General features: G+C 34.6%; 5 protein-coding genes and 1 long non-coding RNA gene across 9 annotated transcripts; 3 read left to right on the forward strand and 3 right to left on the reverse strand.

The window, feature by feature from the left end:
* Nucleotides 1-9279: 9279 nt before the first annotated feature.
* On the forward strand, nucleotides 9280-16234 carry LOC100243801 (ran-binding protein 1 homolog a). The gene is made up of 4 exons (XM_002262867.5): nucleotides 9280-9526; nucleotides 9611-9762; nucleotides 10012-10137; nucleotides 15698-16234. Exons 1-4 carry the CDS (start codon nucleotides 9378-9380, stop codon nucleotides 15934-15936), a joined length of 666 nt encoding a protein of 221 aa, XP_002262903.1. The 5' UTR covers nucleotides 9280-9377; the 3' UTR covers nucleotides 15937-16234.
* A 662-nt stretch (nucleotides 16235-16896) lies between these two features.
* Nucleotides 16897-75579, reverse strand: LOC100248949 (uncharacterized). 3 transcript variants are annotated; one of them, XR_009466382.1, is made up of 24 exons: nucleotides 75108-75579; nucleotides 74856-74965; nucleotides 72740-72812; nucleotides 72398-72459; nucleotides 70928-71069; nucleotides 64640-64858; nucleotides 64069-64135; nucleotides 62430-62829; nucleotides 58265-58412; nucleotides 57980-58140; nucleotides 44377-44476; nucleotides 42727-42801; nucleotides 42497-42631; nucleotides 28556-28645; nucleotides 27649-27831; nucleotides 27431-27535; nucleotides 24860-25018; nucleotides 20180-20224; nucleotides 19821-20042; nucleotides 18515-18621; nucleotides 18361-18417; nucleotides 18163-18235; nucleotides 17818-18066; nucleotides 16897-17165 (listed from the first exon to the last, which is right to left on the reverse strand). XR_009466382.1 is itself a non-coding variant. In XM_059738927.1 (23 exons), exons 1-23 carry the CDS (start codon nucleotides 75246-75248, stop codon nucleotides 17905-17907), a joined length of 3036 nt encoding a protein of 1011 aa, XP_059594910.1. In that variant the 5' UTR covers nucleotides 75249-75579; the 3' UTR covers nucleotides 17592-17904. The 3 variants fall into 3 exon arrangements, 1 of the variants encoding a protein (XP_059594910.1); XR_009466383.1 differs by having other exon boundaries at nucleotides 75127-75239; XM_059738927.1 differs by lacking the exon at nucleotides 16897-17165 and having other exon boundaries at nucleotides 17592-18066.
* A 32139-nt stretch (nucleotides 75580-107718) lies between these two features.
* Nucleotides 107719-114110, forward strand: LOC100260777 (dnaJ protein ERDJ3A). Its single transcript, XM_002270571.4, has 7 exons — nucleotides 107719-107924; nucleotides 108607-108662; nucleotides 109952-110025; nucleotides 110394-111019; nucleotides 111132-111473; nucleotides 112125-112478; nucleotides 113369-114110. Exons 1-7 carry the CDS (start codon nucleotides 107808-107810, stop codon nucleotides 113654-113656), a joined length of 1857 nt encoding a protein of 618 aa, XP_002270607.2. The 5' UTR covers nucleotides 107719-107807; the 3' UTR covers nucleotides 113657-114110.
* A 9291-nt stretch (nucleotides 114111-123401) lies between these two features.
* Nucleotides 123402-126534, forward strand: LOC100232858 (pyruvate decarboxylase 2). The gene is made up of 7 exons (XM_002272579.5): nucleotides 123402-123689; nucleotides 123771-124316; nucleotides 124437-124600; nucleotides 124690-125340; nucleotides 125443-125560; nucleotides 125785-125973; nucleotides 126075-126534. The coding sequence occupies exons 2-7, from the start codon at nucleotides 123792-123794 to the stop codon at nucleotides 126243-126245; spliced, it is 1818 nt and encodes a 605-aa protein (XP_002272615.1). The 5' UTR covers nucleotides 123402-123689; nucleotides 123771-123791; the 3' UTR covers nucleotides 126246-126534.
* Nucleotides 126535-127892: 1358 nt separating this feature from the next.
* On the reverse strand, nucleotides 127893-133365 carry LOC100259037 (transcription factor bHLH140). Of its 2 annotated transcripts, none has more exons than XM_010655024.3 (6): nucleotides 133035-133365; nucleotides 132813-132934; nucleotides 131244-132196; nucleotides 129780-130452; nucleotides 129520-129690; nucleotides 127893-128735 (listed from the first exon to the last, which is right to left on the reverse strand). In XM_010655024.3, exons 1-6 carry the CDS (start codon nucleotides 133066-133068, stop codon nucleotides 128400-128402), a joined length of 2289 nt encoding a protein of 762 aa, XP_010653326.1. In that variant the 5' UTR covers nucleotides 133069-133365; the 3' UTR covers nucleotides 127893-128399. The 2 variants fall into 2 exon arrangements, with proteins under 2 accessions (XP_010653326.1, XP_010653328.1); XM_010655026.3 differs by having other exon boundaries at nucleotides 132813-132948; nucleotides 133035-133364.
* Nucleotides 133366-134701: 1336 nt separating this feature from the next.
* On the reverse strand, nucleotides 134702-135467 carry LOC100853755 (uncharacterized). Its single transcript, XR_786361.3, has 2 exons — nucleotides 135170-135467; nucleotides 134702-135081 (listed from the first exon to the last, which is right to left on the reverse strand). It is a non-coding gene; the product is annotated as an uncharacterized LOC100853755 (long non-coding RNA).
* Nucleotides 135468-144179: the final 8712 nt, after the last annotated feature.

Here is a 144179-nt window from a genome sequence, read left to right on the forward strand (position 1 = left end):
AGATCTCATTCCTAGATGGTCTTGACCTTGTCATCATCCATCATGAGCTTGCCATCCTTTATATGATGCTTAGGAAGTTTACTTTCTCCTAGGAATGAGCATTTATCTTTCTTTACGTACAACTCATTCTGTCTTAGTACTTTCAAAACCTTCCTTAAGTGTTTCATGTGCTCTTCTAGGGTGTTGCTATAGGCAACTATGTCATCCAAGTGAACCACCATGAACTTATCTAAATATAGATGGAAGATCTTATTCATTAACGTGCATAATGTGGTTAGTGCATTGGTGAGTTTGAAGGACATCACTAAGAACTCGTAAGAACCATATCGGGTCACACCTATTACCTTTGGCTCAACCCCTTTTGTTATTCTTTACTTGGTAATAACATGATCTCAAGTCCAACTTCGTAAAGTACCTTGCCCTACCAAGTTGATCAAATAGATCAACAATTTGCGGAATAGGATACTTGTTTTTTATTGTCACCTAGTTTAGTACCCGGTAACCTATGCACATTCTTAGGGATACATCATGCTTCTTTTGAAATAACATCGGCGCACCATGGGGAGCCTTGGACAATCGGATGAAGCTCACATCTAACAACTCCTTAAGTTGTCTTCTTAGTTTCTCCAACTCTAGTTATGCCATCCTATATGACCCCATAGCAAAGGGCTTAACTCATGGTTTAAGATCAATCTTGTGATCCTCATCTCTTCTTAGTGGGAGTCTCTTAGGCAACATAACGTCCTTGAACTCATCAAAGACTCTCTTAATTGCCTTAGGCATGGGTTCTCCCAAAGCATCTCCTTAATCCTCTTGAAGTGTAGTGAGATAGGTTACCTGCTTCTTTTTCAACCCCTTCTTTACTTGCATAGACAATAACAAGGGGGTCTTAGGTGAACCTTCAATGACTATAAGGACTACGCATGACATCTCATTTTCTAAGATAGCCATTGAATAAAGTAAGGGTAATGGCATTGCCTTGACCTTTTTTAGGAAGTCCATCCCTAGCACTACCTTGAAGTCATCCATGGGTGTCATCGTGAAGTCAACCTTTCCTTCCCATGTGCTTATGCGTATAGTCACCCCGCGTGCTACACCATGTAGTGGCTTAGTAGCAGAGTTGATTGCCATAAGACATTCTCCCTCTCTGGATACTTAAAGCTCTAGTATCTTTGCCTCATCCATAAATATAAAATTGTGTGGCACTTATGTCCACCATGGTCTTGGTGGGCTTGCATTCACAAGGGCTACATACGTCAGCCCTTTGTTTTGCAGTGTCGTTAACATTGGCTTGGTCTTGAAGACACTTAGAAGTTGCATGGATTCAACATGAGCATCAACCTCTTTTTCATTCTCCTTGATCATGGCATTTAAGGTCTTTCTCTTAGGGTAATTATGCACATAGTGTGGACAATCACATAAGAAGTAGTTGGTCTTGTTAGGAATCTTGGATTACTCTGTTCCCATGCCTTGGATCATGTAGGATGCATGCAAATCTATCCTAAGCTCCCTAAATTTATCACAACAGATAAACATGTATTAAAAAACAATATGGATAACATAGAAAACATAGATATAGAGAATAAAGTCACATACCTTTGATTTGGATGTTCCCAGATCAATTCCAATCAATGTAGATAACTCTAAAGTCATAATGGATTTCATAAACACCATGATCTTTTGCCCAATGACTCTTCCTTGTGTCTAGGCAATGAGATGGTGGAGATCTCAAGGGTGAAGGCTAGGGTTCTCTCTCTACACTGAAAGGGATAATGACAAAACTTAGAAACCCTAACCCCTAAAGGGGTTTTGATAGGTTTTCTACTAGGCTTAAGTGACTTAAACCCACAATAGGCTTGGGTCACTTAATCTAAACCAAAAATGTTGCTAATTGATTAATTAACCATACAAAGCCTAATTAATCAATTAGCCTAGTCCAAAAATACAACTCACTTATCCCTGTGCAACCTTATATAATTACCAAAATGCCCTTATACACAAAAGTGAATTAAAAATCCATCCAACCCTCATAAGTCATGTCAACAAGGAATATGAGTTCAGAGCGGGGACCATTGAGACCCATATGAGTACTAGCTCCCTCATAATCAAATTCTGAAATCGACTCAACATCTTACTACAGACGGTCAATTGTATCCCAATACTCTATGTATATTACAATATAATACCTAGTGCTTAGGTTCGTGACCTACTATCCTATACATGCAGACTCCCCATGAACTAGTGTCTGCAATCTAATAAGGTAGTGTTATCACCTATCAAGATTACCTCTCAAATTCTTGAGTTACAGATCTCACTTATTATGTTATCAAATGCCATACTCTAACTCTAAGGAACATATGTCAAATTCCATTAAAGGAAATACTGTAGTCACAAATTTCATGATCACATGTCCTTTAGATCACCCCAAGAAGACGCACTGTCTCAATCCCATGAGATATCATGGTGCCTCTATTGAGAATACCTATTGCCCTAAACCTTCATTAACAGTGACCTAATTCATAGGGATATATGATCATTTTAGGGTCTCACCCATAGGTCAAAACCTCATGTTGATTTTAGCACAAACTCAATACCCTCTCAAGGTTGAGAGTCAATGCAGTATAGTAGCTTGGTGAATCATGAAAATTGATAGCCTTGCATCATGATTCGTTGTAGGTCTTGTCCAATGTGCATCACATACACTAGTACGCTCACCATGGGAAACTCATCTTGACAACCAAAACAAGTCATCTCTCTAATTTGGAGGTGGTGTACTACAGTCTCTATTGGATTGCCCAAATCCATGAACCAATTGTGGACAACTTATCTACTTACAAGGAACCCATGACTTGTATATTTTGTGCAACTCCTAATGCACCCAAGTCATGCACAATGTAAGAGACATGAGCTAAATGCTCAAATCAATGTCAATACACCAAAGAGATAACAAATGGATAGTTAAGTCTAATTTTGTTACATCATGTCTTGCTTTTAGAGACTCAATCCCAACAGGTCCTAAGCGTGGACTCCTTTTGCTTGTCTTTGCCCTTACCATCCTTACCACTAAGGGCTTTACTTGATCCTTTGCAACGGTGTAATCCTTCAACCCCTTGTCTCTCTCATATTTACCATGGTCACCTTGGACAGTGGCTTGTGCTTGGAGGAGTCTCCCCACTTGTACTCTACTAAGGACTTGGCTACTGTGATGGCTATAACAAGATCTTGGACACCACAACGTTGTAGCTCTTGTGCATCCCAACTTTGTAGGTTCTCTATGAAGTTGAATAGAAACTCCCCCTTAGTTATATTAGAATCTCAAACATCAATGTAGAAAACTCTTTCATATAATCATGGATCGAGCTCGTGTACTTGTGACACTTCATATTCTTCCTTGATAGGTTCCTAAGGATAAAACTGCCTCTTGATTTTTCTCTTAAAGGCATCCCATGTATCTATGGTGCACATGTCTTTTTCTATGTCGACAAACCTCCAATGCCACCATAGAGTAACAATATTGGTGAGGTATGGGATCATGGTATGTATATTAGTGGCTTCATTTGTCAATGCTATGCCTTGAAGTATCTCTCCATGTGCTATAGGAAGTTATCTAGTTCCTTAACACCCATCTTTCCACTAAACACATGTGGCTTTTGTATCTTCACTCTTAGTGCCTCATGAGTGGCCATAACCCGTGCCATCACTATGGTCTTATAGATAGTTAACTCTTACCTAATCTCCTAGTCCCGAGTCTCTAAGTGTGTTGTCAAGGCCTTTACCCTTGACTTTAGGCTAGTAATCATACTCATGACCTTATCTTAGAAGAACATAAACCCCTCGTGTGACATTGATTGAACTTGTGAGACAAGCATTCCCTCATGAAGGTCTTGCATTTGCTCCCATAGATTCTCATTGCCCTTCTCCATGCTTGCTTAAACAAGTCCATCCCCTCCTTGGTGTTTGCTATGACTAGCTCCATCTTTGCTAACCTTGCCTTCATGTTGTTAATGGCATCACAAGACTTTTCCTTTTTATCCTCACCACGTGTCGTAGGACCGGTCTCCCTCCCACGAGTCTGCTCACTAGTCATTTCCTCAATGTTGGATCTCGACATGCTTCCTTCACTTGTACCAATGCTTGCTTCGCAACCATGCTCCAATACCATTAGTCACAGACTTAGGCCATTCCTAAGCTCACGTGCGACACTTAGACAACTTAAGACATTTAACGTTGCTAAGTCAGTCTTCCTTTCTTACTTAGCCTACTAGGCTAAGTAATGCACATGCCTTGGAAGCTAAGATGAGAACTGAAAATAACACTTAAGAAAAGAAGTTTTGTATTGTATAAGGAATGCTTTGCAAGGCTAAAAGCTCTCAACTTACTTAGTGCCTTGGCCAAATGAGGCCATCTCTTATTTATAGGTAACCAATGAACTCCTTGAAACACACATAGGTCCTTACAACTCTAAAATTCTCTAGAATCTTACACAAGTCTTATGTACAACTTATGTACAAGATGACTCTAGAACACTTCACCGCTTTCCCTTATTTTTCATCCCTTGTATAGAGATGTGTGGGTGTCTCTAAGCTTCTTCGAAGTAGCCAAGTGTAAATGGCTCTAAGAGGCTCTAAAAGCTTTCTACTTTCTTATATAAGCTTAAGCGAGAGTCATTTGAGTAGGTTGTGACATATAGTTGATTATCCACAATTACCGCTTATTCCCACATCTTTTACATGAATAATATAAGGTTGCGAACATCCTTTGGCCTTCTCTTTTGTTTTAATGATGTAGTACCAATACTTGTGTTTCTCATCCCATGTTGGTTTCACATATTCAAATAAAGACAAATTCCTACGAGTAGATAAATATTTCTTCTTTAAAGATGTTAGTCTTCTTTTCAACTTTGCCTTTTCTTAGGATGGTGTTACATATGTGATTTATGGAGCAAATATTTCCTTTACATTCTTTAGCATTAGTTGCCTACTGATTAGATTAGTGTTTAAAAAAATGTTGATAAAAGTGTTCCATAATAGTTTCCTTCAATAAACCCATCTCCATTATGTCTTAGTGTTTAATAGAAAACAAATAAAGTTTCCTTCAATGAGTCTTTATCGATGCTAAAGGGATTGACCAACCTTTAATCTTATTGAAAGAGATCTCACGTGAACAAGGAAGTCTGTGAGTTCATCTATACATCCATAAGTGGATACATCTATTTTAATATTTTTATATTTTTTTTTCCTTCATTAACCAAAATACCTAGTGCAACTTTAGAAATACTTCTTTCTTAATTCACTAAACAAATGACTTTTCATGTTGTATTGGACACTAATTAAAGTAATCTCAAATAATGTCTTTATTTTAGTGTGTTACAACTCTAAAGTGGTGTGGATTTTAACCTAAGAACTCTCAAAATCACCTTGAGAGGTGCCCAATTGTTTCTTCAACTTAGCATGTGAATTTTTAGCCCTATTTAGTATTAAAGAATATTTGATGTTATATGCAACATGTTAAAAGACATTACGTAAAAAAATAAAAATGGTTATAAATGATTATACATATTCATTGTAGTATTATTGAAATGCATGACTTTACCTACCTAAGTTGCTACAAACTTCTTTTTATTTGGAAGTAACCATTGAACTTTGTAGCATATAATTGCTTTTATATACTTGGTTTTGCCCCTCAAAGGCACTAATATGGTACTCATATGTCTCTTTAGTTTTAGCAAACATTAAAACATTCCACATGGAAATAAAAATCTCTCAACTCGCCTTTGACTCAAACTATTTCTTAAAATTTGCAAGAATATTTTTCGATATATGCTATCTACATAAAATATGTGAGGAGGTTGAGAACACATTATGTAATGCATTCATAAGAACAAGTTCCCTATAAATGACAACCACTCTAGGAAGGAAGTCTTCGTACATTAAACATCTCAAATTTTGAAGGGCCCGCATGTAATTATCTTCTTTTTCATCCCCAAGATATGCAAATGCAATTGCAAATATCTTATTTGTTGATGTTACACCAACTATCTCAAGCAAATGTATCCATATATATTCATCTTATAGGTATAATCTAAAATCAACACCAATGGAAATGCTAGCAATAAATCAATGGATATTGGATGTACGGATATCAAGTTTGTAATATAGTCATTGTGTTCATCCTTTCTATGTTATTTGATGTATTCTAACTCCATTAATTTGTGCATCAATTGTTGCATTTGTGATTGACCACCATATTCATTTACTTTATGTTTATACTTTGCATTATAAATTATACTCAACGTGTTGTAATTCAATTCATATATTTGCTATCGACCCATCAAGATTGCCTTTCTAATCATTGAGTTGTAGATCCTCCTATTATGTAATTAACTAACATACTCTAGCTTATAAAGAACATATGTTGAATTCTACTTAAGTAATTGAGAAAATAAAGGCTATGCTTAAATGAGAAAAACACCTAAGAGGGGGGTGAATTGGGTTTTTCAAAACTTTGTTAACACAACAAATTCAAGCACAATATAATCAAGAAATAAAGAGATAGAGTTAGAGAATTCAAACTTGGATTTTATAGTGGTTTGACACTTCCTTGCCTACGTCCACTCTCCTCAATCTCCTAACCGAGTGAGGGTTCCACTAACTTGAAGCTTCAACCAAGCTTCAAATTCTTTACACTTGGATTCGACTCAAATGAACTCTTACACAATCTCTTCAAGATTCAAACCTCTTGAAGGCTTTAACACTCAAGTTTTACAAGAAAGAATTCCTCAACCTAGCTCAAAGATAGCTCAAATAGAAAACAAAACTAGGATGACTTACAAGGGTGCACTAAAAGATATGCAAGTGATGGTTTAATGCACTAAGAAAGAAATGAGAGCTTTTAAGTTAGGAACATGTAAGTATACAATTAATTGTAAGTGTTCTCTATGTTATAAATGAAGTGGAACTCTCAATTTATAGGTTTCTAAGCTCGAGAGCCAAGAAAAGCAAAAGACAGCCTCGACTGGTCGAGCTGGGAGTCGACCGGTTCACTAGCCATTGAAGCATTTAATGCTTTGGTAGGTTACCGTTGCCTCGATTGGACCTCGATCGGAAGTCAACCAGGAAGGATGGAACCTTAACCGGGAAGAGGGAGCTACTAGATGAGAGAGAGTGTTTTTGGCACTCTTGGATTGGACCTCGACCGGACAAGGGCAACCAATCGACCAGTTCCCCAACAGGTTGAGCCAGTTGGCCAGAGCCTTAATTGGTTAAGCCTTTTGGCCTCGAAAACCTATCTTTTTCAATTCATTTCTTTTCTAACACTTAGGCAAGGTTTTTAGGTCAATTAATATGTCAATTTTGAAACGTTTTGCTTAAGGTACATTTGATAAAATTCAGGTTTTAATGAAATCAAAATTTAACGAATAAACCGAGTTTTTAAAGATGCATGAAAAAGTATGAAAAAACCTAAGTGCACACATGCATTCATCTTACATTCGTTTCCTATGATCAAAAGTCTTCCAATAGTCTCGATCTTGTATCCCTTTGGTTCTTTAATGAATTTCTGAATTTATACATGAGATTATTTACCATTCAAACCAATTAGTTACTTAACCATGATTTGTTATCATCAAAACCTGATTGAGAGAACCCTTGGGCTAACAGTAATTATTACTTACAATCGCATGTCCTTTAGATCATCTAAGTGGATGCGTTGTCTCAATCTTACGAGATATCATGGCTCATCTATTGAGAATACCTATTGTCACTAGCTTTCATCAATAATGACCTAATCTGTTGGGATATATGACTACATTAGGGTCTTACCTATAGGTCAAAGTCTCCTATTGATTTTAACACAAGTGCAATATCTTGTCAATCTAATAGTTTTAGGTCATGATTCATTATAGGTCTTATCTCATGTGTAACCATACAAACTAATGCACTCACCTTGGAAAACCTCATCCCAATGGACAAGACAAGTCATCCATTCAATTAGGAGATAATGTACTATAGTTTCTACTGAATTGCCTAAATCTATGAACTGATTATGAACCATTATGTAAGGAACTCATGAATTGTATCCTTTGTGAAACTCCTAATACACTCAAGTCATATACAACACAAGTGATATGAGTTGAATGTTCAAATCAATATCAATGTGTACAAAAGATAGATAAGTGGAAACTCAAGTTTAACTTTGTTGCATCATGCCTTGCTTTTAAAGACTTTGTCCCAACAAAATTAACTTGTCATTATTTAGTATCTTGCATACACCTACTATTTTGCTTAGATTAAGTTTTATGTACTTCGATTTGACAACTGTAAATAGATTTGAAAACTCTAAATAGAGGTGGTTACTTTGATGCATGTAATATTGTTTGTATCTTTCAACTTCTACACCTTTAATTAGAGTCATAAATGTTCTTAAATCAAGTTCTAGTTAATCTCGATTTTAATGATTACAAAATAAAATTTGAAATAAATGATGTTATGTAAAGGTAAAAGGAAATAAAAAGGAACAAGAAGACTTCAGAAAGATGACATTCCAAGTTAATTTTTTCTAGGATCTCTTTGTTGTATTGTTAGTGTACTAAGTTCAAATTACATTATATTTTTATTTAAGTACTTAAAATCATTCAAATGTCTAACTGATTTTATTTTTTTTATTAATTGGACAAAGAATTATTTTAATTGAAAACCTCCTTTGATTAGTGCTATTGATGGTTAAAAATATTTTTAAAATGATAAAAATTTGTCTTTGATTATGGTGTATTTGGCTCCTTAATGCACAACTTTTGCATTGCTAACTTGTCATCTAGCAAAGTTCATTTCTCTAATCAAATATAGCAAGGCCTCAGTTTGTGTTTGAGGTCTCCTAGCCTATTTCCACTAACTTAGCACAAGTTGTCTTATCATAACTTTAGGTGAGAAATGTAGTCTTAAGTCTTAAGTCTTAAGTCGTAAGAATCAAGTTGATGAGTCAGTGTTGCAATTTTTCATTTTAGGACATAATTCTAAGTAAATTTCAACAAACCTTTACAATTACTCATTTGCTTTATGCTAGTATTGATTGATTCATTCATCCTTAGCTTCATAATTTCCCTGACTTAATAATGATTGATTGAGAATCACTTCGGGAAGTATTTTTCAAAAACGATATCTGAAGCATAGAATTGAAATTTTGAAAAACAGATGGCGCTCAAAGAAAGCGAGTATGCATCGATTACGTCAAACACAAAACAACATAATATCTCCACACGTCCCACCACTCTGCGAAAGGCACGCGCTAACAAGTGCCCTATATATACATATTCACAACTCAAACCGCCAAGCCCATGCTCTACGGCTTTCTCTCCCTTTAAGCATTAGTTGCAACTTGCAATGGCCAGTACCGGTCCCGAGCGCAGAGAAGAGGAAGATGCCCCCGCCGGCGAAGACGAAGATACCGGAGCTCAGGTCGCTCCAATCGTCAAGCTTGAAGTGGTCGCCGTCACCACCGGCGAAGAAGAAGAGGACGCCATTCTTGATCTGTACAGTTACTTTGTTAAATTCTAGGGTTTTTATTGATGATCTCTAGGGTTTTCTCTGATTGGTTGTTAATCGGAGTGTTTTAGGAAAGCAAAGCTTTATCGATTCGATAAGGAAGGGAAGCAATGGAAAGAAAGAGGCGTTGGAACTGTGAAGTTCTTGAAGCACAAAGGGTCGGGCAAAGTTAGGCTTGTTATGCGCCAATCGAAGACCCTAAAGATCTGCGCTAATCATCTAGGTTACTTTTTATCTTTGTTTTTGTTTTTTTGTTTTTTTTGATGATTATTGCTCCATTTGTTATCCAAGAAATGCCTGATACAACTATTTGGTTAATTTTCGGTGGATCATTCGGTTCTTAAAAAGCTTTTAAAAAAATTTATCATTTTTTTTCTTCTGCTTTCTTGGAAAACAGACGAAGGTTTCTTTGTTTCCATTTTCTTTTTATGATCCTGTTTTTGTGTTTCAATATATTCTACTTGTTATGCAGTTCTTCCGACTATGACAGTGCAAGAGCACAGTGGAAACGACAAATCTTGTGTGTGGCATGCAACGGACTTTGCAGATGGTGAACTTAAGGATGAGCTTTTTTGCATTCGATTCGCATCAGTTGAGAGTGAGTGTTCGTTTATATTAGTTATTTCCTTTATCTGCTAGATTTCTGCGTGCGTTTCATATATTTACATTCCCCGTACTTTGTATTATTTAGTGAATCTACTCATGTGTCTGTAAATACAAAAATTGGTTGAGAGTTTTACAAAGTCTGATTTATGGACACTTTCCCCCCCTGGATATTGACCCTTTCTATTTTTTTCATGAGTTCTATTCTGTTTTTCTTTGAAGATCAAATCGCTATTTAAGAGAGTGTTTCCTTGGCTAGCGGTTACCCCTGCTCCCCACCCTATTCATGGTGCAATATGCATGCACTCATGAATGGTCCTTTGTGGATGTTTTGAAATGCCAGTTCCAATCCAGAGTCTAGGAGTCATCAGCTAAGGACTTCTGAGTAGTTGGTTCTCTTGGCATTTGGCCTTTGGTTTGAGGTACTATGTCTTGCCTGTCTAGAGGAACAAGGTTAATTGGGGATCTTCTTTCCTTGTTGCTCAAGGGATCAGTGATGCCACATAAGATTGTTGGATGACATCTTCCACAATTGTTCCCCCACTTTTCTCTTCTTGATGCCCAAGATTTCCTCAAGAAGAGAAAAGGTCTTTCATACCTATCCTACTATGTGATTTGGGTATGGATGGGCAACAATTGCCAAGAGTTTGGCAGTTATGGGGAATACAACCTTCATTCAATATAAATCATTTTTTTTTTTTCTTAAGAGAATCATTATACTAATTGTTTAAAATGTACAATAAAGTTAAAAATTGATCATAAAAGGAAAAGAGGTAAAGTAGTTGTGCATGAAAAGTTACAAACTTTATTCTTACAATGAATATTGAAGAATTTTTGTTTGAATAATTTAAATGTTTTTATTAAAAATAATGATGATTGATGAATACAAACTTTTAATTGATATATTAGTGTTTTTTTTGAGATAACATGCAAAGACATGTATATTAACAACACATAGAAGTATATATGCCTAGTTAGAATTTTGATCTAAAAAAACTCAAAATTTTTTATATTTCTAGATTTTGTGATGGGCCTATATTATAACTCATGTTTGGTTAAATTGAACTTTTCAAAATTCTAGTATTTAATGTTTTTATATGGTATAATATAGTTTAATTATTTAATACTTCATGCCCATGAGTCATGACTCAAGTGGTATTAGGGAGGGTTTGTGGGAGGTTCCCAAGCTCAATCTCAATGTGGTAAAAAATTTGCTTATCAAGAAAAAAAGTATTATTCTGTACTTCATGTTTCTAAGATATATATACATGTATATATATATATATATATATATTTTCACTATATAAAAAAACTTACAACACATAGTAAGATATGATACATAAAACAGAGAAATAGAAAAACAATACATGATATGTTTTATGAGTTAACTACGATGGTTGTTTCTATTGTTAATGGATGGGTGAGATGTGTGGTACTTTGCTCCAGGTTTCCTAGTTTCTTTTTGTTCTTTAGGTTGTAGTAAAATAAGAGATTCTTTTTATGGTTGAACTGTTGGGGTTCATTGAATTTTTGGCAAATCTTGGAGGTTCTTGATGGCATGTATAATCATTCTCCCCATTTCTCTGAGATGGTTTTTTGCCCCTATGAGACTGAGGAATGATGATCATTCTCCATACACTATACTTAAAGTCTGTTTCAGGTTGCTTTTTCAGCCCTTGAGCAAGAGGTTCTGAACAAATTCAGCCTTTCCCTACAACATTTATACTTGGATGGGGGTGTATTTTTTAATTCACAATCCTTTTTCCTCCTAGCCAAGAAGGATAACCTAACCTGTTTCTTGGTAGCTAAACCGATCTGTAGAGGCACACTAATCCATAAAGGCATAATTAAAGGTGTATAAGATGTGCGAGGTTGGTTACCTCTTTCAAAGGTTCTGATGCTCTTGTTAAGCCTATTGTTGCATTTGGAGAGCATGCCTCTCCTTTGGAATGTCTTGTAGAGAGATCATTGGCATGAGTTGGCTTTTATTCTTCTTGAGAAAAGGGAAACAAAGATCTAACGATTTCCCCCCCAAATCACCGTTGATAGTAAGCACAAAAGTGGTTACTCCCTTGTATAAATTGTAAGAAAAATGTTATTTTTGTTATTATCCTCTCTCTCTCTCTCTCTCTCTCTCTATATATATATATATATATCATTCAAATCTACCTGTCTCCTCTTCAGTCTCCTTAGTTGGTACATGTTAAAGGGCATTGTGGATATCACTTTACACCTTTTTGAACCTATAGTGGAGGGAAACATTTAGTGTCCTCCATTGGGGATATTTTGTCTTCCCTGAGTTGTAATTAGTGTTTGTTTTGGTTTGCTCTTAGATCTTTTGTAATCTTTCTCATTTATCTAGCTTGTATCACTTTTCTTTTTAGAAGATTTTTCTTTTGTTTTCTTATTAGATTTGTATATTGTGGAAGAAGATTTTGTCCTTTTTAATCTTTTTAATTGATAAAAATGATTTAGTTGAGTTGCAGTTCATCTTTCTCTCTCTCTCTTCTCCAGCCCTTCCCCTCTCTTTTTTATTCCCTTTCTTTTCTCTTGCTCTCCCTTCCTCTCCCTTAGCATTTAGAAGTACCATTCTTTTAAGATTTTCTTTTACTAGGGTGCTATACTTGTTTTACACTCATTCCTTTGTGGAATGTAGTGTTTCCTTGCTTAGTACTTTGTCAGAGTTTTGGGACCCCCATACCTCTTCCTCCCTCTGTTCCTCACTCCCCCTTCTCTTCCTCCCCTTTCTCTCATTTCTTCTCTCAAGTATTGGCTTCAGTCCCCAACTAGTGGTCTGTTTGCAGAGGGTTCTTTGGTTTGTGGTCTTCCATCTTAAGGGAGCAAGAAAGCTTGGTTTGATCAGTTTTCTAAAGAAAATTTTACTGAACCAATATTATTATTTCACATTCTAAAGAAAATTTTACTGAACCAATATTATTATTTCACACCTAGCAAAGAACCAAACCAATGATATCTTCATTGGAAAACTGAACCAAAGCAATCCTTTTTGAGGATTGTTTGGTTTGGTTTGATTGAATCGGTTCGGCCACTTGAGGAAAATCAATTGGGTATTTGTGAATACAACCCTTTCAAAAAATCAAACTTTAACATCTAGCCATTGAACTCCCAACAAGATAAACAAAAACCACTGAAACACAAACTACCAAAATAAAATAACATAGTCAAACCATTACATAGAGCCTCGCTACCCAGTCACCCTATTTGGTTGCCAAGAAAGAAAGAGCAAAACACACATTTCCAACCAAACAGTAACACTCAAAACTTCTTGCAACTAAATGTTTGCTAATCTTAGATACAAGAAAAAAAAGCTTAAGATTTTAAATAATCTTTACACATGGACCCTTAGCAATAATTGAATTGAGGCAAAACACATGAATAATAAAAAAGAAAACAAATAAAAAATAAAAGACTTAAAATTTGTGGACTGAGAATGATGATAATGAAAGTGTAAAATCTTTCATTGAGAAAACCCTGGCTCTTTAAAGAGGAATTGTTTTTTGATGTTTTTTGCAAAAAAAAAGAAGTCAAAGTGAGCGAAACCATTAGATGGAGTAAATGTTGAGAATGGCAAATGAGAGATGAGAATTACAAATGAGAGAAACATGAGGATTTTTTTTTTCTTTTTGATAAATGAGAGAAACATGAGAATTAAACCTTAGAACTTTAAAAACACAATTCCAATATAACAGGTAGGTTTGGATTGGTCGAAGTCAGTTTGATCCATTCATATGCTTGAATTTACACCCCTATTTCATCCTACTTCCTTAAGACTAAAGGCATGGGGTCATTGGGTCTTTTTATCTCAGCTTCCCGATGTGCACTATTCTCAGTTTATAGGACGAGGAAAACTTAAATGTCCAAGTTTCTAATGTGATGTGGGGTATTACTTGATGGTGTACTTTGAATACGTGCTTAATAACACCAATTTCTGGTGTTTTTGGTGTAATTCTAAATACTTTGAATCTATCTTGAATCGTTTTTTCAGAATTGGTCATTGAATTGGTAAAACTACCGGGTAATAGTTCATTAGTTGGATCAGTGGTTCAATTGTGATGTTAGCAGGACATTGTAAATGTATGTTTTATATATTATTGAAATTAAAGATAATTATATTATATATAATTAAAAAAAGTTAAATATTTCACCATTTTATCTTTAAGATGATAAATCATAATAAGAATAAAATATAAATATGTCGACATTTTTAATTTTATTTAATAGTAAGGTATAACATTTTTTGGATGCATATCCAAAAATAATAATTTTTTTTTATTTAATCTATATTTTAATAGCTATATATTCTATCTTCTTATTGTATAAATTTTTTTATTATATACATAAGTGTTACTTTGTTAAATTAGTAGATAAGGGTTGAGTAGCATTTAAAATCATATACACTATTGAGCAACGTGGCCTAGCAGTCACATCTACACTCATTTATCATGCTTCCTAGGTTCAAATCTAGAAGGCTGTGCAGCTAGCTCTCCCGCCCAAAGCCAATGGACCATGTCACTGAGCAAAAAAGGCTAGGAGAGTGGACACAGCCAACATGTTGCAACTGGTTTCCATAAAACTGGCCAGTCCAACTGGCTGGGTCACCAGTTCTTGGGCAGTCCAATTCCTGGAAAAAGGACTGGTTGGTGGTTGAACCGGTCTAACCAGATGATCTAGATCTGATCTGGTTTTCAAGACATTGCTGTGGTGGTCATTTTCATCCCTGAAATATTTGGCCCAGCTGTGCTGCTTGTGTTCATGGTGGCTTACAGAGTGGGTTAGGTTAAAATTTACTTATGTTGTCTTGTGTCTTTTTACCCGAATGTGGTCTTATGGTTTAAGATGCCAATAACAGAGCATCTTGGGAGTGGGAAAACAAATCTGACAGTGATAGCTATTCTGCTGTCCAAATGCAGCTCATTGGTTGCCCTCTGAGATGGGGATGTGGAGAGTGACTGTTGCACTGTTAAATATTGTCCTGCTTCCCATCACCTCATGAGAATAGATCTACATGTTCTGTTTTACTGTTACTAGTCATGGTTTTTTAGATCTGGGTTTTGTTATGTCAGCTTTGTAATAGATCAAACATATTTTCCAATCATCCCACATGACCAGTTTTCGTTGTTAGTGTGTATTTATTGAAGATATTGTTCATTAATAATCACTAAATGTGGTCCGGCTTTTGAGTAATTAGCATAAACTTGTAACGTGGTTGTTACAACAATATTATTTTTGAATTTGGTGAAGAAGTGTTTGCTTTACTATAGGTAAAATTATTTTTATTACCACCTTCATAGGGACATAACAGATTTATCTGGTAATTGTGGAGGATTTCATTAAGATTAGTTGCAATATTCCATATGCACATTTATAATTTGGAGTGCTATATGTACTATTTTACCTGTTTATTGGAGGGTGTTGTTCCTTTTAAGTCAGAGAGGGCTATTGTTGGTCTGGACATGAATCTGAATGTTCATTTCCTGTTTTGGGTTATGACCTCTTGAAATCTCCCATGGATAACATATATTCTCGTATTCCAGATTGCAAAACCTTCATGGAAATGTTTCAAGAAGTTGCTGAAAGCCAGGGAAAGAAAGAAGAAAGTGAAGATGCCTCAGCTGCAGCTGGACTTCTTGAGAAGTTGAGTGTTGGGGATAGTAAGACGGAGGACAAAGGCCAGGAAGAGGGATCCCTTGCCACCAAAGAGAAGGTAGCTGTAGACAAAGAGGAGGTCCAAGCAGAGGCAGATAAGAAAGATGAGACTGAATCTCCAGCATAGACTAGTGTGGTGGTGCCATATTCATAATGGTTCCAGTTGATAAATGGATGTACCTTTCCACAGGTTTGGGCTTGTTGTCATATATGTAAACTCAGTTGATTGAGATGTGTTGAGATATCTGGGTGGAAATGGTCTGTCCATGGGGTCGGGCATTGAGGGTTGTGATTGACAGTCAGTGGATCAAGTCTTGGATCCGTGATTGGCACTGAGTTTGTCAAGACTTAAGATCCTGTTTGCTTTGTCAAAAAGTCCTGTTTCGTTTGTGGATAATAAGAGAGGGTTATCCCTGTTGGGTTGAGTTCTTTGGGTACTTCCTTTTCTCGTTGTCCTGGGCATTTTTATCTTTCTTTTGTCATCGCCTTCGGAGTTATTAAATGATACATGTCGAGTATCACCTCTGTTTTCAGTTTGGGTTTGTCTGCTGTATTATTACTTTTCATCTTTTCGGAGTTACTAAATGCCACATCATGGGCGTGTGGTTGGAGACTGGAATTATGTACTCTTATGGTATCAGTTGCATTACACTAACGAAAAAAATAGGTGGCCGAGATAAGGGCAAGTTCAACATAAAAGTGGAGTGGGTGGCTGAGGCCTCATTTAATATTTTCATATTTTCTGAGGCAAATTCCGCGTTTAACCGGAATCTGGCTCAACCATATATGGACTATATAAAATCTATTGCGTATCATGTGTGACATTAGCTAGAACCGTAAATCACATTTCTTATTGCCTTTGAAGACCTCTTTTATATATACATGCGGGTGAGTTTTATGGGTGGCATCATTTTCAAGCAGAAAGACCAGCAGTTGGTCTATGGTTTACTACCGAGCAGTTTGTTAGGGTTTTGAACCTTCCTATGTCTTGATAAAATTGGAGGTGCCCAAAATGAAAAAATGTGTTAGAGTTGGTATGTTAAGAAATGATGATCAAACCTAGAAATGCATTAGCAAAATCTGAACATGAGTAAATAAAAACCTTGTACATTTCTTCCTCTTTAATCTTTCATGTTTCTGTGAAATTCTCAAGGTCAATGACAAAATCTTGGGACCCTTAGGCCTTGAATGCTAGGCCAAGCAAGGGTCAAGCCTATTTACAGCCCAAAGAAGCATTTACAACAAATGAAATTTAACATATAAACTGGAAATGGAACCCAGCCCAAACAATTAAGAAACATTAAAAATGATTGAGAGCACCAAGCCACACAAAGTAAATAAAACCTTCAATGTCACCTGCAAGCACAGGAAGATTCACTGGTTAAGACACAAACCAATACCTATCGAGGAAGAGCAACCAAATAAATAATTTGTGCTTGGTCTTTGGTTTGGGAATGAGGGAGAGAAAATATTAGCATTATCAAACTGTGTGTGACAGATCGATACCCTATATCTATTCTCACCTATCAAATAAGAGGAATTCTCGAATCTGTCATGGCTTATAATCAAACTGTGTGCGGAGGGGGAGAGAGGGCATCTCTAACCTATTATCAATTATGAAATTGTGTGAAAGATAGGGTACCCTTCAACTATCAACTTGTGTGTATAGATAGATTCACTAACCTATTTCCGTGTCTGAGTGAGAGAACCATATTTTGTGTACGTGCAGGCATGAGCTCATGTGTTGATTGAGAAAAATTGTGCACAAGGGCTAATCCATTATTGCTCATCAACTTGTATTTCATTCAAATAAGCAATTAAGAGCTATTCTCTAAGCTAAATAAATTTCCTTAAAATACTTTAAAGTATAAATTGTCATGAATTAATGCTATTTTAGAAAACAGATGGAAAATTCAAGATGCTGCTACATTTGTCCACTGATCAACTTTCAAAATAAAAATAATATATAAAAACAGAATAGAGATTTCAAAGGGTTGAGAAAATTAACCTATAATCTTCACAAGTTATCGGAAGAAGGAAAAATTTGAGATGCCATCGACATGAGAAGACTGATTTTAGAAGAGTACACCACATGCTATGGCATCTTTAATGCTTGCTTCAATTGTGCAAATGCTGCAGGATGCATCCTACCAATAGCTGAATTAAAAGACTCTCCATGAAGAGCGGCACATGTCTGAAGATTGTCTCTCACTGACGTTTCTAATGACAACTGATTGATAGGGTCTGAAAACTTTATCTAATGAGGAAAAGAACAAGTCCATCAGATTTGCTGTCTAGCACATTTTGTTCTTATTCTTAGTTGGCAGTTCAGGAACATCCCAAGAATCTTTACCTGCCTTCTCTTGAACTCTTTACTTGGAACAGGTCCTTCATTCTGAGACCTGCTGGAGCTCATGTTGTCACCACTGCCATTTATTAGAAGAATATTGAAAATCAAAGCATATACCACGATAGTTTTCTAATCCTAAAATAATCACTAAAAACCTTGAGAAACAAATAATAGGTTAGAGACATTATTGGGAATTCTAACCTGGATTCTTCCTCTGTTAAATCATCATTTCCTCCCAAAATTACACTTGTACATACACTGAATGAATCAAAATGCATCACCACAACACATATACAAAAGCTAACTAACACTTAAATTTCCATTAGTGCTTAAATTTTCAAGGTTGAACACATACCTTAGGATCTGATCAAGTTTATCAAGAACTTGAGGTAATCTTAGGGTTAGAATGATAGAAAGGGCTAAACCAAACATCTTCCTTTGAGCTGAGGATGCATTGTCGACCTGTGACCACAATTGAAGGCAAAAAGCAGTGACATTAGACTAAGAATAACTTTCACTTACATATAAGTTTGGATTAGACAATTCAAAATGCAGTTAGATCTTAACATAAATGAAATACTAAGTGAGCCCTTAGATCATGGATCCAAAATCAAAACCCAAAAAGCAAGAAAATAGAAATTTCTCTTCAATAAAAACTCGCCAATGTGCAGGCCTTCCATCACGACAGTTTCACTCAAGAGCTCAAGTATGCACTGTTGATATGGGCAATTTGAGCATGCTGTGGCATCACTCTCTCTTTATAAGTCTGAAATCAAGAAACTTCTCAATGATTTATTAATTTTATCTTTATTCTTTTTCCTAAAGTAGGGAGAATAAATGCCCAACCTTCTACACTACAATATGCAAATTGTCACTGAGGAAAGTGCCACAATTGCCATGGTCAAGCAAATCATGAGCTTTTCTGAGCCCATCAGTTTTCATGTTGCAGCACCCCGAATGAGCACAATTTTCCAACAGCAAGAGGTAAGAACCATCTTGCACCTGTACAGACTTTCATCTTAATTCCAAAACTATACCTCTTTTTATTACACAAATGTAACCTGATCCATAGCATGCAATTCAGAAATTCTCATATCCCAAATATTGTGAACATGTATGAACTACCTGCAAGTTAACAATATTCTTGATAATGCAAGATGATAACACATTTTCTCTCCAACCTAAGTAGAATTGTTTCTAGCCAATGAAATTCATACGCAAATATTTTGCATTATATTTACATGATCTGTAATACCTCAACCAACTAATATTTCCTCTATCCAATGTAACATATACTAGTCGAGTAAGGAAAGTGCCTAATAATTTCTTATAATGAATGGTTTCAAAAAAAAAAATAGAAACTGGTTAGATTTATCTATTTTATGAAGATATTCTCACTTTGACTAGAACAAGTAAAACAAATAATATAGCATGTCTTTCAATTCCAATTTCCTTGCTTCTAATGGACTGACATGAGTTAATTGATTCATGAATTGCAACCTACATGGGAAGTATCTTGTTCATGTCCAGAGTCCAGAATTTTAATCAAGCTAATGTTCAAGATTACAGACACAGGTAAAATATTTTTTTAAAAAAATAGAACAAGGAAGCATTGAACAGCTTCTAATTAACCTTGTGAAGGAGATGCATGTCCCACTCACCTTCTCAAGCCAAATGTCAATCAGACAGAGAAGTATATTTTCTTCAGCTGGGAAACCGGCCTTCTGGAGGAGCAACATAAGTGATGGCTGTGATGTTAATTGGGCAAGGTAATTGCTATTCATTACTAAAATCCTTGCTAGGATGGCTGCTGCTGATGCTTTTACTGCTGTCTTAGAAGGATCATGATCATCTCCTCCAGTCAAACATATGACGACTAATTTCTAGGAACATTCAGGGAAAAAAAAAAAACAGAAACTTATGAAACTTCTTCCAAAAATGCAGAAAATGCAACATCATTAGAGATATGTTAGATCATAAAAGATCTATACAGAACAAAGGAAAAAAAATCTCCACTTACCTGCAAAGCACTGCTGATCAGTGGAGGCACTTCCATAGGGAAACACTGCAAAATTGCAGAAACAAATAGAATTAGAATTTGATCAGATGCATGATCAGATGCATGAAGATTCACCCCTATTATAGCTATTCTTAAACCTCCAACAACTATTAAGGGTAGACTTAGATTCCCGATGGAAATGAAAGAATTCCATTTTGCATCCCACAGCATCCGGAAACATAAACCATCCATTGAGTGCATCATTTATAGAAATTATGCCATCAACATTGAGTGATAATAAAAATAGAACTGGCAAATAATTCACAAAATCCTAAATGTAATCCTATAAGTTCAACAGAAAAAGACTTGTTTCAAACTGCTTCAATAACCCTGAAGAAATGATCTTATCTCCAGAAATTGATCAGATGCAGAAATGGAATCATTACCACAAATGATCCTACACATGCAATAGATATGGACTCTTTAGATTTCCTCTGAAAATTAAAACTAATGATATACTCCCAACTTAGAAGGCTCCATAAACCCAACAACCCTGATCAGCATGTCTTGTGTATGGAGAGTGGAGAATTTTCTAGCTATTTCTCCTTCCTTTTCTTCTTCACTTGGAGAGAGGCTGTTTGATTGGTTCATGTTATTGACCTAGATATCAAATTGGTCATTTCCTCTAAGGGGCTTGCTAGGAGTCATAAGGACAAACTATCGATGACCTTCTGTATGGCATCATTACTTCACTTCCCTTGGGGTTGTTAGCACCAAGGAAGTTTCCTCTGTTCCCATTAGCATGATTCTATTGGGTTAAAGGTTGATTTGCCTTACTTGTGAGAAGAGCATAATTGACAGGACTGTCAACATAACCTTCGGGATACCTCAAATTTAATGTTGATAGGTAACCTAGGACAAATGAGTACTAGTGGTCCATTCAGAAGCAAATCATCAGAGCATCTTTAGCTCTTCATATTGTCATTTACACATGCTTTTATAGTTATAAAGAAATGACATCAAGGAGTTGTTAGCCTTGTCTTTTCAGATTTACACTATTGCCCAGAAATTTAGGTGGGTGCACAAGCCTTCAACATTAATGTTAAACAAAACTAATTCATGCGCCAGATGCAGTTAGGAAGCTGAAATATCAAAGCACCTTTTTCTTCCTCTCATATATGGTGTTGGTAGCCATTTTTCAACAGCCAAATATCCATCAAAGGCCAATTAGTAGTGAGGATGACTTAACAGACTAAACTCGGTCAATCCAGTGGCTAGATAGGCTTGCCTTAGTCATACGGCTATATGTGGTCAAACAACCTCTGACAGTGGCCTGCAACAGAAAGTTTTTTTTTGATAGGCAAAGTCAGTGAGTTATACTGCCTCCCAAGGTCAAACAGCCTCATAACAAGCTTCGATGTTAATTAGGGGCTTATGACAAGCCAACTTAATGGTCACACAAGGGACATGTGCCACACAAAGCTCGACCTAGGCCAAGGGCCATTGCCCTGGGAAGGCTACCTAAAGCAGGTACTAAACTGGTACTTGAAACAAATCTGAAAATAAAACAATCCACTGAGGAAATGAAAGCTATGACCCTCAATGTTGGTAAAACAAGTGGGAGGATTTCCATGAAAAGAGTGTCCACCCCCTACTATAGGAAGTCCGAGAGGTAAGTAATGCCTTAAGACAACCAAACAGCAATAACAAATCTTGGCATGAAAAGGTAAAGCTCCTAACAAGATGGCACTATCAAAAAAAGTTAAAATGGAAGGCTGTGTGTACCTCTAGGGAGGACAAAATGTATAACGAATGACCCCCATTTTTCTTGGAGTTTTATTATATACAAAGAGGTAGCCTGATTGGCACTAAATAGATCTAAATTTATTAATAAAATCATGCCATTTTGCACCAGTTAGGCACGTAATTATACGTTGTAATTGAGTTATTTGCCACAAGGTGCTTTGACTTGTGTTGTGAACGTTTTATAGTAAAAATAGGTGCAAAGAGTGGGAAAAGCAATGCAAAATCAGCTCTTCCATTGGATTTTGCAAACCCTAGGTTGCAAACTAATAATTTAGCAACCTATGAGTTGCAAAGCTAGTGAAACTGCCCCATTTTGCAACCATGACCAGATGCCTCTTTTAAGTTTGCAACCCTGCATTGTGAACGAAGGTTACAAAACCACTTTTAAACCTCACCAAGCCTCTCTTTACATTCTCTTTTCATCTTTCTCTCATTTTACTCTCTTCCCTCCATGACAGTGCATTCAAACACTCCCAAGAGCTTCCATCCTCACTACCCAAGCCACCAAGCACAAGAAACCTCTTCACCTTGGATTTCGCAAAGATTTGCCGACTAAGATGGCATGCATGCCAACTGAGGATTGCAAAGTAGAGCCACAATGAGGGAAGAGTTGACTTTCTCAAGGGAGATGTAGCAAGCAACCATGAAAGGGCCTTTCACCTATAAATACTCCCCTTCACCAGAAGCAGCAACAAGCAGGTCCAAACAAATTTTAACAAGCCTTGAGGAACTTTCAGTTAGGATAGCAGTAGTTAGTGTCGGAATAAGGGATACACCATTGTCTTGGGCTTGCCAAATTATTTGATGTTGTTAGTTTGTTTTAAATTCAAAACTCTCATCTTTCAATTTATGAAATATTAGTTCAATGCTCTGTTTTAATTCCTGTTGCATTACTTTTAATTTTGAATTTCAGTCAGTTAAAAGGTGAAAATTGAGTGTTCCACAGCCAGTGACTTTAAGACTCCCTTTTTGTCTACCTTCCCTAGTTGAGTCTAGAGTGTCTTGTTGTCATTGTGATTCCTCATAGCTTGAAATGTCTTGAACTAGAATTGATGGTGGAGTTAGCCACTGAGACCAATTCCTTCTTGTTGTCACCATGATTTCCCATTGCTTAAAATCTCTCAAACGGGAATGTGATGGTGTAGTGAGTTAAGGGGTGCAAAGCCTTCTAATAGCATGATCTAGGTCAACTGGAGAAGTGAGTGATTATTGAAAAGTATGACATCTATCCAAGGTATGGGTCACACTACATGCATGAAGATTCACTCATGTATGGGTAGCCTCCTTAATTCGGTTTTTTTTTTTTTTTTTTTTGATAGATAAATTTTTGTCCCTTCTAGGACATAAACTTGGAACCTCCCATAAACCCTCCTCATTCCTTTACCACTTGAGCCAAGCCTCAAGGGCTCCTTAATTCTTCCTTCCCAGGATCTCATTTAATTTCCATTCTTCATTTAATATCTTGGTTATCACTTTATTTATTTCCAGTCAATGAATTTTTGCCTCTACCATGAATAAATTCCTACCCAAATCATTAGGCATTATGCTTGAGCTTTCATTAAACATAAATGCTTGGTGAGCTACTAAACCTGATAAAACATGACTAGGACTAGGGCATAGAGAACTACAATCTTGGTCTCTCCGCTTGAGGATCTGACTTCTTTTTTACACCAAGACCATTGTTCAAATTGATTGTAACAAAAAGGAAAGAAAAGAAGCAAAAGAAAAATCACACAAGCATAGCCCTCAAAGCTTGCTCAAGTGGAAAGAGGTTGGTGGGGATGGGGAGCTTCCAACTTAGGTTCCATGCTAAAAGAGAGAAGAAAATTTTTTTTGAGAAAAAAAAAAAAAAAAAGTGATAGGCTTCAACAAGAAGGAACAATATCATGGTTTAAAGTTGCGATAAAGAAGTATCATCTCATTTTTTTTTAATATAGCTTGTGGCTCCGGGTTAGAATAGTATAGTTTTTTTTGTTCTTTTTATTTTTCCTCTAAGCTCTGTTCAGTTCCAGGGTTTTCCTTATCACTTCCTATCTATGTGTTACACCACTTTTGGCCCTCTTATCAATTTGCTCTATTTTATCTTTGCCTGTTAAAGAGAATAGAATCTTGAGTTAAGAGAAGAGAATTTGACGAAAAATTGCCCTACTCAAAATAACAGATTCTGTCAATTACATTAACAAAATATTTACGATTACATCATCACTTGGAGTATGATAATACATACAGAAATTGATTTTGAAAGCTTGGTCCTTTTTGTGGTTAATAATGGACTTTGGGACTCAAAATGGAAGGGCAAGGATCAAAATTCTTAGGAATTGAACTCGCAATCATCCTTCCTTTGTCTACCACTTTATTGTGCTCATGCAACATAGTCTCAATAATGAAGACACCAACATTCCAATTACATTTACAGTAACAATCCTTGACTCCACCAGTGAACCATGTACTAATACCAAGACATCCACTGATTTAGCATCACACACAATTTAATGACATGGTTTAAAATGTCCTTACCTTTCTTGAAGTGAAAAACAAAGGCAGTATTTCTACAGTAAATTTTTTCATACTTAAATGTAATGACCATAGAGAGACCACAACATACATTTATAACATGGATAAAAAGAGCAAAGCCAATAACAGCTACAAGCCACCAATAAGGAAATAATGAGGAAAACAGACTTCATTGACAGATGTGGATAAGAAATTTGAATTCAAAGCTGGGATTAGACAGGAAATGGTATGGGAAGGAACACAAATGCACAGACTTACCACAATGAAGGCAACTAAAAATATTTACTACCTTCCTCAAAATACAAAGTTCTAGAACAGTCTATGGTTCATACTGTCTAGTTGTCCAAAAACTCAAGATAGCAAGTTTAAAATTTGAATTACCTGGATTAGTATATCAATGGCTGGAAGAGTTGAAAGCAGGCCTCTATCATTAACATTTCCAACAATCAAATCAAGAAGTTTAGCAACACTAGAAGCATGCATACTTAAGAACTCAGTTCCGCCCAAAATTATGTAACCCTCAGTGATATGAACAGCGACCTGAAACCAATTTCAAGTTAAGGTGTGATACACAGAAGTCAAAAAAATGCAACAATTAAAGAGGCAAATCACAAAATATATAGAGATAATCATCTACAGCCAGCAGCAAATCCTCCAGTAAATTACCATCCAGCTTAATTATAATATATGCAAAAATGCTGAAAGAGCAAAGCCCTATAACCAATAGATATGACAATAATGATGAAAGCAGGATAAAGAAAGTACAACTACAAGGATGTTGGCTATGAGAAACTAAAAGCTTGTTTGATCAAATTGTTAGAAAATAGTCTAGGTTGTTCTGAAACGACTTTATCATATCCTGAGATGCATCTGGAAGTAACATAAGAACCTACTCTTTAGAATTTGACATCCCCAAAGGTAAGTAAGTGCAGGTTCAGATTTCATATCAACTTAAGAACCAAAGTAAATAGTTGGCTGCAAATGCAATAAACCCTAATGTTTCATTTACCATCAAACCATAAAGATTTGGTGGAATTTATTTAGAACTTTTTTCTAGTCAGGAAATATTGTTCTTAAAGAGTTTCAACTCAACTCAGAAAAGGCCCAGGTTTTTTTTATAGTAAAATATGGAAAAATCGACTAGAATATTGCAATCACACCAACATGAGTTACTAATTTTTTTTTTTTGGTAAATACTAAAGCTCAGAGCTTTTACAAAACCTCAATTTGAATGTTCACACTCGTGTCGTCTAAAAATGGATCATATACCATAAACATGGTAGCAAGCTCATATGAGCAATCCACCAACAGGTTTTCTAATCCCTAAACCCTGACTTATCACTGTCTATCACATATTTGTTTGGAGCATCAAGCCCTTGGAATATGACTGCAGAGATGCATCTATAGAGATGGTTAGAGGGTATGCAACCATGTTAGAGATGGTTTGGAGGAAAAATCAAGCCAAGGAAGCAAGGTGACACAATTTAGAAGCAATACTCAAGAGTTGGAATTAAATTATGGACTATCTTCCATTAGTTTTTGATGATTGTAAGTATGGTTTTGAAGCTTAAGAATTCAGAAATTCAGTGCATCAAAAGGTGTGTGAATCGGAGTTGAAATGAGAGAGATACGACCATTTGAAACAGAGCTACACAAAGTTCAAAGTCCAATTTGAAAATTTAGAATCCAACCATGCAAGGAGAGAGATTTGGAACTCTTTCAATTCTTCTTCAATAAAGCTTTAGTTTTTCTTTCGTTTCTTTTCCATTCTTTTCTAATTGATTTTCTTGGCAACCAAACATGGTTTGTAAGTAGAAATCCTCCACCATGTTTGACTAGTATGTGATTCAAAGAAAGAAGCAAGGGAGATGGATAACCCATATGAGGAATGTGTTGAAGGATGATAAACTTTAAACCTAAACTCTTTAATTTTCCATTTTCATTATGATTGAATGATGCTTAACTTGGTTTGAATGATGCTTGATCACCTTTTGATCATTAGATAACTCCTTGTGATTGATTCTAAGTAATTTCTCTCAATTAAGTGATAATCAATGCTTAGCTTGGTTTGAATGATGCTTGATCGCCTCTTAATTGATTGCATACAAGATTGAGATGAATCTCATGAATGAATCTAAGACTTGAATGTCAAAACGAGAAATAAAGATTAGGGCTGATTTAAAATACTTTTGAGATCTAAATTAAATTGTCAAATCAAAGTTCCAATTTAAATTTGATCTTAAGATGATGCGGTTTAATCTTGGATCGACTCTTTGATCCTCAAAGTAGAAAAAAGATTACTCGCTCTCAAAGATTTAAAATAAAACTTGTGATCCTCTGGATTTTTTTTTTTTTTTTTTTTTTTTAAGCTTTCATTCAACATTTTAGCAATCATATTTCATTCTTGTTCATTTAAAATAGGATTTTGTTTAGGTAAAGCAAATAATTGATTTTTTAACCTAAAAGCAACCAAACACAACAGTGTTGATCCCAAAAGATGACAACCTGTATACTATAAGCCACCTAAAAGCAACCAAACACATTAGTGTTGATCCCAGAGGATGACAACCTGGATCCTACAAGTTGTGATAATTCTATTTTTTTATCAGGGTTATCACATATTTTAGGCTTTAGTAATTTATTAGAACAAAGATTTGTGGTCATACATGCACACAAATATGGAGAGGTGGTTACTTATTCAACCCAATTCCTAATCTAACTGGATTTGAGCATTAAAACTTCCAAATCACACCTTCAGACTTGGTCCATCAATTAATCTAGACATCTCCCTGGCATTTTCATGCATTTACTTGTTGGTAGTTGGCAATTTTGATTGTAAAATAGCTTTAGTTCACAGAACTTTCAAATGAACATCAAATTGTACATATTTTAAGACTCTGACAGCAGACATATGCAACAGAAAATGAAGTGATCAATCTGCAAAAGCCTGACCTGCAAGTGATCAAAACTTCTTTCAATGACTTCCACTAAACAAGGGAAGTATGCTAGTAGTTGAGGCACCATTGAGGGAGCATTTGAAAGTATAGCTTCCCATAACTGCACAATTATATAAATTGCCTTTAGCATATATAAATATTTCATGTACATATAGATCTATTAAAACGTGATGGCAACCAGTAAAATAATCAAGATCAAACTGGTGGGCTGACCTGCAAGCTGTCCTCCAAAAGATTCAGTTCGTCTGGACTATTTATATCAATGCCCTTTTGCAGAATGGGTAATATGAGGTTGTAGCAAATGGGTGATTGAAAGCCAAGTGCAGTCACAAAGCTCCGTAGTGCAATAAGAAGTTGAATTTGTAGAAGACTTTCACCAGAAGATTCCTCCCAGACCTTATCAAATATACAGAAATGAGTACTTTCCTTTAATGAAAAGAATGAATGTTCTATTTTTTTCCCCTGATAATAAACAGCCAATCACTATCCTGAAATACTGCTAAGGTCGCATTAAGAATTGACTATTGTATCTGTAGGTTGCTTGGGATGATCAGCAGAACTTATGGAACCACACAAATTCACCATTGTAGCTCACTTTGTGGTTTAATATATCCATTTAATAACTGAGAAAATACAAAATCCACCCAACTCAGGCCAATAATTCAGCATGGTAAAATAAAATAATGATGAATTTTAAAATATGTGCAAACTACAACTCTAAGAAAAAATCCAACTTTCAAAACACTGAATTCAATAAAATAAAAGATGTTTGAAACATATAAAAAAGGAAAAAAAAAATCATAACTAGGATGTTTACTAGCAAGAAAACTCTAGTGCTAGAGGAACAGAGAAGGAAATATTAATGACAATCAGAATTTAGTTAATAAAAGAGATTTGGGACTCTAAAATGCCTCCTAAGGGACCATCCTTTGCCTGGAAGTTGGTGTGGAAAAGATTTCTAATGATAGACCATTGCATGAGCCTATTAAGCGTGCTTGGACTTTAGTTAAATTTGCTGCCCATGCTAATAAAAAGAGAGCAAGTTCCTTCTTGTGAAAGTAGGCATTAGATATTAACACTTAAGTGAAAAAGATAGAAGTAAAAACAATTGATACATTACCTTTTGAAAAAATTGCACCAACTTGTCGGCAAATGTAATGACTTCATTTCCTCTTCCAATAAGAGTAGAGATCAAATTCAAAACCTGAACCTGAATATAAATGAATGGAACTTGTCAAAAAGGCTGCTTATCAGGAAAAGATCTATTTATAAATAAAAAATAAATTAAAAAAAGAGAGATTCATCATCGAATAACAAATTATCCAAATTAAAATTTTTTCATTCTATTCCAAATCCAATCCATTGTTTGTTTCTGTACATTAACAGGACAGGAAGCACCACTAATAGATACCATATACACCAGTTAACAAGCAATTTGATTAGTTAGTATGGTGTTGTAGAGATGAGAAAGACTCCACTCATTCACAAAATAAAAAGTGGGATGGATAGTTAGTGCACATAAAGAGTAGACCAAAATTCTGGAAATTTTATTTAGCGTTGATAACACTGATGAAATAGTCCATCTGGACAATCTGCACAGTAATCACAAAGAAGTTTAAGGATCTATATAATTTATTCACAGTTGATTCAGCCAATACTATGAACCTGCATTTAACAGAGAGCATTGAAAATTTACAAAATTGTGAACAATAACAGTCAACTCAACAACATAGCTCTGAAATTACACATGCAGGACAAATCAACATAGAGAATAAACAACACAGATCAGCACAGATGTTTGGACAACCCCCCAAATGGTAGTCTGAATCATAATTTTCTATGTTTGCCCAATAGGCAATATGGGATCAATGATGATTGGTGGGGTCATGAAAAAAATTCAGATTGCAATTTTTTTTTTTTTTTTCAATCAGAAACAAAAGATTTATTAATTATAGAAAAGGTACAAGGGAAGGATGAGAGGTCCTCCCCCACAAAATACATGATACTAATCAAAATAAGACTAAACACCTCCACTACACAAGGAGAACTATACACAAAGGCATAGGCTACTTAAAGGATATACAAATCCCCTCAAAACCGGACTCAATTCCTCTATGTTTGCCCAATAGGCAATATGGGATCAATGATGATTGGTGGGGTCATAAAAAAATTCAGATTGCAATTTTTATTTTTTTTTCAATCAGAAACAAAAGATATATTAATTATAAAAAAGGTACAAGGGAAGGATGAGAGGTCCTCCCCCACAAAATACATAATACTAATCAAAATAAGACTTAAAAACCTCCACTACACAAGGAGAACTATACACAAAGGCATAGGCTACTTAAAGGATATACAAATCTCCTCAAAACCGGGCTCAATTCCTCTCAATGTTATCCTCCCCCCTCCCTCTTCAAAAGCTAACCAAATTGAATAACTTTAAGTGTAACACCTTTAAGGTGATAATACAAGAGGCCCACAAGGAGGAATAAAAATGAAGTAGATCTCATATCATCTCTTCCATTCTCCCCTTTTTCTCAAAGATCCTAGTATTTTCCTCTTGTCACACAATTCAAAGCATAGTGAGGCATACAATTTGCCAAAGGGCCTTGCCTTTGATGGAACTCCCCAAACATCTAAATGAGATGGTCATCATATCACATATACTCCTAGGTGGAACCCAATCCATCTTGGCTAGACCGAAAATCTTATGTCAAAGCCCAAATGTTAATGGGGCAATGTAGAAAAAGATAGTTGATTCATTCCCCACTTCCCATGCATAAAATGCACCAACAGAAACTAACAAAGCTTATAAGGTCTTCTCAACTATAGCATGTCATTGGTGTTTACCTTCTTGTGCACTATTAACCAAGCAAAAGCCTAAACCTTTGAAGGGGCTTTTGATTTCAATAAAAATTTGGCTGCAAAGAATGGGATTGGATAATAACTCCAACAAGGCGAAGAAAACTTTTTTTTACTGAGAATGAACTTGAAGAAGACAAAGACCAAGCTCTTGAATATGCGGCAAAAGGAGACAAGTGCACAGAAGAGAGTGATGACATGAATCTTTCAAGGTTTTCAATTTCCATGGCAATAAGATTACGATAGAAGTTAAGGTTCCAAGAAGGTGAAAAGGAATTACCAAGGAGGACTAATATGGTGAGATTTTTTTTTTTGAAAACCAAGGAACCTTCCATGGTCAGGCCCTTAGGACTCCCCATGCGGACCCAAACCTCGGGGTGCTAATCACCTCGAAACAACCAACGCCAGATAAATTTAGGGTATCATTAGTGGCGGGATTCGAACCCAGGACCATGTGCCACTTATTGGGACCACACTTCCTAGTGTTCGTCCTAACCAAATGGCCTACCCTGGCAGGTCTGATATGGTGAGATTTTTAACTATGATAACTCTATAAAGACCTTAAAATTGAGAACACAATGGTTTATTTCCCCACCACAAATCTTCCTAGAAATGAATTCTCTCCAAATCACCCACCACAAAGCAAGTATATGAAGAAAAGCCTTAAAAAACTTGTGCAATAACCTTCCAAGGGCACCTATGTGACCATCTAACCAAAATGTTGGCATCCCATCCATTAGAATGTGTTCCATAAATGCTCAAAATAACCCAATGTCAAAGGTCATAATTATCCCTATAGAACCTCCAAAGCCATTTCCCTAAAAGACCACGATTTCTCGTAAAGTCTCCAATCCTTAAACCTCCTTACTTCTTTGGCCAACACACAATGTCCAATTGATAAGATGATCATTTTTACTCTCCTCAATCTTGACCAAATAAAATCCCTTTGCACTTTCTTAATCTTTAAGGTTACTGATGTTGGAATCTTGAAAAGAGATAAGAAATAGCCAGGGATGTGAGATAAGCATGACTAGATTAGAATTATCCCCCCCGACGCAAAGACAAAAAGGCCTTTTTCCACCCATCTAGTCTCCTCGAGATTCTATCAACCACTAGATCCCAAAATCCACTTGCTTTCAAATCCCCTCCTAAAGAAAGACCCAAATAAGATAAAGGTCATCTTGAAACTTTACAGTCAAGCATCAAAGTCAACCTAGATACTAGATCCTGGCTTATTATTTTAATAGAAAAAGAGTGTTCATCTCCAAATTGATCTTAAGCCTTGATATTTGCCCAAAAACTAAAAGGATTAGCTTGAGGTTTAGCAGAATTTCCGAAAAGGCTTCAGCAAAGAAAATGGTATCATTTGCAAATTGTAAAAGAGACTCTAATCTTATCACTACCCACTATGAAACCCTTTAATAAACTACTTTCCTTTGCTTTAATCATCATCCTACTTAGGATATCCACTACAATGGTGGAAATGAAAGGAGAAAAAGGATCTCTTTGTCTTAAACCTCTAGTTGCCTTCACCTAACCTTTGGCATTTCCATTTACTATGATAGCAAAACTCGTCAACGACAAGCAACCCCTCATTCAAGATCTCCATTTTGTATTGAAACCTTTTCTCTTTAGCAAATGATCTAAAAAACCTTGGTTCACATCGTAGGCCTTTTCAAAATTTATTTTGAATACTAGCCCTTCCTCCCCTAAATACCTTTTCTCGTTTACCACTTCATTGGCAATCAAAACACCATCCAAAATTTGTCTCCCCTCAACAAAGGCTCCTTAGGAAATGTAGATGGTTTCATGGAGAACTCTATTTAAGTGCCCTAATAAGACCTTAGCTATAATCTTATACAAACCTTATCTCAAGCAAACTTAATATACATTGTTGGCCTATTACCTAACAGAGTAAGCATTTGAGTCAATTGATAACTTAACAGAGAATTCTCCAAAGACACATGGATTGGTTGGTTGTTAAGGTTGATGTCCTAATTTGATAGTAGGTTTGAATGAGGTAGTTGATTTTGGTTGTAGTAATCTTCGAATGGAAGAGGATTCAGCCATTGTTCTCTTGAGTGTCTTGGGACAAGTTAAGGCTCCAAAAATTGGACTCTCGGATTTTCAAGTGCATTGATCTTTCAAGGGACATGGGTTGCTCATTCACCTAAAAACCTAGGTTGCCTAATTAGGATGACATTTATGTAGGATTAACCTTAAGGAGGTTGTTTATAATCAAACAATTAAAATAGAAGGTGGATTTAAAGAAATTGTTCATGAGTTATCAATAGGCAAAACACAAACTAAACCGTATGACAATCAAAAAAGAAGTTAAACAAAGAATGCTCAACCATGGTTATTGGGACCAAGTAGCAATTTATGAGCTACTATACATAGTTCTTCAAATCGTGGATTTAGAAGTTTTTCGCACAATGCCCTTTATGTATGAGTTAGTTTGTGTGATGAAAACTAACATCAACCATTTAAGGTCTACATCTTAGATGTTAAACATTATCAATGAAAGTTGGGATAAAACACCAAGTCATCCACTTCATTCAACAAGTAATTCTATTTACTACTAAATTATTAACTACCATCCATCTCAATCTTTTGTGAGTTTCGAACATAATCACATATTAACTTTCTCCTAAGAGTCCTAATTGTATTTAACTTTTGTAGCATACTTCCTCAACCCAAAATTCCAACTCAAAGATGGGGTTAATAGAGATCCCCTACTACTTCAAGTCATCCATGACATATTTACCACATTAAACCCACCCTGCTACTAAAGCCCTTCCTCGATTTGGAAATGAGGGAACTTTGATAGTGTTACATTACAAACTCATTCAAATTACAATTTCCTTTGTCATTTTACTTTCAAATTAGCTAAATGTTTGATATTATCATATTGAATGTGTAGTTTCCATTTTTTTGAGATGTCAAGAAAGGATTCGATGATCGAGTTGCAATCGCAACAAGGATAGAAATGGATTTGGATGAGTACTTTTGTCAATAGAAAAAATAGAATGCTAAAATCAAAATACTTTGATTATCATTCTTGTACTAATGTATGTATTCATGACATTTATTTGTTTGTAGTTGAATAGTGGCGATTCATGTAGAAGAACAATAACCTATATTAAGGAATTTGGCTATTCTAATCCTATCACAAACTACATCATCTTCAACCTACAAGAGAAATTAGAGCATATTTGCCCTAACCCACACAAAATAACGGGATCATCTCGCCTACTCTAAGCTTCAATAATTAGTTTTTTGTTATTAGAACATGAACCTAAAGTTATGAGATATGGACGTAGAAAATGATAAAGTTGCAAAAAAAAATAATTCATTGATATGCTAGACAATTCAACTAAGAAAAAATAAGAAGAGTACAATCAGATGTTCTAGTGAATCAGACCCGCACACTTAGATGATAACAACAGAAATCCCGACCCACAAAATTGCCTCACATGTTCGTGATTCAAGTTTTGATGTTGAAAGAGTGTTGTTTGAAGAAGTTCATAGTGAAAGTCAAAGCAACACACGACAGATTCATTTTAGTAAGCGATGCAACCATCCACACAACTTCCTTATGTTAGTGTTTTTTTTTTTTTGATCAGTAAGTAATATATGTATTGATAAAGAGACGCTAAAGAAGCGACTCAAATAGTTACAGTATAGAAAAAACGACTCACCCCCTTACAAAAGAACCCACCCCTCTATGAAAGCACAAAAAACCCTCTTCTTTAATACATGCACACCCAATCTATAAAATCTAATAAGGTCGAAGGACCATCTTTTATCCACACTTTGGTTTCCGACCATAGCAAATACACAAAGGAAATTTTCAGCTTTTGTATAGATAGCACCCCGTCCTCAAAAGCAATTGAATTTCTAGCCTTCCAAATGACCCAAAACAAGCATAATGGTCCCAAAAGCCACGTCACCTTCCTCTTCTTACCCATAATGGAACCTCTCCAACCTATTAGAGTTTCCTTAACCGAATGCGGAAAAACCCAAGAGACTCCAAAAAAAGAGATTTTGATTGACATGAGTATCTTCCCTCTAACTTCCTCTACTAAAACCTCAAACGCCATGAGTACTTCTGGTTCTAATTATGATTCCTAAAGAGGAGGGGAAGCTAATGATGGAGATGATGATGAGGATGGAAATGATCGAGAGGATGTTGGACAACAATCTAAATGTCAATATCTATTGAGCACATTTACTAGTGCAACCAATTTCACATGCTGCATGTAAGAAGAAGACCATGGCTCTAGAAGAGTTAGTCCAAGCATGGTAGCTATTTCAAAAAGTCATCTAAAGGGAGGAGACAACAAAGGATGGCAGCATTTGATGAGAACTTCTTTTCTGGCAGCTTTGAGCCCATGAGTATATAGACTCGACATAGTGACTCATCAAATGAGGTTAACGTTTATCCTCCTCATGTAATGAGTTATGGCCAACCTTACCCAAATTATGTAATGGGTTAGAGTTCAACATCTCATGACTATCATATATTTAACTATCCTTCTACATAAATGCCATATGATGTTCCAGATCAGATGCAAGGAGGATTTCAAACAAGTGCATAAGTGAACTCCAAGTTTCCATCCATGAAGAGGTGATGGGCAAGACTCAAGAGACCTATGCATGACATGTTCGTAATTACAATCAACATTATGCAAACTATATGTCATGATATCAAAATTATCTCCATCAAGATATGATTCCTTCATTCTCCAGTGTCATGGCACCACATTGGTCTTCATTTTAGTATCAAAAGGAACCATTACAACATATTTTGTAAAAACTGTTGACATTTAATGGGATCAAATATTTACTCCAGATTAATATTAAATGCACACTCTGAAAATACATATTTCTTAGCAGCACGTATGAAATTATCGTCTAATATCATAAATTATAGCATAAATACATTGTTCTCTTCGATAAAACAATTTTAATGCATATTATTACTTCTTTATTATTTATTGGAGTTTTTACCAACATTTTTGAGTTTTGATCAATTTCCATCCCACCACTCTAAAAATACATGATTGATAAATTCTCTATTGCCTTGCAGATGACACGCCACTTCAGACTAAAAGCTTTGTAAGGCTTTCTTAGCCTTTACTTTTAGTGGAGCTTTGGATTTTTCAAATGAAATTTGCCAGAATACAAGGAATGAAATTGGTGAAAGAAGATATGGCATTAGAGAAGAAACTAACTAAGAACTTTGAGAAAGAACTAGTTGAGAACAACTAGGCAATACTCTTCAAACTAAAGTATATGGCTACAAACCAGAAAAAAACAAGAAATAAAAATAATGAATCCATGGAAAATATCATTGATTATTACACATTTATTCGAGTATTTCATTGCATATAGTTCCATATTCTACACATCTTATTTGAAAAACAAAATATATTCTAAGAAATTTGCAACTAATAAGGTGTGTCCATTGTGATATTTTAGAATATGCACACCATTCTCATGCAATTCATTTCAATGCTGAAAATAAGGCATGGGGAACAACTTTTTGCACTGATTTTTTTCCATAGTAAAACCACACTAGCCATACACATGAAAATGCAATAAAAAAACATAAACCATCATATGTAATAACTGTATTAGAATTGGAAAAGGGTCATGCTGTTAAGAGAGAGAGCGAGAGAGTGCGAGAGCGAGGGTGAGGGCGATGGCGACGAGGGAGATAACCAAACGGAGAAACGGAGGAAACGGCAAGGAAAGAGTTTCGGGGTGGAATCAAAGGTCTTTGAAGTAGAGTTGGAGAAGAGAAGAGGTAAAACCCTACTCTTCATTGTGGAAAGCAAAAGAGGGGTTTTTTCATGGGTTAGATTGGGGCCGGCAAGCGCTGGGATTTTTCTGGAAGGGTTGGACCAGTGCGTTAAGGATGGGAAAGACGACAAATGGGAGAAGGGTTGGAAGGAAAAGGGGAGAAGTTACTCCATGGTGCGCGAAGTCAACAAGGCGGGGAGCTTTATCCGATTAGGGGTTGTAGATGCGGAGGAGAAAAGATACAACATTTGTATCCCGAGAGGCAGAGGGGGAAGGGAGGGATGGTCAGCTATGGTAGAGGTTGTACGGGATTTGATCGCGAGGATTGACAGAAGGGAGGAAAAAAAGGAAGAGTAGATCCCTGAAAGAATGCAAGCTGAAATGGGGAAGAGATGGGGGAATAGGGATCGTCTTTTGGTCAGAATGGAGGTAGAGGGAGAGAAAATTAGCAGGAATGTGAATAGATTGGAGCACTGCTTAGTCGAAAAATGGAACCCTAGGGTAGCAGGAGGAGAGGATCTGGCGAGGTTGGGGTGGCTGATGGCGAGCGTTTGGGGGCTGAAAGGGAAGCTTGGTTTGGCTTGGATGGAAGAGGGTCAGGCCCTCTTAGAGTTCGAACTTGCGGTAGAAGCCAGGAAAGTTATTGCCGCCAGGAAAAGGTCGGTGGGTAGGATTCAGGTTGAACTGGAGCTTTGGAGTCCAAGTCTCGGGTGTTTGGAAGAAGGGGAAATAAGAGAAGAAGTTTGGGTGAGGGTTAAGGGCTTGCCATTATCGCTCTGGGTCCCGACCATTCTGCGAAGGGTGGGGGATGAGTGCGGTGGCTTTGTAGCCATGGATCCTTCGACGGAAAAAATGGAAAACCTCCGGTGGGCTAGGATCTTGGTGAAAACAAAGAGAGGTGAGTTGCCAAGTTCATTAGTAATTGGAGTCGAAGGGATTTATTATAACCTTCCTCTTTGGTGGGAGGTGCTGCCATCGATTAGACAAAAGCCGGAGGGTCACCGGGGCTCAATAGATCGTGGCAGAGGAGAGGTCAAGGGCGACGGAGGCGCACGCACTGGCCGGCGAGTGGAAAAGTGGGGTAGCGCAGGGCTCGAGGCGCTATCACGAACAGCTAACGGGATGGAAGGGCAAATGGATGGGACGGGTAAGGTTTCATCTGTGGGCCGGATCCAATTCGGGTAGATGATCCGGCCCTTAGTGGGTGGGACGGAAGATGGACCGCCCTTGGTTGGGCTTACTGAGAACAATCTGGGCTTGAGGAGGGCTGAGAGGCCTAGTCCGCAAATCTTCTCTGAAGGAGTAATTTCAAAAGGGGCTGGAGTTGGTGGGGTTGGGCCTGCGGTTGGGTCGAAAGGTTCTAAAGGAAAGGAGAAGGTCTCAGAGGAGGAGTTTAGGCCACGATTTGGGCCTAATATGGTCTAAAGAAAGAGCAGCGGGCCGTTATTGAGCCACTTTAAGGATCCTGGGGTGCAGCCTGGTGGGCCTTCAGTCACGAGGAGAAAAGGCCCGGTAGAGGTTCAGTTTAATAAAGGCCCGGTGGGGATCTTAGCCCAACCTGGGCCTTGTGGAGAAGCCAATTTTGAGCTGGAGTTTCTAAGTGTGCGGGAAAAGGAAGTTGAGAGAGTCCAGCAAGTAGACTTCCACTTCTTGTTGACAGACAGTGCCCTAGTGGAAGAAGTCTCGAGGTATGGGTCTCTTTCAATCTTAGGGGGTTTAAGGGACTCGGGGACTCCTTTTCATTCTTCTTTGTTTTCGCTTGGTCGGACTCCAGAGGGGGAGTTCTTTGATCTTTCTGGGGTGTTAAGGGAGACGTGCCAGAATGGAAGTGTGTCAAATTGTCAAGACGCTGCTAGGCCTAGTGAGAATGGCAATGACTACTGGGAGTTGGTTGAGTTTAATGGTCCTATCTCAATGGCAAGGGATTTGGAGGGGGGGTCATCCCAATATGAGTTCCAAGAAGGAAGGGGGGAAGGGGCCCTGAATCGGCAAGAAAGTAGCCTAGTAAGGTTCAACCAATTCCTGGGATTTTCGACTGAATGACTGGAAAAGGACATATTAAGTTTCTTGGTCAAAATCAGGAAAAGGAGGGAAAAGATCCACAGCAAAGGACTACTGGAAAAATCGAGATTTGAAAGGGAGTTAAAGAGATTGGAATGCTTAGTCAACTATGAGGGGGATGGTAGAAGGAAATGTCCTCTTCAGGGCAAAGGGGTGCAGTCAGTGGTTGTCCAATGAACCTCAAGCTGTTGAGTTGGAATGTGAGGGGAGCGCACGAAAGCACGAAAAGGAAAGTAATTAAATCGGTAATCAGGAAGCAGAAGGTGGATTTGTTCTGCATTCAGGAGACAAAAGTTCAAGTTATGTCTGACAGGGTGGTGAGTAGTTTAGGGTCTGGAAGATTCTTAGATTGGAAGGCCTTGGATGCTTGTGGTTCGGCTGGAGGTATTTTGATTTGTTGGGATAAAAGAGTTCTGGATTTGTTGGAGTAGGAGGAGGGGCAATTTTCGTTATCCTGCAGATTCAGAAAAGTGGATAATGGGGTGATTTGGGTATTCACGGGTGTTTATGGCCCGTTTACCAGAGTTGAGAGGGAGTGTTTGTGGAAAGAAATTGGGGCGGTTAGAGGAATTTGGGAGGGGCCTTGGTGCCTTGGGGGTGACTTCAACATCATCCTCTCTCAAAGTGAAAGGAGCAGGTAAGGGAGAATAACCTCAGCTATGAGGAGGTTTGCGCAAGTTGTAGACAAGCTAGGCCTCGTGGTCTTACAACTACAAGGGAGAGCTTTCACGTGGAGTGGGGGTCTGAATAGCCAATCAAGGGCTAGGCTAGATAGATTTCTGGTAACTCCTTGCTAGCTTGACTAGTTTAGTAGGGTGAGACAACGAAGGTTGCCTAGGCCGACCTCGGATCATTTCCGAGTGTTACTTGAGGGGGGTTGCCTTAGAAGAGGGTCTGCCCCTTTCAGATTCGAAAACATATGGTTCAAAGTCGAGGGGTTCAAAGATTTAATCTGTAATTGGTGGAGGGGGATAGAGGTCAGTGGTAGCACCAGCTTTAGATTGTCTGCAAAACTGAAGGAGTTGAAGTAGAAGCTTAAAGTTTGGAATAGGGAGGTGTTCGGGAATCTGGAATGTAACAAGGAGGCAGCGCTCCAACAAGTGGAGTATTGGGATAGGGTGGAAGGTGAGAGAAGTTTGACAGTGGAGGAATTAGCTTGTAAGAAGGAAGCCAAGGAGGGATATGCCAAGTGGGTAGATCTGGAAGAAACACATTGGAGACAGGCGTCACGGGAATTATGGTTAAAGGCAGGGGATAGAAACACGGGATATTTCCACCGAATGGCTTTTGCTCATAGAAGAGCCAACTACATGGACAGAATTAAAATAAATGGGGTAAGGCTAATAGAGGAGCGAGAAATTAAGGGGTAATGAATGCCTTTCAACAGCAGTTTTCAGAAAGTTCAGAGTGGAGGGCAAACATTGGAAGCCTTCAATTTAATCAAATCTGTTTGCAAAAAGCGGAGATGTTGGAGCTCCCCTTCATTGAGGGTGAGGTCCAGGCGGCTTTGATGGATATGAATGGGGATAAAGCCCCAAGCCCTGACGGTTTCACTTTGTTATTCTGGCAAAGTTGTTGGGAATTTGTAAAGGAGGAAATTTTAGAGATGTTCAAGGAGTTTTATGACCAGAATGTTTTCCTCAAGAGTCTCAACAATACCTTTCTGGTGTTGTTACCAAAGAAAGGAGGGGCCGAGGAACTAGGGGACTTTAGACCCATCAGCCTTTTAGGGGGGCTCTATAAGCTGTTGGCTAAGGTGTTGGCCAACAGGCTTAAGAAAGTGATAGGAAAAGTGGTCTTCCCTTATCAGAACGCGTTTGCCACGAAAAGACAGATTCTAGATGCCTCTCTTATAGTAAATGAAGTGATTGACGCATGGAATAAAAGGGGTGAGAATGGGTTAATCTGTAAGCTAGATATTGAGAAGGCCTATGATAGTATTAATTGGCAGTTCCTGTTGAAGGTTATGGAAAAAATGGGGTTTGGCTCAAAGTGGCTGAGGTGGATGTGGTGGTGTATCTCCACTGCTAAATTCTCAGTCATGGTGAACGGAGCCCCAGCTGGTTTCTTCTCTAGCTCAAAAGGGTTGCATCAAGGGGACCCCCTGTCCCCCTCTCTTTTTGTCATGGGGATGGAAGTGTTGAGCGTTCTAATCAGAAGGGCTATGGAAGGGGGATTTATTTCAGGGTGTAAAATTCAGCGCGGTAGAGGGCGGGCTGTCCAAGTTGCTCATTTGCTCTTTGCTGATGACACAATCGTTTTTTGTGAGGCAAAGAAGGAGCACTTAACGAATTTGAGTTGGATTCTGTTTTGGTTTGAAACCGCTTCAGGGTTAAGAATCAATTTGGCTAAAAGTGAGATCATTCCAATAGGGGAGGTGGAAGAGGTGGATGAGTTGGCTGTGGAGTTAGGGTGTAGGGTGGGGAAGCTGCCTGTAGTGTACTTGGGGCTGCCTCTGGGGGTGTCAAATAAGGCTGTCTCTAGGTGGGATGGGGTAGAAGAGAAAGTGAGAAGGAGATTTGCCCTTTGGAAAAGTCAATATATCTCAAAGGGCGGGAGAATCACTCTAATTAAGAGCACAATGGCAAGCATGTCAGTGTATCAGATGTTCCTCTTTCGAATGCCCATTTCTATGGCAAGGAGATTAGAAAAACTGCAAAGAGATTTTTTTTTGGGGGGGAGGAGGGGAACTTGGAGAGGAAAGCTCATCTTGTCAATTGGGAGATGGTGTGTGGGGATAAGGAGAAAGGGGGGCTTGGAATAAGGAAGCTAACCCTTGTGAATAAAGCTTTACTTGGCAAATGGATTTGGAGATTCGCTTGTGATAAGAAGGTTCTATGGAAGCAAATGCTGGTGGCAAAGTATGGCCAAGAGGACTACGGTTGGAGGACCAAAAAGGTTGTGGGTGCGTTTGGGGTGGGGGTTTGGAAGGAGATTTTAAAGGAAGTTGGCTGGTGCTGAGAAAACTTGGCATTCAAAGTGGGAAAAGGTAATAAAATTAGGTTCTGGACTGACACTTGGTGTAGGGATATAGTGTTGTCCCAAAGGTTCTCGCACCTCTACATCTTGGCAGCTCATAGAAACGCGACAGTTGAAGAAATGTGGAACCAGAATTTTGGAGAAGGGGGCTGAAATTTGAGATTTATTAGGGATTTTAATGATTGGGAGGTGGAGATGGTAGGCAATTTGCTCCAGGAGTTGAGGGGATTAAGGATTACTTGGGAGGAAGATTCGGTTTTTTGGAAGGAAGGGGGAAGTGGGCAGTTTAGTGTGAAGGAAGCGTACAGCCGGTTGGATAGGCCTCTGGAGGTCGTCTTCCCAAAAAAAAAAATTTGGGTGGAGAGAGTTCCAACTAAAATTATGTTTTTTGCGTGGGAAGCCACTTGGGAGAAGATATTGACTCTTAATAAGCTTCAGAAAAGAGGATGGCAGCTTCCCAACCGCTGTTTTTTGTGTGCTTGTGAAGCGGAAAATGTGAACCACATCCTTATTCATTGTACAATGGCCAGAGTGTTGTGGGATTTAGTTTTGGGATTAGTTAGGGTTCAGTGGGTTTTTCCTAAAACTGTAAAGGAGGTTTTATATAGTTGGGGGGTGCTTTTGTGGGGAAAAAAAGGAAAAAGCTTTGGAATTCCATTCCGTTATTTATTTTTTGGACGGTTTGGAAGGAAATGAATAGACTAGCTTTTAGGGGGAGAGAGTTAGCAATTCAGAGGTTTAAATATTCTTTTTTATGTAACATTTGGGGTTGGGCTAAATTGTATATGGGTGAGGAGCCGCATTCCCTTATAGGATTCATGGAGTGGTTAGCCTCCAGATAAGGGGTGGTGAGTTTTTGGTCTTTTTGCTTATAAGGCCTTAGCTGCCTTGTATACGTCCTGTATACTATGGGGCTTTTTTGCCTTCTTTGAATGAAGTCTGTGCTTGCTTATCAAAAAAAAAAAAAAAAAAACATAAACCATCATAGCCAGGAAACGCAGACATTTATTTTATAAGCTAAAAGATTTTATAGATATTGACAAAGAAAACTGCACATCAAGGTACACAAGACATACAATGGGAACCAAAAGGCTTTTCCATAAAGAAAGAGAACACAAAAAAAGCTATGTCGGTTCTGACCTAATCTACAAAATCAATTAAAGGCATTATGTCTTCTTGTATGTACATGCTAACCAGGAAAGGCCAACATTAAAATTATTTTCAATTAAAAAGAAGGCGTTTGAAAGAAAAAAATGATGAAAGAAAAGAAAAGAAAAGATTTTTAATCACAATTAAAAAGAAAATACAAGCATATACTAAACAGCAAACTGTACAGGTGGTAATAGTTTACTTTTGAGTCAAATTCCTGGACTTCCTCAATCAACTTGAAACATAAATCCCAGCAGATTGGAAGAAGATCAGTAAAACCTTGCTCTGAAAAGTTCGCATCTTCAATATGAAAACATAGAGACCGACAGGCTGCCAGCTAAAACAATAGATGTACAACTTCAGTGATTGAACCATATAACAAATTTAGGTGGCATAACATATACAAAAGAAAAGTGAATTTATGCATCATACTCTAACAGATAGGTCTTTTTCCTGAAGCAATCTGATCAAGGCGCAATACACTGATCTCTTTGTGTCATCTTTAATCTGCAAAGAAAACAAGCATCAGAAAACAAAACATCTGATATAAAATTCCATACCATGAGTGTCTCCAACTTTCTTGAAACTGCCTTTGACATTGACACAGATACAATCACCCTAATCAATATTTTGGAAGCTTGAAATTTAAACCTATCATATTTTGTAATTTATTATTGAGAGAAGAATTTTTAAAAATAAATAAATGGGAAGACATAGAGGGTGTTTGATCAAATTTAATATTTAATGCATGATTAGTTAAAATGACTTTAACTTACATTATGACTTAATGGCTTAATAACTTAAGCATAATGTAAGTTAAAGTCATTTTAAGTCATCACGCATTAAATATTAAGTTTTATCAAACACCCTGATAGATTACCAATGAAACAACAGCCTGTCATTTTTCCTATCTAGAAAGGAGAATCATAAGCAGTCAAAATTTATGGAGAAAAGATGTACACCAACACTAAGAGACCCATGGCATGGAGGCCTTCCACCTTAAGGTTAAGTAGGAAGCTACCACATGAGGGAAAATGAGAACTCATGCTACAAATCTAAATTTATTGTTTTAATGGAAAAAATGAAACATTCAAAAAGAAGGAAAGATTTGCATATGTAAGCAATCATCAGCAACTTATCACCCGCCATCTCTCTCCTCCGTGCCTTTTTCTTTTTTTGATAAGGGAACAGAAAATATATTAATAGCGATAATAAATGAGTGGACCAAAGCACACACGATGTACAATAGGCACCAGTAAGCAAGTGAAAAGAAGAGAGAAAACAAAAACAACCACTCTCCCCTTACTTGGAGCTTAACCAATCAAAGAAACATATCATGGTCAATGAATAATCATCTATGTACCTTTTGACCCATTCTAAAAAATTACACATCAGAATATAGAACTGCTTGGTCCATCTATTCAACATCTTCAAACTATCCCCCATTTCTTTCTTCTCCTACAGTCCAAAATAAGCACAAGGGAGCAGCCCTCCAAGCTTTCTTTCCTTTCTTTCTCACAAAGGGCCCAGGTCAACTCAAGCAATTTCATCTTACAAAAGAGCATGTCACCCAAACTATTCCAAACAATGACATAATCCCCCATGTCTATTCAACTCATTTGAGAGGTTAAGGAGCAATGGGATTCATCCCGTCCCTCTCTCTCCTATGTGGAAGTTTTTGGTTAGTAGGACTCATCCACTGTTCCTTTAAAGGCATTTACTTGTTTAGTGTTATTCCTTTACCAGATGTCCCACTTTTATCAAGTTTGATTAGGAAAGACTGGGCAAAATGTTTACGTTGACACCAACAATAATTGGAGGCACAATTTCTTTCTCAAGTAATATAGAAGACTAAAAGCAACCATGCTAAGTTTGGATGGAACAAATGATTCTACAAGGAGTTCCATATAGCATGAAATAAAGGATTAGTATCTATTTGTCATGCATCCCCACATATTTTCAAGAAGCCTTCAGATAGTACACATATACTTTTTATAGGATATGCACACACATGTTTCACATAAATGAAATCCACAAAAAACTATAAGTTCATGTATTACATTGCAAAGAAAATAATGTTACCTCAGAAACCCATTGCCCCAGTATCAGTGCCACTTTCCGATGGATGATGCGCATATTTGGATGATCATTTGACAGTTCCAAAGATAAAGCACCATTAAACCTGCAAACAATAGTTTAAGTGGGTGGGGAATCACAGGTCACCACATTACATAGGAAACATAATCACATAATTAGCCCCATTTGGTAATGTAAATGCCTCCAATCAACTTCTTGTGACATCACAATGTCTAACAACATTTAAAAAAAAAAAATGAACTATTAGCTAAATTAAATGTGTAATAACCATACAATTTATGTCTTTCCTAAAATAGTAAATTTTCAACAAATGGCACTGAGATTTTTAACTAAGCAATCTGTACATACACATGTATGCAAATGACAAAGAAAAATAGGTTGAAAAAGAGAATCAAGGAAATCAAGTGGGAAAGAGCAAGTTAAAACCTAATGTACCAACTATAAACACTAGCATTAATCAACCAAATCAACATTATCCAGATGACCTAAATTTTGTATTAGCAGAATGGATTGTTTTACAATAATGTTCTTGCATATGCACAAAAGACACACACACACACACAGAGCTTAGCCCAGAACAAGCCATATCAATAATAGTATTGCTACATTAAATGAAAATATCATGATATTACATTAACCAGAATTCTCAGCTTCAACAAGGATCTTTAAATCATATTTTATGGGTGATTTGTGACATACGAAGATACATATCTAACAAGTCCTAAGACGATGGTGTTCACATGCATCTTTAAGGAATTACGACAGAATTATACAGAATGAAATCCTAAAATGGAGCTTCAACTACAAAAAGTATCTCCTCAATGAACCCCATAAAGGACTACCACCAACTCCGCACATGCAATATTATATTTCGCTGATATGAATGAAGGGATCTAACATGTAGATTGGTTACCAAGTGGAGTTTTTGAGAAGTTTAAGGACTACAGTTGCTGGAAATTTGAGTAATTTTTATAAAAGTTGGAATGATATATGTACTTCTGCAGCCATTTTGTATCTGTTGAAAGTCAACATTTCCTTCGGATATTGTTGTTTCATGATCATTTTTCCCACTGAACTTCTTGCTCTTAAGAGTTTTGTTCTTGTCTGCCCCTTCCCTTGGAGTCCATTAAACTCTCTGCTAACTTGATAGCCAAAGCAACTTCATTCCTCTCCCTCATAAGTTCATTCCAAGCCCTAGCTACTAAAAGCATTTCAAGGACAAGAGTTGATTCCTCAAGATCAAACCATATTGAAACTAGTCTCAAAGCAAATTCAAACAGAGTTTGAATTTTTTCAACATCAGGTATGATGAGAAATGAGAAGGTTTAAGAACTGTCTTGACAGCATAGTGCTACATTATACAATCTATTGATCTCATTCTTCCTCCTACATTTTGCCATCTATTTTGGAGTGCATGTTCAAGACATCGTTCGTTGAGTGCAGATGCAGGACTGTTAAATTTTTCAGGATTATAGAAGTTTCTTGAGTTATAGAATAAGATGAAAAGGTCAAGAAAGACTCAAAAAATAAAATAAAACAAAATAAAATTCTTAGCAATCACACCAAGAGCAGGATAGATAACCAGCCTGTCTTGAAAGTCATATTCCACTTATTCTTGGGTCTTGTTCTAACTTGGTAACGAAGACTCTTCAAATCAATTTTTGAAAAGACTGTAGAACCTGCCAGCATGTCTTAGCGTATCATTAAGTCAAGGTACCAAAAACTTGTATTTAAGTGTAATCTTGCTTATTGCATGATTATAAACACATATATGCCAACTATAATCCTTTTTACTGTGAGCAAAGCTGATACAGCATATGGATTATGGACTAAGACTTTCACAAATAAACCCCTACAAAAGCAACTCCTTAACATGCATATTGAGTTCTGCATGCTCCAATGGGTTCATAAGATATGCTGGGAGGCCAGATAATTGAGAAGTTGGCAGCAAATCAGTGGCATGTTGAACACTTGACATTGGTGGCAATTCATCATGTAAATCATGTGTGCACAACATTTAAAAAATCATATAGCAATTTGGACATGTCTAGAGGTATTACATACACAACCCCTTTTTTACTCTTTTTCAACTTGTATAGTTGTGAGAATGAATGGAAGCTTATTTCGAGTTTCAAATATATTCTCTGACTTGCAATGAAGGATTGGTCAGTTCTCCCAGCTTTGATAGAGGTGATAGACAGGGATTGGGTGTTCACTATTTCTGTTGCAGTGGTCAGAGACGAAGAGGTCAAGAAAAGGCAGAGCAATGGGTGAGTCGACTCGGGTGGTTTTTGAATCTCACTTGGGGACAGGTGGTGGAAGGCGGGAGGAGAGAGTTAGATCAACAGCTAGAGGTAGTTTTCGTGTTGGGGAAGTTGGTAGAAAGAAGAAGGGAGGAGAAAGGAGGTCGGCTGAAGTTCTTCCAGTGGGGACACGTGGTAAGAGTGGTCAGGCTATGGGGAACAGCTGGTTCAATTTGAATTCAAAAAAACTGAACTTTGGGCCTATTGGGACAAAGATGGCGGGCGTAGCTACGATCGGCGGGGATGAGGCCTTTTAAAACTAGAATGGTCGAGCCTTTGAGAGAGAGGCCCAATCTCTCCCCAAATTCAGCCCACTAAATGTTGCAAAAATGGGTTGTAACTTAAAAGGCCCATTGAGGCTGGGGCAAGGAGAAGGAGAAAAGAAGCCCTCTGAAAAGCAGGTTCCGTCACAAAGAGAAGAAGTCGCTGCAGGGGGAAAAGGGAAAGGAGTTTCAGACGATCATGATGTTCAGACGAGAGAATCCGCGAAGAAGGAAGTGAAGTTTGGTTCAAAGAAGCTATGGACTACCCTATTTCCTCCAAGTTCCAATCGCCGACAAGGTTCTCGAAGTCGCAGCGAGCCTCTTTTACTCAGGAAGCCTTCGTCAGATAGTGAAGAGCTTCCAAAGGAGGAGGCTTTCGGGGTGGGAGCTCAGTGGGAACGAGGATTCAGTGCGAGTCCTATCTTCTTTTGCTGATCGCCAAGGATTTGAAAGCGGTGTTCGGGGGAAGGGGCTTCGTCATCTAGAGACAAAGAGGTTGTGCGCAAACCTTTTTTTGAAGAAAACAAAAAAAGATTCTTGGGCCGAGTGGGGTCCGATCTTCGTGGTTTTTCAGTCACGTTTTTGCCTTCTAATCCAGAAATCAGAGGTAACGGGCTCAACTTTTTGGGGAATTGTGGAATGTTGGTAGCGGAAAACTTGGAGGTAAACTCGCCCTCACTTTCTCAGTCACCCTTGTCTTTTTTTCCCACTTCTTCTGGGTTGGCACTTCCATTTTTTAGCCCTTCTGCTCCCGATCTCCCTAAATCAATCATTCAGTCTCAATTTCCTATGGAAAATCGAGTATTTTCTGAATTTTTTTCCAAAAAAGACGATGTTGGTACTTTATGTCAAAACTGTTTTGGCAATCCTAACCTTGTTGTGGTGGGGTCCCAGTCTGCTTGTTCAACCCAGTTGCCCGAGAGTTTCAACCCCATTAAGACTAAATCCAATTTGCCCAGTGAGGTTTTCAACCTGGTTACAGTTAGCCAGGGTGATGTTGTGGTCTCCCCATCAGGCGAATTCCAAATTGAAGGTCTGTCTCACAAGAAAATGGCTGAAGTGCATGAAGTTTTAAGCTCTCTGGATATTAAGGTTTATTCTAGAAGGAAGAGCAGACGCTCTACAGGTTTGTGAGACCTATTGGAACTGGTTGGGCGTTTAGGGTCGGCATTGTTTTTCCATGAAAATAATTAGTTAGAATACCAGAGGTTTGGGATCAAGGAAAAAGCGAAGGGTGGTTAAAGATTTTATGAGGTTAGAGAATCCGGATGTAGTGATGATCCAAGAAGCAAAAAAGGTGGAGTGTGATAGAAGGTTTGTGGGTAGTGTTTGGACGTTCAGAAATAAGGAATGGGCTGCTCTTCCGATGTGCGGGGCTTCAGGTGGGATTTTGGTTATTTGGGACTTTAATAAATTGCGCAGTGAGGAGGTGGTAATAGGATCCTTTTCGGTCTCAGTCAAGTTTGCTTTGGATGGTTGTGGACCTCTATGGTTGTCCGCAGTTTATGGCCCAAATAGTCCCTTGCTTAAGGAGGATTTTTAGGTGGAGTTGTTAGACATTTTTTGTCTATCTTTTCCGTTATGGTGTGTGGGTGGCGATTTTAATGTCATAAGGAGAAGTTCAGAAAAATTGGGAGAATCTAGTCTAACTTCAAGCATGAAGGACTTTGATGGTTTTATAAGAGAATGTGAATTGTTTGATCCACATTTACGGAATGCACCATTCACTTGGTCAAACATGCAAGAGTCTTCCGTGTGTAAAAGATTGGACTGATTTCTTTACTCAAATGAGTGGGAGCATTACTTTCCTCAAAGCCTTCAAAAAGTTCTTCCTAGAAGAACATCGGATCATCGGCCCATAGTTTTGGAAACCAACCCGTTCAAGTGGGACCCAACACCTTTTAGGTTTGAGAATATGTGGTTGCAACATCCTAGTTTCAAGGAGTGCTTTAAAAGTTAGTGGAGAGGTTTTCAAGGAACTAGGTGGGAAGGTCACAAGTTCATGAGGAAATTACAAGTTGTTAAGGCCAATTTGAAAGAGTGGGATAAGGTTTCTTTTGGAGTCCTAAACGAAAGAAAAAAAAGCATCCTGAATGAAATAGCTAACTTTGATGCCATTGAGCAAGGAGGGGGTCTCACTTCTGAACTTTTAGTTCAAAGAGCTTTAAGAAAAGGGGAGCAAGAGGAATTAATTTTGAGAGAAGAAATTCATTGGAGACAAAAAGCTAGGGTGAAATGGGTTAAGGAAGGGGATTGTAATTCAAAGTTTTTTCATAAAGTGGCTAATGACAGGCGAAATAGGAAATTTATGAAGGTGTTGAAGAATGAAAGAGGAATAGTATTGAATAACTCAGAGAGCATCACAGAGGAGATTTTACTTTACTTTGAAAAGCTCTACTCGGGTCCTATTGGAGAGTTGAAGGCTTAGATTGGTCCCCTATATCTGAAGAGAGTGCACCTAGGTTGGACTCCCCTTTTACTGAAGAAGAGATTTTTAAGGTCATTTTTCAATTGGATAGGGACAAGGCATCGGGTCCTGATGGCTTTACCATTGCAGTGTTTCAAGATTGTTGGGATGTGATCAAGGAGAATTTAGTGAGAGCATTTGCAAAGTTTCACAGTAGCGAGATTATCAATCAAAGCACTAATGCCTCCTTCTTAGTTACGTTGCCCAAAAAAAGCATGACAAAGAAAATCTTAGACTTTAGACGTATTAGCTTGATCACTAGCCTTTACAAGATAATAGCCAAAGTGTTATCAGGGTGTCTAAGAGGGGTACTACATGAAACTATTCATTCTACTCAAGACACGTTTGTTCAAGGAAGGCAAATATTGGATGCAGTTCTCATAGCCAATGAGACAGTGGATGAGAAAAGACGTTCAAGTGAGGAAGGAGTTGTATTCAAAATCGACTTTGAAAAGGCTTACGATCATGTGAGTTAGGATTTTTTGGATCATGCGTTGGAAAAGAAGGGGTTTAGTCCTAGGTGGAGGAAATGGATGAGAGATTGTTTGTCCACGGTATCTTTTGCAGTCTTAGTGAATGGAAACGCTAAAGAGTGGGTCAAGGCATCCAAAGGCTTAAGACAAGGCGACCCTTTGTCCCCCTTTTTGTTTACTTTAGTCGTAGATGTACTGAGTAGGATGTTATTGAGAGCAGAGAAAAGAAATTCGTTGGAGCGTTTCAGGGTGGGTAGGAACAGTACAAGGGTGTCCCATTTGCAATTTGCAGATGATACCATTTTCTTTTCTAACACTAGTGAGGAAGAATTGCAGATTCTTAAGAGTTTATTGCTAGTGTTTGGGCATATTTCTGGGCTTAAGGTTAATCTTGACAAGAGTAATATCTATGGCATCAATCTTGAACAGAATCATCTTTCTAGGTTGGCCAAGTTGCTAGATTGCAAGGCTTCTGGTTAGCCTATACCCTACTTGGGTCTTCCTTTTGGAGGGAATCCCAAGGCTTGTGGCTTTTGAGATCTAGTGATTGAGAAGATCTCGAGAAGATTAGATGGGTGGCAAAAGGCTTATCTTTTGGAGGTAGGATAACTCATATCCAATTTTGCCTCACCCACATGTCTTGCTACTTCCTTTCCTTGTTTAAGATACCTGCTTTAGTAGCTGCAAAAATCGAGAGATTGCAAAGGGATTTTTTATGGTCAGGGGTTGGGGAAGGTAAAAGAGATTATCTTGTTAGTTGGGATGTAGTGTGTAAGTTGAAGGCAAAAAGGGGTTTGGGATTTGGAAAGATTGTTCTAAGGAATGTCGCTCTCTTAGGGAAATGGTTGTGGAGGTACCCTAGGAAGGGTTCAGCTCTATGGCATCAAGTTATTTTAAGCATTTATGGATCACACTCTAATGGTTGGGATGCCAACACCATAGTCAAATGGTTACATCGTTGTCCTTGGAAGGCTATTGCACAAGTCTTTCAGGAGTTTTCCAAGTTTACTCGGTTTGTGGTAGGAGATGAGGAAAGAATTCGGTTCTGGGAAGACTTGTGGTGGGGGGACCAACCTTTGGAATCCCAATATCCAAGACTATTTAGAGTAGTCACGGATAAAAATATTCTTATTTCTTCAATTCTCGGATCTACTCGTCCCTTATCTTGGAACTTTAATTTTCGCAGCAATCTATCGGATTTTGAGATAGAAGATTTAGAAGGCCTCATGCGGTCACTTGATTGTTTGCATTTGTCATCTTCGGTTTCAGATGCGAGATCATGGTATCTATCTTCTTCAGGGCTTTTTACAGTCAAATCTTTTTTTCTTGCCTTATCCCAATGTTCTGGTTCTTCTCCAATTTTCCTTACTAAGTTCATTTGGAATTCTCAAGTCCCTTTCAAAGTCAAGTCCTTTGTCTGGTTGGTGGCACACAAGAAGGTAAATACTAATGACTTGCTATAATTGAGAAGACCCTACAAAGCTCTTAGTCCTGATATTTGTAAGTTGTGCATGAGGCATGGAGAATCAACAGATCATCTTTTCCTAAATTGTTCTTTGATGATGGGGTTATGGCACAGATTATTTCAGTTAACCAAGACAGATTGTATTCCCCCGATGAGCATTTCCGACATGTTGTCCATCAATTACAATGGTTTTGGTTTATCTAAGAGATGGACAATTTTGTGGCAAGCTGCGTGCATAGCTATAATTTGGGTTGTGTGATGGGAAAGAAACGCGAGGATTTTTTAAGATAAAAGTAAGGAATTCAGAAAATCTTTGGGATTCTATTCATTTCCTTGCTTCTCTTTGGGCTTTTTGTTACAACTTGATTGGCTAGCAGCGTGTAATTCCCTTGGGTTGGTCTAGTCTAGAGAATTTATGCATTATTACATTGTATTTTCTTGTTTTCGTGTTCTTATAGTTTAGTTTTCTTTGGTGGGAGGGTTCCTCATCATTCTCTTGTACTTCTTTTTTCTATAAATATATTCCTTTGTTGTTTCCTATCAAAAAAAAAAAAAAAACTATATATTCTCTGACTTCTCTTCTTCATATCTTTTCTTTTGTTCCGTACTAATAGGCCTCAAAACATTGTTCTCTTTATTGATGATGAAAGAATAGGTATTCACTCTTTCATGGTGATACGCATCTTGATCACATAAACAAAGTTGACCAAGTAGAATTTTAGGAGTGAAGTTAGTAACTAATGAATGATTTTACAAGTGGGATTCAACTATGTGGGGGTATTGGAAATTTGAACCAATGAATAATTTTACAAGTGCGATTCAACTATGTGGGGGTATTGGAAATTTGAACCAAAAAGCCCTTGAGACCTAGCTCAACTGGTAAAGGGTGAGGAGGGTTTGTGAGAGATTCTAGGTTGAAGTCCCAATGGGGCCAAATTTACCTATCAAAAAAAAAAAAAAAATGAAAATTTGAACCAAAAACTATAGCCAAAATGTAGGATGACTAATTTTCTTTGGATACTAGTTAAGCTTTTGAGCATTCATATATATGATACACGGGTTACATGCACAAAAAGAATAGGAGGCATAACTCTGGTACATGAAATTATCCAAGGTAAGTCTCAAAAGAAGGGTACAAAGAAAAGAAAGCAATAAAAAAGGTTAGCCGACAGGTCAAAACCTTCTCATATTGTCAATGATGTCAAAATAAGAAAAAGCAAACGTTACAATCTAAAGAAGATGGTATTTTATTGGAATAAAAGTGAAGGAAAAGAGTATGATGATTAATGATGTCAACCATCGCTTGCACATATGAAATTCAAACATGTATTACCATTTTATATGTGTACAAAACAGAATGATAAATATGATGGATGCATCACAGGAAAACTTTCAATGCTTAAGGCTATGTTTGGTTAGATAAGTGGTGTGGCAACATGTTGCTGAAAGACTCTTCTCTTGCTTTATTTTCCATTGCTAGATCAAAGGAGTCATGCATATCAGATATGTGGGAGCAATATGGGGTGGGGGGTCACTAGAGTTCCTGTTTCTCTAGGAAGTTTCATGATTAGGTGGTGGGGGCTTTCCTGCAAACTCTTAAAAAGCAAGTAGTAAGGCAGGACTTAAGAGGATAGAATGGTCTGGTCACATTCAAGGAGTGAAAAGTTCTCAGTTATTGATTTCAACTCTCTATTGGTGCCTAGTGGTTCAAAGCTTTTCCTAACTAGAGTCATTTGGAACCAGTGGATCCTCACGAGAGCGGGCTTTTATGCATGGGAAGCAAAATGGGTGTAAATCATCAAAGGTATTTCTCAATTCCCTATATCTTTATTAGAGGAATAATACTCATATATATATATATATATATATACAATTGAGAGTCCTAAATTAGGAAGGTATTATCCCTAAGGAAACAACTTAATTCTGGTAAGTACAGATATATACAACTAACACTCCCCCTCAAGCTGGAACATAGATGTTGAGCATGCCCAACTTGTTACAAAAGTACTCAACTCGAGTTCCATTTAGAGCTTTTGTAAAAATATCCCCAAGTTGCTCTCCAGTCTTCACATAGCCAGTATATACTAGATTTTCCTCAATCTTTTCACGAATGAAGTGACAATCGACCTCAATGTGTTTGGTTCTTTCATGATAGACTGGGTTCGCAACAATATGAAGAGCGGCTTGATTGTCACACCAAAGCTTCGCTAGCATTGTGCACTTCATTCCCACTTCATATAAGAGTTGATGTATCCATATGATTTCACAAGTAGCCTGTGCCATGGCCCTATACTTAGATTCTGCACTCAAACGGGATACAACACTTTGCTTCTTACTTTTCCAAAGTAAAAAAAATCTAGATAATCCATTAGCTCTTTAACAAATTCACAATGACTCAGCAGACCAACAATATCACTATTAATAGAGTTTTAATCTGCAGAAATAACCGTGCATCATCTTGCATCCAAAGTTTTCTAGTGTTATCATTAGGAGGTTCCTCAGTCAAGTGGTCATCTTTAGCAACACTTCTCAGATAAATTTTAATAGTCATGCTCCATTCAATATAATTAGACCCATTTAATTTGTGTTCAGTTATTTTTGACACAACAGGCACTATATCAGCAACAAAATTCTTATTCTCTTCCATGGCAATAAAATTCAATCTCCAAAGTAATTTTACACCCAAATAAGAGCAGCCCGGACCAGAAATTGCAATTCACCACAGCAAGAAGAAAGAAAGAGACAAGTACCTCTCTTACAAGAAGACGTCAAAAGCGTCAACTCATTTATAATTTTTCTTCCCCCATTTCTGCCGTAGCAACCATAAAACCCTTGACTCCCTCTCTTTCTCACCCCGAAAGTTTTCTCACCCCGAAAGTTGTGAGGGAAAATGGATTGGAGCCATCTTCAAATGCAGGTATGCCCTAGCTTCAACAGTTACTCGTCCGATAAACTTGCCGACGTGGCGGCCAAGGTGGGAGAAGAGGAGTGTGCGAGAAACTCAGATCGGCCCGGTTTCTAAGAAGAGCAGTCCAACTGGATCGACATCGAAGCAATGGAGGTTCCGAGATTTACTCCGGCGAAGTAACAGCGACGATAAGGATTCCTTCGTGTTCCTCACTCCTCCCCAGAAAGCTACACGATTCCGTAATCGCCGATGAATCGTCGCAATCCCTCGATCGGCGTCAAGATTTTCCGACGAAGGGAGCTTATCAGAGATCGAAGAGAGAAATTTTGGTTGCAATGGTGAAGTCGAGAGAAGAGAAGGCGGATGTAACTGACAAATCTGATCATTCAAAGGAAGCGAGGAACTTCGTCGACGCGTCCCAAGAACAAAATCTCACAATCCAAGAACGAGATCACCCTGGCCGGAAAACGGGATTGCGACGCCAATGGAACTAGTCGAAGGTCAAAAGAAGCTGCCATGCTCCTCCACGTGTCGGTGCGTGAGTTGATGAGTCCTGCTTCTCAGTCAGGGCGCGTGAGCTTCACGCGTTCAGCTTTCGGTCGCCGGACTTCGGGTACCAACCAATCCTAATACCTCACTTCCCCCCTCTGAAGGCAGTGACACTACCAAGTCACTTTTATTCCGTGACCCAAGAAGAAAAAGAATGGCAGAATGTCACTAGAAATCAATGACTCAGAAATAACAAACCCAGAATTTGAGCCAAAGGCTTTGATACCATGTAAATCAACAAAGGTATTTCTCAATTCCCTATATCTTTATTAGAGGAATAATACTCATATATATATATATATATACACAATTGAGAGTCCTAAATTAGGAAGGTATTATCCATAAGGAAACAACTTAATTATGGTAAGTACAGATATATACAGCTAACAATGGGGAAGGAAATTGACTCTGGATCAATTGAAAAGAAGAGAAGTGTCTCTAGTGAATAGATGTTACATGCGTAAAAAGGAAGAGGAATTCATAATCACATATTTCTCCATTGCACTACAGTAGGAATCCTATAGCGGTTGGTTTTTCTTTGTTCAGGTTGAAATGGGTAATGCACTCCTCAATCAAACCAATGTTACAAAGTTGGAACAGGTCTTATGCAGAAACAAGGTGGAAGAGAGTTTGGTTGGCTGCACCTTTGTTCCTTTTTTTGGACCATTTGGTGAGAGAGAAATGGAGGGCTTTTGATAATGTGGAAATTTCCAAACAATTGCTTAAATCCTCTTTTATGGAAAACTTCTTGCCTGCTTGGAAAATGTTAGACTTCTTTTAGATGGGTCTTCTATGTCTATAGTGAATTTTGTTGATTTTTTAGGAGACAAATGGATGGGGGAAGGTGTTGTACTCTTCTTTCATCTCTCTTTTTGCTTGGAGCCTTTTGTATACTCCTTGTGTACTTTTAGGTGCCTTAGCTTCATCCTTCATGTATTATCTCCTTTTATTTTATAATATTACTTTTTGTCCATGTAAAAAAAAAAAGTTATATTTAGTTCCAATAAAGTACTAAGGAAAAAAAATGCTAAACTAAGGAAAGAAGAAAAATGCTAAAGAAAATTATTTTTTCATGTTTGATTTACCAAGAAAAATACAAAAGAACATCAAATATAATTAAAATCAGTCACAAATTTTATACAATTTGTACTTTGTATACCCCTTTTGACAAACAGGGACATAAAGCACAAATTTATATACAAAGCACAAATTTCCTTTGAATGATAAACAGGGACATAAAGTAGATTGGCATGCTCCACTGTGTACTTTTAATCAAAGTCAGTCTGCCACACTTTGACAAATATTGCCTCTTCCATATAAGAAGCCTCATAGGTAACCTTTATTCCACCACGTCCCAAACAGCTCTCGCCTTAAAGGAAGCTATCAAAGAGCCAAACAGGAGGTGAAATTCACCCTCCCTGCACCCCGACAAAGATGCAAACTCCTTATTAGGGCCCACCCCTACTAGAACTAGCTCACTCTTTTCCAGGTTAATTTTCAACCAAGAAACTGCCTCAAACCACATGAAAATCCAGTTCAAATACATGATTTGCTTTTGACAAGCATCACAAAAAATAAGGGACTTATCTACAAATAAATGATGGGACACCCTGACTCCCCCCCTCTCCCACCTTAAAGAAGAAATGAAACTTCCCACATGAACCCTCTTCAAATGCCTAATGATGGCCTCCATTGCAGATGAATAAGTAGGGAGAAACAAGATCTCATTGCCTCAAACACCTTGAGCTATGAAAAAAACCAGCAAGAGTTCCATTTACTAGAACTAAGAATCTAGCAATTGAGATACACTACTTGATCCAACCAATCCAATTATAAGCAAAGCTCATCTTGCAAAGAATCACAAAGAGAAAACTCTAGTTGACATGTTGTCATCTTTATATCTAGCTTGCATATCACACCTCCCATGGAGTTCTTCAATTTTAAGTTTGGCCTCATTTGCAATAAGCATAGCATCAAAATTTGCCTACCCCCCCCACAAACACATTTTGAGCATCGGACACAGCTCTTTCAACTACTTTCTTGAGTCCATTATCCAAAATATTTGCAAGAAACTTATAAAAACCACCCACCAAACTAACTGGTCTAGTCTTTTAAGTCTTCTACACCTCCTTTCTTAGGAGCTAGAACCAAGAGAGTATCATTTGGGCTTCTCCTAAAGACACCATGCTCATGGAACTCCCTAAAGTCCTTCACAAAGTTGCAACAGTGTTGCTAAAAAGTCGTGGTGAAGTCATCCATACCTTGTGCTTTGCCACCAACAACAACAAAAAAACTACGAAAACTTCCTCTTTCCGGAAGACATCTCCAAACCCCTTGCTTCTTTCCTTTGAAGAGCATTGAGAGATATCTCACTGATACTAGGTCTGCAGTCCCTAGGTTTAGATAAAAAAGTGGTGGAATCCATTTGATGCCCCCTCCATCTTGAATTCTTCCATGAGCCTTACACCATCCACCATTATGTTGCCTAAGTACTTTCTTCTTTTATGTGTCTTTGCCATTTTGTCAAAGAATATGATGTTTCTACCACCCTTCTTCAGTCATAACTCACTAGACTTCTACTTCCATGATGTTTCTTCTAGCAAGGCCTCCTGTTAAAGTCTTCCACTACCATTCTTCCAGCCTTAGCTTCATTTTTCTTTCTTTTTTTTCACAGGCTTTCTTCTAGCTTTAGCTTCTTCAAAAAGACACAATCGCTTTCCTCAGCTTGGTATCCCAATAGCATGTCTACTTTTGCTTTCTAGAGAGAGAAAGTTGAAGAGCCCCAATAACATATCTAAGCTAAGACACTTTCCTTCACGAACCACTTTCCAAAAGACCTTTTTGTTCCAAACCTTCAAGCCCCACTTCAGGACTTTCAGCTTAGAGGCAAGAACAAAACTAGATGAGCCTTAAAATTATGTCCCAGCCACCAATTTTTGATCATTCTCTAAGATAGAGTAAATAAATGAAGACAATTAAATATTACTAAAATCCCCAAGCTCAAGTTGCATGAACTTTTTGGAGATAGGATATATGCAACACCACCAAAATAAATAAAAAGAAAAACAATGGAATAATAATTATACTACGTAAAACTGAAAAACTGTGTAAGACATCATTAGAACAAATACCAATATAATAGTGTGAATGATGGACATACCAATCTTTGAAGCTCAGGTAGTTGGAAAGCTCATAATAAACATGTGCCGCAGCGCTATAAGCAGCGTCTTTAAGAAGCAACCCTGGAGTGATTTCAGTGACTGAGGTTGGGCAACCACGCATGGCCTCTTGAAGGATGGAAACAACAACAGGACCCAGCAGCTGAAATATGAAAATCAAGATCTATGAATACAGATCTATCTATCCAAAATTCATTCCATATTTGTAGCTATTATGTCAATACAAGATACTAACTGGAAATCATGTAAAGTTCAATTTCACCTACTTGGCTATGGTTTTCAAACAAAACAATATACAAAGCTTCAGCACATGGTCTCAATTTTTCTGTCCACTGAACCATATCCTGCTCATGATGAAAAGACTCAGGATTCTGGTACCACTCCTCCAAATCACTTGCTGATAAAACAAAATACCTGTTGAAATATCAATAGCATTGCCCTAGCAAAAATTAATTTTCAAAAACCAGGAACCAAAAGTAGAGGGACATAATACTGTTAAAGGCGCTCTCACAACAAATCTTTTAAGTAAAATAACAATGAAAAATACAATCAAATCTAAACCATCTAATGAATATTTTCATTTTAACCGTAACTCTCCAAGTTAGAATGCTAAATCCATACTGTCAACCAGTTGTACCAACTCTAGAGTCCTATTAGCCCAGTAGTGACCTGTATAAGATCATCACAGAAGTACTATCCTTATGTCCATGAGCCATTTTGGACTCTATCATTGCCTGATAGCAAAAGGCTTTTATAATACTGAGACAGATACTTGATGAATTGAGGAACTATGAGAAACATGCCAGAAGAGACTTTGACAATGCACATAAAGGTAAATGATGCAGCATAGCAAGGTAAATGATGGAGCTATAGTTTGGTCCAATGTGCAAGTAGTGCCTGGTAAGGTGAGCCTCTCTCACTCTTCCTTGTAGTCTATTGTCTTAGTAAATCATTCTTAGAGCTATAAACATGTGGATCTATTCAAGGTGGTAAAAAGTAAGAATACAATATTTGTAGCTCCTATCATAATTCACATGGAGGATTACCTTTTCCATTCTCTAAATGGTCTCATGCCTGCAGATTTACCCAACAAAATCACTTTTAGCAAGCAGTGACATGAAAGTTGTGAACCATTTGTTTTTCTTTAACAATGCCTAACAAAAAGTGCATTCAAGCATGCATGGTATATACAAAGGCACCAAAAGACCATAACCAAGTGGAGGAATACGAAAAAGACAGCTCCCACCCACAACATAGAGGTTAGCCAATCAATAAAGCCTAACATGACAAAGACTGGTGTCCTATGTACACTTTAACCCACACCAAAAAGTTAAAACTTAATGATTGTTTTAGAGCTTGATCATCTTGTTCAGTATTTTCAAATGCACGCCTATTTATGTCCTTCCATATAATCTAGAATAGACATAAGGGAGCAGCTCTCCAAGCTTTCTTCCTTTAACCCAATGAAGGAACCATGCAAAACCTCATTTACTAAGGAGTGCATTACCTATTCTATTCCAAATAGAGCAAAAGTCAACTACGACAAGATGACGGCTTTTGAGCAGTAAAAAGGGATGTGATCAATTGTTTCTTCTTCTTCTTCTTTATACATATATCATCTATTTGGCATCATCCATCCCCTCCTTTTCAGCTGGTCCAATGTCAATATCCTTCCCTAAGCAAAAAAACCGACTTTCAATGGAACCCAAGGGTTCCAAATAAACCTAGAAGGGAACACCTCTTTGCTACCATTGGATAAAGAGGAGTAGATAGATTTCATTATGAAAATAACACACTTCGAGTTCAGCCAAACCATTTTATCTTCAATGTCCCTGTCAATACACTGCAATTGCAATTTCTTGAAAAAATCCTGGTGGAACTATCTTGAGAAACAAGGGCTCCAACATCCCCTTTCCCCTTCTAGTTCCCACACCTCAGCTATCCAAGCATCTTTGGCAATGACTAAATAAAACATGACCACCAGAAAAGCCTCAGCAAGGGAAATTTCACCAGACAACTTATCCTTCAAAATTCAACCCTCTGCTCATTGCCCATCCTAAACCTGATCCTACTATTGAAAGTCTCTAACCCCGCCTTTGATTGTCTTCCACACACTCCCACTTCATACATTTCCCTAACCACTCTCGAGCACCATCCTCCCTCTTCCTCCCCATTTTTCCATGTAATCACCATCTTTCAAAAAGATTCCCCCACTGTAGCAAATCTCTAACACCATTTACCTACAAATGCCTTATTGAGATTAAAAAAGGTTCTAATGCACAAATCCCCTTCTCCCACTTGTCCATGCAAACTATCAACCAATTTACTAGATGAGGCTTTTTCTCGTTAACACCTTCCCCTCATAGGAAATCCCTTTGAATCTTTTCAAGCCTTAAGCTAAACCTTTTTCAGGATTACAAGTAAAGGCATGAACAAATTGGGAGGCTCGAGAGTGTGCCTTTTAACAATCCTTGGTTGAAACTTTTAAGATGTCAACCCCTCCAGTGGTGTATTAAGTAATAGAGACCTTCTCTAGGAACAGTCCATGTTTTCCAACTTTCAGAATCCAGTTGTGCAGAAAATATAGAAGTCCCTAGCTTCAAGGAAGATAAATTGCACACAAAAACAACTCTATTACCTTACTTGGAGTACAGTCAATCAATAAAGTCTATCATGGACAAGTAAATTCCTTTGTAAGTGTTGGCATGGTCCCATCTAATGTTCAGTAATGTGATTTCCCACACAAAAACCAGCTATACAACAAAACTGGAAATTTGTTAAAGATCTCAACAATATGTGGTCTCAATAATAAGCCAACCATTCTATCATAAACAGTGGTAACAAAATAATTATAAATTTCAGTAGTAAAACGAAGCTTTAAAAGCATAAACCAACCAAGCTCATGAAGGCGAGTGACTTTTTTTTTTATAGGAAACAACAATGAAAAATATTGAATTAGAAAATAGGAAATACAAAAGAAGGATGAGGAATCCTCCTACAAATGAAAGCTAAACAAATTGAATATCAAGAGCAAAAGGCTATGTAGTAATTACAAAAAGCAACCTCTCCTTACTAACCCACACCCTTGGAGCTATACACCGCTAGCCAATCTAGTTGAACCAAATCAAGGGGAATGCCCTTAAAAGTTGAGGTGCAAGAAGCCAAAAATGAAGCAAGGAAGTGAATAGTATCCCATAAAGCCTCTAAATTCCTAGCCTTGTCTTCAAAAATCCTAGCATTTCTTTCTCGCCACACAATCCAAATTAAGGCAATACAAGTAGATTGGCACAATACTAGTCCTCTCTTGGATCTTCCCAATCCCTTAAAATTAATGGTCATCATGTCAAAAATGCTCTTTGGGGGAACCCAATCCATCTTGACTATACGGACTAACCTATGCCATAACCCCATCATCAGAGGACAATGTAAAAAGAGATGATATGTTAATTCTTCATACTTCATACACAACTTACAGATATCAGGACTGAGAGCTTTGTAGGGCCTTCTCATATGTAGCTAGTCATTAGTATTCACCTTTTTGTGTACCACTAACCAGGCAAAGGACTCTACCTTAAAAGGCACTTGAGACTTCCAAACAAAATTAGTAGGGAAACCTGGAGATGAATCAAAAAGGTAGGATAAGACTAGAAAAAAAGAGTTGACTGTGAATAACCCAGAAGAAGATAAAGACCAAGTTCTCACATCTTGAACAGATGGAGTTAAGTGCAAACAAGCAAGAGAAGACATGAGGCTTTCTAGTTCTTCTGTCTCATAATTGGAAAGGTTACGACGGAAATTAAGGTTCCAAGAGAAGGGATGAGTAGACCCAAGAATTGAAGAGATGGGAAGATTTTTAATTGTGACTATTCTGAAAAGTCTTGAAAATTAGGAGCCCAAAAGTTGGTCCCCCCACCACAAGTTTTCCCAAAAGCGGATTCTCTCTCCATTTCCTACCACAAACCAAGAATACCTAGTAAAATCCTAAAAAACCTATACAATAGCCTTTTAAGGGCAACGATGTGACCACCTGATTATAATGTTGGCATCCCAACCATTAGCATGTGTCTCATATATGCTTAGAATGACCTTATGCCACAGAGCAAAACTCTCCCTAGAAAACCACCACAGCCACTTCACTAAAAGAGCGAGATTCCTTAAAGAAATCATCGAAAACCCCAATCCCCAATCACCCTCATGAAGACAAGTGACTTGCTCAATCCAACATAAAATGATGGAGGAATATTGATGAGATGAAACAGCAATTTACATAATTACATCCAAATATCATCGTGAACATATGGCACATCATTCAGAAGCTAAGAAGTCAAATAAAAGGATGCAAAAACACCATTCTCAATTTTTGAGTAAAAATACAGTACGATAGGCTATAGGCAAGCTAATGAAATGAAGCAAAAGCCAGTTTGCCATTACCTTCTTATCAATATGTTACACAACAATACTATTCGTTCATTGGGCAAAAGGGAAGTAAGGACACCACCAACAATACTGGAAATATTTTTCTTCATCTGCTCTATTGTAACCCGATTTTCATCTATCACGCGGCCAGTAAGGCTTGGCTTGTATTCTTTACATTCCAGTATGGACTTCACCATCACCATACATTGAATCAGGAATTGCTCAAAGGATAGTATATCATGCTCAGGATCTGATATCTTATTTAAACAGAAATCCATGACAGGTGGGAGGACACACTCATCACCAAATGAATAAGGATGTCTGGTCTGAAATGCAACTAAAACCTTCATCAATTTAGTACATGCCCTCTTTATGAAGTCCCAAAATTTAGGACACTGTGTTTGAAAGGATGAATCTGCAAAATATTGCAAGTATACAAAAAGGTTAAAAATAGAATGTCGTTTAATTTGCCAAAAAAACAAAAATTAAGTAGTCGTTCAGCTTCTTATTTTTCCCCTTCAAAAGAATAAAGAATATGTAACAGATAAGAGACCAAATGTGTAAAACATAATATCCATCTCATAATTCAAACGGAAGGATTAATTCATAATGAATTTCATCTGTAGGAATTGTAAGTCTCATTTTTTTTTTAATTCTGGAAACTTTAAGAACCAAAAATGATCTAATAAAGGAAATCAGAATGTAGATGAACTCAATATTAGAAATAAGTTTGGAGCATTTCAAGCAGGCAAAAAAGGTAAGGAAGTCATTACAACAGAACAGATTTGTGTTCATCCACCATATCAAATGAAAGAGTTTGGTGAATGCTTACAAAATTTGCACCAAAAGAACAGTGATTATAAACATAATTCTTAACATGCCAATCATTTGTAATAGCAGGATCAAGAAAATCAAGAGAAATGGAAGAAGGTATGCAGTAGAATGCCCAAGACCAAAAATAGAGTACTTATTTTGCACCTGAAATAAAGGTTTGGAATCCTCTGAAAAACTGCTTGCCACTCACAATAAAGACCAATTAGTGCACCAGTAATAATAATGATTTGACTCTAGTCGAAGGCACCAAAAAGGCCAGAGGAATGTCAAAAAGAGGTGGGAGAAGACATGATGATGGCTAAAATTACCCAAGGATAACTGATTCAAGAAACAACCAACAGCCAGTAATTGGGAGAGGGATTCAGACTTTTTTTTAGCTCTAATCACTATGGCACTTTCAAGCATGAGCTTGAGCACCCCTCTTCCTCTACCAAAATAAAAGGTATCATGATTTATCAATCAGCAACTTCTTTTTAGGTGATTTACGAACAAGCTAATTGATAACATGCAATCATTTATAAGAAAAAGGATACTTAAAAACCTTGTTTTTAACTTTTCTCCATTTTCTTTCTTTCTTCTTCTTTGTCTTTTTAAGAGGCACTTAAAATATAAAAAAATGTAAAAGTAAAAAAATAAAAAGATAATGGAACAAAAATAACAAGCAGCTTAAAAGAGGAAGGGCAATGAAACAAAAAAAAAAAGAAAAAAAAGAAAGAAAGAACTGTCCCATATACAAGAGGCAACAATAAATCCTGGAAAGCTGCACAACAAATATAGAAAAAGACAAACTTTCTAGTAATAAAAAAGAGAGAAATCTCACAGTATGTAAGAAATGACTGAATGGCATTCAAGAGCACAGGTGAGACCTCCTTGACCGGTCGGACCTCCTAAAAGATAGAAATAAATACATTAAAAACATTCATCACACACTTTACACAAAATTCCCTTTGGTATACATATACTATCACAGGAAATGGTGCTAATATTGCTAAAGCTCCGTCCCAACTCCAAAGCAATGTTTTACCCTTGTTTTTCTAAACTTATTTTTCTAATACAAGAACAGAAAAATAAAGGCATGATTGTGTTTCGGCATTTCTTTTTCTCATCTTTATTTATTTATTTATTTGGATAGATAATGCATTTTCCACTAAGCCAACATGTTGAAGGAAGGTAAAAATATTCTTGTGTAACAAGACTCTGATCCCTGCAATTCCAGACATTGATTTAATGGTAAGAGTTTTAGAAACATAACAGGAGGATTCTGTCTTCATCAAAGGAGGTAAGACCGTAAGACTAATTTATCCAAAACCAAGTACAACAAACAATTAAGAACAGTTCATCAAGTGGTCTTTCTAGTGGGTATACTTAATTCTCTCTTCTCTTGAACTTACCTGCACGCATTTAGCATCACTTGGAAATCCTGAAATGATTAATTGACGAATTATCTTTAAACACAACAACCATCTTTCGCATATCAAATAAAGGTCACCCTGATGCTGCTCAGAAGCATCTGAGCTAATGCACTGAGCAAGTGCAGAGAAATCACGAAGTATGGTTTGCACATCGCTCTGCCAAAGGCGCCAGCTGTAGTCAAAGAAATGAGATGATATCTGCAAAAACAAAATTTGAAATAGGGTTTGTTTCATATCATTTGATCCAAAAAAATTGGTGTCATATTTTGAGAAGTGGGAATTCCACCTTTAGATAAGTAATACATCTAACAAAAGAATATAGGATGATGAAAAAGGTAATAATAGTTAGAAGAATTATAAGAAATTTAAGAAGAGTTTTAACTACACTGACAATAAAGATGGCTGCCAATGGCATATAATCATGTCAGACTATTGTTAGCCATGCATTAGGCTGCATTTGATAGAGAAAATTCTCTTAGGACATTAAATTCCATTACTATGCACATGCATCCTTTTCCTCCATTGACAACTGAGGTTGAAAGAGCACAGTGAACCCTTCTCTCTCTTTCTGATCAAGGCAATAATTTTTTTTTTGATGAATAAGCAAAAAATGTATAGCAAAGAGGCGCTAAAGAAGCGACTCACAGAGTTACAGTATAGATAGCCTCACCCCCTTACAAAATGACCCAACCCAACAATGAAAATACAAAAAACCCTCTCCCTTAACGCAAACACACCCATTCTATAAAATCTATTAAGGTTGAAGGACCATCTTTTATCCACAATTTGGTTTCCGACCAAAGTAAATATACAAAAGAAACTTTCAGCTTTTGAATGGACAGCACACCATCCTCAAAAGCAATTGAATTTTCGGAAAAAAAAATTCAAATTTGGGATCATCTGAATGCATAAGCCTGATTAGAGAAACAAAGACAAATGCCAAAATCTCAGATCCAAACAAAGGCAATAATAGTCAGAAGAATTATAAGAAATTTAAGAAGAATTTTAACCACACTGACAATAAAGATGGCTGCCAATGGCATATAATCATGTCAGACCATTGTTAGCCATGCATTAGGCTGCATTTGATAAAGAAAATTTTGTTAGGACATTAAATTCCATTAGTATGCACATGCATCCTTTTGCTCCATTAATAACTACAAAACATATATGAATGCTCCATTATCGGAAATGTCCATGAAAACCAGGGTATTTGATTTTTTTTTATATTAATGGTAGTTCGCCAAATACTCCAGGAGTTTTTAGTTAAGGCAGACTTCAAATTCAAGGAAACTAATCTAGGCTTTAGGCTTTCCTTGCTTCTTCATCTTTCTATTTTTTTTTTCATTAAAAATATTAGAATACGAAAATCTTGGAGTAGGAGCACCAAAGTCTCATTTCCCAGGCGTTTTTCTGCCAGCCATGAAAACACTACCCCGCTTGCCTGTAACCTTCTGCTTGCTTGGCTACAGTCACTCCTATTAGGTCACGAACTTCCTTAACTTAAGAGAGCGGGTACCCCTTATTTGATTTGCTGACAGTTGCCCCTGATTCTCTTGTTAACTCCTTCATGCCCTCAAGCAAGTCTCATCCATCCAGAGAGAGAGGCTTGCCTAAAGCTTCATTCATGCATGATCTAAATGCCTCACCTTCTCCTTCAATTCCAACTAGGCAAACAGAACTCCCGGAACTGCCTTTCTTGATTCACCCTCAGAGAACGAGAACGGAACTTGCTCTAATCCTTCTCGTTCGATCCACATTCCATAGCTTCTGCTTTCGCTCCGCACCTTTAGAAAGTAGTTTTCAAGCCAGTTTCATTCCATCCTCTCGGGAGAACCTAGTCGGCAGGGTTGTGTATAACCCCTTTAAGGACTGATCCTCTTTATCTATCTTTCTTCTTTGAGTGCTTGTAGTTCCAAGCCTTCTTTCCTACTCCCTCCTTCGCTCTTATTTTTTTTTATAAGGTAAGTGGAGTTAGAGGAGAGGTGGGTATTATGCCTTTCCCCATTCTGCTAGGGTGGCTTTTCTTAACTGGGCTAGTGTCCCCTTAAGGTGCATTTTTCACTATAATTTTGGAGTTATTACCAAAGTGAAGCATTTTATAGCGTGAAAGACCTTCAGCCTCTATCTAGCCGACAGAAGTCCTCTTCATCTTGATGGTTACTCCAAGATATTAAAGTATGGTTTCTATACCCGAACCTACCTCCCAAGCTAGAGTAGCTAGATGAGGAAGAAAAATCCTTCTTTGTGCTTCCTGCGCTTCTGATTATGGAGTTGTACCTAGTTCCAGGTCAACGAATGAAACCCCACCAGCAGCCCGCATTTCCGACCCGAAAATAATTGAAAATGAAACAAGAATCTGTGTTCACTATCTATGGAGTGGAGTGACTATCCGTGATCTACGACCACCCTATCTCCCCCTTTATTTCCTTTTTATTCCCTTTTCTTGTATTGTTTATTATGATTGATCTGTAGTTCAAGGGCACTCTTCCTAATCCGAGTTTGAGATAGAATGAGACCCAGACGTAGAGTCCCGGGTTTTTTATTTCTCTTTCTTTTCCTTCTGGCCTTACCTTTAAATAAGGGGTTCTTCTCTTTCCCCACGAGGGAAAGCCCTTTCCATATGGAGTAGTGCATCTCTATCTTGAAAGCCCGCCCTACAAATAGGAGTTCCTATCTCTACTGCCTATCCAACCCGAAGACTCTTATTCGTGGTGGAGTGCTTCGAGTAGGATCCGATCCCTTCCCAGCAGTCAAACTCCTTCCTGACCCGGCTCACCTGCCTCTGAAGCTGGACTGCCTTTATAAAGGAGGCTGCCCGAGGAATCGAAAAGTTTGAAGTGGGATGTGGAATGTGATTGGTTGGTGATGGATGGTGGTTATGAAATCGGTTCGGGATCATCTTGCATCTAGATCTGTATCCGCACTTAGCTCTGCTGTTGAGTTGGATTTGGTTGGATGGTACCAACGAAATCGAGTGCTAACTCCCATTTCTTATTGAATTAACCGATCAACTTTCTATCGAACTTTTGGATTCAATAATTTTCGCAAAAAATTTTGTTTAATTTGACTTTATTATTATTATTATGAGAATAAATCCTACTACTTCTGGTCCTGGGGTTTCCACGCTTGAAAAAAAAACCTTGGAGCAAGCAATAGGAAATGGCGCGGGCACCGCCACTAAGACTGAATGAATGCGGGCAAAAGCTATTACTTTCTTGATTCATTTATTTGTTATATACGAAATGAGGTCTTCCCTGTCAGTCACTGGTTCAATTCTTCCATTACTCCTTTCAGTGATGGCTATTCGCTATTCCCCGAACAACTTGATGAATAGGGAACCAAGCAGTCGACCATTCACCGGGATCGATCCAAAGTCTTGATTGGTCGAGCTCTCGTTCTCTATCTGGCCGGGTGATAGGTACTTTGCTTTCTCTTTTTATTATATCTATCTTCTTCTATTTTATTCATATATCTTCAATTTTCATTCTTATTTATGCTCTTCTTTCCCCTCTTCTCTTATCATCGAATTCTTTTCTTTTAAAATTTTCATAAAATATTCTAAAAAAGACAGGCAGTTCTCTAGCGGCATAAGCGAACTAAGGCTTACTTACCACCCACCACCATTGTCTTAGCAGCTTCTTGCGCCAAATGCGCTTATTTTGAGAGCTAGGAATCTTTGGTTTAGTCTCGATATCCGCTTCTTGTCGGTAAGAGTCCCATGCGCCGTAGTATGTTTTTATGATATAAAAAGAGTCTTTCTATACAAAAGGGAAAAGGGCTTTAGCCAAACCAAATCTTAAATTTATATAGAAAGATGGATTATAGCTTTACCCCATAGCCCTCCTTCCCGGAATATGGGGTCAGTTCCTTGTCTTGGAAGGAGAAAAAGATGAGATGTCAGCCCAGCTTGATGCTAAAGAATTGACTTTCTCTTTTCTGTCTGGAAAGTGTGAATTCGATCCAAAATAAGTGAATTGCATCTGAATCTGAAAGTGACTACTTTGAAATCCAGGTGATGTGGAGCTAGGTCTGAAGTGAGATCGTACGCTTATGGTGCTACTAATTGTCTTTGTCATTCAATAGATCTAGTAAGGGCAAAAATGGACGCTTTGCAAAGGGTGGTCGTAGATCAGCGGTAACAGAATCTTCTTTTCCAGATCCGATTCAATCTGGAGCAACAGACGCCCTTACACAGAGAGAACCATTCGACCCGCGAGGAACACTTCCGGAACCAAAGCCAAAGGAAGTCATGATGGAAAGTCAAGGTAAGAAGGTACTTTCCATTATGGTTGGTGCTATTCTTCTAGTACTAATCTTAAATGAGTTAGCTGCCCAATTCGAAGAGCTGACTTAGATGAGGAACTAATTCCACCTTTGGTTCTCAGTCACTCTTTTTGTGGTTTGCTCTCGCTCTTTCTGTCCGAAGAAAGATCGTTGGCAGCAGGTGGAGACATTTCTTTGGCCCCCTTCAAAAGGAAATGCGGGCAGGGTAGAGCTCGGCAGAGGGTTCGAGAATAGGGTAGGGTCCTGTCCTTAAGATTCAGATAAGAAAAGAGTTCCGCCGCTTCAAGCTTTGCCTTTCGGTCTGAGGAAGAAAGGACCTTGGAAGGCTCGGTCAATCGATTGAGGGAGGTGGCAAAAGACGGATATTTTCATAGTGTAGGGAACTGGGTGAACCAAAGGTTATTACACCCTCTTCATAAGTGGTTGATGGAGGTTCTTCGTCAGCTGCCTATGGATGGCACATTTAACCAAACCAAAGAGCCCCACTTGACCGCCTAGTTGGCAACCAAACGGTTTATTCCGTGGATCTCAAATCAGCCACTGATCGGTGGCCGTATTTGTTCTTGGATGCATGTTTTGGACCTACGTTTGCCGGCGTTGTCTCGCAGATACTAGCCCTTTCGTTGTAGATTGGGTGAAAACACCAGATTGTATCTTGCCTTCAACGCCGGTCAACCGTAGATATGTCAATAGCTTTCCTTAGGGCTAGGCTAAGCGGTTACGTGCACAAGAGCTCTTATGAATTCACCAAAAAGACCGGTTATTGCAAGAACAGGATTATAAACCTACTTCTACTCCTTCCCTCCCTCCCGAACTCTGGCAAAGAATGCCTATTTCAATTTAAGCACCAGCGGATGAATCAGTGGGTAAACCCGATCCATATAACGGCTATGTAAAACAAGGCGGACATGAAACTAAAGCAAGTAGAAGAAATGCCACATCGTCAATCGGCTGGATGAGATTGATGTTAATAATAGAAAGGAGTGGATCCTGACTCGAGATACATTCTTTCGGAGTTAAATTACATGGCATGGCATTGAATCAGCTCATTCAACAAGGGAATGGGTATTTTCACGAAGACGATGTTTTCTCGGCTAGTCGAGTTCACTAAATGCTTTAGGTTAGGCCAATTCCCTCCCCTGCCACCCACAACGGGCTATTCCCAATTGGCTCTCAATAAAGTCCAGAAAAAAGATTGAATGATCCATCCCAGAATTGGATAATTCAACTAGGAGAGAGAGGTGGGAGTGCCCTACGTTGAACGGATGCATCGTGAAGGGTTGGTTCGATAATCCAAGAAAAGCGTTTGGTTTCCTTATCACCGGGATGATAAAAATAACCTATTAAATGAGGATGTGTGATATCGTATCCCGAGATTGAAGAGATTCCGCAGAGCGGTCGGCGGTCGATTGACAATAGAGAAAGGTTGACGTCCACTGATGAAAGGCACCCTGACGATAGATCCTATGACACATAGATCTCTCCCCCAATCAACATTTTGAACCGCTACGCTACCTTTTTTTATTAAATAGAAACCTCGCTTCTTTCATTCCATCTATGATGTCTCCTTGAAGTCGCTTAACGCTACGAATTGAATAGTCTTTGAGAATTCCCTTTGTTTGTTCAAACTTTGATAACCTAACCCTCGTTCGATAGAGCTAACCTCCTTGATAGTATAAAAAATCTTTATTCCTTGGAAGAAAAACTTTGAGGCCTGGTGGACCATTATCTGCTCCAAGTTTTATAGGAAGAAAAATAATATGTCATCACACATCTTCTAGCTTTAGTAACCGTAATAGTCATCTCTATCATTAAACTAGCCCACAGCAAGATCAAGTTTAGTCCAAATAACAAGGATAATTTAAGTGGATAGGTCAAGATACAAACATCATAAAAAAAAAAAAAAAAAAACAGAAAACTTTGTCTGGAAGAAAGAAAATCAAAATAACAACAATAAAAAATTGGCACATTAGCCTATACCTCTGCAAAGTTCCTTTGGTCTGAAGTAAGACGTTTAGTAGACAATTCCTTTAAGGTTCGGAACAGAATCATAAAAATCCTGTGGGATGTAAGAATATCTGCTGATTGCAGCTGTTGCGCCAAAACAGAAAAGAGCTCCGGCCTGGACTAGTCATTAAGATCAAAAGAAAATGTATTAAATAGTGCCTAACAAAAAAAGTGTGCACCCTATCTCCACAGGGGTAGTACAAGAGGAACCGCAAGGAAAGGAAAAACACCAACTGCACAAAAACAGCAATATGATAACCCACCTAGCCCCAATTTAGCAATGGGGACTGAAAACTAAAACACTTCATGTGATAACAAGCTACAGAGACTAATAATCGCCATGCAACATAACATTACTATATAAGCTCAAAGTTAGGATAGAAGCAAAAAAAAAATACTAGATGGTATTGCTACTGGAGCAGAAACTAACTTAAGTCATTTAATCCATCTAACAAGTGGTAAAATGATCTCCCTTTCTTGATGTGCAGTTGCTTAGGCCATCAAACAAGAATGTTAGTAGTTGAATGTTTATAAGGTATTCAATTTAAAACTCAAACTTGTTAATTATCCTAAGCTTACCAAATCATTCTATGCAGATTCATTAGTTCAAGCATATTGTAGGACTAAGCAAGTATTTTGGGGACCAAGGCCCAAGATTTGTTGGTTAAATATAGTTTGCAAGATAAGACACTTGCAAAAATATTAGGAGTTGTGTACTGTCAACCAGATTTCTTATTCAACAATTTTTTTTTCTGATCAGAAAGGCACTAGATATTTTCTAATAATTACAATGATCAAGACTGATGAGACATCTTTCCACAATATACAAATCTGCTCAGGAAGAGAGAAGATACTCCTTTAAGAGAAGCCATACAAGTTGGACAACTGAGGAAGATTATAAAAATCTAAGAGTGAACCACGGAAAACACTAATTACAACTCAAAAAGGCAAAAAAAGTCCCAACAAAAGACACCAAATTTTCTGCTCCTTTTTTGGTTAAAATATCCGCCACTTGATTGGATAAGAGAGAAGCCAAACAGAGGAAACACTCCAACTCTGTAACAATATGGAATATGTGATGAAACCACCCATCCAGCCTCTTTTTTCTTAGTCACCCATGAAATGACAACAATAGAATCTCCCTCTGCTACAAGATTGGAAAGGCCCAATCCTATGTTCTTCTTATTGAAGTACTGAACATTCCAACACAATGTTCTTCATCTTTAATATTAAGGTGGACCTCCTGATAGAATGGTGTCTTATTGCACCGCAAATTCATACTTCATAGCACCAATTCTAGTATTTCTATAAAATATTGAACTATTTGCAACAAATTCTATATCAATAAATTTAAAAATTATTGTTAGCGCAGCTTAAAATTTCAAATTTTTTACACTGCAGAAAACCGAAAATATCAGGGGAAATAATGGGTGAAAAGCATACCATTCTTTGGGATAATCAATCCGAGCTATTTTTGAGATGAGCACAGCCAACATAAGAGCTATCTATATTGCAGAAAACATGAAAAACACAGAAAATTAGCAAGTTAATTTCTAGACTCAAGTAAACTTCTAGGGCATTCATAGTGAGACAAAAAAAGATTTCAATGCTCATCAATCTCAGGATAGACCAATCACACAAAATGTTAAGCAACAAGTGCTCTTTGGAAGCCAATGAATGGTAACATTAATATAGCTCACTCCAAAAACAGATGCAATTAAATGTTACAATCTTAGTCAACATGCAGGGGAAAAAAAGCACCAAGCAAAAAATTGTAGCCGCCACCTGATAGTTCTCTTCTCGTAAGTGCAACAACAGCTTTTGTCTCAAATGTATTTTCTCTTCATTGCTAATTCCTCTGCACAGATATTTCATATTACATTCTTGAAAAGGAAAAATAGCATCTCTCTTATCACACTGGACATGGTTAAAGATAAAAATAAAGAAAGAAACAAGATTCATACAAATAAAAGAATACAATAAATGTAAATAAGAAAGAAATCCAACCAGAAGTCTCATTCAATCTTCTAACTACCAATACAGAAATTTTTCCAAATCTTGAAAAAATATATTATGTACCTACTACATTAATGCTGGTGGTGCTATATATTTCATTTTTTCTTCACCTCCTTGATGACTGTACAAGAGCATCTGTCTCATTTACATAGTTGTCAAACTTAAAAGTAAGAGGATGTGAAACAATTATGTCATTTGAATTCATTTGAATGGGCTTCCATTGACAATCATCTCAACAAGCCACTCTAAAAAGCCAATAATTTTCTAAAGGGGAAAGCATGATCGTTGGCTTGTAAATTATATCATGTATTGTTTTCTTGCTTTTTTTTTTGTGTGTAATGTGTCATATTATGTATCAAAGTTTTTATATAAAATGAAAAAATAAATAGAAAAGAAAATATAAATACATACAAGAATTGCACATATATTGGAAGAATAAAATATCGGGTAGCATATAACCAATTTCATGAAAGATGGTAAGACCAAAAGAGTAAAAACAGACATTCATCAATATCATACATATAAAAACAGTTAAATTAAATTTTCACAATTCAATTTTAAATAAAATATGACATTTAAATTTATCGATTCATCATAAAATCCACAAAATAGAGCTTTTGAATTTTTAACAATAATTTTTAGTTCCAAATTTCAACAAGTCAGACACCTTTTTTTATATAGCGTTGATATCTATTTGTTTATGCATCATTCTCAAAAATCTCACTTTCCAAGCTCACCTAAAAGGAAAATTTTCTGAGAAGTAGAACTCATGTTAAGAAAAGCTTTCATTCACCATTATATTCAAGATCAGCATCCAAACCCTTCAAATAACAATATCTGAATATTCATTATAAGAATAAATTTATTAAAATTTCAAAGTTTCATGCATGTCTTTGATAACAAGTGTGTTGCATTTTCATGAATGATTATTTTATCTTTTTTTCCTTTCTATTGTTAATTTCTAACCTTAAAGTACATTTTAAACAATTGATGTAATTCTTTTTTGCTGAAAAAAATTCAAATTTGATTTTTCTCAAAAACTATTACTTGTAAGTCAAGTAACAGTGGCGACTATCACTTTCTTTTTTTTTTCCCTAATTATAAAGCAACCTTAGGTGTTGAACGATCTATTTGAGTTGCACTGCCCCTTATGCAATATATTTGAGTTATGGGCCATTTCTTTCTTAGGTATTCTTTTGATATACTAGCTATTTAGTAAATAAATAAATTTTAAAAAGAAAAAAAAAAGTGTGCACCACCCTGTTTTATTAAATCCATCATAAAGCCATTAGTACCTATCACTTTGTAACCTCTAAACTCTAAAACAACCCCCAAAACCTTGTCTTTTAAAAAGAAAGATGAAGAAGAAGAATTATTTCCAATCATGATTCATTTTCAATGATATTCTACCCAAAATATTTTTAAAAATAAAATTCTAATCCCTGACTGTACCATGTTTCCTTCATTCAATATTTGATAAAATGCTGCCCATTTCCTTCCTAATGGGCCTTCCACGCTCAAGTTGCTATATGTGCTTCCTACAACTAATTGCCTTGCTCAAGTCACAACAGGCCCTATAGTCCCTCCCACGTTCATAAGCCTTGCTTAAATCAATATTTCTAATATAATAAACTCGAACTTCCAACTTATTATAAAACTAACTGTCTTATCAATTAATTCTTTTCAACTGCACCATCCAGCTACACATTGCAATCTTCACATCTTCCCACTGAGTTTACTAAGGGAGAAAAACCAACATCATTATTATATTCTAGCACCACCAATCCCTACACCACAAAAACAGTCTGAACATCCAACACAATATTGTGCAATGATCGAATCAACATTAAGAAAACAAAGCAAAGTATAAGACTGAGTTCATTACGAGGAATCACGCCTGTTCCTCCAATATCGATTAACGCCATTCTTGAAATACACTGAAGCCATCAACCGAACATCCACCTGAGCCGCTAAATCTTTGGCAGTTATCACCTCCTGCATTCACAACAACCTTCAACACAAACAAACAAAGAAAAATCCACCGATACAACAAGCCAGAAAAACACGCACACACAGGCGCAAACACATTTGCAATTCAAACTGAAAACCCTAGATATATGAAAACCAGAGACATGACCATGAGACAAGAGCAGAACCCAGGGCGACTCTCGGACTGCGAGAGCGCGGCCTCCGCCGGCTTGCGCACGCTCTCATCGGCGCTGAGCGAATTGGTGAGCAGCGAGTACATGGCCGGGAGGTCGGAAGCCGAGAGCGCCATAGCGCGCCGAGAAATTGAACCGATCGGTGGATTTGCGGGCTAGTGAGAAGCGTGAGACGAGATGGAACTGGGCATGAAGTCTTGATCGGCAATGGCGACAGTGAGATTTTTGTGGGAAAATGAGGGGCTCCGATTCGAGTTCCGGGCGAAGAAATGGAGGCGCGTAAGGGAGTGGACGAGAGAGTGTTTGGCCGCGGATGTGTTGTGATTCCTATAGCCTTGCTCCGGTGTTTATAAGAGGAAAAGGGGCGCAGAAGCTACTTATACACTATTGCTGGCTGGCACTCCAGCTGCTCTTGGGTGCGTTTGTTTACAGTGCTGTGGGCGTGTCAGTGTGGAGAAAAATATTAGGACCACCGCCTTGGGTCCCTTTTCTTTTGACAAACTAGCCTTTCTGATTTTGATTGATAGGTCCTCCATTTTGCCCCTCTCATTTGCATAATCTTAGCATTGCACCAATCTTACAATTGATTATGCATTCAGGCGAAGTAAACAAGACTACATCCAAGGATTGAAATATCGGTTTTTACGGATATATCGGTACTTCAATTTTACGGATATATCGGAAATATCGGAGAAATATCGGTGGATATTTTTTCATAAATATCGGTGGAGTGAAAATTATTTAAAATTAATAGGAATGCTTGAAAAAACTTCAAAAAATGATAACATAAGTAAGAATACACATTTTAAAGTTATCTTGTAAGTGTAATTGATATATATATAATTAAGAAGAAAAATATCGTAAATAGAGATATATTGGTAGATTCGATATTTGAATTTTAAAAATAATATATATGAATTTTGAAAGTGTATAAAGTTAAAATTGAGTTAAGAAATATGAGATTGCAATAGTCCTTATACTAAGAAAGATATCGATGTAGTTTCAATATATTATTAGATGAAGGGAGTTCATCTTGTTGAAGACAGTATTTATTTTAAAATTTTTAAAATATTTTTATTAAAACATATTTTATTATATTTTAAATGAAAAATTAAATTAATTTATATAAAATATCTTATTTGAGATTTAATTTTTAAAATTTTATTAAAAATATGTGATAATAACTTTTTCTATTAATATTAATTTATTTAATAATAAAAATAAAGGTTGATAATTAATAATTATTTATATAGAGAGTGGAAAATTGTTCTCATGATTTTTTTACATATTTTATTATATTTTAAATGATAAATTAAATTAATTTATATAAAATATCTTATTTGAGATTTAATTTTTAAAATTTATTAAAAAATGTGATAACAACTTTTTTTATTAATATAAATTTATTTAATAATCCAAATAAAAGTTGAAAATTAATAATTATTTATAGAAAATTGTTCTCATGTTTTTTTTATTTTTTATTTTTTATTTTTTTATCTCCCCTAAATCTAAAAATAAAAAAAAAAATAAAAAAGGCACCCACTTCTCTCTCGGGCATCAAGAACCCTTTTCTGAAGGTGTCTTCCAGCGAGAGAATCCCTAAAAAGCCCTATTTTCCTCTGCTACTCTCAAATCTCAATCCTCGCAGGTACTAATCTAATCATGTTATTATTAATTTTTTTTTTGCAACCCCCGTTTGATTCCCAAGAAAATCCATCCCCATTCGATTTCCGGGAAAATTCATCCTCGTTTGATTTCCGAGAAAATCCATTCAAAACTCCCAAAGAAAACCAAAAAAATTGCTTTTCTTTTGCTCCCTGTGTTTTCTGGATCTGTTTTAGGGGTCTCTTTGCTGTTGTGCCATTGGATTTAAATTTCATGAACCCTAAATCCACGATTTTTGAGCCAGGCTGAAAAACACAACTGCGCGGGCTGGACTGGTAGGAAATATCGCGATTTTTCTCCGATTTTTCGGTGCTTCACCGATATTTCGCCGATATATCGGCGATTTTGTCGATTTTTGGCCGATTTTTCCGTCGATCGATAATCGGTGCCGTTTATCGTTTCCATGCCGCCCGATAACCGATATTTCGACGAAATATCGGCGACATTTTCCGATTTTTCAATCCATGACTACATCTGAATTCAAAAAGTTTTTTAGAAAAATGTACCGTAACAAGTTAAAATTTTCTAATACGTATTGAAAATAAAAAATATGATATAAAAGGTAATTATTTTGCCAAATAAGCTCTGCATCAGAGCCAATCCTGAGTAATCCTGGAACTCTTATATTAAGAAATTGATAGTCAAAGTATTGATGGAACTCATGTCATTGGTAAGAACCTCCCATATAATTTAAAGATTTAGGAGGGGCCCAAATGAAATCCAGTATTCATGGTAATCATGTCATTGCTTAAGATCTCCCATATAATTTAAACATTTAGGAGGGACCCAAATGAAATCCCGTATTCATGGTACTCATGTCATTGCTAAGACCTCCCATATAATTTAAAGATTTATTAGAAGGGCCTCAAATGAATCCTATTATTTTCATGAGTACAAAAGTATTTAAAATAAATTGAAATACTTTTGTAAATAAGGTTGTAAAAATTCATTTTTTTTCTAACAAAATAAATAAAATATTTTTTATTGCAAAAAAAAAAACAAATTGATTTTTTTCTTTTAGAATTAAAGTATTTTAAATAAATTCTTTTATGTTGTAAATGAAGAGTAGTGAATGACCACATTGATGGTCATTATGAACTCCATTTACTCATCTTTAAAATGAGTAATGGGAGTTCATATTATGAAGCCTATAAAAGGCTTCTTACACCCCATGTAAGAGCATCCCGAGAAAAGAAAGAAAAATTCTTCCTCTCATTTTCTCTCTCTCTCTCTCTCTCTTTCTTTCACTTTCTCAATTCTCTTCTTTGATTCCTTCTTCCATATTATATATCAAAGTAAGATATATTTTATCTGTACTATTTTGATTTGCATTATATTTGTCATTATTTTACAACACGTTATCAACACGAATTACTCTAAAGGTAATTCTCGTATCTTGAACTTGAAGTTATTTATATAGAATTAAATTTTACATATTTATATTATTGTTGATTTGTTTTGTTATATATTATTAAAAGTTATAAACAAATTATTTGATTTTGTTTATAATCAAAGTTATAGCAATGCTATCAAGTTATTATAACTGATTATAATAATATTGTTTTGTCATATATATGAAGTTATTTGACAATGCCGAATATCACAAAACTCGAATTTGTAGCAGTTGACATTTCAGGAAAGAACTATCTATCTTGGATCCTTGATGCTGAATTACATCTTGATGCAATGAACCTTGGAGCTACGATCAAACAAGGAAATCAAGCATCCCTGCAGGATCACGCAAAAGCATTGATTTTCCTTCGCCATCACCTCCATGAAGGTTTAAAAAATAAGTATCTTACGGTAAAGGACCCTTTTACTCTATGGAGTAATTTGAAGGAAAGATATGACCACCAGAAAATTGTGATTCTCCTAAAAGCTCGATATGATTGGATGCACCTAAGGTTGCAAGATTTTAAAACTGTTAGTGAATACAACTCTGCACTTTTCAAAATCAGTTCTCAATTAAAGCTGTGTGGAGAGAAAAATCACAGAGAAAGACATGTTAGAGAAAACTTTTACTACGTTTTATGCCTCGAACGTGCTCCTGCAGCAGCAATATCGAGAGCGTAGATTTACAAAATATTCTGAATTAATATCATGTCTTCTTGTTGCTGAACAAAATAATGAGCTTTTGATGAGAAATCACCAGTCTCATCCAACTGGATCTGAACCATTCCCTGAAGTGAATGCAATATCGTCCCAAACTCGTGGACGTGGATGAGGACGAGGACGTGGTCGTGGTCGTGGAAGAAATCCCCGATACCATGGTTCTTATAGTAATAATTCTCAGAAGATGAAAGCCTCATTGCACCACCAGAAGTGGAACAATACTGAGACAATACAAGAAAATGGGAAGCGTTTACAAGATAAACCTCCTAAGAACCATGAGAATAATTGTTATAGATGTGGTATGAAGGGGCATTGGTCACGTACCTGTCGTACACCCAAACATTTGGTCGACCTTTACCAAACATCAATAAAAACTAAAGGAAAAGAGATAGAGATGAACTTTACCGATGGTGATGGATTGGACCTAACCTACTATGACATTGATTTCTTTGAAGGTCCTAATGAAAAAACAGACCATTTGATAAATGATGAGAAAATTAACATTGATTGATGTTACTTTATATATGAAATAATATATTATTATGTCTTATATTTACATCTGATTTACTTTGTTATTTACATTATGCCTTGTTTTTTTTTGTTATATCTAAAATCCATGTGTTATTTGGTCTTAAGATGAATGAGGATGATGTATGTCTCGCAGACTGTGCGACCACGCACACAATTCTTCGAGATAAAAGATATTTCCTCGAATTGACATTAATAAAAGCTAATGTAAGTACCATATTTGGTACTACAAACTTAGTTGAAGGCTCTGGAAGAGCAAACATAACGTTGCCAAATGGAACTAGATTCCATATAAATGACGTATTATATTCTAGCAAATCCAGAAGAAATTTGCTCAGTTTTAAAGATATCCGCAAAAATGGATATCATATTGAAACCATGAATGAAGATAATGTAGAATATTTTTACATTACTTTCATTATATCTGGCCAGAAGCTTATAATGGAAAAACTCCCGGCTTTCTCCTCTAGGTTGTATCATACAACTATAAAGCTTATTGAATCATATGTTGTTGTGAACCAGAAGTTCAACGACCCAAAAGTTTTTGTCCTTTGGCATGACAGGCTAGGTCATCCAGGGTCTTCAATGATGCGTCAAATAATCGAACACTCACATGGGCATCCACTAAAGAACTAGAAGATTCTTTCGCCCAATGAATACTCATGTGCTGCCTGCTCACAAGGTAAATTGATAATCAGACCATCTTTTACTAAAGTCATATCTGAGTCACCAATCTTTTTAGAAAGAATACATGGGGACATATGTGAGCCTATCCATCCACCATGTGGACCATTCCGTTACTTTATGATCTTAATAGATGCTTCTACTAGGTGGTCACATGTTTGTCTCATTTCTACACGTAATGTAGCCTTTGCTAGACTCCTTGCACAAATAATCAGATTACGAGCACAATTTCCAGATTATCCAATTAAGACAATACGTCTTAAGAATGTTGGCGAATTTACTTCTCAAACATTCATTGACTATTGCATGTCAGTAGGGATAAATATTGAGCATCCTGTTGCTCATACTCATACCCAAAATGGTTTAGCAGAATCCTTCATCAAACGTCTCCAATTAATAGCTCGACCATTACTAATGAAAACCAAATTACCTACTTCCGCCTGGGGACATGCCATTATGCATGCTACAACTTTAGTCCGTATTCGACCTATAACTTACCATGAATACTCCCTTTCACAACTTGTGCTTGGAAAACAACCAAATATCTCTCATTTACGAATCTTTGGTTGTGCAGTATATGTACCAATTACACCTACACAACGCACTAAAATGGGTCCCCAATGAAGACTTGGGGTTTATGTAGGTTTTGATTCTCCATCTATCATAAAATATCTTGAACCTTTTACAGGCGATGTTTTTACAGCCCGCTTTGCGGATTTTCATTTTAATGAGAGTGTTTTCCCATCATTAGGGAGAGAAAAGTCAATTCCTGAAGAACGACGAGAAATTAGTTGGAAGACATCTACTATGACCCATCTTGATCCTCGTACAAATCAATGTGAACTAGAAGTTCAAAGGATCGTTCATTTGCAAAATCTTGCAAATCGATTACCAGATGCATTCATTGATATAAAGAAAGTGACAAAGTCACATATCCCAGCTGCAAATACTCCAACATGGATTGATGTCCTTGTAGGACAGTTAACAAATGAATCTAAGATACTCCTGAAGTGTGGTAGACCTGTCGGCTCAAAGGATGTAACTCCCCGGAAGAGAAGAACCTAAGAAAAACTTGGCACTTTAGAAGAGACCATCAAAATGACTGATCAGTTTAAAATTGATAAATCTATAGCCCTAGAAGAGGCACAAATAATGCAGAAAGCCCCTGAAGAGGCACATATTGAACAAGAAGCCCCTGAAGAGGCACAAGTACATGAAAATTGTGAGATCTCAATAAGTTATGTACAAATGGAAGAAAAATGGGATCGAAATAATAGTGTTATTGACAATATTTTTGCTTTCCAATTGGCCTCTGATATCATAAGAAATGATGAAGATATCGAACCACGAAATGTGGAAGAATGTCGACATAGAAATGATTGACCAAAATGGAAAGAAGCTATACAGGCATAATTAAACTCATTAACAAAACGAGAAGTTTTTGGACCTGTAGTCCAAACACCTGAAGATGTAAAGCCTGTTGGGTACAAATGGGTATTTATACGAAAGCGCAATGAGAATAATGAGATCATAAGTATAAAATGCGATTAGTAGCACAAGGTTTCTCGTAGAAACCTGGTATTGACTACGAGGAAACATATTCTCCTGTCATGGACGCAATCACATTTCGTTTCTTAATTATTTTGGTAGTCTCAGAATGACTGGATATGCGTCTCATGGATGTTATTACAACATATTTATACGGATCCATGGATAATGATATATACATGAAAATCCCTGAAGGATTTAAATTGCCTGAAGCAAATAATACAAAGCCTCGTAGCATGTACTCAATCAAGTTACAATGATCCTTGTATGGATTAATCTGGACGCATGTGGTACAATCGCCTTAGTGAATACTTGCTAAAAGAATGGTATGTGAATAACCCTATATGCCTATGCCTCTTCATTAAGAAATCAGAAATCGGATTTGCAATTATTGCAGTGTATGTTGATGACTTAAATCTTGTTGGAACTCCTAAAGAACTCACAAGAACAACAAATTACTTGAAAAAGGAATTTGAGATGAAAGATCTTGGAAAAACAAAATTTTGTCTCGGCCTGCAAATAGAGCATTTTCCAAATGGAGTTTTAGTACATCAATCAACATACATTAAGAAAGTTTTGAAGTGTTTTTATATGGATAAAGCGCATCCTTTAAGTTCTCCAATGGTTGTCCGATCACTTGATGTGAAAAAAGACCCATTTCGTCCTTGCGAAAAGGATGAAGAGTTACTTGGTCCTGAAGTACCATATCTTAGTGCTATTGGTGCACTTATGTATCTTGCCAATTGTACACGTCCAGACATTGCTTTTTCTGTCAATTTATTAGCAAGATACAATTCCGCTCCAACTCGAAGACATTGGAATGGTATCAAACATATATTGCGTTATCTTCGCGGAACTACTGATATGGGTTTATTTTACTCAAGGGAATCAAAGCAACAATTGCTTGGATATGCAGATGTAGGATATCTTTCAAATCCACATAAAAACAGGTCACAAACAGGGTATGTGTTTAATTGCAATGGTACTGCTATTTCATGGAGATATGTCAAACAAACAATGGTGGTCACATCATCAAATCATTCAGAAATACTGGCAATTCATGAAGCAAGTCATGAATGTATATGACAAAGATCTATGATCCAGCATATTCGGGAATCATGTGGACTCTCCTCTATCAAAGGTGACCCGACAATATTATTTGAAGATAATGTTGCATGCATTGCACAAATAACAGGGGGTTATATTAAAGGAGATAGAACTAAACACATTTCACCAAAATTCTTTTATACACATGAACTCCAGAAAAGTGGTGAAATTGATGTGCAACAAATACGTTCAAGTGATAATCTAGCAGATTTATTCACAAAATCATTGCCAACCTCAACATTCAAGAAGTTAATACACAAGATTGGAATGCGTCAACTCAAGGATATCGACATGAGGGGGAGTATGCTTGTAAAAGGGTGTTAGTGTATTGTACTCTTTTTTCCTTTGTCCAGGTTTTGTCCTATTGGGTTTTACTGGCAAGGTTTTTAATGGGGCAGTCCTAATATACCAAGAAAAGAATATTGTACTCTTTTTCCTTCGCTAGGTTTTTCCTATAAGGTTTTTTACTAGCAAGGTTTTAATGATGCATATTCTTGTAATATGGTGGTCATCCAAGGGGGAGTGTTGTAAATGAAGAGTAGTGAATGACCACATTGATGGTCATTATGAACTCCATTTACTCATTTTTAAGATGAGTAATGGGAGTTCATATTATGAAGCCTATAAAAGGCTTCTTACACCCCATGTAAGAGCATCCCGAGAAAAGAAAGAAAAGTTATTTCTCTCATTTTCTCTCTCTCTCTCTCTCTCTCTCTCTCTTTCTTTCACTTTCTCAATTCTCTTCTTTGATTCCTTCTTCCATATTATATATCAAAGTAAGATATATTTTATCTGTACTATTTTGATTTGCATTATATTTGTCATTGTTTTACAACATTTTAACATTAATAAGTATAAATAATTTTTTTTTGAAAATTGAATCAAATCATTTGAAGAAAATAGATTGACTCTTTTTTGTAAATAAATAAATTGAAATCATTAATTCAAAATTGTTTTTAATAAAATCCCTTGAAATTTTTTGAAAACTATTTTTTTTAAATATATTTTTTTATTTAGTTCAATAAATCATTTTGCATAATTTTCTTATCATTTATTTTGCGTATTCTTGTCATTAGATTTTATCGTTATTTTTGTGTATATTGATTTGTTTCTTTAATCTTAGTATCCATAATTAATTAATTGTCATAATTACCTCAATTCGTTTAGTAAATATCGTACGGGCTTAGACAAGTGTTACAGTTCATCATTGTACATTCATGATAAATAACCTAACCCTCGAATTCAGACTCAATTTTTACAAACATGTCTTTTCCAAATAAGGAGTCACACAAAGTTTTCTTTCTTATTTTGTTTTCCCTTTAAAAAATAAAACAAAAATAAATGGCGATTTCAAGTCTTTTTTTTTTTTTTTTTCTAAAAATCAATTTCTCACCAAATGAAAAAACAAGTCTTGCTGTTCAAGTGGGAATGCACGTGAAAAATGCAGGTCCACAGTAACTATTTTTCCAAAAATAATTTCTAACTCATAAGCTAATGTTATGTAATCCTATAATTGTTACAATAAGAAATGGAATTAAGTATTCATGTTAGTCATTTCATTAGTAAGAATTCCCATAATAATAATAAAACAATTATTAAACCAAGTAAATTAACAAATTTAGAAAAAATAGTAGAAATATAAAAGATAAATATGCCTTGAAAAGTTGTTTATTAGGTGTAGTTATAAAAATAATGGAATTAAATCCTCATAAAAAGTTTATTAATTAAAAACCTAAACTGATTACACTCAAATTATATCTGTGGGACCTTGCATTCGTTAAGGTATAAATCCATTTCTCGTCCAGGTATTAGACGAACAAAGGGTTATCTGGGCAATGTCCATCATTACATAAGTAATAAATGTACCAAACTGTTACGTTAAGAGTAATCATAAACATAAATGTCTAACTTCAAGTTCAAAAGTCGTTATTTGCAATGCTAATCATTGACATTTAAAGCATTAAATAGACATATAAAACGTTACATGGTTACAATTTTGTCAGAATAAAAGGCTACCAGACATCAAATTCAACTATGAACTATGCTCTCTAAAAAAGTCATAGTTTGTTTCTTCCAAAAACTAACTTAAGCTTTGGAAGGGCATGCCCGAAAGAACCATCCAAACACACCTTACTGCAGGTACACTCGTTGTTCACTCGAAGGAAGTTAATTGGAAAAGAAAATGTTGGTTGTGTACCAATAATTGACGTTATCTATGGGAAACAAACTAAAAGCCTCAAGTATAGATGACTAGCTTATCTCTTGGAACACATTCCCATTTGGCAAAGGTGGATGATTAATTCCATGCATAGTAAGCCGAAATGGAGAGAAGACAAGAGGAGTATGAGTAGCGCATCAATCCCTGTTTTAGCATGCAAAGTAGTTGAAATAAGAAAACGAAGAGTTATGGTCACGGATAACCTTGGGACATTGTGTGAGCTAAAAGAGCCACTAAACACCCAATTGAATGACCTCCAAGCCAACACTAAGTTGGCTATGTGCTTACAAGCACCTAACTAAACTACTAAAGTAGTAGAAAAACGAAGTCGAAGTCGGCCACATGCTTACAAGCACCTAACTAAACCTCCAAAAGTGGAAAAACATGCAAGTCGAAGCTAAACTATGTGCTTATAAGCACCTAACTAAACCGCTTCCAGTTGCATGCTTACAAGCACCTAACTAAACTGCTAAAAGAGAAAAAACGAAGCCAAAACTGGCTAAGTGCTTACCAACACTTAACTAAACCGCTAAAAATGGAAGAACAAAGTTGATGTTGGTTATGTGCTTAGAAGCATCTAACTAAACCACTTCCACCTACATGTTTACAAGTATCTAACTAAACTGCTAAAAATGGAAGAACATAAATAAAACCAGCTACGTGCTTACAAACACCTAACTAAACCGTTAAAAGTAAAATAACAAAGTTGAAGTCGACTACTTGCTTATAAACATTTAACTAAATGGAGCTACAAAATTGAACGGTAGGAGCCCTGGTCCCATCACTTAAATGTGAAGCTAAAATGGCACAAACAAGAAAAAAGCTTGAAATCTAATAAAAACCAAAATGTTAAAATAGATTAACCAAACGTCCCTTATACTAAGACACAGAAGGCATCAACCCAATATCCTATTGTTGCTAAGGAAGTTTGACCCTTTAGACGACTCAAAGCCATCTACAAGGTATCGTCGGCTCAAAACCGTTTATAAAGCTATTAATAGGCCAAAATCCATGCTTTGACTTTAAAAAGCTCTCACAAACCCTTATAAATCACAACTCAAACAAAAATATGCAAAAACCTTAGCATAATATTTAGAAACCTTAATACAATGTTGATAAAAGTAGGACGTATTTGAATAAAAAATGAAAAAACCTAACTTGGCAGAGTAAAGCAGAGGTATTTCGACACCAATGGTGAGGTTACAACGGCATTAACGATGAACCTACACCAATATCAATTGTGAAAGTAACAGCAATAGAGTTCCCAAATATAATTGCGAGAAGAAACCCAATCTAAGAATGAGATACTGAAGTCAAAATGGCTAAAATAACATTCAAATAGTTTTAAAAATGGACACAATGATCGAGACATTTGAAAAGATCTATTGTCTATCAATCGTTGTAATTATGTGTGGCTTCAAATCCTATGCATTGGGCACGTGCTCCTTTGGTGCCAAAGTAGAAATTTGAAAATTTTTCCAACAAGCAAGTCAATAGTAAATTCTTTCCAATCATCCATCAAGCTTCTAGACAAATATGGTTGAGAGAATTATAGGGCATTGTGGGACCTACATCCGTTCAAGTATAAATCCATTTCTCGTCTAGGTATCAAACCGAAAAAATGATATCCAAGTAGCTACCATATTCATTACGCAAGTAATAAATGTGCTAAACTGTTATGCTAGCAGTGATCATGAGTATAAAACATTTACTTCAAGCCCAACAGTCGTTATTTGCAAGACGGTCAATTATGGACATTTAAAGCATTAAAGAGACACATAAAACGTTATAACTCTGTTAGAATAAAAGGTCACCAGACATCAAATTCAAATATGAATAAAGCTCCTTAAAAAAGTCATAACTTGTTTATTCTAAAAATTGACTTAAGCTGGGCATGCTAAAAAAAAAACCATTTGAACACACCTTGTTGCAAGTACACTTGTCGTTTGTGTGGAGGATTGAAAAGTTTCACAAACCCTCACAAATCAAGCAAAACACCCTCACAAATCACAACTCAAACAAAAATATATAAAAACCCTAACACAATGTTGGTAAAAGTAGGAAGTATTTGAACGAAAAATGAAGAAACTTAACCTGGTAATAGAGGTATTCTGGCACCAATGACGAGGTTGCAGTGGCACTAAAGGCAAAGTTGTGACAATATCAATGGTGAAAATAACAATGGTAGAGTCCCCAAATGCAATTGCAAAAAAGGCTTAATCCATGAATAAGATATTGAAATCAAAATGGTCAAAATGGCCAAAATGACATTTAAATAGGTTGAAAATGGGTACGATGATCGAGACATTTGAAGAGACCTATTGGCTGTGAATTGCTATAATTATGTGTTGTCTCGAATCTTGCACATTGGACACGTGCCCCTTTAACACCAAAGAAAGAAATTTGAAAACTTTTCCAACATGCAAGCATGCAATATATTCTCTCTAACTACACATCTAGTTTCTAGATAGATTTAGGTAAGAGAATTAGGGGGGCATTGTGGGACCTCACATCCGTCCAAGCATAAATCTATTTTTTATCCAAGTATCAAATGGAAAAAAGGTTATTTGTGCAGCAACCATATTCATTATGCAGGTAATAAATATACCAAACTACTACGTTAAGAGTAATCATGAGCATAAAACGTCCACTTCAAGCCCAAAAACCATTATTCGCAAGGTCAACTATGGGCATTTAAAGCATTAACGAGGCACATAAAATGTAACAACTTTGTTAGAATAAAAGGTCATCATACATCAAATTCGAATATGAATTAATCTCCCTAAAAATCCATAGCATGTTTTTTTTTTCCAAAAACTAACTTGAGCTTCGAAGGAACGTGCCTGAAAAATCCATCAGGACACACCATGATGCAAGTACACTCGTCATTTACGCAGATGATTCGAAAGTTCTCACAAACCCTCACAAATCAAGCAAAAAAATCACAATTCAAACAAAAATATGCCCTAACTTTAACATAATGTTGATAAAAATAGGAAGTATTCGAACGAAAAAGGAAGAAACGTAACCTGACAGAATAAAGTAAAGGTATTCCGTGTTAGGATAAAACCCTTAAAAGTATGACATGATGTAATAAATTTAAAATTAAGCCAATTATAAAACATTTTGCCTAAGGTACATTTGTTAAAACTCGGGTTTTAATGAAATCGAAGTTTTAAAGAATAAACCGAGTTTTCTAAGTTGCATGAAACGTGTGAAAATCCTAAGTGCACTCATGCATTCATCTTACATTAGTTTCCTATGATCACAAGTCTTCCAAGTGTCTCGATCTTGTATCCATTTGGTTCTTTGATGAATTTTCTAGTTTATGTCTGAGATTCTTAACTATTAAACCAATTAGTCACTTAACCATGGTTTGTTATCATCAAAACCCGATTAGGAGAACCCTTGGGTTAACAATCTCCTCATTTTTTATGATGACAAACCTTGGTTATCTAGGAGAGAAAAAATCTCCCCCTCAAACCAATCATGGATCAATCAAATAATTTTCAATAGGAAACAATGTAAATCACGAAAATTTGAATAAGAAACAATGGATCATGAAAATATCATATCATATATATATATATGGTAACCTCAAATGTACACAAAAACATAACATATATGCTAATCAAGATAGATATGACAATGATATGCATGAGAGTCTCCTAGATCCTAGATATTTATCCCCCTTTGGCAACATAAAAAAGAAACTGAGGGAGAACTCTAGATAAACTCAAGGCTGAGGGGGTGGAGGAGGAAACACGGAGCGGAGGTAAGCCATCATCTCCTCATGCTGACTTGTCTGGCGACTCTCAATGCGCTCAATACTCTATTAGAGATGCTCGACTATAACCTGTTGTTGATCCATACGCTCTTCTATACGCTCAAATCTCTACTGGAAGTGCTCAAATCGAGAAGTGAAGTCAATCTGATACTGATCTATGCGCTCTTCCATAGAGTAGAATCGAGTATCATGGACTAAAGCAAGCTCCTCCATACAAGTCCTAAGAGAGCTGATCTGAGCTGATACATCCATTCAAGGTGCATGATTAGGAGCGTGAGGTGCCTGAGATGGTATCTCTGTGTGAGAAAGCTCGGTGAATGATGGCTGAGATGATGGTCTCACTGTGTAAGACGGCTCAATCATCATAGGCTCTAAGAAAGTGGTCTCAACATGAATACCCTCTGACTAAGGTGAATGAGGAATGTCAAGCTTGGGCCCTCTCTGCTCAAAATCCCTCTAAGGGTTTGACCCATCCTCCATCTCTCTGATCTTGACCTCATCCTCTACTCTGGGATGCATCTGTCCCTATCCTCGGGCCTATGCTGGAGGTCGCTCAGCTCTCCTAATCCAAGAGTCCTCGGGTGCCTTCTTGAACTTCATTCGCCCCAAGGACTGCTCATCATAAGTGTCATAGCTAGTAGGGGCCTCGAAGTCCGTCTCTCTGCTCAAATCGACCCCGACATCCTTGAATACTCGAGTAAGGAAGCGGTTGTAGGGGAGTACTCGAGTCGTGCTCTCAACGCAAGATATCATATGCATCATCATCAGATACCCCACGTGAATCAATTTCCCTGTCAGAATCGAGTCCACAATGAATGCCTCAAGGTAGGAGACCTCGTCTTGATGTCCATCTCATGGCAATAAGATGGAGTAGATCATGTGATGATGGACTCGGTTGGACACGATCAGGCTGTGTGCCAATGGTTTGCCCATCCCCTGGGCATCTACAAGTCCGCACAACCTCTGAATAGCCTCTCTAGGCTCGAATCCTGGCACAATGGGCCACGCCTTGGCCTCATACACCCGGAGTCCAACTGAAGGAATGTCGAGAATGCAGTAAATACTCTCCGGGCTTAGTCTGATCTCAACTCCTCTAACCGTGGATATGACTTGTCCTCCAAGTCCATAGGTCACCCGTGAATAAAATGCCCGCACCAGAGTTGGGAAGATCAACTCGAAAATCGTCACAATTGGCAGTCATCCCATCCGACTGAAGAGTCCTTCAAACCCGAAGTGCTGAAGTTGGGAAAAATTGATACTTCTCCCTGGAACGACTTTCCTCAGGGCGAATTTTTGTTTCTATCTTTGATAATCTTCGACGGAACTGAAGAGAGTCGTGTCATACCTCGCCTTTCGGTGAGCCTCCATTTGCTCAGGCTCAGATGACTCAGCAGGGCGCTTGCCCCGAGCCTTGGAGGTAGTTGTCTCTCTCCTAGGTGCCATCCAAATAACGAAATAGGAAGAAAGAGAAGTCCAAAGAGAGAATGAAACCAAACAAGAGAGAACGAAATCCAACCCGAAGCCCTAAGCGCACGGAGATGAAGTTGAACCTAGCTTGAGGCATGCGGACAAAGAGAAATCGCCCCCAGAAACTAAAACCCTAGGTTTCAAATCGAAACCCTAGCCTTAAAACGTCCCAAAATCAACTCCAAAGCCTGCAAACGGTCCAAGATCTTGCCCAAACTGATTTCGGGAAGTAGGAATGTGAAGAGTCTTCAAGGAATGGAGGAGAACAGTTGAAAAATGAAGAGCGATGAGCTTCTTTAAATTCCCAGCCCCAACAAATCGATCGACCGCTTGGTCAATGGTTAATGGTCAACACTCCAATTTTTGGTTTTTTCTTGTCTCGTGATCCTCCTTCTGCCCTTTTCAGTTGAAATCCTCAATTTTTGATGTCCAATGTCAAAGGAATTTTGATTTTTGGTCAAAATTTGACCTTTTTCCTAAGATTATTTCTATATGATGCATATGATATGAAATTCACGCAATCATAAGGTATTTTCAATCAAAAATTCATCAAGCAATCGTTTGATCATAAAGAAATCACCCCTAGTTGTCTTCTAATATCAACAAATTGCTCTTAACTTAGAGGTTTTGTAAAAATATCGGCAAGTTGATCTTTTGTGCTTACAAATTCAAGTATAATGTCATCCTTTTGTGCACGGTCTCTAAGAAAATGGTGTTTAATCTCTATATGCTTAGTCCTAGAGTGTTGCATCGGATTTTTTGAAATGTTGATGGCACTAGTGTTATCACATTTAATAGGAACATGCTCAAAAAACAAATTGAAATCAATAAGTGTTTGTTTCATCCAAAGGATTTATGCACAACATAAATTGGTTGCTATGTATTCGGCTTCCGCCATTGACAAAGCTATCGAATTTTGCTTCTTACTATGCCATGAAACAAGTGAGTGTCCTAGGAAATGACAAGTGTCACTAGTGTTTTTCCTTTCAACTTTACAACCAGCAAAGTTGGCATCCGAGAATCCAATTAATTCAGAGTTATCACCCTTAAGATACCATAGGCCTATGTTCATTGTCCCTTTTAAATATCTAAGAATTCGTTTTACGACACTTAAATGAGATTCTTTAGGACAAGATTGAAATCTAGCACACAAGCATACACTATACATGATGTCGAGTCTACTAGCAGTCAAATATAGCAAGGAACCTATCATGCCTCTATACATAGTTGAGTTGACGGACTTACCTTTTTCATCCTTGTCAAGCTTGATGGATGAACTCATTGGAGTCTTCATTGTTTTGGTTTCCTCTATATTGAACCTTTTGAGGAGATCTCTTATATACTTTGCTTTATTGATGAAGGTTCCTTCATTTAGTTGCTTGATTTGAAGTCCAAGGAAGAAGTTAAGTTCTTTCATCATGCTCATTTCGAACTCACTATGCGTGCATTTAGAAAATTCTTCACAAAGAGAGTAGCTCCAAAAATGATATTATCAACATATATTTGCACTAAGAACATGTCATTTTCTTTGGTTTTTATGAAAAGAGTTGTGTCAATTTTTCCCATTTTAAAACCCTTTTTCAAAAGAAATTTACTCAATCTTTCATACCATGCTCTAGGTGCTTGTTTCAAACCATAAAGTGTCTTTTTATGTTTAAAAACATGATTAGAAAAGTTAAAACTTTGAAAACCGGGTGGTTGTTCAACATATACCTCTTCATTTATAAAGTCATTTAAGAAAGCACTTTTCACATCCATTTGATATAAAACAAAGTCTTTAAAACATGCAAAGGCAAGTAGCATCCTAATGGCTTCCAATCTAGTTACGGGAGCAAAGGTTTCTTCATAATCTATCCCTTCTTCTTGATTAAAACCTTGGACTACCAATCTTGCTTTATTCCTTATAATTATGCCATTTTCATCCATTTTATTTCTAAAGACTCATCTAGTTCCAATAACACTTTGATTTTGAGGTATTGGCACTAATTCCCATACTTCACTTCTTTCAAATTGGATTAACTCTTCTTGCATAGCAATCATCCAATTTTTGTCAACTAGAGCATATTTTATATTTTTAGGTTCAATTTGAGATATAAAAGCAGGATTATTGCAAATATTTCTAAGAGATGATCTAGTTCTTACCCCACTAGATGGATTACCTATAACTTGATCTTGTGGGTGGTTGATGACAAACTTCCAATCTTTAGGAAAGTCTTGGCTTGATTCACCTTGCACTTGTTGAGGAGGAGGTAGTGTCAAAGGTGATTATTCTTTCTTGGGATCCTTTATAATTTCTTCTTGTTGCCTTCTATCTTCAATTTGTAATTTTCCCATGGAGGTCTCCAAGCCTAAATCATCATCAAAGCTTTCTCTTTCTTGGAGATAATTGTTAGATTCATAAAAAAATAACATGGATGGATTCCTCAACAACCATGGTTCTTTTGTTAAAAACTCTAAAGGCTTTACTTGAAGTTGAGTAACCAAGAAAATTTTCAACATCCGATTTTGCATCATATTTTCCAAGATTGTCTTTGGTGTTTAATATTAAGCAATTGCACCCAGAGACTTTGAAATAGCTAATGTTGGGTTTCTTGTTTTTCCAAAGCTCATAGGGAGTTTTCTTAAGAATAGGCCTCAATAAAATTCTATTTAAACATAACAAGAAGTGTTAACTGCTTCGGCCCAAAAATATTTTGGTAAATTGTTTTCATTTAGCATGGTTCCAGCCATTTCTTAAAGAGTTCTATTTTTCCTTTCAACTACCCCATTTTGTTAAGGAGTTCTAGGAGCCGAAAAATTGTGGTTAATACTATATGCTCATTGCAATAGTCTTCAAAATCAATATTTTCAAACTCTCTCCCATGATCACTTCTTATACAAGTAATTGTAAAACCTTTTTCATTTTGAACCTTGTTGCAAAACTTTGAAAACTCATAAAAGACTTCATTCTTTTGACTTAAAAATAAGACCCAAGTGTATCTAGAGAAGTCGTCCACAATAACAAATGCATAAGATTTTCCTCCAAGGTTTGGTATCCTAGAGGGACCAAATAAATCCATATGCAGCAATACAAGAGGCCTAGTTGTTGAAATGAAATTTTTGTTTTTAAAAGAGTTTTTGATTTGCTTTCCTATTTGACAAGCTTCACAAACTTTGTTTTTTTGAAAATTTATTTTGGGAAGGCCTCTAACAAGTTCATCTTTGTTGAGTTGAGAAATGAGGTTCATGTTAGCATGTCCCAACCTCTTATGCCACAACCAACTTTGATCATGCATGCTTGAAAAGCATTTATCATGACCATCATATTTTGAAATATTTATTGCATAAACATTATCACATTTATGGCCCATGAAGATGGTTTTATCATTTTGAATATCTTTGATGATGCAATGAGATGCTTCAAAAATCATTTTAAAACCTTTGTCACAAAGTTGACTTATGCTCAAAATATTATGTTTTAAACCATCCACTAATAAAACACTTTCAATAAGAGAGGATGTGTCATTACTAATGTTGTCTTGACCAATGATCCTTCATTTTGCATTGTCTCCAAATGTAACGTATCCTCCATTTCTCTTTGTAAGGAAAGCAAACTTGGATTCATCCCCGGTCATGTGTCTTGAGAATCCATTATCCAAGAACTACTTATCCTTCTTTGATCCCTACAAAATAAAATTTAAGTTGATTTAGGTACCCATATCTTTTGGGTCCTTAAGGGTTAGTGACCTTGGATTTCTCAACCCAAACCTTTTTAGCTTTAGTATTTGAATTCTTTTAAGAGCCATTTCTTAAGGGACATGTACTACTAATGTGCTCTCCTCTTCCACAAAAGTTGCAAGTGGTAGAAAGACTTGCACTTGTGGATTCTTTTATAAAATAGTTTTTAAAATACTTTTGATTTTTTGAAGATTTGAATCCTAACATTTATTTGTCAAAGACACATTTTTTGCTAGCTAAGATCATTTCAAAAGATTTTTTTCCACAAGAGAAAATTGAAAGAAAGGAGGTCAACCATTCATTTTTCTTTTTCAAAATCTCATTTTCACTTCTCAAAATCTCATTTTCTTTTTCAAGATGAGTTTTAGATATTTCAACAATTGAAAAATTTTCTTTTACTTCTTCAAGTTCTTGAATTTTCTTTTTAAGAGAATTATTTTTCAAACTAAGTTTTTCAAAATCGTCATATAGTTCTTCAAAAACATCATGCATATCTTCATCACTAAAGTTAGAGTTTACCTTATCAAGATCATCTATTGCCATGAAGCACATGTTTGCCACTTCCTTCTCCTTTTCTTCTTCGGAAGATTCTTCATTTTCACTCCAAGTGGCCATCATTGCCTTCTTCATTCTTCTCTTGGCTTTACTCTTGTAAAGAGGGCAATCATATTTAATGTGTCCCGGTTTTTTGCACTTGAAGCATATCAAATCTCTTTTCTCTTCTCATTTCTCCTTGTCACCATGTGATGAAGATTCATTTTTAGAATGATCTCTTCTAAAGGTGAACTTCTTTTCTCTAAATCTTTCACCTCTCATGTATTTGTTGAGCTTTCTTATGATGAAGGCTAAATCATTATCTTCATCACTTGGTTTTTCTTCTTCAGCATCTTCTTCTTCCTTGGTTGTAGCATTGAGGGTTATGCTCTTTTTCTTTTTGTCTTCACCCTCTTGTAGCTTCTTTGTCAAATTGATTTCATATGTCATTAATGACCCTATGAGCTCTTCCATAGGTAGCTTAGTCAAGTATTTTGCTTCTTGAATTGCGGTGACCTTGGTATGCCACTTTGATGGGAGAGACCTCAATATCTTCATCACCTTCTCGGATTCCTTGTAGGTTTTTCCCAAAGCTTCAAGACCATTGACAATGTCGGTGAACCTAGTAATCATCTCAACAATAGTCTCATTTTCTTTCATTGAAAACAATTCATAGTTATGAACAAGTAAATTAATTTTTGACTCTTTCATTTGATTAGTTTATTCATGAGTTATTTCAAGCAACCTCCAAATTTCTTTAACCGATTTGCATTGACATATTCTATTATATTCATTTCTATCCATATCACATTGCAAAGTAAAAACGACTTTAGCATTTAATTAAAAGTTTCTTTTATCAAGCTCATTTCATTCTTGCTTGGGTTTTGGAACCAAAACTCCATCAACTAGTTTAATGGGAAAAGTTGGGCCATTTTCAATGACATCCCATACATCTAAATCAATAGATTGAAAATACCAAGTCATTCTAGTTTTCCAATAGGGATAGTCGGTTCTCGTAAAGAATGAAGCTCTATGTTTTGAAAAAATTTCAGCTTGGGATGAGCTTGATGGAATAGCCATTTTTTTTTAGACGATTAAGTCTTTAAAAAACAAAAGGTCTAGCTCTGATACCAATTGAGAAAATAAAGGCTATGCTTAATTAAAAAAAACACCCAAAAAGGGGGAGGGGTGAATTAGGTTTCTAAAAATCTTTTCAATCACAACAAGTTCAAGCACAATATAAACAAAATAAAGAGATATAGTTAGAGAATTCAAACTCGGGTTTTATAGTGGTTCGGCACTTTCTTGCCTATGTCCACTCTCCTCAATCTCTTAATCGAGTGAGGGTTCCACTAACTTGAAGCTTCAATCAAGCTTCCAATCTTCTTATACTTGGATTCCGGCTCCAATGGGCTCTTACACAATCTCTTCAAGATTCAAACCTCTTGAAGGCTTTAACACTCAGATTTTACAAGAAAGAATCCCTCAACCTAGCTTAAGGATAGTTCAAATATAAGACAAAGCTAAGATGACACACAAGAGTGCACTAAAGGATATGCAAGTGATGATTTAATGTACTAAGAAAGAAATGAAAGCTTTTTGGTCAAGAACAGGTAGGTAGACAATTGATTGCAAGTTTTCTCTTATCAATGAATGAAGTAGAGCTCTCAATTTATAGGTTTCTAAGCTCGGGAGTTAAAAACAGCAAAAGGTAACCTCGACCGGTCGAGCTAAGGGTCGACCGGTTCACTAGTCGTTGGAGTATTTAATGCATGACAGGTTACCGTTGCCTCGACCGGGAAGAGAAGGCTACTAGGAGAGAGAGAAACTTTTTGTGCATCCCTCGACCGGTCTTCGACCGGACGAGGGCAACTGGTCGACAGGTTCCTCAACCGATTGAGTCGGTTGGCCATAGGCTCAACCGGTTGAACCTTTTGGCCCCGAAAACCTATCTTTTTCAATTCCTTTCTTTTTTAACACTTAGGCAAGGTCTTTAGGTGAATTATTAAGCCAATTATAAAACATTTTGCCTAAGGTACATTTGTTAAAAACTCAAGTTTTAATGAAATCGAAGTTTTAAAGAATAAACCGAGTTTTCTAAGTTGCATGAAACGTGTGAAAATCCTAAGTGCACTCATGCATTCATCTTACATTAGTTTCCTATGATCACAAGTCTTCTAAGCGTCTTGATCTTGTATCCATTTGGTCATTTGATGAATTTTCGAGTTTATGTCTGAGATTCTTAACCATTAAACCAATTAGTCACTTAACCATGGTTTGTTATCATCAAAACCCGATTAGGAGAACCCTTGGGCTAACAACGTACAATGCCCACATCTTAAAGTTATTCAATTCATTGTAACCCGATGTTGTTCATTGCATCCACAACCCAGAGCTGTTCATTGCACTTTAGTTCTGAGTATGTTATCTTTTCAGTTTCAATTGTGGCATCTTTTCATTTTTTTAGTTTCATTAGCACTACTTGTTTCCTTTGAGTTTCATCTAGGGCATCCCCCTTCCTTGAGGCATTTAGATCCTCCTTTTTAGTGAGTTGATCACCCTCATCTTAGTCACCCCTTAGTGGTTTGACTTGGAGTTATAGATCGCAATCTCCCTTTTTAGGCGTACAGTGCCCCTATTCTTGAGTTGTTCATGACATCCATAGTCCTGAGTTGTTCATTGCATCCATAGTTTTGAGTTGTTCATTGCATCCACAGCCCTGAGTAGTTCATTGCATCCACAATCTTGAGCTGTTCATTTCATTACAGTCTTGAGTTGTTCATCATCTTTAGACATCCTTGAGTTATTTGACCTAGAGTTTGTGTATGACATTCTTTCTTTTGGCTAACATTTAGGCATTCAGTGCCCACATCCTTGACTTGTTCATTACGCTATAGCCCTGAGTTGTTCATTGCATCATAGCTCAATGTTGTTCATTTCATATTCATTAGCAATCCACACCTTGTTCTCATAGCTTTGCACTCGTCGTTCTTTTCCTCAATTCATTAGATTGTGTTTATTACTTCTTTATCATGCTATTATAGAGTTTCCCCTTCTCCATGGCACTTGTCTTAGTTTTTTCAGCTTGTAACACGTGTTTCGGTCATATTGTTGGATACCTTATGCCTTGTGTCTCCGCATGGTACACGTATGTTTTTTTCCATTTATATGCATTTGTTCCTATGCTTCTTGGTGGTTCAGATGCTATTCGACTTCGACATCGTTTTTTGAGTCACTTTCAAAGACTTTTCGGAGAGAGTTTGGATTCATAGTGTAACTTTAAAGGCACCTTAGGATTTTCCATTTTTGTCATTTTTGTAGGGTTTTAGAGCCTTTTTGTTCTTGTTTTGGTTTAAGAGAGCTTGTGTCATATTATGACAAATTTGGTGATCTATCTTTTTCTTCGACAGAGCCCACTTTGTTTTGTTTGTGTATACACTTACTTTACTCGTAGATTTTACCGAAGAAGGGCATATTTGTAAACCCCAAAATTTGTCCTAATTTTATTTTTACATTAATTTTAAGCTCAATTTTATCATTAAATTTCAAACCCGATTACATTTGATTTTATTGGCTCATTTATACATTTTAAATCATAATTCTTATTATTTTGTTTTATTTTATTTTATTTTACTTTTATTATTTTATTTTATATTTCTTTTTTCTTTTTTTTCCCCCATTTTCTTCACATTCTCCACTTTCTCTTTTTTCTCCTCTACCTACCCTTACCTACCTCCAATTCTCCCACATCAGAGACCATAACCCTCTCCCCCCCTCATTTCTTCCAAATTCTCTCTTCTCTCATTTTCCTTTATCTTTTTCATTTTTGCTTCCCATTTTGGGGGTTGAGCAGATTTTTCTTTTCCTCTATTTCTCTTCTTCCTTCCTCCACACTACCATTTCCAGAGACTCTCACTGTCACATGCTCTCCATCTTTCTTCTTTTTTCTTCCTTTCTCTTTCTTTCATTTTCCCCTCACCACACTATCTTCCATTGCCGACAATGTAACGCCGGTGACATGACACCAATGCCACTTCTGGCGATCACCTCTCTCTCTCATTGTCTTTAATTTTTATTTTATTTTCCTCTCCAACCACTACTAGCCCCAACTTTCTCTCATGGTCTCCAAAAAAAGTGTAAATTCATTTTATTTTATTTTTCTTGCTTTGATTTTAATAATAATGGTTGTTTGTGGAATTAATATGAAATTTGGGCTTTGTTAATTAATATGGAATTTGGTTTAATTTGTTGTTGGTAAATTAACATGAAATTTGGGATAATTTATCGTTGGTGAATTAATTTAGAATTTGCTAATTTGGGTTAAATTAGTTGATAATTTGTATGGTTGTTCACATTTTAATTATTTGATTTGGCATGAGAATTGTGGTATACTTTGGATATGAGTTTGCATATTAAATTAGGTTGATTTTTTGTTGTGGATGTAGGCTTTGATATTAAATTAGACTTGGATTTTTGGATATTAAATTTAGGCCTAATTAAATTTATTTTAATTTGTCAAATTTTAGGTTTTGGTTGATTATATTTATATATTGACCATTAATTTGGAAATTTTGGACTAGAGCTTATGGCATGTGGAATATTTTTGTTGGATTATATTTTCTAATTTGGGCTCATTTTTAATTGGTGAAATTTATTAGACTAATTTGAAGTATGAATTTGAGTTTGAATATTTGTGTGGGATTTTGTATATTTTCGGATATTTACATTTGAGGTATTTTATTTTTGCATGAGCCCATTTTGCAATTCGGTTGACTGAGTACGAATTTATGACACGTGGAACATGAAGTTTCATGGAAGAAAGTGAGATTTGAAAAGTTGTAAGAAGACATTGAGCTTATTGTTAGCTTGTTTGGGTACATGTTTTATTTCCCACTACTACTTGGTTTTATTTTTATAGTTTTTTGTAAATATTTGTTTGTATATATTTGCTTATTGTGCACATAATTGGATATCAAACAAACCATAAATTTTGTTTAAATAATAGGAACGATTCAGTAAACATGTTTTAATAAAATAATAGTTCAGAAATTATTCTTGTTTTCTTAATAAAATCCATAAAAGTGTTTTTAGGAAAATATAGAAAATTGTTTTTAATAAAATTAAAAAAAATTCTTTCTATATTAATTGTTCGAAAATTGTTTTGTAAATAAAGTTGCCCCAAAAATTGATTTTTAATAAAATTGTCCAATTTTTTTAAATAAATTCTTTTTCCTTAATTAAAATGGGATTAAAAGTAATTTTTAGAAATAGAGAATTTAATTTTTTTTTAATTAAAAATTATTTTGCAAATAAAGTCATTTTTTTTATAATAATTTGTATAAGTCACTTTTCTTAAATGAAAATAAATCGAAATACTTTTTTTAAATAAAATTGTAAAAATTCATTCTTTTTTAGTAAGAGTAAGTAAAAATAATTTTTGTGACCAAATTGAAATTTTGTAATAAATTCTTTTGATATAATAAGTATAAATAACTTTTTTTGAAAATTGAATACAAATGAAATTGAATCAAATCACTTGAAGAAAATAAATTGACTCTTTTTTTTTGCAAATAAATAAAGTGAAATAATTAATTCAAATTTGTTTTTAATAAAATCCTTTGAAAATTCTTGAAAATTAATTTTTTTTAATATCTTTTTTTATTTAGTTCAATAAATTATTTTGCATAATAGTCTTGTCATTTATTTTGTACATTCTTGTAAATGGATTTTATCATCATTTTTGTACATATTAATTTGTATAATTTATTTATGATTAATTAATTACTTGACATGATTCCCTTGATTCGTTTAGTATAGGGATGTTATGGCTCACCATCGTACTTTCCCAATAGGTAACCTGACCTCAAATTTAGACTTGATTTTTACAAACATGTTTTTTTCAAATAAGGAGTCACATAAGGTTTTCTTTCTTATTTTGTTTTTCCTTAAAAAAAAACTAAAATAAGTGATAACTCTAAGTTTTAAAAAAAATAATAAAAAAAATCAAATTTTCACTAAATGAAAAGCGAGTTTCACCGTCGAATGAGGATACATGGGAAAAACACGGGTCCACAACCACATATTTAAGAATTGAAGCCATATAAATAAAAAATATTCATTCATAAAAGAGAAATATTCATATCATTTCTTACATATCAAATATTTATATTCTATGTTAAAAAAAAAATTGAAAATTTAACATATAGAAGAAAATTGATCTTCTCCCTTGAAACTGCCAAAAAAATAATAATTTAATTTTAATGAGTAACATATATTCATATTTAAATTAAATATTTGAACAAATCAAAATTTTAATTATGAACAGTTAATTATTATGATTATTTTTAATAAGTTCGAGATTTGTTTATCATCACCTAATTATATTTTGAACAAATTAACATACATAATTTGATTAAATCATATAAAAAAAATTAGTTTAGACACTAATTGGGAGTTTTATAAACCAACTTAATAACTTTAAGTGATTTAATAACTTAATTAAGTTATTAAGTAAATTTAGTATGTTTAATAAAAGAACTTAATGATATATCTTAAAGTAAAAAACAACTTTAAATAATAAGTAAAAATAATTAATTTATTCTTAAGTTTAGATTTTCATTTTACATTTTTATCCTCATTTACTCTAATTACCTCCACTTTCTCTTTTGCTATTTTACGACCTACATTATTACTCAATTTCCTTTGCTTTTGTCCTAATTATAATTTATGAGGATAAATATGTCAATTTGATTATTTAGAACCAATTTGAAATTAATTTTATCAAATAACCTTAATACTTAAAATAAGAATTAAGTAATAAGTTTTAAATTAACAATTTAAGTATAATTTAACTTAAAGTCAATTTAAGTCATTAAATAATAAGTATTAAGTTTTATCAAATCCATCATAACTTGGGAGAATTGTGTTTTGGGCCCAATTGGACTCAAAAATTAACATTTGGTCCATATAACTTCTATAATTGATGGAAATGATATAAGATGTTAAAAGACCAATATATCATTCAAATTTTTATATATTACCTTTTAACGATATAAAATAGTGATGGACTAAAATACCCAATGACTTTTCACATAAGTTTTTTTTTCTTTATTACACTACTATTCATGCAACCATAATAATTCTATTTTAACAATTTGGATTTTTCATTGTTTTTAATTTTTTTTTATAAATAATTGAAAATCAACATTATTTTCTATTTTAAATTATAAATAAAGAAAAATTATGTTCAAAAACTATTTTAAAAAATACTTTCTAAAAAAATAGTAATATGATTTATATTTTTCATATTTTCTTTTTGAAAAAACATTTAATTAAAAAATAAAAACTATTTTTAAAAATAAAAATTGAAAACCTTGTTTAGTACTATTTTTTATATGAAAATAATAAAAAGAATTAAATTTCATCATTGATTATCCATTTTTTATTTTTTTCCATTAGTTATTTCAATAATAAAAAAAATATAGTATGTTTACAATTAAACAAAGAAATTGATCAATCATGTTTTTTTTGGGGGACTATCTTTTGCATGAAAAATAATTAAATAACTAAATTATATATATTTATTACTCTTTTTAATTTTTTTTTTTTTTTTGTCTAATAGAAAATTTTAATATATTCATAATTAACAAAGTAATATATCAATTGTGCACATTTTAATCTATTAAAATAAATTACTTTCTAATTTAAATAAATAAAATGAAATAAGTAAATAAATTTGGGGTATATAGAATTTAACTCGCTTACACACTCATCTTATGCACTTTATTTAACTCGCACGGGATAATTCAAATACTTATCTCATTAATAATGTTTGAGAGAAAATTTTGTTTTTCTATCTTCCACTATTTTTTTTAAATAAACTAATGAAAACATGGTTAACCTACCTATAGTTACACATTGAGTAGGGGTATATGGAATTTGAGTCACTGTACAAGGTATTTACACTAAATGTACATGACAAATATACTATCTATATAAGGGTGTACAAGACTATTATTTGTGAAGGATTTTAAGTGATTCTGAAAAACTTGTTTGTTTATTTCCCCTAACCAATGATAAATGACATTCCTTATGGTCATTTGAATATGTACCTCACTTATGATGATTGTAAAACAAAATTATACAACAATTTTTCTTCTTTTTTAAAACCAAACCAATGCAAACATGGTTAATCGGCCTATTGTCAGATATTCATGAAATTTGAGTTATTGTATAAGGGTATTACACTAACTGTATAAGACAAATTTACTAATTGTACAAGGGTGTACAAGACTACTTTTTGTTAAGGATTTCAAGTGATTTTGAAAAACTTTCCCATTTTTTTCCACTAAAAGATTTTTGCCCACTTAAATTCTCTCACTCAAAAATTGTTTCGAATTTTATTTTTAAATTTCATCATCAAAATTTTGTAATTGCATATTTTGTTTTTATAGTTTTAGCAATGTTCATTCTTTCTATTATTATTATTATTATTATTATTTGTGAAATTTTATCCAAATGAATCTATATTTAAAATTATAATCATATTTATCAAAAATTTTACTAAGATTATCTTTAATTCTTTTAATATATTTATACTCGTTTTATTTAAAAAATGAAAAACTAATTTTTTTTGTAAACATGTTCTATTATCTTTCAAGTAAAAAATTAGATAAGTTTGAAAGTCAATAAAAAAAATTAAATACCACTTTCAATAATTTTTAGATAAAAATTTATATAATATATTTTATTTAAAATTTAATTTCTAAAGTTTAACTAAAAAATTATATTGACAATTTTCTTGTTGTGAGTCAAAATATTTTGCATTAGTCTATCTAGATAATAAAAATTATTAATATAATATTAGAATTTCATATTTTAGTTATTTTTTTCAATAAATTTATCTTTTTAAAAATTTTAAAATAAAAACATTAAAAATTAAAAAGCTAAAAGGATATATATAATAAAGTGAAGTGATAGTCAATTTTGAAAAATTTTAAAATATGGTTAATGTAGAAAATATAGAAATAATTAAAAATAAGAGAAAAATATAGGGTAATATAAATTTAAAATAAAAAATGAAAAATAAACTAAAAGATAAATACAAAAAGATAAAAAATATTTGGATGAAAAATCCCAAATTTTTTATCATTACTTATAATAAGAGCAAAAAGATTTAGTATCTTTAAAAATGAAAAACAAAAAAACATTATTACTTTTTATTTGACATAAAATAGAAATATAGATTGAAAGAAAAAGAAAAAGAAAAAAGTTATAAATAACACTTAATAGGGAATAGAAAAGGCAAAAAAAAAACATAAAAAAATTGAAATTCACACTCACTAGGGCCTATGTAAGGGTTAAGGGTATTTTAAGGATTAATGAAAAACAATATCCTTCATCTTAATTTTCATACTTTGTTTGGGTCTTGGGCTTAAATATACATGATATATGAACCAAATGTTTAATTTTTGGGCCCAATTGGGCCCAAAACACAATTCCCCCTAACTCTTAATTATTGTCTAATTAATAAATGGAATTAATTTCCCAATAAAAAAAATCACAAAAAAAAAACTTAAAAAAATAGGACCATAAAAAAACACTCATAAGAAAAGGTTCCACAAATTCTAATTTTTCTAGAAACATAATCAGGAACAAAGATTTTTATTTCTCTTGAACCATAGAGAGAAAAAATATTTCATAATAATATAATCAAAAAAAAAATGCTTGAAGTTATCTTGAATAATTTTTTTAGAAACATAATAATAAAAAAAAAGTTTGTATTTCTCTAGAATAATAACTCCGGAGAAAATATATCTATTCATGAAACCTGGCTTCATAAATTCTCTATTAACACAAAGGAGGAGAAAATAGATATATTTTATTAATAAATAATTGCTTAGAGATATCCAAGAATCCTGATTTGATTGTTTCATTAAAAAGTTTTACGCATTAAGTTATGAATAAAACTACGAATACAAGAACCATTAACAAATTTTACAACATAAGAGTTTTGATTTTGTTTTCTTTTGATTTTGTTTTCACAAAGAAAATCAAAAGGAAAAAACTTTAAAGCTATATTTGATTTCCAGAAAATATTAAGGAAATAAAAAAAATATTAAGAAAAATGATTTTATCTTATTTTATAAAAAAAAATAGAATAGAAAAGAAAATCAAATATGATAAAAGCTAGATAGAAACTTATGCATTTTAAAGTTATTTAATTTTTATATTGATAAGTGAAAATAAATAAAATAAGTTTGGAGTAGCAAATAAAAAAATAATTTATAGATTTTTAATTTATTTTTTATTTTCCTTCAAAATAAAAAATAAATATAAAGTCAATAAATTAATTTTATATATTATTTCAAACTTTTTTCATAGATTTAAATCTTCTATATAAATTAAATAATTTAAAAATATACAAATTTCTTAATAATTTTAGTTATATTTAACATTATTTAACATTTTCCATAGTAAAATTAAATATGAGAAAATTATTTTCCTTTTCACTATTTTTTTTTCTCTAATACTTTTCAGAACTAAATATAAACTTATATTATTTCTTTTATAAATTATAAAAGGAAGTTTCCACAAAACTAAAACTGATTTTATTTCATATTAAGCCATTCATTGGATTAATGTTGTAAATGAAACTATGGAAACAGAAACTTATGCATTTTAAAGTTATTTAATTTTTATATTGATAAGTGAAAATAAATAAAATAAGTTTGGAGTAGCAAATAAAAAAATAATTTATAGATTTTTAATTTATTTTTTATTTTCCTTCAAAATAAAAAATAAACATAAAGTCAATAAATTAATTTTATATATTATTTCAAACTTTTTTCATAGATTTAAATCTTCTATATAAATTAAATAATTTAAAAATATACAAATTTCTTAATAATTTTAGTTATATTTAACATTATTTAACATTTTCCATAGTAAAATTAAATATGAGAAAATTATTTTCCTTTTCACTATTTTTTTTTCTCTAATACTTTTCGGAACTAAATATAAACTTATATTATTTCTTTTATAAATTATAAAAGGAAGTTTCCACAAAACTAAAACTGATTTTATTTCATATTAAGCCATTCATTGGATTAATGTTGTAAATGAAACTATGGAAACAGAAACTTATGCATTTTAAAGTTATTTAATTTTTATATTGATAAGTGAAAATAAATAAAATAAGTTTGGAGTAGCAAATAAAAAAATAATTTATAGATTTTTAATTTATTTTTTATTTTCCTTCAAAATAAAAAATAAATATAAAGTCAATAAATTAATTTTATATATTATTTCAAACTTTTTTCATAGATTTAAATCTTCTATATAAATTAAATAATTTAAAAATATACAAATTTCTTAATAATTTTAGTTATATTTAACATTATTTAACATTTTCCATAGTAAAATTAAATATGAGAAAATTATTTTCCTTTTCACTATTTTTTTTTCTCTAATACTTTTCAGAACTAAATATAAACTTATATTATTTCTTTTATAAATTATAAAAGGAAGTTTCCACAAAACTAAAACTGATTTTATTTCATATTAAGCCATTCATTGGATTAATGTTGTAAATGAAACTATGGAAACAGAAACTTATGCATTTTAAAGTTATTTAATTTTTATATTGATAAGTGAAAATAAATAAAATAAGTTTGGAGTAGCAAATAAAAAAATAATTTATAGATTTTTAATTTATTTTTTATTTTCCTTCAAAATAAAAAATAAACATAAAGTCAATAAATTAATTTTATATATTATTTCAAACTTTTTTCATAGATTTAAATCTTCTATATAAATTAAATAATTTAAAAATATACAAATTTCTTAATAATTTTAGTTATATTTAACATTATTTAACATTTTCCATAGTAAAATTAAATATGAGAAAATTATTTTCCTTTTCACTATTTTTTTTTCTCTAATACTTTTCGGAACTAAATATAAACTTATATTATTTCTTTTATAAATTATAAAAGGAAGTTTCCACAAAACTAAAACTGATTTTATTTCATATTAAGCCATTCATTGGATTAATGTTGTAAATGAAACTATGGAAACAGAAACTTATGCATTTTAAAGTTATTTAATTTTTATATTGATAAGTGAAAATAAATAAAATAAGTTTGGAGTAGCAAATAAAAAAATAATTTATAGATTTTTAATTTATTTTTTATTTTCCTTCAAAATAAAAAATAAATATAAAGTCAATAAATTAATTTTATATATTATTTCAAACTTTTTTCATAGATTTAAATCTTCTATATAAATTAAATAATTTAAAAATATACAAATTTCTTAATAATTTTAGTTATATTTAACATTATTTAACATTTTCCATAGTAAAATTAAATATGAGAAAATTATTTTCCTTTTCACTATTTTTTTTTCTCTAATACTTTTCAGAACTAAATATAAACTTATATTATTTTTTTTACAAATTATAAAAGGAAGTTTCCACAAAACTAAAACTGATTTTATTTCATATTAAGCCATTCATTGGATTAATGTTGTAAACGAAACTATGGAAACAGAAACTTATGCATTTTAAAGTTATTTAATTTTTATATTGATAAGTGAAAATAAATAAAATAAGTTTGGAGTAGCAAATAAAAAAATAATTTATAGATTTTTAATTTATTTTCTATTTTCCTTCAAAATAAAAAATAAATATAAAGTCAATAAATTAATTTTATATATTATTTCAAACTTTTTTCATAGATTTAAATCTTCTATATAAATTAAATAATTTAAAAATATACAAATTTCTTAATAATTTTAGTTATATTTTACATTATTTAACATTTTCCATAGTAAAATTAAATATGAGAAAATTATTTTCCTTTTCACTATTTTTTTTTCTCTAATACTTTTCGGAACTGAATATAAACTTATATTATTTCTTTTACAAATTATAAAAGGAAGTTTCCACAAAACTAAAACTGATTTTCTTTCATATTAAGCCATTCATTGGATTAATGTTGTAAATGAAACTATGGAAACATTAGATTTGTTTAAAAAATCTATATAAAAATACTTAAAAATAAGGTACTTTTTATGAAAAAAAATGAGAAGCATTAGATTTGGATTATTTCGTCCCTTTTTTTTAATCAAGAATTCTAAAATCTCATTGGTCAGCTGCGGTGGAGCCACAGGCGGAGCCCACGTGTATATAACGGCCGAAGTCTCTGGATGCTTCCAGCCCGCCAAATCTATAAATACACCGCCCTTTCTCGTTTCTCTTCCGAAACGCAACACTCGAAAATTCCAGACTCGCCATAGCTTCTCCGAATGATCCAAAGATCCGAGCCCAGAATGAAGATTCGTGGAGTTGCATTGTCCATCGTAGTCTTCGCTTTATGGCTATTAATCTTCTCCCAAGCAGCAAAAACCCTCGACCCTTACAAGGTGAGAATCACCAATTCTTTGTCTTGCCTTCTTTTTCTCTGATTTTTCCCTAATGTCATCTTCTTTTATTTCTTCAGTTCCCAATTCCTTAATTCATGTGCTTTTTTTCTTCCTTCTTGTTTGGATCATAACATGGAGCTGGGGAAATTGACGGGCTTGTGGAATGTGGTTTTGGGAATCAATTTTTATTTGGATGGCGGTTTGGGGAGCATGGAACCATATAGAGTGATTTGAAACTGGGAACAGATTTGTGGGTAAAACCTAGATGGATGTGTACAAAGCATGAAACTTTATTGGTTTCTTTATTATCCCAGAATAAATTTCAGATTCTTGGACAAATTGGGCAAGGTCTGGGTTGTGGCATGGAAATTTTCCCTAGATATTTGAACTGTGTTAGTTCAAAATGAGATGCTTATGTTAGAAATTGCAATGTAATTGGATTGGCTTTAGGTTTCCAGTGGTTTATATTCGGAGTAGCTGTATTAGCTATACTTTACTTTAGAGGAAGATTTGTCTGTATGGTGATTCCGGAAGTTTTACAGAAAAGCATCCATTTGAGAAATTTCTTTATCCCAATATATTTTTCCCTTTACAAATGGAAGTTCTACTTATTTAGCTTCATATTCATTTTCTTTCAATTACTTTTCCCTAAGTCTTTTGGTGAAATTTTTACTTTGACCAGGTTCTTGGGGTTGATCGAAACGCAAGCCAACGGGAAGTTCAGAAGGCTTTTCACAAGTAGGCTTGGTTCCTCTTTAATCACTCTGACTTCTTGATATGTAGTTTTGTGATCGCATAGTCATGTGTTTTTTTTTTTTTTCCTCCAAGATCTAGATTAGCTACACAAAAGTTGCTTATGCTTTGTTGAGATTTTTGTTATAAGCACAAAAAAAGTTATCTTTGATTTTTTATGTTTTTACTCTGAAAATGGAAATGAAAACCAAGTGAATCTGGTAAATTGATCATTGATTACAGAAGTGATAGTTTACTTAATAGAGAGTATATGTAGGCATGCTATTGCCCGGGAACAGTCTGGGTGGGCACTGAGATTATTGGTATGAGGCTCATTTGATTTTGGCTTGGGTTAATTTGGCCTAAACGAAAAGGCTCAGCATGTATACATGTGTGTATTTGTGTGTATGCCTGCATGCAATGTTTGAGAGGGCATGAATTTCCACTGTTGTGTTTGAAAGAAAGTTTGGGAGACCTAAAATTCAATCTTTTGCAAAACATTTCAATTATATTGTTTATGTTTTGGTATTGACCAGCCATCATGGTGTAAGTTGAATGAGCAATTATTAATACTAAGAGGAACTCATCTGTTTCTAAGATTTTATAGTGCTGGAAGCCATGCAACCTTCCTAAGTAGAACCCATATATATATATATATATATATATATATATTTATACGTATCCAGCACTATAATTTGGAACTCATCCAATATCATTTTTTCTTTCATTTTTCAAATCTCCCACCTTTGGGATGGTGGAAGTGGGCAGTGGTGTGGATGGTTTCCATGATCATGATGATGAATGTATTGGCAATTGGATGTGATGGTAGTATTGTAGTTATGACCATAATACTGGTTGGTTAATGGGTAGCAGTAGAAGGAAAGAGTGATTTCTTTTGCCTATTTTATAGTGGTTTTCAAAAAAATAAAAATTAGTTGTAAGCTTGAAGTAAGGAGCCATCATTTTTTTTTAACTTTTTTGGTTTGAATTTAAAATAAGTATGTCTAAGGTGCATTATCAAAACTGAATTATTTGGTTTTGTTTTTGTTTAATTTTTACTTCTCTTCTTTCTTTTCAAAAGCAAGAATAGTGCATTAAAGAGACTAGTCCAATTGTGATTGCTTTTCTTGATATGGATGTGTTTGTGCACATGTCATTGTATGATGTATTTACATCTGCCTACAAGCACAACGCATTTACAAACACACGCTTGTATGCATATGCATTTATCTTCATTTATAAAACATGCATTATTATTTACTCATTCTTGCTTTTATTCTTTTATACATATGTAGGCTCTCTCTCCAATATCACCCAGACAAGAATAAAAATAAAGGTGCTCAAGAGAAGTTCGCACAGATTAATAATGGTATAGCAAGCTTGTTACTTTATTTATTTATTTATAAATTTTCCTTTCTATTTCTAGTGCAATTTTTCCTATGCACTCTCACTTAAGTCATTTTATTTGTTTTACTGTTTGAATGTGAAAAAGTAACTTAATTGTCATTATTATTTTCATTTAATTTTGTGTTTGAATTGCACATCATACACAAGCTGTTACAATTTTCTTGGTCTGAGTGTTAAGCTACATATTTGGATACAGAATTAATTTTGTGGCTAATGGAACAGATCTTTTTTGGTATTTTACTTGATATTGTTGTTTCTTGTAGTCTTTTTGATGGACTTTTCCCCTTTGCTACAAATGCCAAATTATGCCTTCTATTTACTTGTTTTCAGCATATGAAATTTTATCTGATGAAGAGAAGAGAAAAAATTATGATATGTATGGGGATGAGAGGGGCAGTCCTGGATTTGATGCTGGCAATCCTGGGAACAACGGGGGATATACTTACTTCACAAGTGGTGGACCAGGTGGATGGCAACATATGGGTGGACAGGGAAATTCCAAGTCATTCTCATTTTCCTTTGGGAACAGTGGTGGTCAGGGTTCATCCAATTTTGATCTCAATGACATTTTCTCCAATTTTTTCGGGGGAGATAAGAGTGGTGCTAGCCATTTTGGTGGTTTCAGTGGTTCATCCAGAACTCAGTCTGGTGGTTTTGGTGGTTCATCTAGGAGTCAATCTAGTGGTTTCAGTGGTTCATCCAGAACTCAGTCTGGTGGTTTTGGTGGTTCATCTAGGAGTCAATCTAGTGGTTTCAGCGGTACATCCTGGACGCAGTCTGGGTCTGGGAACTATCCTAAGAGTATCCAGGACATAAATTCTCAGGTGTTTAAGAAAGAAATAGCTGACCAAGGGATCACTTGGCTATTGTTATCTTACTCTCCCACACTGAGTGGGATTCAGTATTATGAATCAATCATAGAGGAAGTTGCCACCTCATTGCAAGGAGCTTTAAAGGTATTTGTGCATTTTTGAGTGTGCTCTACCATTAAATGATCTGTTGATTATAATGTTGGAAAAATTGTTCTGGTGATTAAGGCATATTATAATTGTCAATTTTTTCTTACAGGCTGGAAGCATATATTGTGAAAACGAACCAACTTTTTGCAAGGAGCTAGGAATATATCCCCGAAAAGCACCCAGAGTTTTTGTTTATTCATACAAAGCAATTGAAAGTGGTTCCTTGGTAGAGTACAAAGGTGATTGGGCTACGAAAAATTTAAAGGGTTTTTGCCAAGAACATTTGCCTAGATTTTCAAAACGAGTTGACCTGGACACTTTTGACTTCTCCTCTGGCACTGTGGAACGGCTACCTAGGGTGATGCTTCTTTCTACCAAGAAGGACACTCCTGTGATATGGCGTGCCCTTAGTGGCTTGTATCGTAAACGATTCATCTTCTATGATGTAGAGGTAAGCCACAGCTCCTTGCAGACTTGTAACTTGAATTTTCTTAGCAATTATTAGCCCTCTAATTCTTAATTATTTAGAAATTGTTCACTGTAAAAGATTTTTATCCTTAATATGGCAATCCATATGCTTTTACTATTCTTCTGCTTTGATACCTAAATTTGATGTAATTCCATTGAAAATACTGATTATGCTTGGCAAACTGATTTTGTTAGGCTCTGTTTGAATCCTGAAAATTTTGAGGTAAAGTAGGAGGTAAAGAAAATAGAGGACAGGAATGGAAGGAAAAAAATGTAGGTTAAACTAATTAAATTTTTTTTGCTGACCCTCCCAAATTAATCTCTCTTTTGCCTTATTTTTATAAAGAATAGAGAATTTGAAAATACGTAAATTTTTAAAAAAAATTTCATTATATTTGATTTTCTTTTGTACTTTCCACTGTGAACAAAAGAAGAGATTTGGATTCCTTCTCACTCTTTTCCCCTTCCTTTGTACTCTCTGTGATCCAGACTGAGCCTTGGTGAATAGAAGTTTAGTACTTTCTGTGATCCAGAGAGCCTTGGTGAATAGAAGAAACCCTTTTTCATTGTAGGGAACAAATCCAGTTTTTTTCTACCCTTTATATGTAGTAAATGCATTTCCATGCTTATGTAGGTTCATGATGCTTCTGACAAAGTGGTGAAGAAGTTAGGAGTTGATGCACTTCCAGCTATAGTTGGTTGGATGTCAAATGGGGAGAAGCACGTGTTAAGAACAGGGATTTCTGTGAAAGATTTGAATTCTGCAATTCAAGAACTCAGTACCTTGCTTAATGGCTTTGAAAAAAAGAACAAGAAGGCAACCTCAAGTCAGACTAAAAAACCGGAGACTGAATCAGTGGATAAACAGATACATTTGCTGACAGCATCAAATTTGGATGCTATATGTGGAGAGACAATCCCAGTTTGCCTCATTGGTGTTTTCAGATCATCCAAAGCTAGAGAGAAGGTTGAATCCATCCTGTCTGTGGTAAGTAAAATCTTCTTGAATATATATACATATTTTGGGACTTTGGGTCAAGCTTATCTACTGCTCGAGTATGAACAACTCATTTTTGCATATTTTCTGGCTGGAGCAAATAGTATGAAAATTTAATTGCCTTGGTAAATTTCAATAGCGCTTGAGTTGAACAACTTGTGAGCCTACTGTAATTTGTAGAATTTTTGTTTATTAGAATTATTGAGTGCATAATCTTATCTTAAGCTATAGTCCCAAGTGACTCAAGGAAACTGGTTGTTATCTCAAAGAGTGGTAGCTATAGATGCTCACTTAAGTTATTAGTCTCTTATACTATTCTATGACAATTGATCGTGAATGAACAGTGCTAAATATGTGCATATGCATATTAGAGTTTCTAATTAAATTTACTTCAAACCAATGAATGATAGCAGTTTGATATGTACAATATATGTAAATCTTCTATGTGTACTTTTGTGAGATATGGTTTTACTCTGGTCATAACATTATATTTTGTTGTCTTATGTTTTTCTTCTAAAAGTTCATCTAAGCTGCAGTGATGTATTGTATTTGTCTGAAGCTGCATGAGAGTCGTGCCATTTCAAAATTTTAAGCATGTTTGATGCAAAAGCACATGGTTTTGTATTTTATTTCTGATCAATCTGCTTGTGGGTCTCTATGGATATATTAATATTGTCATAGCTTTCTTTATATTTTAGATGTATATGAATGTGCGTGCTTCCAAGTGGTGTTCTACCTTCTCCTATAGAAACTACAGGGTCCAAAAAGCAATTGATCGATTTGAAATAGCATCAATCCTAAAGTAATGGAATTTTCTATTCTGTGACCCCATTTGTAATCTAGGACTAAAGTTTTTGTTTGCTCATGGTTCATCATTTCAGGTCTCTCAGAAATCACTATCAAGGAGGCAGAACCCGTATTCTGGTTCTAAGGATTCTATTTCGTACACTCTCTTGGATGCCACCAAGCAGCCAGCATTCTTAACTGCATTTGACAATTCTGGATTCAAATCATTTGATAAGTTATTGATAGCCTACAAATCTCGGAAGGGGAAGTTTGCTGCATATACAAGTGAAATAACGGTAGAGGAGGTAGAGAGGTTTATCAGTTCAGTTCTCAATGGGGACATACAGTTTACCAAGATAAAACAGAAGCCTAAACTGAGGTGATGGGAAATGTAGTCTGTGAATTTCATGTACGTAACAGAGTTTTTGCTTCATCCAGTTGATTATAGCCCAAACTACAATGAAGACATTGATATGGGCATCGACCAGAGATGCCCATAGACACAAATGCTGGTGTTGTTTGCACTTCTTTATTTACTGTGCAAGGAGTTCGTGTAAATTGGAAAAAAAGGTGCGGCTGGTAGGAGTTGAATGCATACAGAGGGAAATCCTCAGAGATGGCAATAGTTTCATGATACCAGTAAATGAAAAAAGTAAAAACTTTGTAATCTAATTTCAGTTTCTGGGCTGTTAATGGAACGTTGAGCTTCGTTGTAGGAGTAAGAGGATCACGGGAAGGCCAACCATCAAAATACAACCTTAACTTATTCTTTAAACTTTTATTCAATTTTTTATGTTTAGATAGAATTGTAATTATATAGTTAGTTTTATGCTGAAATTCTTGGGAGGATATTTTATCTAAGTTTTAGTGTAAATGGGGTTAAACAAATATATGCTTATATTAGGGTTAGAGATTGACTTTGATACTATTTATAACAGTTTACTATTTCATATGTAGATATCGTCTGCTCTAAATCCAATAGACTCTCAAGATTTTAAAATATATCTACATATTTAAAAGTAGATCATACATATAGAATGTTAGAGCTTTTTTCTTCAATCTAATTACATACTACATAATATTAGAGAAAAAGTTTTTAATACTATATATGAATGAACTTTTTTTAATTATGTAATTACATTTTAAAACTGTGAAGATCAATTTAGTTTAAAATAAACAATGTTTATATGTGAGGAACCAAGTAATAAATGGTATTAAAGTCTATCCCTATCCTTAGCATAGAAGTTTTTTTGGCCTTGCATAAGGTGTTTTTATATCTAGCCTTGCTATCCCATGGCATACAACAAGAATGTTGTGTTCAGATGAGGATGATTGTGATATCTCACATTAGGAGAAAAAGTTCATGACACTAAATATATATGAATTCTTCCTAATTATATAGACACATTTTAAAAAGCATAAGGGCCTATTGGGCTTAGACTAGATAATATCTACATGAGAGGGAAGTAGGTCATTACAAATAATATGAAAATTGATCCTAGATTCCAATGTGGACATCTATTTATTTGACTTTACAAGAAGTATCTATTTGTTTTAACCTTGCAATCTTGTGAGATATGATGAAAATGTTGTGTTTATATTGGAAGGGTATGATTATGATATTTCACGTCAGATAAGGGAAAAAAGTTTTTAATCCTATATATATGAACTATTTTTGACTATGTAAGCATTATAAGCTCTTTTCCCACATTAGATAAGGAAAAATTGTTTTAGAGCAATAAGGACAAGGCCAAGAGCAAACAATATTTGCATTTGAGGGAGCGAGCCATTACAAACTTAGTAGTAGAAAATTGTTTTGAATGTTGTATCTCTAGGTATAGAATCAATTGAGTTAAGCTCTTGTGAACTTAGTGAATTTTGTTTTCTATTTTTCCAAAGTTTGTTTTAGCCTCTTTTGCCACCGCAAATTGAATTGTTGAGTTGGTTGTGATTTAATGTTCTTGCTAGGATTTTAAATGGTATATATATATATATATTGAAAAATAAAAACAAGAATAATTAAGGTGAGATACAAAAATCGTATTCTTTTTAATGATATTTAAACCTTTTATGGTTTGACACCTTGAAAGATTAGTGTAATAGATTTTTTTTTATTTTTCTTCTTCAAGATACAACAACCTCACTTATTAGTTTTATACCTCATCCTAATAAGTGGTAGAGGTTTAAGTTCCATGATATTAATATCTATATGGGAAGAAGCGAGCCATTATAAATGGTCTTAAAATCAATTTTTGATTTTAATGTGAGCATTTGTTTGTTCGGCTCAATAAATGTATCTATCTATTTGGCTTTGTAATCCTATAGAATACAATGAAGATGTTGTGTTTACATTAGGAGGTAGGGTGATTGTGATATCCCACATTGGAGAAGGAGAAAAATATCCTAATGTTATATATGCATGAACTTCTTTTAATTATATAGACATGTTTTAAAGTCATGAAGACAAAATAGGCTCGGAGTAAACATTATCTACATGTGAGGAAATGGGTCATTATAAACTTAATAGAAGAAAGTTGTCTTGAATGTTGCATTTCTAGGTATGGAATCAATTGAGTTAACCTCTTATGAACTTAGTGACAAAAGTATAATTGTGTCATTATATTGTTCTCTTTGTTGCTACAATGCGGATTGTTGAGTTGGTTATGACTTGATGCTCTTGCTAGGTTTTTAAACGGCAAAGCAAATTACAATACTGAAAAATAAAAATGAAAAAAATCAAGCCAAGGTAAAAAAATCTTGTTCTTTTTAAAGAGATTTAAGTCTTTGATGATTTGAAAACTTGAAAATTTGGTGCAAATGACTTGTTTCTTCTGCAGGATACAACAACCCGATTCATTCATTGTATAGCACACACCGATTGCACAAGTTATAATTCAATGTTATTTATAAATAAGTTGTATGACTTCATGTGAAAAGGTCAAAAGACTTATAGGCTATGTTTGATTTTTGAAAAGTATTAAAGAAAAAAAAATATTAAGGAAAATTGTTTTCTCATGTTTTGTTTAGCCATAAAGTTTTTTGAAGAAAATTAAATATAATTAAAATTAGTTACAAATTTATTTATTTTAAAATTATTTAATTTTTATATAATAGAAAAAAATAAGTTAAATGAATTTAAAGAAATATATAAAAATAATCTATTAATTTTGAATTTATTTTTTATTTTCTTTTTATTTTTTTTCTCTATTTTCTTTCCCTAACATTTTCCTTTAAAATTTTCAAGAACCAACTATACCTTGTACATGTTGAAAATTCCTATAATTTTAAGATATTTTAACTGCTATAACCTTCTTTGACCACAAATTCAATAGTTCATTATACCATTTTAAATTCCCGTAACTGTTATATATTATATGTAACCATAAAATATCACCTTTAATCCCTCGCGAAATATAACCATGAAATTCATAGGAACATAAAGAATATGAAGAATGTTATAATTGAGCGACAAAAATATTAAAAATGCTATAACGCTTAAAATTCTTCTTTGAATAGAATGCTAGATCATATTTCTAGCTTCTTTTTCTTTGTTTAGGTTCTAACTAGTTCTTTATCATGGGAGTGGAAGAGCTTCATGATAGAACTTAGGGCTTATGAGAGAAGCCATCCAAGTCTTGTACTTCTTAAGGTGATTTCATCTTGGATTTGGAAATACATTAAAATCAAATTGATTTAAAAAACGATTTAGATTGTATTTAACGGTAATTTTAGAAAGTGTTTTTAACATTTTTAATGTTTAAAATTTTTTATCTTTCAAGTATTATAAATGTTAAATATTTTTTAAAATTACTATCACATACACTCTTAAATTCATCATTAAAGATTTAATAAAGAAAATCGAAAATAATGATTTTTTTGGAATAGTTTTTAAAATCATTACTATTTTTTTTTTTAATTTCTTATATTTATTTAAAAGCTCCTATTATTTTTATAAAAAAAAATTATAAAAATAAAGTAAGAAGCATACTCAAACAAATACTTATTTTCATTTGATTTAAATAATTCTCTTCTAATATTTAGTTGAAATCTTTATGGCCATGGATAAAATACAAAATAGAAGATCGTACAAACTAAAAAAGAGACAACTAGTGTTTTCTCGCATTATTAGCCCTTGTTATCTTCAATGATAAATTATCTTTAAACATGCAGGAAACTTGATATTGGGGTTTAGGGCCCAGGTCACGTGCATTGCTTGAGGCCCAAGAGTTAGTTAAGCGCGGGTGTGGCAAAATTTCATTCACGAATTGGAGGGTAACACTTACATACAAATAGATCCACGAACCATAATTCACAGGTTCCCCACTCCTTAACTTTGACCATTCCATTCAAATCTCACCTATGAAATTGGTACCAAACTCCCATTTGAACTCTCTTTTCTTTTCTCTCTTTATTTTCTAGGGACACAAACACTGCTTAGAGTTATCAAAGTCAATTTTTGAAAAATGGGATTGTGGTATCCTATATCCCATTCTCTATTCAGTTGTTAAAAGAAGAAATTTCTAATACATGTTTCGGAATTATGATCATATATCCCATTCCCTATTCAAGTTGTTGTAGGAAGAAGTTTCTAATATAAGTTTTAATATCATATATATATATATATGTATATTCAAATCTCACCTACGGAATTGGTACCAAACTCCCATTTGGACTCTCTTTTCTTTCTCTATTTTCCAGGGACACAAACACTAGTTAGAGTTATCAAAGTCAATTTTTGAAAATTTTGGAGAAAGAGAAGTTTCCAATACTATATATATTATTTTAATGAAGTTTTAAAATTGCGAGGGTTTATCGGACACAAAGCAAATAAAAAATAAATAAATACATAGAATAAATACAAATACTTTTTTTAGAGATCTTAAGAATAAGTTAAGTAAAACAAATAATATAGGGTATACTTGAAGGATGTGCTTGTGACACCTAAAGCACTTGGATGTCTAATGTAGAAAAAAGAAATTTATGAGACAATGAGACCTAAGTACAAAGCAATGATAAATCGAAATACATAAAACGATTAGATGTTTGATATGAAAGAAAGAGAGATTAGATATAAATAAATGAAATCAAGATATAAAACAATGAAAATAAGTCAAATATATAATAATGATATCAAATTGTATATCTCATATTGTAATTGATTTCGTTTTTCGATAAGTATCCATTCAATACTTTAATAACATTTTTTTTTATAAGTTTTGCTCTTGAAATAAGAGTTATGTTCGAACTTAACTTAAAAAAAGAGTTTTAATTTTCAATGTGCTCTTTTATTTAAAATAAGTTAATGATGATGAAACAACAAAGCAAAACATTTTGCCCAAAAAACCCTCATTGCTAACTTAAGTATTTCCTTGAAAGAAGATCTTAATACAAAATATTTACATATAGCTTATTTTTTTTAATCTAATAAATAATATGATGTAATAATGAGGATTTTGAAAAATACAATATTGTTTTAAAAAATATTTCTTAAAATATACAATTTTAAAAATATTTTTAAACATGCAAATTGAAATGTCAACTTCGATATAAATACGGAATTTTAAAATTACCTTTTAAGAAACACCTTTAAATTTTATAATTTCAATTTCAATTATTTCTTCAAAACACACCTTTCAATTTATAATTATGGTTTCTTTATAAGACATATAAAGGAAAATCAAATGTTATTAAAATTAGTTAAAAAAATTATTAATTTTTATATAAAAATAAAAAAATATGAAATGATTTTGAAATAGTGTATAAAAATAACTTATTAATTTTAAATTTATTCTTATTTTTCTTTATTTTGTTTTTTATTTTACTTTTTCTTTTTAATTTCTTTCCTTGATATTTTTCCTAATGCTATGTTTGGTTCTCAGAAAATTTGATGAAAAATGCAAAGAAAATAAAATAGAGAGAAAAAAAAAGTAAAATAATAATAATAATAAAGTTAAAGTCGATAAATTATTTTTATTTGTTACTTTAAACTCATTCTATTTATTTTAACTCATCAATCTAAAAATTAAATAATTTAAAATTACATAAATTTATAACTATTTTTAATTATATTTAATTTTCTTTGAAATTTTTTATAGGAAACCAAACATGAGAAAATAATTTTCCTTACTATTTTTTTTTCTTTCCTTGGTACTTTTTAGAAACCAAACATAACTTAAAAGTTTTTTGAACCCGCAATCCATAATTGTAATAGAAAATGATACATTTAATTTTATTTGAATTATTCGTCTAAATTATTAGAAATAATTGTTATTTATATAATTGAAATTAAAAAGAGAAAAATAAATTGATGAGGAATTATGAAAAATGAGTTTATTCAAAGTAAGTGCTCAAGTAGACAACCACCTCCTCCTGCTCATTATTCTCAGCATTTTGGAGCTGCTTCATCACTTTCATACAATTCTAAATCAAGCAACTGTGGAATTTTCTTCAAGAGAAAAATTGGTGTAAAACAAAAAATGGAAAAATTCTAATCAAAGCTGTTTTCCTCTTTGTTGATTCAATCCAGGGGTCTGTCTATCTGTAACTTTTAATTTTCATTTCTTTTTTCAATCTTTTTTAAAGTGATAATAGAAGGAGAATCCGAAGCAGAAGATATAGACTTTACTGTCATGATTTAAAAGAATATTAACCATATATAATTATATTAAGTCATATTATAGAAATATTTTTGTTTCTTAAAAATATTGTTTTCATATTTTAAAAATAAGAAAATGTGTCAGTTTTCAGATCGGGACTTGTATGTTAAAAGGAAATAGAGACGACCGAGAGGGAGCCGGATCCAATAAATCAAAATCTTTGCTGGCATGATGCACCAGATCTTAGACACGTGGTCAACATGATCTCGTTCATGGCAAACTTTTTCTGGCCTCAAGCGCCAGGATCCTGGACACGTGGCCGACATTCTCCTGTTAATGCCACGTGATCCGGTAAAATTGAAGCTAAAATTCAGAAGTTCCCAGCACCACCGGAGTCAGCGTGGACCTCATTCAGCAACTTCCACGAGGGCGGCGGACGATCACTCTCACGTTAACACATGTTGTCCATGGTCTCGACAGCACAGAAAAATTTCTTCATTGGAGGTGGAGGGATCAGGGATGGCCTGCGCTCGCGGCGCTACAAAGCTAAAAAATTTATCTCACAGTCCCCAGTCACGCCGCATTGGAGGGTTTTTTTTATTAATTTTTATTCAGGCGACGTGTGGGCCAGAGTACGATGTATGCATGGGGTCCACGTGGCACCTACCTCTGACCTGAAATTTACAGACCAAAAAGATCTTTAGGACTTAGCAGGCTAATAGCCTAATACCAGCGACTTGTGTCGTTTTGGAAACGGTGGATTAGTAAAACCCTGCTCCTGGTTTTTGGAATCCGAACGCTTCGTTTGTTTCAAACTCTTGCAATTTGTAATGTCGGCGCCCCCACTCCCCAGCTTCATTTAATCATGTTCATCCGAGGGCATTTCTCCTTTCGGTTGTGCAATTACTAAACAGATTAGCTGCTGATAAAACTATTTCCTCTTATAGAGCATATAAATTAATTAATTATAAATATATACCATTAAAACTGAATTATTGGATATAAAAAAATTATAAAAACATGATAAAATTTAATTATTGCACAAACCGCTTGTAAAAAAACAGTTCAAAAAAAAAAAAAAAAAAAAAAATCCGGCTTCTAGAGATCATGGAGGGTGGGTGGTGAATCTGGTGATTAAGTGGGATGGTTCCTCTGGTATTTGACCCCTCCTTTTTCAAGTCCCACGGCTAAGCACTGAGCCACTGATAGAACCCAAAAGTAACGTCGGTGTTTTATCCCGGCTTTTCTTCTAAAATTATTTTCATGTGACCTCTTTTTGCCAATTTTTTTTCTTAAAAAAATGAGATAATAACAATTACAGTAATTAATTATGTTGAGTAAATAAAAGTTGAAACAATTGTCTTTGGATCCAGTTTGGCTAAAAAATTAAGATTTGGTTTATAAAAATTACATAATTGATGGAAATAATATAAAATATAAAAAAAACCAATATCTCCTTCAAAATCATTTTCTATCGTACTGTTTGAGAAACATTTTGATCTATTATAAAAAATAAAATTAAATATAATTATTCAGTTCTTGAAACTTATTATGTTTTTCTATTTCTTATATCCATATATTAAATCTCGAGTCTTTGTATTTTATTAGGCATTTCTTGTTATTCTTCACATCTTTATGTATCTAGTATAGTCTATGTAAATTTATCTCCATCTCGTAACCTTTCTATCTTATAACCTATAATATTTACAAAAATATCCCTAACAAATTTCCTTATTTAATAAGGAAACCTAAATAGCACTCTTTATACAAAAATAATCCATAATAATTAGGAACTTGTGCGACTTTCCAACCAATTAATTAATGTGGAGCGGCAAATGGCAGTGGGTTTCAATATTTATTTCTAATTTCCTCAATCATATTTAGGTAGTGTTTTCTCCATTAATGATTGGTTTGTGTAGTGGAGAAGCTGTCAATATTTTTTTATTTCTATGCTGATTTGGCAGCTTAGAAAATAAAATTTGCCTAACTTGTACTCCATTGGAGCCTTTCAATGAAGCTTAATCTATTTCGCATTTTTAAATTAATTATTGAAACAAAATTATATATATATAGAATAGGAAAAATAATAATAATAATAATATGATTTTACTATTTTGTGACAAAGGATATGGATGAAAGCAATAATAATAATAATAATAATAAAATCTTGGTTATTGGGAAAATGTAAGTGGGCATGTGCGACACAATGTGTGGAAATACATGCCAAACACAACTGTATGATTTATCATGACAATTACATCTTAAGTCCATGATTGTTCTTTTTATGGTAAAGTGGGGTAGAGAAGCATTTGCAGAAAAGACAGACAACACCCTGATCACTGTTTGAGCAATAAGCTTACATTTGGAGATTATTTATATGATTATTCACTTATATTTTTAATATTATTGAGTATTAAATATGTCTGGTAATTTTATTTTTTAATTTTTTCTAAAATTTCTTTAGAACAATTTCTTTTCTTCATTCTTACGTTTGTTATTAAATTTTAAAAATAAAAAATTAAATTAAATTAGAAAGTAATAATAGCTTTTATATAAGATATAAGAACTCATTCACATTTACTTCTTATCAAATTTTGATTGCCTTAAATTTTAAAATTTTTCAAAGTAATTTTTAGAAATATAAGTAAAATTTATATTTTTTGTAAACTTATGACTTTAAAAACAAAAAAACAAAAGAAATGTATCCGACAGACATTTAATAATTATATTTTTTTTTATTTCTAAAAGTAGAAAAACATGAATGAAAATATCTTGTGTATTTTGAAAATATTGTTATAATTAAATTTGAAATAAAAAGATAAATTTAAAGCAAGTATATGTTTTAGATTTATTAACAATTTTGTTTTTAAAAAATCCACAAAAAATTTATAACATTTTTTCTCATATCGTGGTTTACTGATATTATTAAGACAAAAGGGGTTATTATTAAAAAAAAAAAATTGGTTAAAAGAGATGAAATTTTTTCTAAATATGTGAATGTAATATTTCCTGTGATTTTATTTGAAAAGCATTTTTTTTTTACATAAACTTCATTTATTGTTTCAAGTATTTATACATAAATTTTAAAATAAAAAATTATTTTTAGCATAATAGAGTAAGGACATTTTTATTGAAACAAGATAAAAAAAGATGAAGATAAATTTCTAAAGTTAAGTTTTTAATGACCTTTTTACTCAAATAATCCTAAAAAAGATAATAAAATAGTAAAAAATTCTTTTTTTTTTTTTTTAATGTATTAGATTTTGATTCCATTCCATTTTTTAATCTAATTTTTGTTTATTTTTTATTTTTAAATCATTCAATGGTTAAGATTTAAAATTTAAAAAAAAAAATTGGTATGTTATATACTTAATTATGTATAGGAATTGACCCAAAGGTTACTTCCACATTTCCATGAACTTAGACTTGAATTAAAAAATACCCTTGAATTGAATACCAATTTACCAGTTACCCCACCTGTAATTGGACCCTTACATCACCTTTTAGTAATATATTTTATTTTCCTTGATCACTGGAATAGTTTTTATTTATTAAATATAATTGGGAAAAATTCCAGTCTCTTCTCTTGTGAAATAATGGGCCATTAGAACTTAGAAGGATCAGAAAAGCAGCCACCGAATCCCCACCGCCTCAAAACAAAGGCTCCCGCAGAACCGCCCATTGTTCCAGGAATTCCGCTTCCTATAAATTACCTGATTCAACCTTAGTTTTTACCACGCTTCCTCACAACAAAAGAAAAACAAATATTCTCTCACTAGATTCTCTCTCCGAAACAAGCTTGTTTTTATTGAATTTGAAGGTGATTCCCTTTCTGAACAAGTGTCTAATGCAGCGCGGCTCTCTGTTTTCTTAATCTTTTTGTTGTTTTTTTGGTTTGTAGGATTGTATTCTTGGATCGTAAATGGATACCAAGATCAGTGTTACTGACGCCTCTGTGCCCACGAACAGCAACGTGGGTTGCCCTTCAAACGGCATCGTTTCTTCTATTCTGAGCTCAGTGCCTCCCTCCGTCATATCTTCGTCGGAGGCCACTCTCGGCCGTCACTTGGCTCGCCGTTTGGTGCAGATCGGCGTCAGTGACGTCTTCTCCGTTCCCGGGGATTTTAATCTTACACTTCTCGACCATTTGATCGCTGAGCCTGGGCTTAAAAATATTGGCTGCTGCAATGAGCTCAACGCAGGATACGCCGCCGACGGCTACGCGCGGTCCCGTGGCGTCGGTGCTTGCGTCGTCACCTTCACGGTCGGCGGGCTCAGTGTCCTCAACGCCATCGCCGGCGCTTACAGCGAGAACCTTCCTGTCATCTGTATCGTGGGCGGTCCCAACTCCAACGACTACGGCACCAACAGAATCCTCCACCACACCATCGGTTTGCCCGATTTCAGTCAAGAGTTCCGTTGCTTTCAGACCGTGACTTGTTATCAGGTAATTCATTCTCAAATTCAGCAGTCTTTATTGGGTATGCTTCAGTTTTGGTGATCATGGTGTGTGGGCTTGGGGTTTAGTTTTTTTGATGAATGGTGTGATTGTTGTTTGATGTTTTAGGCTGTGGTGAACAACTTGGAAGACGCACATGAGCAGATCGATACAGCCATTTCAACAGCTTTGAAGGAAAGCAAACCTGTTTACATCAGTATTAGCTGTAATTTGCCCGGGATTCCTCATCCCACTTTCAGTCGGGAGCCCGTTCCATTCTGCTTGGCGCCCAAGTAGGTTTTAAGTTTTTCCCTAATTGATTGTTGTTTTGATAGTTTTCATGGTTTATAGTGAGAGGGAGTGATGGATTCCTGTGATGCAGAGTGACTAATCAAATGGGTCTAGAAGCTGCGGTGGAGGCCGCTGCGGCCTTCTTGAACAAGGCGGTGAAGCCTGTGATGGTGGGTGGGCCCAAATTGCGAGTTGCCAAAGCTTGCGAGGCATTTGTTGAACTGGCAGATGCTTGTGGCTATCCCGTGGCGGTGATGCCATCAGCAAAAGGACTGGTGCCGGAGTGCCATCCCAGGTTCATTGGGACTTACTGGGGTGCGGTGAGCACGGCCTTTTGTGCGGAGATTGTGGAATCCGCTGATTCATACATCTTTGCAGGACCCATTTTCAACGATTATAGTTCTGTTGGGTATTCTCTGCTTCTCAAGAAGGATAAGGCCATATTGGTACAGCCCGAGCGGGTTGTGATTGGTAATGGGCCAGCATTTGGCTGCATTTTGATGAAAGATTTCCTCAAGGCACTCTCCAAGAGGCTCAAGTGCAATACCACTGCTTATGAGAACTACCATAGGATCTATGTTCCTGAAGGGCAGCCTCTCAGGTCTGATCCCAAGGAGCCTTTGAGGGTTAATGTTCTGTTCCAGCATATACAGAAAATGCTGTCAAGTGAGACTGCTGTGATTGCTGAGACTGGGGATTCTTGGTTTAACTGCCAGAAGCTGAAATTGCCCAAGGGATGCGGGTGAGAAATGGAAACTTTCATGGTGATTGTTAGTTTTTGACATTTGATTCTCTGTTTTGGTGTATAATCTTTAACATGGAATGTGGGAATTGGGTTTTGCAGATATGAGTTCCAAATGCAATATGGATCGATTGGTTGGTCAGTAGGTGCCACTCTTGGGTATGCACAGGCTGTGCCAAACAAGAGGGTGATTTCTTGCATTGGTGATGGTAGCTTTCAGGTAAGGCACCCGTGGCTTGAGTTCAGACCGCTATGTATTCATTCATTGGGTGCACATGGTCTGATTTTTGCACATTTGATCACTTGTTCAAAGATGATTGTGAATGATTGTTCTTAACATTTCATGTCATTCTGGAATGTACTTAAATAAACAAAATGTAGGTCTTCCCAGCTTTTTCCTATAGAGTTCTTCCGAGTCCTAAATTTGGGGTTAATGCTGAGCAGGTGACCGCACAAGATGTCTCGACAATGATCCGCTGTGAGCAGAGGACCATCATATTCCTGATAAACAATGGTGGATACACCATTGAGGTTGAGATCCATGATGGACCTTACAATGTGATTAAGAACTGGAACTACACTGGCCTAGTTGATGCCATCCACAATGGTGAAGGCAAGTGCTGGACCACAAAGGTGAATCACAAAGCTGCATGCCTCTTCTCTAATCAATAATCATCACTACTAATGCAGTTTGATTACCAAGACATTGAGCCAAATGTTGAAACTCTCTGCAGGTTGTCTGCGAGGAAGATCTCATTAACGCAATTGAGACAGCAACAGGGTCCAAAAAGGACTGCTTTTGCTTCATTGAGGTGATCGCTCACAAAGATGACACAAGCAAAGAGCTGCTGGAATGGGGCTCCAGGGTCTCTGCTGCCAATAGCCGCCCGCCAAACCCTCAGTAAAATTTTTCCTTCTGCTGCAAAACGGACTGCCTCTTGCTGAAAGGGTGGATTTCTTATGGGACTTTAGGGGTTTTTGTTATGGAGGTCTATTTTCGTGTTCTTGAACTGTTTTTCAGTATTTTCCAGAGTAATGCTTCTGTATATTTGCTATGAATTCCATCACTCCCAATGCTATCACTACCTTTCCTTAAATTTTCCCAAATAATGTTATGGCATTGGCAACAGTTGATTGCTGTAGTTTTACTCTATATTAAATCAAAGCAAAGCGAATATGAATATTTTTTTTCCATTTTTCTTTTTAAGAACTTGTTTTCTATGAAAATTTTGCTGAATAGACATATAACATAAATGCTTTTTTGATTGAATGGAGGATTTGTGGGTATGGCAAATTTGCTTGGGTTTTATCTGTAATGGGGAAGAGGTGATTGTAATGGGTCCTAATGGAAAAGGAGGGCACTATGGTTTTTGTGGTGAGAGAAAAATATCAGAGGTCATGAAAATGACGCAAAGCAAAAGATGATGAATTAGGTTGATTTGCCCTCTTTTTTTCTTCTTTGAAATTTCTGGCATGTGGAGCCCTCTTCCTTTGGCATTTCCGAATATCAATCACCCTTTCTTCCTAGTACTCATGTCCCGTTGGGCTGGAGGATCTTGTAATTATTTTCTCTGACAATAGATGGTTTATACCAACTCCATTTCAACTTTCTTTCACTTCCTCAAAGTTGTGTTGTGCTCGTCCTAAGGAGGATGAATCTTTTTAGGTGGAAGATATGTAAGTTTGAGAAAAAAGTCTTAAAGGTATATCGCATGAATCTGTACTTAAAAGATTTTAATAATAGATTAATGAATTAAAATTTGTATATCAAAAGATGTAGTTGTCTAAAAGTCAGAATGGAAATTTCCATTTGAGCACGTTTTGGTTAAATTTCTAAAACGAAAGGTCTTCCAATAAGGAGAATTTTACTGAGGGGTGGAAATTTCTGCCAATTTTCATTAGATGTCCTTCCACTTCATCAAGTCAATGAAGGTGGGCAATAAATTTGGCCAACAATACTATTTAATGTTTAGCATTAATTGAAGATTCAATTGGTATCACATATCATCCTACAACTACCTGTTTAGATAAATGAAGGAAAGCTCAAGGGTATCAAATTAGAACCCAACAAAGATGCAATTATGTATACTACAAATGGTATCAAAATAATGAGATGGGATGTGGACATAAAGTAATCAAACCTAAAATTGCTTCTTGATATATACTAAAGTGCATTTGGAGTGATTTAAAAAATGTTTCTAGTATTTCTAACGTTTGAATGATGAAAATTTTCAAGAACTAAAAATATTAAAATCGCTTCCTAGGGTCACTATCAAACGGGTTCTAAATAAATATTATATATTTAAGGGTTAATTTCATTTACACCCTAAAATTCTAGTGTAAATAATAAATATAATAAATCATCATTGATTTCAAATTTTGCCAATTAGCATCACCAAACCTCGGATTGGCCCGAAATCAGCCCTTTATTTAAATAGTAATCAACTTTACACTTTTTGACTCATCCACAATTGCAAAACCATTTACAACCCTTGTTTTCTAATTGTGGCTTACCATGAATTTCACGCGGAACGAGTCAAACTCTTTATGGCTCAGAGGGAATCAACTCAGTGAGTATATGATAAGCTGTGAAATGTTTATGGTTCCTGATAATACAGCATATAGAATCAAAATATTCCCTTGTTACATAAAGAGCCAAAAAGAAGACATGACACCACAAGAGTAAAGAGAGGCAGAATGCCGGTGCTTTCACTAAATGGCTTCTATCTGCAACGGATTGGTATACCTAAAGCCATCCTTTAGTTGAATGGTGCTGCATAACCTTATTTTAATGAACCAAAGGATCTAGCCAACAGCAAGATATACCACCCAATTGAAAAACATTTTGGGAAAGTTTCCTTCAATTTAAAAACCAAATACATTTTAAAACCAAAATTTTAAGCAGTACCTTGCTCAAAGAAAGGGCAAAAATTACAACCTAAATGACTGTGACCACAAGAAGTAAAAGATCTCATCAGAGCTACCAGAGGGTAAGGTAAACCAGTGTGACTCAATAGTTATATACAACAAAATCTGGATAAGGGATGACCTGTACAAACCTAGGGTTCACTGCCTGATTTACTGGGTGCAAGTACAAGACGGTCATTTTGGAGTAGAGATGGAGGAAAGGAGGCTTGGCAATTGCTGATGTGCGATTTCAGCCGGGGCATGTTAGGGTGGGCACTTCTACAACGATGGCAACGTAACTCCATTGATAATTGGCTGTCCTCACCTTTTATTGTTGCTCTTCCATGATTAGTGATTTCTTCAATTACATCTACTGAATCACGAAAGAAAGCAGAATTGAATGAGTTCCAGTGTTTCTTATTCTTCAGATGTTTGGAATTGAAATCCTGGCTGATAACATGTAGATGCAGTTGTCGCATTGATGGTGCCTGCAAGATGGAACAACATGGTAATTAGAGAAGCAATCTCATTTATCAGCTTCGATTATTAATTGATTTGAACACTACTAATTTCAGCTACATGTTTGAATAAAATGATCATCCAGAGTTTTGAGCATGAAATTAGAAAAAATGGCATGAAAAATATAGGAAGAAAGACCAAACAAAACCTATATCAGCCAAATCCACACTGCTCCACCAAAAAAAAAAAAAAAATCACACATTTAATCCTCCTAAGCATACCTCTTTAATGGTAACTTCATTACTCAAATATTGATGTTGTACTTAACTTCTGCCATTCAAATAATTGGAATATTTGACATCAACAAAGACATCCCAACCATTAGGAGTTGGGCACCACAAAAATCTTTTTCCCCAATACTACATTTGAGGACCATATTTTTAAATCTTAGGTTATTGTTCCTTCCTCGTAAATGTAATTCAACCTATTTCTCTTTTGGTCTTTCAACTGTAGAAGGGACTTTTTCATGCATATTTAACAACCTCAGGAGGTTTCAAAGTACTAGATCTCCACCGGCCTCACCTCACTTCTTTACTGCCTGCCCCAGGACCCAGGGTAAACCATGTGAAGGGACTAAGGCCCTTGGCTTTATATCTAGATGGCCCAACAACTTATGTAAACGATTTCTGTGATACACTCCCACTACCAACTCAAAATTTCCAAGGACAAAATCTTTTTCAGGCTTCTGCATTGTATAAAGGGGAAAAGTAAAAAGAGAGAGAACAACAAACAGCTTGAATGACTATCACATACAGAATGGTATCCAATGCGGAAGACCAACAATTCATCTTCACATAAGAACTTCTCAGCCCACTTTAAACCCACAGCATGCATTGTCCTCAATAACTGAAGGTGTTCTCCACCAACATCTGCCAGACAATCGAGACCTTCAGATCGGGCCAGAACCAGAAGGTGTCTTTGTGCCTGCAAAGAGGAAAGGAGTTCCCATTTCTTTGAAATCCAACTTTAATTGCAAATAAAAACAGAAAGAGAAAGATAAAGGTCTTGTTTACCTTTGGATAGAGGTCATTCAATACAACAACATCATCTGATATCTCTATCAAATTGTCTTTATGCTTCTCAGGATGCATAGCAATGTGGTAAAGAGATTGAGCCCATGAACCCCAGGTCTTGGTCATGTTTCTACCAATCTTTTCATTGTTCAACTTGTCCTTGCCTTCCTTGGATTCAGTACAATCAAATTCATGTTCATCCTGAAATCCCTTGCACTTTTTGCTTGTCTCGGATTCATAAACCCCCACTCTCTTGATCTTCTGATCGTGATTTGGAACATTTTTTATATGATTTCCCTTGAAGTGATCTTGTGATACTGATAGCTCTGACCTAAGGTTTTCACTGCTTCCCTCAAGTAAATTTCCTTGGGTATTCATTATAGATGCAAAACCTTCAAAGAGTGATGTGTAAGCCTCACGAAGAACTTTGCTGCCTTTGACATAGTCATTGTTGAGACAGTTTGGTCTTTGTCGATTCATATTTGGTCCAAGAACATGTATGACATGCGTTACTCCTTCCCTGCTAAACAAGGGTGAAGTTGAAGGAAGAGGGACAACCAAAGCTTTTCCAGGGATAAGAGATCCGGCTCGCTTCTTGGTTTCAACCTCTAGTTCTGGACCTGCAGCACTAAATATTGCAGCGTTTGCACCTCCACCTCCAGGTTTCAATCTCCTGCATGGACTTGCTTTTTCAAAAGATCTTCTTGACATGCAAATTAAACCTACAAATGGAAATTTACTGCACTAACATTCACAAACTGCGATAAGTAGATTCCACTTCCCATTGTCACTAAATTGGAAAAAATGCAATCCAAATTAGCATGATTCTGAATTGGTTGTACTCCATGTGATATGATACTATTTTTTCAGAACAGTTCCACTTAAAGGTAATAGATAAAAGAGGTGAACCACCCACCAGGTTTGTCAATTGTTTCAGATCACCATCAAGACCTCACAGAAGGTAAAACACCTTCCAAATATGTAGCCTAGCAACATTGTTCTCATGGTTTAACGGGGAAATGATTGGATATTGTTGTTTTTCATGCTACTATATCAATCTAATAGGCCTAGGAAATATAAGTATAGACATCAAGAGTTGTTTAGATAAGGGTTCAGAGGATTCAGAAGCCAGCCCAGCTCTGGAATTATCAACAGCTTACATATTGCTTGACTGAGCTTATCCTGCTATAATTTTACCAAAAAAGTAATTGAAAGTCAAGTTTAGGGGACAACCAATTATATAAACAACTTATTCCAAAATATGCTTATACTTTTGTACCATAACAGAGTGGGTGTTTGGATGACAGGCTTAAGCATTGGAGTTGGATTCTTGTTCCAAACTGAAATAATCAGGAAATAATACTATTATGTTGTTAAATAGTAATACTTGGATCAAGACAAGTGAGTAACACTTCAGTGAAGGCTGCACATGAAATTATATTAAAGAATCCAGTACAAGCTTACCAGTTGGCAGCATTAGCTATTGCATTGCAGCGCAGACCTCCTTTTGAATAAAGTCTAGTTATATCTCCAACAAATGTAAAGAACTTGTTTGAGTCAATATTTCTCTGTGCAGCTTTAGCCCTAACCAAAGACAAAATCTTTGATCCATGAGACAAGTCTACCAAAACAAGCCTGGCATTTTCAACCTTATTCACAAATTCCTCAACCTTCTCAAGAATAATATCAGCTGCTTTTTCATGGTTAAATTGGAAATCTGCTGTTGAAATAGATGGAAATGCTAAAGTGGGAATATCTTTTGAAGAAACAGTTCCATCAACAGAGTGTACCACTATGTCTTCACCACCCTTTATTTCCTTAGCATTGCCAGATGAAGAGGAAATGTCTTCTGGTTGTTTGCAGCAAGAATCCTTTGCTTTAGTAATTTGAGTAGAAAGAGGATGCTTAGGGAAATTTGCATCAGGTCCTACATTAACAGGGACCTCTACTTTCTTTAGGAATTTCATTATACCTAGCTGTATTTTGGCATCTGGGTTCTTCTGGCCAAAACAGCCAGGTGGAAGAGTATCAAGATGACTAAGTGCACTATAAGTGTTGAGGGCAGTTTGAACATCACTGTCGTTTTGGCAAAATGTGATTCGGTGGAACCCTTCACTCAATTTAGGCAATTCTTTCTTCTGTAGCATTCTGTTCACTACTGCAGCAGCTTTTCCCCCTTGCAAATTTCCTTCATGTCCAGTCCGCTTTACAGAGCGAGAAATACAAAGCTGGGCAGGAAGATCAAGCACCACAGCATGCATTTCAACTTGGGGACTGCCAAGCTTCACAAACTCTGCCCGCTGCTCCCTGTCTAGATTGCATCTGTCAATAAATACACTTTTGCCATCCTCCAATGCACTTGTTGCACTCTTTAGGCACTGAGATTTTGTTCCAGCTTTACCATTTCCAATGGTGTCCTGAAAAGAGGCGCAAACAAAATCAAGGAGAATCACTGACCAAAAAGAAGACTCCACAATTTGAAAACAACATGGCATTTTGCAATATCATTACAATTTACAAGTGCCAGTTGCAATGACATAGTCCCTCAATTCTTTCCAGTTCCTAGATATGTATTTAATCAGTCAAAAAGCAAGATGTTATATGGCATCATTTACATTATTTGAAAATTAAGCATTACCCAAAAATAAATGAAGCAAAAACAAAGTCATAATAAAGATGAGTGGTTAAAAGAAAAAAAAAACGAAAGACAGATGTAGACAAGTATCTGACTATAATTGTTGGAAAACTGAGCTACATTAATCCAAAAAAAAATAAATAAATAAAAATGTTTCAAGGGGCAAAATAGAATTGGAAAAAAAAAAACCCCAAAAAAAAAAATGATGAATCTGCAATTATATTAAGAGAGAATTAGAAATTCAGTGATACCCATTATCAGGTTCAAGCGTTCACGCAAACTAAAGCTAGTATACCATTGTTGAACTTGAAGCTGAGCCAAGCATTTCATCAAACATGTTACATCCATGATAAAAACTAAAGAAATAAAGAAGAGAGGGTGTAAGGAGAGATTGAGACCTGACAGACTCGAACCCAGGGTCGAGTGGAGGATCGGATGACATGTTCGCAGAAGGTGGACTTGCCACTACCTGGTGCACCCATTAGCAATACCACAATGGGCTTCCCCTGCCCTTCTCCTTCTGTATACAACAGTCTAATTTTATTATCAAAAATGGATCACGTTGATGATTTTTGGAAAACCCTAAAATCAGAAACCCAAAAAAGAAAAAAGAAAAAAACCTTTAGAAGTGGGTTCGCAATCCATTTCGGCCATTTTGGAGGAGTCGTTTAAGAGCTCTAGAATGGCGAAGCTGCCGGTGGTCTTTACAGAAGTCTCTGCCTGAGATGTTCTTCTACATGCTTCAGTTAATGTCACAAAGTGTCTGTTTGGTTACGAGTTTAAAGTTGCTCGGTGATAGAAAATGATAGACTGCGGATAGCTCAATCCCAATTTTGTCACTGCGGATATCACTTGTTTGGAAATTGGGATAGTGGCAGAAATTTGATCTGTAGATGGCCAGCGCAAGTGACATTATACGGAAGGAAGCAGCCAACCACTCAAGATGGGTGTTATTCTATTCTATGGTTAAATATAATATATCCCCTTTGACCTTTATGTGTATACATTTTATCCCCTCTTATTCAAAATTAACATATAAGAGATAAAATGTATTTAACTATTTAATTTATTTTGTTTGTTCTTCTAATGACACATGACACAAATAGCTACAATTTGGACAGTTTGGTGGAGTTGATAATCTTAATCTAAAATGAAGAATAAGTCGCATTTGCCTAATTTAAGCTAAGTCCAAATATTTTTTTGCTTAGATTAGTGAGTTAAATAAAAATATATAAAGTCCTGGTTGAACAAGTTAACAAGTTATAAGTTGATATCAATATTAGATAGTGATTTTAGAAAATGTTGTTAACATTTTTAATTAAAATATAAAAAATTTGAAGTGATAGAAAGAATAGAAACTTTTCTAATAATCATTGTCAAACACATTCTAAATTTATTTTAATTTATTAAATTTAATTTAATGTATTAATTTATTACATGATAAACTATTTAATTTTAACAAATAAAAAAAATAATATATCCATTTTTATATATGATAAATGATTTGAATATTAATTAAAAATTTAAAAATAATTAAAATTTAAATATCGCTAATTAAATACAATATTAATAATAATTTAATTAAAATGATCCAATACTTCATTATGTCCCAAGCCAAATCTAACAGTTGGGTTAGTTTCATTGTTGTCCTAAACCCAACCCAAATTACCCCATCCAAAATCTTGTAGGATTTGGTTCCAAGGTGAAGAATCCCATTTTGCCCCATGAAATTGCATTTGCCACCACCGATGGCCGCATTTCCTCCACTACATTAGCAACAAGCTTCACCCTCATAAACTTACATTCTATTTATCTCAATCTGTTTAATCAATCTGAAAACAAATTTTGACTTTCGTTAAAGCTTCTAAACTAAATTCATTATTGAAACCACCCACTTTTGTGATCATATCAACCTCAGGCCCCCTTCAGATGACGATTAACTAGTTCATTCGCTGCCATGATTTTTCCTACTTCATATTTGAGAGCAGTTACCTTTGTAAAGATTGATCAATTCCTGGTCCAAACCGAGGAGCTTAAAGCTTAGCTCTTCAGGTTTGAGTTTTGATGTAAAAAACCACAAGAAAATTGAGTTTTGATGGAACCTAGGCATAAATTTGAATGCTGATGCATGGCTAACAATTCAAGTTGGGTAAGTAATGTAGTCTAAATCAAGTGCTTTGCCCCCAATTTATCGATTCGGAAGCATCAAATCATTAGTCTATTGCAGGAAACGTTGAGATGGGGCTATGAATCAATCAATCATCTTCTTTCAGAAAGAACTGAATCATTTGACGCGAAATCCACATAGCACTAAATTGAGATACCAACCAAACAAAACCCTAACACAAAAACAACCAAAATCTACTCGCATCCAGTTCCATTCCAGGTTTTTTTTTTGAGAAAAATATAGAAAATTCTTAAAACCCTCAATCGAGTAGCCTTCTAAGCATTTTCTTTTTCTTCCATTTTTTTCCAAGAACCAAACGGAGGTCAAGTAAATCACATAAAACACAAAATTAATAACCAAATCCAACAACTGGTTCGTTTACAGAAGCTAGAAATGTAACCAAAACCCTAGAACATGAAAACCACAAGATGGTTCTACTTGGATCTCTGCCTCATCTTTCGGCGCTTCCTCTTCAACCTCCTCATGCGCTTCTTCTTCCACTGAAAAAACCAAACGCACAAATCCAAATGAGATCACAATCAAAACCACGACGCATTGATACAAGATGAAAGAGTTTCAGATCATTACCTTGGCCCTCATGGTGATCAAACCCTAGCTTCTGCTTTCCAAACCGGGCAAACCCTAACTTATAACATGGGTCACGGGGGATTGTTTATATAAGTAAACCCTAGACACACCTAAATGGGCCTTGCTCACAATTCCATTTGGGTTGAAGTTTGGGCCCGTTCTATTCGAAACACTGAAGCCCAGCCAGCCCATTTTCTGCTAATGTTGCTTGCGAAAGTTTAGAAACTTCATATGAACGGCTTATTGTTTGGGCTTGAAAAAAATTGCTCTTAAATAATGAAAACCAAGAACATTTTCCTTTTTTTTATTTTTTCCTCAAAATTTATATTTGATTGTGAAATAATTTATATTAAAAATTTAACCAGGCAAAGACTATTTTTCAAAATAGTTTAATTATGAAGAAAATTGCATTAAATATTTCATGGAACCAAGACCTCCTATTTAGAATTTGGATAGAGTCAATGCCAATCTTTTACATTTCTTGTTTCTTTGGTGAGAAAGGCAAATATGAAATTGAGGAGAAATTCAATTGAAAGATGAGTTATAAATAAGGTACTAATCATGCCGACACATATAGTGTAACTTAATTCTCATGGTGATGGGAAGGTGACCTATAATGTCCTAGGTAGAGTTGCACCATTGAATGAGATCGTTGAGTCGTTATGTGTAAATGATTCAAACTCATAGACTAAGCACCGAGTTCATTTTATGAGCAAATCTCAAAAAGTTCATATATCTTAATAAGAAATAATAAGAAATTGTCATTTTGTAGGAAATTCATAATCCAAATATCACAATTCATTCAAAATAGCAATGATAAATTAAACTATTAATATCAAAATGTCACCGTGACACTACATTCAAGACTATGAACTAAAACCTCTCTTATCTAAGTCACTCCTTATCAAATTTAGGTGTACCTAAAAACATTTTAGTAAAAGAAGTAAACTTAAAACCCAATAACATAGGTATAAAGATCAAGTATATATGTTTTAAGAAATGAAATATGAAATCTTTACAACATGCTTTTAAGCACACTAAAACAAACTTATATTACATATGTAATTTTCAGTGCAATTTAAACATAACACTATTTTGCGAACATACAAATTAAATAAACAATTTTAACATTTTATAGAAAATGCTCATCAAATTAGGACTTATAGAGATGCCCTTTATAATGAGAATTACAGAAGTGACTAGCTTCATGTGTTTTTTAAATGATGGTAGGTGGAACTAAAATCAATATGATGGTATACTATAGGTCAGTAACTACTATACGAATTGAGTTTACAATTCATTATTTTTATTAAAGGCAATGAGAGTTTAACAAAGGTTAGATTACCAAAACCTTTTTTTTTTTTTTTTTTTCTGAAGGAAAAAATTCATATCACATGTGTAAGCAAACATATGTAATAAGAAAATATTTCCCAATTTCAATATCTCACAAATTTAACCAAACGTTTTTTTTTCTTTTATGAATCTTTCAAAAGAAAAATTATACTTGACCATTCATAAAAGAAATATTTTTTCTTTCAATTAATCCTCTTACTTGAACTTAAACTCCAAAAGATAAAAAATGACAAATTTCCTACGAATCACATGAAAAATCGGAAAACTCTTTAAATTAATGTTCTAATAATAATTATATTCTTAGTATACTTTTTTTTTTTCAAACATATATAAATTGTTCATTCATATAGAAAAAAATATCATGTTTCTGTTACTTAATTTTCTTGAACTTTTCAAATTTCTTCATTTATAATTAATCTAATTTGAATTACCTAAATTTAATTTAATTTATCTAACTTAGAAAAATTTAATTTCTTCTAGAATCTTAGCATAATAAAATTTCTGACCTTCAATATTTTTGATATTATTTAAATTTTTACTGAGATTAATTTTTTTAATATTACTTTATTTCTCGTGCGAACACTTCATCAAAAACTTTTGGTGTGTTGTCTCATGCACTTCTGCTGTGCGCACACACCAATACACAACACCTAAGGGTCTCCAAAAAGCCCGCGGCCCGCGGCCCGCTTTAGGCCCGGCCCGGCCAAAGCCCGGCCCAAGCCCGCCGGGCCGCGGGCCTAAATTTAGGCCCGGCCCGGCCCGTAGGCCCGCCCATTTAAAAAAAAAAACTACAAAAATAAAAAGTATTAAAAAAAATATTCATTTCAAAATTTTATTCATTGAATGTATAATTACATTTAAAAATGTGGGAAAATTTTACATCACTACAAAATAAATACATCCCAACTAGGTTGGCACCTATTTATTTGTCAATCATTTGTATTTTTCAACCACAAAAAATAAAAATAAAAATATAATATACATTTAGTAATTATTTTCTGGCGGTGATGGCGAACTATCATGCATCCATGAAGATCTTGATAGTTTTAAAGATTCCATATCAGCAAGCATCTCTGTTTCTCGAATGGAATCGTACATCCTTTTTTCTGCAATTTCCCAATCTTTTACACATATCCCTGCTTCAATAACGTCTGGCGCTAAGTTGCATCGTTTTTTACTAATAACTCTTCCACCTGCACTAAAAGCAGCTTCTGATGCAACTGTACTCACAGGAACTGTTAGTACATCACGAGCAATTATAGAAAGCACAGGATATTTGTGTTGATGTGATTTCCACCATATTAAAATATCAAAATCTTCTTGATCTTCAAATGGAATTATATCAGTATTAAGATATTTATCTAAATCAGATGTATTATTTGGAGAACTATTTGTTGTCTTTTTTCGACTTTTCAACATTTCTAGAGCTCCTTTATAAAAAGATGAGGAGTTTGTAGATGTAGGTGGTAATTTATTAGTATTAATATCATTACCATATTTTTCTTTATAATAGTTATATAAATTATATAATAATGAATTTATTTCATTTTTAATTTCTTCAATTTTTATTTGGTCATTAAAATAAATAATTGTTAACCATTCATCCAAAGCTTCAAATTTCAATCTAGGGTCCACAATTAAAGCAATATAAAAAATTAAAGGTATTTCTCCCCAATATTTTCTAAATTTTTCTATCATTGCAAATATTGTATCATTAAATATTTCAAAACTTAAATATTTTTGAAGTACAATAAAAATATTAGTTATTTGCATAATAACTCGATTTGAAGTTGGATAATATACACCACAAAAAATGTTTGTTGAAGTGTCAAAAATTTCAAAAAGATCTCTTAAAAGATCCGCAACATGCCAATCATAATCACTTAATGCATAAATATCTGCATCAGAATCATTGTTAAGTAATTGTATTTCATATAATTCGACTACTTTTCTATATTTTGTAATATTTTGTAAAAGTTTATATGTGGAATTCCATCTAATGGCCATATCCAAATTTATATTTTTTCTTTTCATATTTAACATTTTGCAACAATCAAAAAATAATTCATGTTTTGCTTGAGAACTATTAATACTATATGCAATGCCTCTAATTTTTTCCAATGTATCATCAACATTTTTTAATCCATCCTTTACAATTAAATTTAAAATATGTGCACAACAACGCACATGAAATATTTTAGCATGATCATCTTTTACTTGCCAATATAGCTTTAGTCTATTTATTGTTGCATCATTATTAGCAGCATTATCTAATGTTACTGTCAATATTTTATCACGAAGGCCTAAATTTATAATTTCTTCATTTATTAAAGCTGTTATATTTTTACCACTATGTGGAGCATTTATTAATTTAAATGAAATTATTCTTTTATTTAATTTCCATTCATTATCAATGTAATGAGCAGTTATACATAAAAAACCAGTGTGAGTTAAAGATGTCCAAATATCAGATGTTAAACAAATATTTCCTTCAAAATTTGCAAAAAAATTTTTTAAAATTTCTTTTTGTGTATAAAATTTTTTCATAATATCTCTTTTAACTGTATTTCCAGACCAACCTTTAAATTGAGGATTAATACCTCGTTGAATTGTTCCTACAAAATCATGAGTTTCCATCATGTTGAAAGGTTGTTATGCTCTTATTATATAATCAATCATTTCTTCACGACAGTTAGATTCATCATAAGAAAATGTTTTTAAATTTCCACTTTCATTTTTACCTAATTGCATATAATTTCTAATATCTACATTATTTTTAGTTTTACAATTTTCGTGATGTCTTTTTAAATGACTTGTGCCTGCATTTGAGCCACCAGTAAGAAATTTATTACAAATTTTACATTTTGCTTTTATTTCTTTTTTATTATTTTCTAAAATTATTTCTACTCTATCAAAAAAATTCCATATATTTGAAGTAAATTTTTTGTTTGATGATATTTCATCACATGGACTAGATGAAGAAGCACTTGTTGTCATATTATAATTATTGATAAAATATTATGCCAAAAATAATAAAGTAATAAATATAAAAAAAAATGTAACAAAAAAATAAAGTAGTAGGGGTGAAGTATGTTACTCAATTAGAGAACCGATGCAGAAATTCCTAGCAAATTTGAACTCTTGGAGCCACCAATGCTTGTTTTGCACCACCAACAATATTGTATAATTTGAGGGAAAAATAAAAGAATTTGAAATATTGTAGAATGTGAGAGAAATAGAGAGAGAAATAGAGAGAATTTGATGAAAAAATGAAAAGGGAGAAGATGTATTTATAGGAAGGTTTTTTTTTTTTTTAAAAAAAAAAAAAAAAAAAATTGGCCATGTGACCGTTGCCCAACGGTCACATGGCAGCTAGGAGCATGGATTGGAGCTCCAACGGTCACATGACCGTTGGAGCCTTTAATTTTTTTTTAAAAAATAATATACTTTATGTTATATATATATAACTAACTCTAACATTTAACACAAAAGTAATGTGGCTCAGTTGGTTAGAGCCTTTACTTTGAACCATGAGGGGAGGGGTTCGAATCCCCCCCTCTCCATTCATTTCTAAAGCCATTTTGGCTTATTTAAAAAAGCCCAAGGCTTGGCCCGCCAGCCCGCAGCCCGCCCCGCCCAGCCCGCTAGCCCGCTAGCCCGCGGGCTCATAGGCCGGGCCGCGGGCCGAAGATTTTTCCCTGGCCCGGCCCGGCCCGGCCCGTTGACCAGTCAACGGGCCCATAGGCCCGGCCCGAGCTGGGTCGCGGGCCTCCTATTTACGGCCCGGCCCGCCCGTTGGAGACCCTTAACAACACCACACTAAAATCTTAGCTTAACAACTAAAATTTTCTATATATCCCCCATATATATATATATATATATATATATAGAAGTAGAATCGTATGGCTTTGATTTGTGAAGGCTTTTTATGGGTATATGTGCATAGTGGAATTTTATATTTGCATGAAGGCTTTTTATGGGTATACACTGTCCATGGATACCCATGAAAGAAAAACCAACAAAACTTTAGGCTTCAACTTCTATTTTTTATTTTTTATTTTATTTTTATAACAATTTTTAACTCCTCTATATAAAAACTTCACAACCATTACCCCCAAAAATCTTATATTTGAATATAAGCTCCACAACTTCACATTGAAACTTCTAGGTTTCGACAACAAAACATCAAGTTTTCAATATTCTTATGGTTTTCATTTATTTTATTTTATATCATTCTAGATTTAATCACTTTCAATCCATTTTCTTAATTTCTTTCTTCAATCGTTTTTTTATGAATCTTATTGGAAACTGAAGTATGTAAAAAAGAAGAAATAAATAAAAAAAAGAATCTTTAATAAGTATCTCTTATCTTGAAGTTTTCTCTAAAAGAATAAACAATCAAAATCTTCCTTCTCTTCTCTTAAATTTGGAATCCTAGATTTCTCTATGTATGTTCTCTACAATGTTTGAGAGTTTTAGAAACAATTTTTAGAACATGAGTCTACTATATATTATTATTTATTATTTATTTATTGGGGGAATTGGGTAAACATGTGTTGTATATAAAATATGGATAACTTCAGAATCCCAAAAAAGTCACTTTTATGGAGAGCACATTTTGGGGAAAATAATACCTATTTCATGCACTAGAATAGTTTGGTCGACTGCCACCTATATAAGACAAATTCATAGGTATGCTTGATTGGACCCATATAGGGATGACAATTTTGTGGGCTACTCGGATAACCCACCCTATCCTGCCCTTATTGGGACATGTATGAAATATAAAAAACGGGTATAGGTTGGGTTTGATGATATTTTAAAAACCCAAATCAGGTTTGGGATGAGTATGGATTTTGTTCTGCCTTGCCCCAAATATAAATTGACAAAATTATCCTTTAACTGCCAATGAAATGCCAAAAACCTTCAAGTACATATATACATCATTCTTCCCATTTGCCTTAATTTCAATGACCGCTTCTTTTTCTTTTTCTTCTTCCTCTGATGCATTGCTTGAAACCCTATCTCCAGGGTCGATACCACTTCTTCTTCCTCCTTCACACCAATTGGAATGCTCTGAAATCAATTCCATCTTGCTCTTGATTTAGTCTCAGTGCCCAAAACTCCTCTATTGTGACATCAACTTGGTCATAGGCCTTGCTCTCCTTGCCTTAAATATGTGCAACACAATAATCTAGAACATCACCTCAAAGTCTTTATTTGAGTGCACAACTCAAGAGGAATGTGAAAGCCTTTAAAGTAATAGATTTGATGAAGTCTTAGTTCAAAGATTGGCTTAAAAGGGATTCAAATTCATGGTTGATGTTGACCCATGTTCCTGTTTGGTTCATTGTTCATTTTCTTCTCATGTGAATTGTTCAAATGATTTATTTATTTATTTTTTATTTTTTTCGTGTTTTGCATTAATTTTTAATCATTTAAGCTAATTATAGGCTTAAGATTATTGATTGTTGTGATGTTAATTTGAACTTTGATATTATTTCTTCATATTTGGTATATTATCAAAATCTCATTATTTTGTAGTGGAAGGAAAGTGCATTTAGGTATGATAAGTTAGGATTAAGGCTTAATGGACATCTAGGATGGGGTGGAAATAGGGTTATTAATCCTTTTGCTAATAGGGATGGGAACCAATCAACCTGCCTCAACCTAGGTTTGTATCGGGGATGAGAAATAACTATGTAATTGGGGGTGGCCTGGGATAGAAATGACCCGTCCCAAACTTGCCCTGTTGCCATTCCTAGACCCACGTCCATAGCTGTCATATCACCCATCACCACTATAGCCTTTAGATCTAATATGCCATTGGAGATAGTAACATAGTTTTCTTTTACCTAAAAGTAACAATGCTAATAACTAAAAGTATCACTATAGATAGAAGGATGTATTAACTTATTTATCATTTATCATCACTTCAGCTTCTATATCAAATATGTCACTAAAGATGGTAACATTGTTTTTACCTACAAGTAACAATGTTACTAACTAAAAGTATTACTATAGATAGCAATATGTGTTAACTTATTAAGTTTTTTATTGTCATTGACAATGATTATTAAATAATATGGTAAAAAAATACACATAGTGTACTTTTTCAAAACATTATTTATTAAAATAATAACAATTTTAATGGTTTAAATTTTTAATTAAATAAAATGCATTTTTTTTACATATTTAATAAAAAACATTATTTTTTTAATAAAAAATATCAAAGTATTATGATGAGAATTGTGATTTCATTTTTAAAAATTTAATACAAACACTTTTAAAATTTTAATTTTACATACCTTCAAATATTGCTTTTAAAATTAAATACTAATAAAGAATGATCATTACTAATTTTTTGTTGGATGAAATTAAAGGTAATTTAATATTTTTTAATATTATTTTCTTTTTTTATTTTGAAGAAAACAAAATATTTAGTTTAGATGGTGTTTTTTATTTTATTTTTATTTTTAAAAATTTAGGTTTAATATTCTATAAAAAATTTTAAAATAAAATATAAAAAATGAGATCCATAATATAAAAATTATAAATATAAAAAATATTGTGAATGTCAAACAAAATAAAATATAATCTATATATATTTGAAATCAATATTATTTAAAATATTAGTATTTATTTATTAAATTATTTATTATTATAGGTGAGTATATTTTTATATTAAAAACTAATTTATTTTAATATATTAATTACAGATGATGTTAAAATAAAAAGTTAATAAAGAAAACGAAAGAAATAATGAACAAATGAATTGTACTTTTTAGAAATAACTTTTGATTTTTAATTAAGTAAATTTTCAAAAATAGGGAAAAAGGATGAGAATTATTTTAAAAAATTAATTAAAATCAAAGCATTATAAAAAACAAAACTTAATTTAATTTGGTGAGAAGATGGGGTGGCTGGGAGTGAGGGAGGGAAAAAGGAAAATAGAAACAAGAAAAAAAAAAAAAAAAAAAGTGGGGGAGGCCCAAAAAGTGAGTTGTTCAAGCAAGGAAAGAAAAAAGTCAAAAAGAAAGGAAAAAAAGAAAAAGAAAAAAAGTAAGAGATCCCACTTTCGATTGATTGGACGGCAAATTTAGAAATATTCGTAAAATTACTGTTTTAGTGCATGGAATGGAGATTAATTTCTCTAAAATGTACTTCCCATGGAAGTGACCTTTTTGGGTTTTGAATTCATATATATTTTATCGACAACACATGTTTACTTAAGGAAAATGTGAGATTTGATTTAATAATATGAAAATATATGTTAAAAAAACCCCAAAAATTTTAAATTAGTATTATATTTATTTATTTAAAAATAATTTGAAATATATGCATTTTTTAATAAGTCATTCAATTATTCTTAAAAATATTAATTTACTTGTCCTGTCATCCAAATTAATTGATAACTACACTCCTCCATATATATGTTTTTTTTCCTTTTAGATATTTTATTATTTATTTATTTTATTATTTGGGAATTTTTTTCCTCTAAAAACATTATAAAGTAAGAATTTGAAAAAAAAAGTTTATTATAATATTAATAAGTTAAAAATAAATTCATATTCTTGATAATAAATAAAGCAATAATAAATTTATATTTATTATATAATATTAATAATTGTTTGATATAATAAAGAATAAAATTTGT

The sequence above is a fragment of the Vitis vinifera genome, chromosome 8, assembly GCF_030704535.1.
Source record: "Vitis vinifera cultivar Pinot Noir 40024 chromosome 8, ASM3070453v1".
NCBI classification, from domain to species: Eukaryota; Viridiplantae; Streptophyta; class Magnoliopsida; order Vitales; family Vitaceae; genus Vitis; species Vitis vinifera.

Coding starts and splice junctions, on each gene's coding strand:
- LOC100260777 (XM_002270571.4), top strand. CDS start 107,808: ATGATCCAAAGATCCGAGCCCAGAATGAAGATTCGTGGAGTTGCATTG. Junction 108,663..109,951: donor GTTCAGAAGGCTTTTCACAA/GTAGGCTTGGTT, acceptor ATACATATGTAG/GCTCTCTCTCCAATATCACC. Junction 111,020..111,131: donor CATTGCAAGGAGCTTTAAAG/GTATTTGTGCAT, acceptor TTTTTCTTACAG/GCTGGAAGCATATATTGTGA.
- LOC100259037 (XM_010655024.3), bottom strand. CDS start 133,068: ATGGCCGAAATGGATTGCGAACCCACTTCTAAAG. Junction 132,197..132,812: donor CCTGGGTTCGAGTCTGTCAG/GTCTCAATCTCT, acceptor GCCTCTTTTCAG/GACACCATTGGAAATGGTAA. Junction 128,736..129,519: donor TCCGCATTGGATACCATTCT/GTATGTGATAGT, acceptor TCCATCTTGCAG/GCACCATCAATGCGACAACT.
- LOC100232858 (XM_002272579.5), top strand. CDS start 123,792: ATGGATACCAAGATCAGTGTTACTGACGCCTCTGTGCCCACGAACAGC. Junction 124,317..124,436: donor AGACCGTGACTTGTTATCAG/GTAATTCATTCT, acceptor TTGATGTTTTAG/GCTGTGGTGAACAACTTGGA. Junction 124,601..124,689: donor CCATTCTGCTTGGCGCCCAA/GTAGGTTTTAAG, acceptor CCTGTGATGCAG/AGTGACTAATCAAATGGGTC.
- LOC100243801 (XM_002262867.5), top strand. CDS start 9,378: ATGGCCAGTACCGGTCCCGAGCGCAGAGAAGAGGAAGATGCCCCCGCC. Junction 9,527..9,610: donor GAGGACGCCATTCTTGATCT/GTACAGTTACTT, acceptor GGAGTGTTTTAG/GAAAGCAAAGCTTTATCGAT. Junction 9,763..10,011: donor GATCTGCGCTAATCATCTAG/GTTACTTTTTAT, acceptor CTTGTTATGCAG/TTCTTCCGACTATGACAGTG.
- LOC100248949 (XM_059738927.1), bottom strand. CDS start 75,248: ATGGCGCTCTCGGCTTCCGACCTCCCGGCCATGTACTCGCTGCTCACC. Junction 64,136..64,639: donor GTGATGCTAAATGCGTGCAG/GTAAGTTCAAGA, acceptor TCTATCTTTTAG/GAGGTCCGACCGGTCAAGGA. Junction 27,536..27,648: donor TTTTGGAGGACAGCTTGCAG/GTCAGCCCACCA, acceptor ATAATTGTGCAG/TTATGGGAAGCTATACTTTC.